This window comes from Lytechinus variegatus, chromosome 2 (genome assembly GCF_018143015.1).
Source record: "Lytechinus variegatus isolate NC3 chromosome 2, Lvar_3.0, whole genome shotgun sequence".
NCBI lineage: Eukaryota > Metazoa > Echinodermata > Echinoidea > Temnopleuroida > Toxopneustidae > Lytechinus > Lytechinus variegatus.
In genome coordinates this window covers 18616598-18760776 of record NC_054741.1, presented here as the reverse complement: position 1 = coordinate 18760776, position 144179 = coordinate 18616598, and the positions used below count along the sequence as shown (strand labels likewise).

Here is a 144179-nt window from a genome sequence, read left to right as displayed (position 1 = left end):
AATGGTTGGTAGACGAAGTGGTTGTAGACGAATTGGCTATAGACTAACTGGCTATTAGACTAAATGGCTATTAGACGAAATGGTGATTGGACGAAATGGGTGGTAGACGAAATGTTGATGGACGAAATGGCATTAGACGAAATGAATGTAGACCATGTGGTGAGTGGACGGGATGGCAGTAGACGAATTGGCAATTTACCACCACCACTACTCCCCCTCGCATCACAGTGAGAATGGATCTCCCTCCCAGCCTGAAGGTTCACCGCGGCCACCTCGCAGAAATCGCATACAAATTGAGAAAGGAAAAAAAAAAACAATCTACGAGAATAAAGTTACAAGGTGCAAATATCGTCCTCCAGTGGAAGGAAAAAGGTACAACCACATGGAATCTCTACGGAGAATGAACAAATTCAACGTTATACCCAACCTCGTTCGTAGGATGAGTGGTTATACCTGGTGAAATGACTTAAACTTGAAGATTTAACAGTTTTTCCCTAAAAAATATGAAACATTATCGCATTTCCCCTATCAGAATTCGTTTGTTTATTACCGAGTGTCATTTGATGGTTGGTTGGTGTTGGAGTTGAGTTGGCGCTCTTCAATCTGGTAGATTTTCTTTGCCTTGTTTTTTAATGTAAATATATTTCGATCGTGATAGTGAACGTTTAATGTCCTAATTTACATGGAAAACAAATTATTTTGAATGTGTCTGTAAACCTTCAAACTACTTTCAAATTGTTTTTTCAATCTCAAATTCTGCTTGTTTTGAAGTTGTTTTTTCTTAATGCCAAGCAGCCATATTTTCTTCAGCAAACACATGTGGGAAGGAAAAAAAATACATGAATAAAATAATCCAATGTGTATATAATAATATACTCATTTTCAATATTTTTGATTTTTCAAATCATAACCAAGCACTATAAAGTCAAGTACAGCAGATATCAAGATTAAGAAGTAGCCTACCTTTCATACAAACCGAATTGTCTGCAACACTGGAAATATATGTACTTTTTTTTTTCTTTAATTCTCGAAATCTACAGATTTTATGCATTGCACTTAACACAACCCAAGTAACAAATGTAATTGGAACTATATTGCATACTTCCAAGTTGATTTTGAAGCTGACGTTTTATGAATATCAGTGAGAGATCGTAGTAGGGGGGACCCCCACTAGGAACATGACATTTAAATCCCCCTCCTGTCTCTTAAGAACATATGTTAATGCCATGACTAGATACAAGGAGAAGCGTGTATTATCCATTGCTCTCTGTGTCTTTCTTTAAAAAGATAATAATAATAAAAATGAAAAATCATGTTCATAAATACCAATCTGTCTAAAACTTTTTATACTTCAATTACCTCTAGATTCTTGATAATTAAATCCCAACACTGAATGAAACTGATGTATTCATGTGGTAATTACACCTTCATTGATCACTTTCTCATCTATTTTTAATCGATGTAATCCAATTTCTTTGACAAGCAATAGATAAAGGTGTTCATTATCTCTATTATTGGTCTTGATATCAACGATTTGTAATCCAATAATTGTATAACAATCAATGAATTCTTGTGGTTTATTCCATTGTTCATGCATGGTTTGACATTAACACCAGTAGCGGGCTTGCATGCCTCATGTACGTACACTGTTTGATTATAAGGGGCGTGGCTATCCAATATTGAACAAGACGCACCTACCATCTCAGATTCGCATTAAGACTGAAAACACGCATGTGACCTTGCTTGGAATGGTGTGGCTATACATGCATGAACAAACGTCCATTTATTATGTTCGCTATTATATGCATGGATTAATTTCAATCTACCCTACCAATAACATTGGCTTGTTAACCCTTGCACATGCGTTGTTTGATCAGAGAAGGCGGGCTATTTTATGCATGATTAATGCACACCTATTTTTGCTTTCAAATCACAAAAACGCTCAACGGGTCAGGTATTTAAATACTGATTACGGCTTTAATACATTCCATCACATGTTTTTCCAAATCAGCCCGACATTCATGTGTATTATTAACTCGCGCATGTTCAACCCCGTGTCTGATCAGAGATGGCGTGGCAACTCCGTCATGCACGGCTATCATGAATAAAATACTCACCATAACAGGGTTAAAGTGACTATTTAATAGGCCTACACTGCATGGGCATAAATGTACTATTTGAAACTGATTGATGAAATATATTTATTCATTTTTTAGACTTGAACCTATATTTTGTCTTTTTAAACAAAACAAAACAAAAAATATCGATTTTTTTTCTCTTTTTACCCCGAATATGTCAGGTTAATTTTTAACTTCAACTTCTTATTTTCAAAAAGCATTCAACACTGTATTTTTCTTAAGGAAAACACATATATAATCCACATTTTTCAACGCTTATTGGTTTTTGCTGTGTGTATATACATTCAATGAAATCAAATTTGCTGCTTTTCTTTATCAAAGAAACCCATCAGGCATATTGTTTGGATTGTGAATTTTCATTTAATATTTACCAACAGAATGTTGACGTTTTATCAAATTGGTTATAGATCGGAGAAAAAAATGAGTAGGGGGGGGGGGGAGGGGAGGGCTCAAGGGGGAGCATGGCATTTTGAATCCTCTTCATGCTTAACAATATCATCATTATTTTCATTGCCATGGCTAGATACAAAGAGAAGCGTGTTAAATCCATTGTTCTCTGTATCTTTTTCTAAAAAATTACCCGCTTAATGTAATCTCTGAATTGGTAACCACTTTATCTAAAATTTTGTCATCTTTTTTAATAGTTCGATCGCCTATAGACTCTTCACAATTAAACCATAACACTGAACGAAGCTCAGATGAATTCATGTGGTAATTGCACCTTCATTGATCACTTTCTCAACTATTTTAATCGATGTAATCTAATTTGTTTTGACTAAGCAATCGATGTAGGTGCTATCTTTATAATTGTTCATGATACCAACAACGTTAAACGATTTATAATCCAATTGAGTCACAATCAATGAATTCTTGTGGTTAATTCCGTTGTTCATGCGTCTCTCTTTCAACTCCATGCACAACACCAGTCTAGTACCTGCATGCCTCATGTACGTACACTGTTTGATTTTTGGGGCGTGGCTATCCAATATTGAACAAGATGCACTTACCATGCCTACATGTGTCTCAGATTCGTTTTATGATCGATAAAACGCATGCGCCCTTGCTAGAAAGGGTGTGGCTAGACATGCTGCGTGAACAAACCTCCATCTATGCACAACAAAAAAAGTAAGTCCCCCCTAAATCAAATTGCTGTAACTTTTGAACGGAATTATTTTTAGATATGATATTTCGTAGGTAGTTTTTTACACTCATTAGGCATCTCCTGGGAAAAAATGAGATTGATCAGTTGAGTCATGCATGAATAATTAAAGATTGAATTAAAATTGACCATTTTTGAAAGTCACAAGAGTCGTTTTTCAGATTGCGGAAATACAAAGTTGGGCAAAAGTTGTTTTTAGGTGAATTTTATGGTGTTAATGCTGTTTTACTATCCATCATTCAGCCACTTTACACACAATTTTGATATCGTATGTTCATGGTTGAGTGAGCACAATATTGCAGGGGCCGCAGAAGCATGGTGGGGGGGGGGGGGGGCTGGGGGCCCCCCACTTTTTTCCAAAAGCATGTACAAAAATGTAAAATTGACCATACGATTGTGATTTTTTGCATGGTCAGCCCCCCGCTTATTGTGACATATCTTCATATCATGAGATTTTGTTAGGAAAAGAATGCATTTATGCTGTATAAAGAGTATTCATTCCTAAGTTTTCGAATGTGCCCGCTCAACCATGAAAATGTTAAAAGTTCGGAAAGTGTGTGGTGATAGAAATGATGGATGATAAAAACAACAGCAACTAAAGTCACATTTGAAACCGAAAATGCCCCCAATATTCAACTTATTACCCTTTAAAATGAGTCTGTGATATTGAAAATACCAATTTTCCCCACTTTGATGCGTGCTCACTCATCCATGAATAAACAAATCAATTTCATTTTTGCACGGAATTCTGCCCATAGGTTGATAAACATTACTGCCAAATGACAGTGCTAAAGACAGCCTTGAAAAAAAAGTTCCACCATATTTAATAAGGGGTTACTTATCCTTAAACATATGCACCCATAGATTCTAGGACATCTACCCCCTGGACATCTACCCCCCGGACATCTACCCCCGGACATCTACCCCCCGGACATCTACCCCCTTAGGACAAGTACCCCTAGGACAAGTACCCTCTAGGACATCTACCCCCCGGACATCCACCCCCCGGACATCTACCCCCTTAGGACAAGTACCCCCTAGGACAAGTACCCTCTAGGACATCTTCCCCCCGGACATCCACCCCCCGGACATCTACCCCCCGGACATCTACCCCCCCGGATATCTACTCCCCGGATATTTACCACCCGGACATTTACCCCCCGGACATCTACCACCCGGACATCCACCCCTTGGACATCTACCCCCCGGAATCATGCGCGTATCCGGACATCTACCCCCATGTCCGGGGGGTGGATGTCCGGGGGGGTAGATGTCCGGGTGGTAGATGTCCAGGGGGTGGATGTCCGGGGGGTAGATGTCCGGGGGTTGGATGTCCGGGGTTGGATGTCCGGGGGTGGATGTCCGGGGTAGATGTCCTAGAGGGTACTTGTCCTAGGGGGTACTTGTCCTAAGGGGGTAGATATCCGGGGGGTGGATGTCCGGGGGGTAGATGTCCAGGGGGTAGATGTCCGGATACGGCACCCATAAAGTACATAAGTCTATGAGAGAGGAAGTCAACATTTTAACAAATATGAAATAAGGGTTTGTTTCATGGACGGTTTTTGTCTCACCTGCGAAGCAGAGTGAGACTATAGGCGCCGCTTTTCCGACGGCGGCGGCGGCGTCAACATCAAATCTTAACCTGAGGTTAAGTTTTTGAAATGACGTCATAACTTAGAAAGTATATGGACCTAGTTAATAAAACTTGGCCATAAGGTTAATCAAGTATTACTGAACATCCTATTAAAGTTTCATGTCACATGACCAAGGTCAAAGGTCATTTAGGGTCAATGAACTTAAACCATGTTGGAGGGATCAACATCGAAATCTTAACCTGAGGTTAAGTTTTTGAAATGTCATCATAACTTAGAAAAAATATGGACCTAGTTCATGAAACTTGGACATAAGGTTAATCAAGTATCACTGAACATCCTGCACGAGTTTCACGTCACATGATCAAGGTCAAAGGTCATTTAGGGTCAATGAACTTTGGCCGAATTGGGGATATCTGTTGAATTCCCATCATAACTTTGAAAGTTTATGGATCTGATTCATGAAACTTGGACATAATAGTAATCAAGCATCACTGAACATTTTGTGCAAGTTTCAGGTCTCATGATTAAGGTCAAAGGTCATTTAGGGTCAATGAACTTTGGCCGAATTGAGGGTATCTGTTGAATTACCATCATAACTTTGAAAGTTTATTGGTCTAGTTCATTAAACTTGGATATTATAGTAATCAAGTATCTCTGAACATCCTGTGCACGTTTCAGGTCACATGACCAAGGTCAAAGGTCAATGAACTTTGGCCGAACTGGGTGTATCTGTTGAATTACCATCATAACTTTGAAAGTTTATGGATCTGATTCATGAAACTTGTACATAAAAGTAATCAAGTATCACTGAACATCCTGTGCGAGTTTCAGGTCACATGATCAAGGTCACAGGTCATGTAAGGTCAATGAACTTCGGCCATGTTGGGGTTTTTTGTTGAATAACCATCATATCTCTGTAAGTTTATTGGTCTAGTTCATAAAAAGTGGACATAAGAGTAACCATGTATCACTGAACATCTTGTGCGAGTTAGAGTAGTTTTCAAAGTCAGCACTGCTGCTATATTGAACTGCGTGGTGCAGGTGAGACGGCCAGAGGCATTCCACTTTTTTGTTATGTATATTTAACTTACGTGTTCAATATTACAGGCATGGGTTAATTTCAATATGCCTTACTGATAACAGTCATTGGCTTGTTAAATATGTTAATTTTGTGTATCTCCAGATATCTTGCACATGCGTTGTCTGATCAGAGAAGGCGGGTTATTTCATGCTTGATTAACGTACACCTATTTTTGCTTTTTATTCACCCCAAAACGCCCAACGGATCGGGTATTTAAATACTGATCGATGTGGGCTTTATACTCGGCTTTAATACATTTCATTATTTCCAAATCAACACGATATTCAAGTGTATTAACTCCACACATAGCTCCGTTAATAGCTCCATGCTCCACATGTTCAGCCCCGGATCTGGTCAGAGGTGTGACAACTCAGTCATGCATGACTGCATGAATATAAGTATACTCGCCAAAGCAGGGGCATTGTTTAATATAGGCCTACCCTGGGCATGAGTCTGCGATATTAAACTGATTGATAAATATGAAATATATTTAATCATTTCCAAGATTTGTACCTATCTTTTGTATACAATAAACCACAAATTATTTCAAAGAAGTTGAAACAAATAACACCCCACAGACATTAAGTAAAGGAGAATCCAAATGTATTTCGTTGCCTTGCTACCTTTAAAATTCAGAGGCCTAAAAATAAAAGCCCTTGACTGTTTTTACCCCTGATATATCAGTTTAAACACAACTTCAACTTCTAATTTTGTGATAAGCATTTCACACAGTATTCTTTTTTATTATTATTTTATCCTAAAAGATATATATACATTCTTGATTGCTCAATGGTTTTCGTGTACATTTACTGAACTTAAAAATTTGCCTTTTTTGACCAAAGAAATCTAGGCATATTTTTGAAATCGTTTTTTTTTTATTTTAATTTTTACCAGCAGCATGTTGACGATTTTACAAATATCGGTTATAGATCGGAGTAAAAAGAAAAAAAAAGGAGATGCATGACATTATTTCGAAATCCGCCTTCCTGTTATCAATATCATATTTTAATGGAATAGATACAAGGAGAAGCGTGTAATGTCCATGGTCCTCTGTATTCTCCTCTAGAAAGAAATCATATGCATTATGTAATCACTGAATTGGTAACCATGCACTTAAGAGTGTGATCGGTTGGTGTCGGGGACGGACATTTGGAAAAAAAAGTTATCATGGGGATGCTTTCGCTGAAGGTGTTGAGTTATCGAAACATCATGTATAGGCCTACCAGTCACTTTTTTTCAAACTGTCCGTCCGTGACATTGGCTGATCACGCTCTGTATCTAAAATTTTGGCATTTTTTCTCGTTCGATTACCTATGGACTATTTACAATGACCCTTAATACTGAATGAAGATCAGATGTATGAATTGCATCTTCATTGATCACCTTCTCATCCATTTTAATCGATGTAATCCAATTTCTTTGACAAGCAATAGATGAAGGTGTTTATTATCTCTATTATTGGTGTTGATACCAGCTATGTTAAACGATTTATAATCCAATTGTATAACAATCAATGAATTCTTGTGGTTTATCCATTGCCCATGCATGGTTTGACGTTAACACCAGTCGCGTGCTTGCATGCCTCATGGTGTCACGCGCGTAAAACATTCCCCATAGACTTGTGTGTTAAAATGGCACTTTTGAAAAATTCATAAAAAATAAATGTGAAATTAGAGGGTGGAATGTTTACTACCATTGGATAGGATATATATCTGGCATTCCATATCTGACCAGGAAAGGGTAGCGTAGCCAGCTCATTTTAAAAATAAATTGCCATTTATGAAGATAACTATGAATGGATCAAATTCATCGACTCAAACAGTAAAATAGCCCTAATTAGTCCACCAGTCAAAAAAATAGTTCCAAGTCACTTTTTTATCTTCCCAATTTGGGCGAAGGAAGTTCAGTAGTTACCATTTCTAGAATCAGTGTTAGATTTTGAATCATATTCATACAGTTTTGTCAATCAGCAACATCAAATTGAAAAAAATTCGAATGGGTTGGGTCGAACGAATATCTTGAGCCCTCCTGATGTAATTAGGCTCATGGCACCTATATTATATGACCTATGAATTTTATTTTATTGAATAGCTACTTTGCTATTCTTTCATATCTGTACACTCACACTTGCACAAAGAAATGCATTGAAAATGCCTATTTTCTATGAAATTACCCATTTTAATGTATTACTCATACATGTTATATTCACTATATGGATGCATACATATCCTACCTGCATACAGCCCAGCAGTGAATGTAATGACAATAGGTCCCTATTAATTGTGATATAAAGGTGTATGTTAATTTTGTGTAGATATCAGGATATCAGAACTGCCTCAAACAAAATTACCAGATATACATGAGATTGAATGAGGAAACAGTAAAAGTATAAGAACATACCACATTAGTACATTTGCATTTGACCTATTATATCAAAATCTTCCTAGGGCTATTGCCTCTCAGATGTAAGAAGGAAGAGATACATAAAAATAGATAGAAGAGAGAGAGAGAAAAAAGAGAGATAGAAAGAGAGAGAGAAACAAAGATAATTTCATAGATGGCATGGCTTATAAAGAGGGGGGGGGGGGTAGACTAAGATTGGAGCACACAGCCACCCCCCCATCCCTCCTTAGTTGAGCACTATTAGCCCTTAGATACCTTACCTTACTCTGTGCCTTTTTCTAAATACCTTCTTGAAGGTACCACTCTAGTCCTCTTCAGTAAAGTTCTCAAAGCTCCTCTCTACCCCCTTCCTTTTACATGAGCAATTTTTAAAGGTCTTTCTAATATTAAGTATGTGATGTACACTAACACAAACCAATGATGAATCAGAACAAAAAGAGGCATAGACGCTCTATACATTGACCAGTCTACATATAGGCTTACATATACACAGACCTACTAACTTTAGCTGATATGGCCTTGCTAGCCATTAAATCAATTATTTGCACCTCTTGATGACTAAATATATTGATATCAGTGAGAAATTGTTTGCTACTGAAGAGTTTGGCCAGGAATTCCATCCACTACTAGGGATATCCCATAGTACTTATAGGTGTCACGCGCGTAAAACATTCCCCATAGACTTGTGTGTTAAAATGGCACTTTTGAAAAATTCATAAAAAATAAATGTGAAATTAGAGGGTGGAATGTTTACTACCATTGGATAGGATATATATCTGGCATTCCATATCTGACCAGGAAAGGGTAGCGTAGCCAGCTCATTTTAAAAATAAATTGCCATTTATGAAGATAACTATGAATGGATCAAATTCATCGACTCAAACAGTAAAATAGCCCTAATTAGTCCGCCAGTCAAAAAAATAGTTCCAAGTCACTTTTTTATCTTCCCAATTTGGGCGAAGGAAGTTCAGTAGTTACCATTTCTAGAATCAGTGTTAGATTTTGAATCATATTCATACAGTTTTGTCAATCAGCAACATCTAATTGAAAAAAATTCGAATGGGTTGGATCGAACGAATATCTTGAGCCCTCCTGATGTAATTAGGCTCATGGCACCTCATGTACGTACACTGTTTGATGATAGGGGGCGTGTTACAACCGATAATTGGGACCTTTCGCAATCTTCACCGACGCTAATATTGGGGTCCCCTTACACAAAAGTTAACGCTTAATCATACACTTGATTTTTATGATTGATTGTACATTATAGTCAATAGAATCAAACGTAGAAAACTGCTGTACGATCAATGCTAAACTTTGTGTTACAGGGGGGTTACAGGCCCTACAGATCTGCTTTTCGTGTGCAAAATCCTTTCCCGCGACACCCGCACTATACATACATGTATATTATGACTGATGGCTGGAGATATTCGAAATGCAGGACCTAAAATAGATTATGACATGGATAAGAAAGTGGTTTTTCAAACAGATCGAGTACATATTGAATGAGGAAAAACTTACTGAATGAACGCTTAGATATAGATCATTACAGTCCATCGAATCGATATTACATTTAATGTGGATTATTGGTGGATCACTGGCAATTGATTTCATGGGTCAGATCAACCTCTCTCACTAGCCAAAACCATTTCTGTACACAGCATATACATGTACAATACGTTTAAGCACGGACCCTATAGGGTCCATGGTTTGAGCTAACGGGTTTCTTTGTTCTATTGTGTACGCCTTCTACACAAACGTTATATGCCTCGCGCACACGATGTGAGGGGCATTATGTTTTACATTCCCCAGAAATGGGGATTAGATTCAAATTCCGGGGGGACCACTTCCATTGATGAGTGGATACCAGGCACGACCATGGGGTTTCGAAAAGTACCCTAAACATGCTAAACAAGGGAAGCAATTTTTTTCCAGATTATGAAAATGCATCTCTTAACAAGTATTTGGCTTGTGAAACCCTACAAGTATTGAATATATATCCCTTATTTCAGCATTTTAAACATCGTTTTGACACCCTTATAACGGTACATAGGCCTATATACGTAACGTACCTGCCCACTCTGTCCCCTTTTACGGGTGGTCGCTACTGGTATCCACTAATCAATGGAAGTGGGCCCCCCGGGCGGCCTCTCGAGCTCTAGGAGGAGTCAAATGTGGCTTTGGAAAGTCGTCCTCAATCGGATAAATCGCTGTTACCATAGTAGCAACCAGAATTTTGCACACGAAACGCATATTGAATGTTTCCGTCGCAGATGCGAAACGAAAAAAAAATCTCATGTCACACAATTTGCATTGCAGGACTGAGTTTTACGACCATGATGACGGGCCCAAAAAGTCCCTTCCAAAGTCAACGACCGTTGTAAATAAGCGTCCGCTCCTCAAACGAAAGGTCGGGAATGTCGCACCAACGCATAATCCCGACCTTTCGTTTGAGGACGCGGACGCTACTTTACAACGGTAGTTGATTTTGGAAGATACTTTTTGGGCCCGTCGTAAAACTCTAGCCGGCAATGCAAATTGTGTGACATGAGATTTTTTTTTTCGTTTCGCATCTGCGACGGAAACGTTCAATATGCGTTTCGTGTGCAAAATTCTGGTTGCTACTATGGTAACAGCGATATATCCGATTGAGGACGACTTTCCAAAGCCACATTTGACTCCTCCTAGAGCTCGAGAGGCCGCCCGGGGGGCCCACTTCCATTGATTAGTGGATACCAAGAGCAACCACGCGTAAAAGGGGACAGAGTGGGCAAGTACATTACGTATAGACCTATGTAGCGTTATAAGGGTGTCAAAACGATGTTTAAAATGCTGAAAAAGGGATACTGACATATCCAATACTTGTAGGGTGTCACAATCCAAATACTAATTAAGAGATGCATTTTCATAATATGAAAAAGACTTACTTCCATATTTAGGGTGCTTTTCGAAACTCCATTGTCGCGCCTGGTATCCACTTATCAATATAAGTGGTCCCCCGGAATTTGAATCTAATCCCCATTTCTGGGGAAAGTAAAACATAATGCCCATTACATCGTGTGCTAGAGGCATATCGTTTGTGTAGAAAGCGTACACAATAGAACAAAGAAACCCGTTAGCTCAAACCATGGACCCTATAGGGTCCGTGCTTAAACGTATTGTACATGTATATGCTGTGTACAGAAATGGTTTTGGCTAGTGAGAGAGGTTGATCTGACCCATGAAATCAATTGCCAGTGATCCACCAATAATCCACATTAAATGCAATATCGATTCGATGGACTGTAATGATCTATATCTAAGCGTTCATTCAGTAAGTTTTTCCTCATTCAATATGTACTCGATCTGTTTGAAAAACCACTTTCTTATCCATGTCATAATCTATTTTAGGTCCTGCATTTCGAATATCTCCAGCCATCAGTCATAATATACATGTATGTATAGTGCGGGTGTCGCGGGAAAGGATTTTGCACACGAAAAGCAGATCTGTAGGGCCTGTAACCCCCCTGTAACACAAAGTTTAGCATTGATCGTACAGCAGTTTTCTACGTTTGATTCTATTGACTATAATGTACAATCAATCATAAAAATCAAGTGTATGATTAAGCGTTAACTTTTGTGTAAGGGGACCCCAATATTAGCGTCGGTGAAGATTGCGAAAGGTCCCAATTATGCGTTCGAAAACTACGACAGTATGCGTTCGAAAACTACGACAGTCCCGACCTTTCGTTTGAGGACGCGAACGCTAATTTACAACGGTAGTTGATTTTGGAAGAGACTTTAGGGCCCGTCGTAAAACTCTGGCCGGCAATGCAAATTGTGTGACATGAGATTTTTTTTTTCGTTTCGCATCTGCGACGGATACGTTCAATATGCGTTTCGTGTGCAAAATTCTGGTTGCTACTATGGTAACAGCGATATATCCGATTGAGGACGACTTTCCAAATCAACATTTGACTCCTCCTAGAGCTCGAGAGGCCGCCCGGGGGGCCCACTTCCATTGATTAGTGGATACTAAGAGCGACTACGCGTAAAAGGGGACAGAGTGGGCAAGTACATTACGTATAGACCTATGTAACGTTATAATTAAAGGTGTCAAAACGATGTTTAAAATGCTGAAAAAAAATACATATCCAATACTTGTAGGGTTTCACACTTGTTAAGAGATGCATTTTCATAATCTGGAAAAGAATTAATTGCTTCCCTTGTTTAGCGGGGTACTGTTCGAAACCCCATGGTCGTGCCTGGTATCCACTCATCAATGGAAGTGGTCCCCCCGGAATTTGAATCTAATCCACATTTCTGCGGAAAGTAAAACATAATGCCCATTACATCGTGTGCTAGAGGCATATCGTTTGTGTAGAAGGGGTTAAACAAAAGAAACAAAAGAAACCCGCGAGGTCAACACGTCCCTGGTCAAACGTATTGCATGCTGTGTACATACGTGTATCAACGCATGCGAAATGAAATGTTCGGCTGGAGAGGTTAATCTAACCCATGAAATCAATTGCCAGTGATCCACCTATAATCCACATTAAATGCAATATCGATTCGATGGACTGTAATGATCTATATCTAAGCCTTCATTCAGTAAGTTTTTCCTCTCTCAATATGTAGTCGATTTTTTTGAAAAACCACTTTCTTATCCATGTCATAATTTATTTTAGGTCCTGCATTTCGAATATCTCCAGCCATCAGTCGTAATATACATGCACATTTGGTGCGGGTGTCGCGGGAAAGGATTTTGCACACGAAAGGCAGATCTGTAGGGCCTGTAATCCCCGGTAACACAAAGCTTAGCATTGATTGTAGAACAGTTTTCTACGTTTGATTCTATTGACTATAATGTACAATCAATCTTAAAAATCAAGTGTATGATTAAGCGTTAACATTTGTGTTAGGGGACCCTAATATTAGCGTCGGTGAAGATTGCGAAAGGTCCCAATTATCGGTTGTAACAGGGCGTGGCTATTGAACAAGATGCACCTACCATCTAGATTCGCATTAAGCCTGAAAACACGCATGCGACCTTGCTTGGAAGGGTGTGGCTATACATGCATGAACAAACGTCCATCTATTATGTTCATGTTTATTATTAACTCGCACATGTTCAACCCCGTGTCTGATCAGAGAAGGCGTGGCAACTCCGTCATGCATGGCTATCAAAATACTCACCATAACAGGAATAAAGTGACTGTTCAATAGGCCTACACTGCATGGGCATGAATCTGCTACATAAAATTGATTGATACAATCTGATTTTTTTTAATCGTTCGCTAGACTTGTACTTAACTTTTGTATTAAACATCCCCCACATCATCTTAAGGCATATTTCTGGGTATACTCTTAATTCATTTTCATCAGACCGTTTATTTTATTTTTTTTTTAAATGTAATGATTTTTGCTGACCAAGATGGGTCTTGTTCTTTTTGTACACTGTTAAAAAACCCGTGATTTTACAGAAAATAAACAGAAGATTTTGCAGAAAGCAATAACAGAATCATTCTGTAAATTCATAAAACAGGAACTTTTCTGCAATTTAACATAACAGGTCTGTTAAAAAAAGGGGAAGAGGGTGTTTTATTCAAGGAAATTTGTAAGATTCCATACACCAAATACCAAATTCCTGTAAGATTACGCAATTCAATAAGATTACAGATGATCTCGAGACTCTGCTGCAGGAACTTCTTTTATTTTAAGGATAAATTTTCTAACAGTGTACATGTAATTTATATTGATATTGACTGCACATTTGCACCACAGACATACATGAATATCCGTTCAATCACTAGCAAACACACCTACACCACAAGCACCCTTGCAGTTGACCCTTTACTTAGTTTATGGTACTTTACATTTTATCAATTTTGAAGGAGTCCCTCTCTTTTATTCCCGATAATTACATAGACATTTCACATGACAGCAAATATATATACACCTTAAGAATTTAATAATATGTTTGATAGTAATTCCGATCATATTTCCCTTTTACATGCAAATTTAAGAAGTCTCAATAGAAACTTCGAATATTTTGAAAATCTCTTACACACATTAAATAATTTCAAATTTTCTGTTATAGGTATTAGCGAGACATGGTTGCATGATAATTCCCCAAATTTGTTTAATTTACCAAATTATAAGTTGATAAGGGCAGACCGCAAAGGAAAAAGAGGCGGAGGCGTGGCCTTCTTTATTACTGAAATTTAAGATCTTAACTCTTACATGCACAATCTTTGTTCATTGAAATTGAACACAGGATTTACAAATATCATCATAGGTTTGATTTATAGACCACCAGGCTCTAATCTTGATTTGTTTTATGAGGAGCTAGAGCAATATTTATATGCAATAGGTAATGAAAATAAACATACTTTTATTTTTGGTGATTTTAATATCAATTTCCTACCCTCAGTCGACAATAATCACTCAATCAATTTTATGAAACTAATGTACTCATTCGGCTTCCATTCATTCATCAATAAATCCACTAGAATCAACCCAAATTCATCTACTCAAATTGACAATATTTTTTCCAACGTACATAGCAACATGAATAATAAAATGATGGGAGGAATTCTATGCTCTGAAGTTTCAGACCACCTACCAATATTTTTAACTTGTGAATTGAAATTACCGTGCCCCAAATCAATTAACCAACGCTCATATCGAAAAGAATCTAAACGTAATATTGAATTAATGAAGCAAGACTAACTTCTTGAGGGGTGGGAGGATGTCTATAAAGAAACTGAAGCCAACACATCGTATAATCTCTTGAATAATAAATTATTATAAAAAGAATATTCCCATAGGAAAGGTAAAAAATAATAGAAAAACACGCAAACAACCATGGATAACAAAAGGTTTATTAAAATCAATACAGACACGTAATTGCCTTTACAAGTCACATTTACGCAATCCTACTGAAGCCAATTTAAACAAAATACAAAGTATATCGCAACAAGTTAACAAAATTAATTCGTTTATGACGTAAAATGTATTATACTAATAGAATAAAATATGCCAGTTCAAACACTTATACTACCTGGAAAATCATCAAAGAACTAATGGGAACAAATGCAGATCCCCACCTACTGATGACATGACTTTAAATGGTTCCAAAGTTGACTCTTCCCTTCATGCAAACTCATTCAATTCATTTTTCACAAATATCGGACCCGAACTTGCAAGCACGATCAATAGCCAAAATGCGCATTTCACGGATTACCTCCCCGAATCTAATCCACATTCATTTTTCTTGAACCCTACGAACCCCACAGAAATTCTCAACATTACACGGTCTCTTAATAGCTCCAAGTCTCATGGGCATGAGAAAATTAGTATGTCTCTTTTAAAAGAAATCATTCACCCGCTTGCAAACCCTCTCAGTCATGTTTTTAATAAATCTCTATCACGAGGTATACTTCCTGACGTACTCAAAATCGCCAAAGTCAATCCAATTTTCAAAAAAGACATTCCTCATGAAATAAGCAATTATCGCCCTATATCTCTTTTCCCTAGTATATCCAAAATCCTTGAGAAAATAGTTTTTAATAGACTTTATGAATTTATCAACAAACACAATTTATCAATTTCTAATCAATATGCTTTAGAAAAATATTCAACAAACTTGGCTTTAATCCAAATTAACGATAAAATAACAAACACCATAGCCAACAAAGAGCATGCCATTGGTATATTTTGTGACCTCAGTAAGGCGTTCGATACACTTAATCATAATATTTTACTTTCAAAACTTAATTATTATGGTATTCGAGGTCAATCACTCCTTTGGTTTAAAAATTATTTAATAAACCGAAAACAATATGTCACATTTAATGGCAACGATTCTAGTTTACTTCCAGTTCAATGTGGTGTCCCTCAAGGTTCCATTCTAGGCCCGCTTTTATTTTTATTATATGTCAATGATATTATTAATACATCTTCCATTTTATCATTTGTATTATTTGCTGACGACACAAATATATTTTTTCTCATAAAAATATAACTTCCTTAAACAACATCTTAAATATTGAATTAATTAAAGTTTCACAGTGGTTTAAAGCTAATGAACTATCCTTGAACTAAAAAAAGACCCACTTCATCCATTTTAAACATTCTCATATTACAGATTCTCCAATTCACTTACAGATTGACGGCACACCATTAGAGCGTAAGACTCAATCTAGATTCTTAGGCGTCATCATAGATCAAGCTTTGTCTTGGAATGAACATCTGCACCATATCATTATATGTATCTCGAGAAATATTGGAATAATTTCCAAGTTGAAATTTATTTTACCACACAAAACTTTATTTCTATTGTATAATTCGTTAATACTCCCGTATATAACATATTGTAACGTTGTTTGGGCTAATTGTGGTTCCACAAAACTTACTTCTATTTCTAAATTACAAAAAAGAGCAATTCGCATTTGTACAGGATCACATTATTTGGCTCACACCGATCCTTTATTTTTTAAACTGAAGACATTAAAATTTGCCGACTTATATACTATTCAAATTACTATAATTATGTTTAAATATATTAACAATCTGCTTCCTTCGTCTTTTGATAACATGTTCAAATTAAATAATTCTCTCCATACTTATCCAACGCGCATATCCGGAAACTTTCATCTCTCTAACCCCAGACTGTTAATTGCCTCTAAATCAATTCGACACCATGGTCCTGACATTTGGAATGGTCTTCCAAACAATATCAAAACGTGTTCAACCATATACTCATTAAAAGCCACTTTAAAGAAAAATTATCATTCAATCTTATCAACCCCACGCTCCAAATTAAAACATTCACTCAAATATCCACATTCGCTATTTCATATTCTGATTTTACTCAACTGCTATACACAGCACCGGCACCTGCACTTGCAATGCACCCACTTGACCAGTAAATATCAATCTTAGTCACGAATCTTTTATGAGGCCGCCATCAATCCAAGCCTAACCGCTCACGATGCGGTCTCCAACGTTCATTTATTACATTATATATATATATATATTTACATTTATAAAAGATTAATTTATACTCACATCCTTATTTGTATTATGTAATATGACCACATTGTTTATATTGTGAATTATTTTGTATATTGTAATTATAAATAATTTTGTATTGTGTTTTTGAACGCAGAAATAAATGCAAACAAACAAACAAACATGGTCTAACTGCCATTTCGTCTAATAATCAAGTTGGTCTAATTGCCATTTATTCAATATGCCATTTGGTCTAATTGAACTAAGTGTTAATTGGGCGAAATTAAGGAAAATAAACTTGACATTAGACCAACTAGTTATGAGACGAAATGGTCATAGACGAACTGGTGATAAGACGAAGTGATGACTGGACCAAATGGTTATTGGACCATGGTTGTTAGGCGAAAAGTTATAGTAGACTTGTTAACTGCAAAAAAGGGCTTACGGCTGCATTTTTGAGTACAAATGTCCCACTTGGCACAAATGTTCCTTGAGTCAAAAGAAAAAGATTCATCCAAAGAGACATGCAAATAAGCAAGTAATTTGCATAAATTTGCATATTATGTCGATATAGTAAAAACAAGTAATTCAGAATAAATATTTCAACAGAACTGCCCTAAAATTTGAAATAAAGACTTAGGGTAAGACAGGGAAGAAAACTGTCATAAAACAATTGGGATATCCTTGTTTATTATTACCTAATTTACATAAATTATGCAAATTATAATTTAAAACAGAGTATTCTTTCAAGAATCCTGAACTGTTTTTATAAATAACGGCAATTAATACAAAATGTCAACATTCTACATGAAAGAGAATATATTAGCGAAAACATCGATATGCTTCATGACAGTATTAGTGTCTTAATTTGCTTAGAAAGAGGGCAAATATGTCAAAATGTATGACGTGATATTGCGCTAAAACGAGACCAAAACAACCTCTATATAACAGTCACACTCACGAATCGGACAATAAAGCGATCAATGGTATGTCATTCGAGATAACACAATCTCAACACAATAGCTTCCATCGGCTTCTCGTATCGCTTTTGTTGGTGTGTCTGCCACACCGTAATCTGTGATACATACGGGCAAAATGCATTTCGGTATCGGTAAAACACTATTAATTTTGTTTTATTTGTTTCTAATTGGTTTCTCTTGGAAAATTTACAGGAGACATTGCTTTGCAGGTTACTGCTTAAATGAAGCTCTGGCACATGAATCATGATGAATGTAGCCCACATCAATCCATATTTTAACTTTGTTAAAATATATGTCTTTTGGAGACCCCGAAGTGGCGAAACTGCATTCCCCCGCGGCATTCTCGCTACTTTACAAAACCAGTTTGACTTGTATTATCGACTTGGAAAAGACAGATATATGAGACATCAGTGAACATGTTTCCTGAAGATAGTTTTTTTTTTTATTAAAGCCTATACGTCCACGGGAGCCCTCCGTATTTACTCCATCATCTCTCTGTATTTCGACACTAAATAAAAATATATCGTGTTTAAAAACCACCGGCAAGGCAAGTTGCGTTTTTGGTATAATAAAGCAACTTTTATATCTATATTTCATATTTATCTATATTAATAATATTATTAATGTTATTATTATTAATGTTATTATTATTATTATTATTATTGTTCTGCAGTTTGTAATAATGTTCTAGCACAGTAAAGGCTATAACCCAACAGGAGCATGCCTAGGATACCCTTTTCCCTTTTGGTTTTATGTATTAAAAAATAGTTTATTGTCTTTAGAACTCTTAAAAGATTACTTTTGTATCAGGGGCGGAAATTTCTCCCAAAAGGTAGGGGGGACAAGGGTCTGGAAAATTTGACAAGCAAAAAAATAAAACGCTATTACCTAAAATTAAAGGTCATTTTGACGAAAATATATTTGACAAGCAAAAAAAAAATTAATTAAAAAAAAGGTCATCTCGTCCCAAAACGTACGTTTTATTCCCATTTTGAGTGATATATTTCTTAGCATCACCAAAGACCCCAAAAAGTAGGGGGGACATTTGATATTGTGTCCCTCCTACTATTTTGAGTAGGGGGGGGGGGTCCCCCCTGTCCCCCTGGGATTTCCGCCCATGGTTTGTATTGATATCTTGGAATAGATTGAGAAGAAAATACTCTACAATTCACATGTAGAAGAGCTGTAGTACATTGAAAAAAAACACACGTAAGCTCTAAAATACTCAAACCCCTTTATTGCTTCCACTCTATGTTAAATTTAAATATTTTCAGAGACAATTCGGGAGAAAGATACATTTCTACTACACACAGTAAAGCCTCTTTACTTTCTCCTCTTGAAAAAAACAAACATAGAAGGCATTGTTTTATATCTCATAAAATAAGTTCGTGTACATGACGGTGGCCTGTCAAAGTTGCCCAACCCTTTATTTTGTTTTGACAATATATATTTAGAATATCGTCTAAATGAAGCCCTCATCTGGAAAAGGGCACTTATTAAAGGCAGCATCCACATTACATAGAGGAGGCCCTGGTACTTGGAAGCGGGGGCTGAAGCACAACGCAAGATTTTCCGGACGAGGGGGGGGGGGGGGGGGGGGGGGTGCTGCGTGTGTTATTCTCGATAGATAGCACCCCCTGGAATTCCGGCAGATGTGACAAAACGAAAAAAAGAAACGTTACCCAAAAAAAATCATTTTGTAGTGCAATCCTTTTTGTTTATTTCCTGTAAAATTTATTGATGTAAATTTGAAAAACGAAAAAGGTTCAATGTAAAATTTTGGTCCCAAGAAATCAAACAAGCTTCAGCCCCCTCTTCCAAGTGCCAAGGCCTCCTCTATATAATGTAGATGCTGCCTTTAATAAGTGCCCTTTTCCAGATGAGGGCTTCATTTAGACGATATTCTAAATATATATTGTCAAAACAAAATAAACGGTTTTTGGCAACTTCGACAGGCCACCGTCACGTACACGAACTTATATTATGAGAAATAAAACAATGCCTTCTATGTTTTTTTTTTCAAGAGGAGAACGCAAAGAGGCTTTACTGTGTGTAGTAGAAACAGTGGCGTAACTACGGGGGGCATGGGGGGCACGTGCCCCCCAATCGGCTGGCCAAAAAAAAGGGGGAAAGGGAGAAAAAGCGGGAGAAAGGAAGAGAAACGTAGTGGGGAAAGAAGAAATTATGTTCATTATAAATGTTATATTATAATTATGTTATATTACATGAAAAAGCATTTTTTTCAAACTTTATGAAACATTATTTGCTCACAGGGCCTATGACTTTATTGTTCCTGGTGCTCGCATAGACCGTTTAAAGAGTAAATAGAGTAAATAAATAATCCTGATGTACTAAAACCTCCTGTTTTCAAATCAATACTGTACACCAAATACATTACCTCGCAATTCGAGTCATAATTTTTTCATGTAGTGACATTTGTTCTTTTTTATGACTACTTAAATTGATTTCCCTATTTAAGGTCTAATATAAAACATTTCCTGTCCGTGCTAACGTTCGCATTAGTTGATTGGTGAGATGTCTACTCTTCAATGAATTCCTAAAATCAGTCCTTAAAATGTCTAGTTTTCTGATCTCAATATCAAAAATTTTCAGCTCGCGCTTCGCGCTCGCATCATTTGATTAATGAAATACGTACAGTCTTAGTGAATTCCTGCAAACAAACAAGACTTAGAATGCCCCTCTTTAGGTCTGAATTTCCGAAATTTTCAGCTCGCGCTTCGCGCTTGCAGTATTTGATTAGTGAGATGCGTATGATAATCATGATTACCATGTCTCCAAAAAATGCTTAATGTGTTTATATGTAATTCTAACAAAATCAGCAAAGGTTGGTACTAGCATTAGATGACTTTGCTGAGATATGTATAATCTTAATGCATTCCTAAAATATATTCCCCATTTTGGGTCAATATATACAAAAATTTCAGCTCGCGCTTCGCATTGTATAGCGAGGCAGGTAAATATCATGATTACAAAAAAAAATTGCTTATAATGTCCCTTTTTAGGTCTGAATATCAAAAATTTTCAGCTCTCGCTTCGCGCTCGCATTATTCAATCAGTGAGATACATATCCGTTTAATAGCACTGCATGTCCTTAAAATGTTTCTATTAGGTCAGTATACCTAAAAACTTAGCGCGCTTCGCGCGCTCCCTAAGTGACTCGATTTTTTGCTGGTGCCCCCCCAATGCCGTGGCCCACGGTACGCCACTGAGTAGAAATGTATCTTTCTTCCGATTGGGCTCTCAAAATATTTAAATTCAACATAGAGTGGAATCAATAAAGGGCCGTGTGGCTGTTCTTCAATTTACCACAGCTCCTCTACATGTCAGTTGAAGAGTATTTTCTCCTCAATCTATTCCAAGGTATCAATACAAACAAAAGTAATCTTTTAAGAGTTCTAAAGACAATAAACTATTTTTTAATACATAAAACCAAAAAGGGAAAGGGTACCCTAGGCATGCTCCTGTTGGGTTATAGCCTTTACTGTGCTAGAGCACTATTACAAACGGCCGAACAATAATAGCAATAATAATAATAACAATAATAATATTAATAATAATTATAATAACAATAATAATATTAATAATAATTATAATAATATCAATAATGATGAATGTAAAGATATAGATATAAAAGTTGCTTTATTATAACAAAAAAACGCAATTTGCCTTGCCGATGGCTTTAAAACAAGATATTTTTTGTATTTAAAGTCGAAATACGGAGAGGGGATGGGGTAAATTCGAAAGGCTCCCGTTAGCTTAAATAAACAAAAATATTTTTTTTCAGGAATCATGTTGTCTGATGTCTCATACATCTGTGTTTTCCAAGTAGATAATACAAGTCAAACTGGTTTTGTAAAGTAGCGGGAATGCCGGGGAGATATAGTTTTGCCACTTTGGGGTCTCCAAAAGATATATATTTTAACAAAGTTAAAATATGGATTGAGGTAGGGTACATTCGTCATGATTCATGTGCCAGAGCTTCATTTAAGCTTCATTTAAGCAGTAACCTGCAAAGCAATGTCTCCTGTAAATTTTCCAAGAGAAACAAATAAAACAAAATTAATAGTGTTTTACCGATACCGAAATGCATTTTGCCCGTATGTATCACAGATTACGATGTGGCAGACACACCAACAAAAGCGATACGAGAAGCCGATGGAAGCTATTGTGTTGAGATTGTGTTATCTCGAATGACATACCATTGATCGCTTTATTGTCCGATTCGTGAGTGTGACTGTGACATAGAGGTTGTTTTGGTCTCGTTTTAGCGCAATATCACGTCATACATTTTGACATATTTGCCCTCTTTCTAAGCAAATTAAGACACTAATACTGTTATGAAACATATCGATGTTTTCGCTAATATATTCTCTTTCATGTAGAATGTTGACATTTCGTATTAATTGCCGTTATTTATAAAACAGTTCAGGATTCTTGAAAAAATACTCTTTTTTAAATTATAATTTGCATAATTTATGTAAATTAGGTAATAATAAACAAGGACAGCCCAATTTTATAACAGTTTTCTTCCCTGTCTTACCCTAAGTCTTTATTTCCAATTTTAGGGCAGTTCTGGTGAAATATTTATTCTGAATTACTTGTTTTTCCTATATCGACATAATATGCAAATTTATGCAAATTACTTGCTTATTTGCATAGATACAGCGTGTCTCTTTGGATGAATCTTTTTCTTTTGACTCAAGGAACATTTGTGCCAAGTGGGACATTTGTACTCAAAAATGCAGCGTTCAACCTCTTAACAAGTCTACTATTAATGGACACGGCAGAATTGCATTAGACTAAATGAATGTAGACCCTGTTGTGAGTGGAGGAATTAGCAGCAGACGAATTGGTTTCAACCTGCATACCGACCAGGCAAGCAAAACAAGTTCACGACGAAATTCACGACGCCAATTTCGTCGCGAATTACTCACGACGAAATTCACGATGTCGCGAATTTCGTCGTCAATATTCAAATTGGCGACGAAATTCGCGACGCCGTGAATATTCAAATTGACTACGAAATTCACGACGAAATTGGTGACGTCGTAAATTTCGTCATGAATATTCGCGATTTGGTCTATATGCGATGTCCCTTCCGGGCCACCATAATGAAGGGGAAGTAAGAGGATGACGCGACAGCTCCGAAAATTGTTTGAATACTTTATATTCGAGATGCAGCATACGTATACATCCTTTCTATTTCCGTCCAAAAATGTATGGACGTTCTGTTTATCTTATGTTTCCTACCCCTTTCCGGGGGAGGTGGGGCTGTACCTTTGGGCGGTACTAATGTTGGTAAAGGTAAAACCGACGACCGACGCGTACGTGCATGGCATAACAATTGAAATATCGCTGTACTTGTTTAGGGGTTCAATTCAGGGAATATTTGCCAAGAGTATCGTTTTGTTTCCAATACTTGTTAAGGGTATAGGGTTTCACACGCCAATATTTGTTAAGGGGTGCATTTTCAGAAAATGGAAAATACGTGTTTAGGTACTTTTCAAGACCCCATAGTCGTGCATGGTATCCGCTCGTCAATGGAAGTGCCCCCCCCCCTTGTTGAGCATTTTGCGTGGCAATTACGTGTGCGATGGTGTGTGTTTATGTGTGCCGGGGAAGGGGGGGGGGGGGGAGGGGGTGATGGGCATCCAAGGTATATGTGAAACCAAACAGTTTCGAGCTAAAAGTCGTTCGTTAGTTAAAGGTCATTGCACTGAATCATTCACTGATTATGCATGATTGTTTTTATTCACTCTTCTTCATAAAATGCACAGAAATCACGGATACAGAACATCCCAAGGAATTTAAAGTCGATGAAGCACGGATTCCACTCGTTCCAGTAGGATCTATGGATGAAGCAACTCCAGAGCAATTCACTACGCCCCAGGATGATCCAAAACCTGAAAATGAGCCGAGTGGGCAGAATAAAACTCAAACCCAAACTGCAGAAATCGAGGAGGATCTTGCTGATGGAGAATATGACCTGATTCAAGTGGAAAAGCCTAGCGGAATCACGGTCAGAATTTCGAAACATGAAATTTACAGCGCAAAGGACATCAGTGTGGAAGCAATTGAAGACGTCCCACCTGAGCTTGAGCTGAAGGAGACGGAAGCCATCATTTCGGTTGGATTGAAGATGTCGCCTTCTAACGCAATCTTTGACACTCCTGTGAGAGTAACGATGCCCCATTGTGGTGTATTCACAAAGCCAAGGGATGCAGAAGTCTACATCTATTATCGCGAGAACGGTACTTTTTTTCTATTTTCATTTTGATCTTTTTCCTTTCATTCAGTTTTCCCACTAGCATTTCTGAATAACGGAGTAATGCTTTTGCAGAAAATATATTCATGTCTATTTTAAGATTATAGTTCATAATGATGACCAAAACAGCTAGACACCGTGTGAAAGATATGAAGGAGTTGAATACAACGACATAAGTTTCTTTAATTTTCACGGTTACACCGGCAAATATTGCAAGCCTCTATAATAGGCTTATTGGGATTTTCACTATAGCCTGAACTCTATGACGGCATCTTATGTGAACTGAGTGCTGATTTGCATTCGTTTGTATATAGCATAGGACCTATCTATTTTTTTAAACCAGAAATTGAACATTCTAACAACGATTTACACAGAAAATTAAAAGAATTAACTGCATAAAATTAATGGAGATTACAGCTGCAGAACATTTTGTGGCCAATTTACTTACCGGTTACTTGCCGTATTAGTACCAGTGTATCTGCATGTACATTGTGTGTAAGATCTGATGGTCAAAAAGGAGGCAAAGCAAAAAAATCACGTGTATGGCTGAAAGCTTTAGGTATCCGTCAAATTAAGCACTTGGAGTTGCCAAAGAAAATACCAAATATGCATATCATTTTATTTGATTTTTTACCGGTCAAATCGAAATGAACAACTTCTATTTGTTACAACGAACGTAATCACAACTTCTTCCACATAATATGACGTCATGGAATCCAGGCGGTAAGTAGAAAAAAATGAAACAGCCCGTTTCCCAGGCTTGCTAATTTGAGTATGGTATTCTATAGCAAACAGTCACATTGACGAGTGGATACCATGCGCGACAAAAAAAAACACGTAAAAAGGATGTCTTTTTCACAATAGGGCACGTTACGTAAGTATCGTGATAAGGGTGTCAAAAACATAAAAATAATGAAAAAAGGGTATCTATTTCGCTAGGAAAATTACGTGTTTAGGGTCGAATTTGCGGGGATGATTAAACAATATTCAAAATGTTTTATAAAGGATGTCCTTTTTGCCCCAACACTTCGATTGGCGCGAGGTGCAGAAGGTGTGGTCGTAATAAACCAAATAAGGTAAAGCTGACGACCGAAGGACCCGTAACAATAAAACACTTGTTTAGGGGGTTCATTTCAAGGAATATTTGCCAAGAGTATCGTTTTGTTTCCAATACTTGTTAAGGGTAGGGTTTCACACGTCAATACTTGTTAAGTGGTGCATTTTCAGAATATGGAAATTACGTGTTTAGGGTGCTTTTCAAGACCCCATGGTCGCGCATGGTATCCACTCGTGAATGGAAGTGCCCCCCCGGGGGTGGAGTGTGAAAATAAATGAATCGTTCATCTTTGTATTCTGTAGATTAATAACTTTCCACTTCTGTTTCATCTTTCACTCTAATTCCCGTTTCCGATAAGTTGTTGGAAGAAGACCATTGAAATATAATTAGTACATTTCGAACCTTTATAACAATGCATATCTTTAGTAAAGAGTGATCTCCTTCGCTCCGTGGTTTGGTAGAAAGAGAAATGACACACTTTTATTTTTTAACAATTATTTTGCAGATTCTACAAAGTTTACAGCGATTCGTTCTACCAGCACGAGTAACCCAAGATGTGTCGTTAGAGATCGCGATCTAGATATCTACCTTAACCACTTCTCGGAATTCTGGATTCGCATTTGTGATAAATTAAAAGGGGTATTTATTGGCAAACTTGTTGTCTGTACGCCATGTGTTCCAGTGTCAGCACCGAGAAACGAAGAGCATGTTTTGCTGGTCAATGTAAGGGATCATAACGTTACAGACTGGAAGGTGGGTAATATTAAATACTTCTAGAAATTTTTCTAAAATAGTTTTCTGTTATTTGTAATTGCATTACTCATAGATTTGCTTTCGGCTGTATAATATGGTGGTAACCGTAGTAAGATATTATTTTCCTAATCCTTAACAAGTGGAATGCCTCTGGTGGTCTCACCTGCATCACGCGATTCAATATAGCAGCAGTGCTGACTTTGAAAACTACTATAATCTAATTATTCACAAAAACCACCATATAATGATGCAATACTACGTTCATTGACATTGACCTTTGACCTAAAACTTGTCCGTGATACTTGATTACCCCTATATCCACATTATATACACTATATCAATAAACTATGAAAATTATGACATCAATCTGATAAATACCTCTAAAATGGCCAAAGTTCAACGACCTTTGACTTTGGTCATGTGACCGGAAACTCGCACAAGATGTTCAGTGATACTTGGTTACTCTTATGTCCGCGTTTTATGAACTATACCAACCACTTACAGATATATGATGGAAATTCAACAAATACACCCACATGGCCAAAGTTCATTGGCCTTAAATGACCTTTGACCTTGGTAATATGACCTGAAGCTCAGACGGGATGTTCATAAGACACTTGATTACTCTTATGTCCAAGTTTCATGAATCAGATCCATAAACTTTCAAAGTTATGATGGTAATTCAACAGATACACCCAACATGGCCAAAGTTCATTGACCTTTGACGTTGGTCATGTGACCTAAAATTCGCACAGGATATTCAGTGATACTTGATTACTCTTATGTTCAAGTTTTATGAACTAGACCAATACACTTTCAAAGTTATGATGGTAATTCAACAAATACCCCCAACTTGGCCAAAGTTCATTGGCCTTACATGACCTTTGACCTAAAACTTGTCAGTGAACTTGATTACCCCTATATCCACATTTTATACACTATATCAATTAACTATGAAAGTTATGACAGCAATCTAATAATTTCCTCTAACATTACTTTGGTCATGTGACCTGAAACTCGCAAAAGATGTTCAGTGATACTATACTTGACTACTCTTATCTCCAAGTTTCATGAATCAGAATCAGATCCATTAACTTTTAAAGTTATGGCAATTCAACAGATACCCCCAATTTGGCCAAAGTTCATTGCCCCTAAATGACTTTTGACCTTGATCATGTGACGTGAAACTCAAGCAAGATGTACATTGTTAAGTAATACTTGATTAATCTTATGTCCAAGTTTCATGAACTAGGTCCTTATATTTTGTATAAGTTATGATAACATTTCAAAAACTTAACCTTAGTTTAAGATTTTGATGTTGATTCCCTCAACATGGTCTAAGTTCACTGACCCTAAATTACCTTTGACCTTAGTCATGTGACCTGAAGGCAGGATATTCAGTAATACTTGATTAACCTTATGGCCAAGTTTCATGAACCAGGTCTAAAGACATTCGAAATTATGCTGTCATTTCAAAAACTTAACCTGGCTGAAAATTTTTGATATTCAGAGCTACAAAGGGCCATTATGATCAAATTTTTGTAATCATGATACGTAGGGGAAGGCGGGGTAAGTTGTGACACTTTTTGCATTTTGCATGTTGATATGAATAATAATAATGCAGAAATAAGTACCTTGCCTTTAAATTTGATTCTTGGGAAATATTTTTCACCTATATATAACTTTCTACCCCCACACCAGGGGCGGATCCAGCTTTCGCCAATAGGGGGGGGGGGGCGAAAATATTTTCATCAACATTTTTCTCGATTGGCCGCTATAATCTGATTTTTTTTGGCTGGTTTTTCTGGGGTAGTCCTAATTAAAGACTAAAGTTTTATGTTGTTTTATTGTTATAAACAAGATAAGGTATCTCATGTGGTCTTAATATATAATGCGAGCGCGAAGCGCGAGCTCAAATTCTTTGATATTTTTTCCTTAGACCTGAAGATACTGAGGAGATTTTATAATTATGAAAAAAAAGATAGGTATCAAGCTAAACAATGCGAGCACGAAATTTTACGATAACAACGTGAAAAGGGACTCAATTAGGACTGTTTTTAGTGATTAATGAAGAGGATACAAGTATCACCAATTAAATAATGAGAGTGTGAAGCACGAGCTCAATATATTATGACATTCCGACCTGAAAACTGGACAGTCTAAGTGCGTTTTTATTCAAATAAAGAACAAGCTGTGTGTCTCAAACTATTAAATGCGAGCGCGATTTTTTTGATTTACTGACATGATAAAGGAGCATTTTGAAAAATTTTGGTATGAATTTCCAAAGAGGATAGGTAAATCAAACAAAATTATGAAAGCTTGATGTGCGAGCTAACATATTGTGTGAAAATTGATTTCAGAATTGGATATATAAGTGCCATTTAATCCTCTTGAATGGGATTCATTACACAGGCAATGCGAGCGCGAAGCGCGAGCGAAAATTTTGATATAAAGTATATTTTCCAATTCTTCCCCTCACCTTTTTCTTGTTTCCTTTCGGGGTCGGGCCGGTCGTTACGAGGTTGTAAATTACACATCATGGGTATGATACTCTTTTTTTACTATTCTTTCTGTTTTTCATAGTTTCTATCAAGTTAAAGAGTACACTTTTTTCTTCAGGTTGTCAAAAAATAGGGGGGGGGGGGCCGGGGCCGGCTCGGCCTGCACACAAATATTCATTGTGACCTTTGAAAAAAAACGACGTCAAATGGCTCAACTTGCCCCATATGTGTGGTAAGTTGTGCCTCCTTCTGGGGGTAATTAATGCCACAAAAACTATGTACAAAATGTATGCGGGAAGAACCAGTATGCCAATTATTATTTTAAGTCTTTTCACTTGCTAATTCTCTTTAAATACTAACATCCTCTAAAAGTAAAAGAACTGTCATGTGAATTTACACCTTTCTGCCTGCATATCAATGGCTTTTCAAGTTTTTTTTATTTTTTCACTCTTATTACCATAAGAATTACCATGGCTCAACTTGCCCCATGTTGGCTGGCTCAAAGTACCCCAGTTCGAACTTAATGCGATATTTTCACATCCACTCCTATCTTATGCATCCATCATTTAAAAGAATATGACGAGAATGATCCATACCTGGACTAACAATACTGTTCTTATTTCTTTATTATATTTAAAGGTCAAGTCCACCTCAGAAAAATATTAATTGGAATCAATAGAGAAAAATCAGACGAGCACAATGCTGAAAATTTCAGCAAAATCGCATGTAAAATAAGAAACTTATGATTTTTCAAAGTTTCGCTTATTTTTAACAAAATAGTTACATGAACGAGCCAGTTACATCCAAATGAGAGAGTCGATGATGTCACCCACTCACTATTTCTTTTGTTTTTTATTGTTTGAATTATACAATATTTCATTTTTTAAGAATTTGATGATTAGGACCTCCTTGCCTGAGGCACAAAATGATAAAATAATGAAATTCCACGTGTTCAGGGAGGAATGAAACTTCATTTCACATGACAATGACGAGAAAATCAAAATATTTCATATTTCATATAATAAAATACAAAAGAAATACTAGTAGTGAGTGATGTCATCATGCATATAACTGTCTTGTGAAATGAAGCGAAACTTTAAAATGTCATAACTTTCTTATTTCACATCCGATTTTGATGAAATTTTCAGTGTTATGCTTGTTGAATTTTTCTCTTTTTATTCAAATCAAGTTTTTGTTGGGGTGGACATGTCCTTTAAAGACATGTGTGGGTAAAAACCACTTATCTATTTCACACCCTTTTTTACTTTTTTGGCTGAAATTGTATTTTCCCCTGTAAATAAGTACTTTTTGTTTCAAAGATGAAAACAATGTGGTGGGGTTAGGGGTTATGTAATTAGTCCGGCAGCCCAGGAGGTTTATTCAACCGAAAGCCGGACAAGCAAATGACCCTATAGCTGGATGGTATGGACCCTGAAGTTTACAAAAATGCATTGCTGCCGGGTTCTATGCGTGGTCTTCCCTCCGAAATGACGTAATATATGACGTCACTACAAAATGGCCCTATTTTACCATTTTTCAGACATTGTACACATAGCATGAAGTCAAGGGAGAATATTTCAGCCAAATCATGCTTTTTTGTATGAAACTTTCACGAACAGTAATACTTGTTTACATAAGCAAATTACGTAATGAAATATGCATATCATTAGTTTTGGAGATTTCTCGCATAAAAAATTGTCAAAAATCGATTCACAAATTTATTTCCTTTTTAGTGTACTTTATTTGATATTTTTCCTCTCAAGCATAATATCATTGTCTTCATCTATATCTCTACTTTAAGAAAATATATAACAGTAATTGAAAAAGACATTATAGACTGTGATTTCAGCCCCCTTTTCAATATGGTGCGCACATAGAAATCGTGCGTTTTTGGCCTTTTTTCACCATATGGCTGAGGTGTGCGAACGATATGCCTACTTTATTGATGTTTCCTGCATTTTGCATGATATTAAATCTTCCAAACAACATATTTTCCTCTTCATTATGTCTCTGGTGATAAATCAATGATTTCAGCAAAAATTGATTGCCCACTGGGCAGTCTATAGGCTACGTTTTCAGCCTAGTTTTCAACAACGAACCTATACCATGTATGACTGCATCGTTGTAGTAGAGTCGGATAAGGGGTTTCCTATGTACCATCAAAATATTTTTCACTCAACGTTTTGGTATTTGCCTAAAGTGTCTAGTTAATGAATCTTGATGTTCCCTTCCCAAAATCGTGTCCAACGGAGTTCAAAATTGATATCTTTGGCGGCCCTCTTGGACTTTTTTAAATGAAAATCAATTATTTTCATATTTTATTGCACAAAGTCTGACAATGGGAAATTTTAAATCAATACGCATTTCACTAGGATTTGGATAGTAGAAATCGGTTGAAATTGTTTTCTGAATAGTCCGGTTAATATATTAAAAAAAAGAATTCATCAAAAATTTTGAACCAAAATGTTCATGTGCATTGACATCTATCTGTTTTATCTTGCATCCGATCGCCTTTGTTGATGCAGAAATGCATATAACGTACTTAGCGATCGATAGAAAGGTATGTATTACTTGTATCATGTGTATGAGGGTAAAAGGCGTTTTCTACACAAAGCAATTTTTATGATAATTAAATCTCTTGAAAAAGATAGAAGTTCGAGGCATTGCTCTGCATTTTCATTTTGCATGCAATTACTCTCGGGCACCTTAAAGCATAGTCCCACAAGAACCAGTAAAATGTTACATACAGTACCATACCATTATCCATAGCTTGACTATTATGATATCGTGCTTTTTGGAGCCCCAATGTGGTAAAATTTTGTTTTGAGTATGAAATTTTTTCCTTTAAATCACTTAGAGAAAAAAGAGTAGGCTTTTCTCTATCAGCTACATATAAAGAAGTTGGGGCATAGCAAAGCCTACCCCTCAGGGGGCTGCCAAAGTCACCCAATCTTTTTTTCGTATCTTGCCAATTTCTCGGAAAATTCGTCATTTTGAGGCAAACAGTGTTTCTGTCTTGCGGTAAAGCCCTTGTTTTTGTTTTGTAACCACATAAAGATGACAAAGTAGGATCTTCTTTATCAGTTACATATGTCTATTTTCATTCTTTATTGTAAAAATGCAATGTTTGAGCCCCCATTCAGACAAAAGGGCATTTCTGCTATAAAATATACGGTAGTAAAGCTAGCTTTGATTTTGGAAACCACTTGGAAATAAAAGAAGAGGCATTTTTTCTATCAGCTACATGTAAAAAAAGTGCTGGCACATCGACTGCTACCTTCTTCAGAGGCTCCAAGATTGGCAGATTTTCCCCATATTGGAAAAAATATGGAAAAGGGGTGGGTGACTTTCGGAACCCCCGGAGGGGATAGACTTTGCTGTGCAACCACTTATTAGCAGCAGATTGAAGAAAGTCTACTCCTTTAATTCCACGTAGTTTCAAAAGAATGAAACTGGCTTCAAGTTCACCAAATAGCAGAAACACTTTTTGCCTGAATGGGGGCTCGAAAATAGCACATTTTCCCATAAACAGGTAAAGTATGGAAAAAGGGTAGGTGATTTCAGCGACCCCCTAAGGGGGGTATGTTCCAATATGCCAACAGCTCTTTATATGTAACAGATAGAGGAAACTCTACTCTTTCGTCTCCATATAGTTTAAAAGCAATAAGAGTAGTTTTACTACATAGCAGAAACATCTTTTGCCTCAATGGGGGGTCGAAAATAGCATATTTTCCCATAAATAGTTAAAATATGAAATAGGGTAGGTGATTTTGGTGACCCCTAAGGGGGGTATGTTCCAATATGCCAACACCTCTTTATATGTAGCAGATAGAGGAAACTCTACTCTTTTGTCTCCATATAGTTTAAAAGCAATAAGAGTGGTTTTACTACATAGCAGAAACACCTTTTTCCTCAATGGGGGCTCGAAAATAGCACATTTTCCCATGAATTTGCAAATTACGTAAAAGGGGCGGGTAACTTTGGCAGTTCCCAAAGGGGGTAGGCTTTACTGTAACAACACTTCTTTATATGTAGCAGATAGAGGAAAGTCTACTCTTTTGTCTCCATATAGTTTAAAAGCAATAAGAGTAGTTTTACTACATAGCAGAAACACCTTTTGCCTCAATGGGGGCTCGAAAATAGCATATTTTCCCATAAATAGTTAAAATATGAAATAGGGTAGGTGATTTTGGTGACCCCCTAAGGGGGTATGTTCCAATATGCCAACACCTCTTTATATGTAGCAGATAGAAGAAACTCTACTCTTTCGTCTCCATATAGTTTAAAAGCAATAAGAGTAGTTTTACTACATAGCAGAAACACCTTTTGCCTCAATGGGGGCTCGAAAATAGCATATTTTCCCATAAATAGTTAAAATATGAAATAGGGTTCTAGTAGGTGATTTTGGTGACCCCTAAGGGGGGTATGTTCCAATATGCCAACACCTCTTTATTTACTATCAATAACTGGGATATACCCATTTGATTTGCTAGTTCATTACGATTAACTTGCGTGCCGAATATAGAGTACACAATTTTTCCTGCGCGCGCGCTGCATCTCCCTATTAACGCACTATCCCAAGATCATCGCGCAATTTGGCGTCCATATCCTCTTTTACTTTCGCCTGCGGTCGAGTTCAGTCGCAAAGCTAAGTACACTCTCAAAATTGCAATTCTGTTTTCCGTTTGGATACTTTTATTGTGCATTCTTCCCTTATTTCAATCTTATTTCTCTCATCTAAGATTGTTGTAAGATTATCCCGTCGCGCGGAGCTTCCGTGATATTTATTTCACGTTTCTTGTTCCTCTTCGTGAGTTTGTTTTTTAAGATACGTTTCTCAACAGGCGGGTTGTCTTCACTTCTCCGCCCCATAGCTCCGCGCCTTCCTGCGTGTCGCGGGCGTTGACTTCGCTCCTTTTTAATTCCTTTAATTAATTCTTTTTATTCACTGACTTCTTCGTTTATACGACTCTCGTCGTGAATTTAATTGAATTATTTCTCCACAGATAGGTTCTGTAGGACGTCAGGAGCGTCGTATTTCAGCCTCGTTTCAAGTTCTTTGTCTCTTGTTTCGAGTTAGTTGATTGTTCTTTTGTTTCAATCAATCCTTTGTTCTTGTGTTTATTAATTGAATTAATTAGTTAATTAATTAATTATTCGATTAATTTACAAAAAAAAAAAAGAATTTTTTTTTCTGACCTTGTCTTAAATTTTTTTTTTCTTTCCTTTCACAAGAATACTTAGAAATTTTTTTAGGAAGCCGTCTCCTGTCAGCGTTCGTCGCCTTTGGCTCGGCCTTCCTTCTCGGGAAAGCTATTTTTGTTCTTCCCCCTTTTCTTTTTCAGATCAGCTGCCGGTCTCCGGACTTATAATTTTTTTTCTTAAACTTCTTGTTTAAAAAAAAAAAAGAAAGGGAATCTTGTTTCCTTTTTTTTCCTTAGCTGATCCTCACCTCAAGAAAAATTATTTTTTCTTTTGAACAGGTGGACACAGAAAAAAAAAATTCGTGTTTTCTTCTTTTTAGGTGCTTCCCTCCTTCTTTTCAGAATTTTAGCGGAAGCAGCTTCTTGTTGTGGTAATCAAATAATTAATTAATTAATTAATTTTCTAACGGACTTCAGGGACAGTGTCTCATAATAATTCCTTAATTATTACTGTTTCCTTTGTTCTGGGATTTTACTTTGTATCATCCTTGTGAGTTTTGATTTTGACTCTCAAAAGTCCGCTTTTTGAGGTCTTTTCACTTCTGGGTTGGGGTTTGTTACCCCCCTACCCCCTTGTTTCTTCTCTGTTTTTTATCTTACTACTAGATCACCCTACGGCAATAATGAGCCTTTCGGACTCTCTACCTGAAGAGCCTCAGGCGACTGCTGTTTCGGGGTCCAACACCGGGGTCTTATTCCCCACCACAGGTAGTATAGATAGCGAGAACAGAGTCAGAGCCCCGTGGGCTCTCAAAGGGGTGGAACCGTGGACGCGCGTTCACGTGCCCCGCTTAAAGGAGACACCCGAAGAATCCAAAGTATTTTATAATGCCTTTTTGTGGTCATCATTGTAAAGGGGAAGTATTACTAATCAGATATATAACTTCACTTTTCAAAATAGTCATTAGAGTTTGCAGAAATCAGCTCTCAAAAATGATTTATTTTCATGCCATATTTCTGCCTTCCATCGGTCCTCTTGCGAGCTCCAGCTGAGTGACGTCACACAATGAGCGTGAGCAGCTGAGCTGACAGCAGCCCATTGAAGACGATCTTTCCAATCAGCGTTTTTTGCTCTTAGAATTGTTTATTCCTCACAAGATTGGTCTTGTTATATAGATAACAGTTTGAATTTACTGAACAGTGAAATAAAGTGCACATTTAACGTATTTTGGTAACCGATATTTAGCTTAGAAAAAATGATTTTTTTTTCAAGAAATATATTTGAATAAACAAAGCATATTTTCACTTAGAAATCACACTTGCGACAAATTGATATTATAATCAATATAAAGCATAGACATTCTTCGTCACGACTGAAAAAAAATTATGAAATTTCATTACGTAACAAAGTCAGGAACCACAAAATAACATGGCAATATCCATCGCGAAATGATTGAAATTGCAGTTGAATTGCCGAAACATGATTAGCCCACAGCGGCGAGCGGACTTTGTTTCATATATCTTAAAAGCACACCGTAATGTAGGGAATGGTCTGTGGCCAAACGTGTTGGCCATCGTTTTGTCGTGTGCGAGGACCCTGGTTCAAAACTCGGATTACCTTGGTTATTTTTTTTATTCCTTCTCGTCCCTACCCAGCTTTTTTTTCTTGTGAAATCCCATTCAGACCTGTATTTATCAAATCTTATTTAATTGCTGCTTTTGATTTTCAAGTTCTTGATTAGATTCTAATCTTATTTGGGATGGGAGGGGTACAGGATGAGTTAAAAGTCAAGTCCACATCAACTAAAAATTATTTGAATAGAGTAATTTCCCTTGCTGTTTTTACTCAAAACAGTCACAAAACAATGATATGCAAATTAGTGTTGTCACTCACATCACATTCGTTTCTAATTTTTTTGTGGCATTTTGTTTTTTAATTCTTTGCATATTTCAGTATAGGAATTTCTTCATCCGAACACAATAGGTTACATTTACGGAACTGTAACTAAATGTTATTTGGAGGAATTAAAATCCCTCTGAAAATTTTTCAGAAAATGAATAGAAAATTAAATATCAAATCTACATGTCATGTAAATATATCAAACAACAAAATACAAAAGAACTTAGTGCGTGTGACATAACGGTTAGTGTAATTTGCACATCGACACAGATGAGCATATCATCGTTTTATAAATTAGGCAAAATTTCTCAATGTTAGAGTAATAATTATATAAATTTGAATCAAAGTTTTTATGAAATTTCCTGCAATATCTTATTTTTCTTTAAATTCAAATGAATTTTTGATTGTGTGGACTTCTCCTTTACTCTTAATGTAGGGAATGCATAGCAATATTTATCCAGAAACAAAATTGTCTTAAAATATGCAAATCTGTAATTGGGCACATGTTCACTTTTCTTTCATCCAGGCCACTTCCTCACACCCACCAGGCTTACAGTCTTAGAACAAAAAAAATGATGAACCATCACACAACAGCACACAACATTCAGTGCTTCACAATAAATATTTCACTTCTGTTCATACATGTACATGCAATAAATATTGTGGAAAACAAATAAAAGGCGTACCCATATTCAAATACCGTTTAAAAGGACAAATATATTATACCTTTCGAGAAAAATCAGCACGTTAGATATCTGATAACAAAACACAAATATGGGGCACTGCAAGAAACTTATGTTCCATTGCAAATCAAGCGTAAGTCTTAAATTCAAATTCAAGCGTAATAAGGTCGAGTTGCAATAGCAGTTCAACTACATGTACATGTTTGTCTTTAATCAAAGGACTTACCCTTGATTTGGGACGTGTGATTGATTAGAAAATTTCTTGCAAAATGCCCTAATAACATTAAAATTGTTTTTTTCGTTTTAAGTTGTGTGTTCTTATTTTCGACAAGCTGTATTCCTGTCCAAGTCAATTTTTTTAGTTCTCTCCAAAACTGTGCTCAAAATCGTTTCCAAGATCGATAAAGATAAATTTTCTGTTGCATCATTATCAGTCCAAAACTTGCATTGTAGCTCCTGGAAAGAGTGAAAAAAAAAATGGCTATATCCAAATCAGTAAGAGGACATGATGGAATCTCCCAGATTGAAGTAGCGAGCAGAGACCAGAAGTCACCAGAGTCAGCAAGTGTGCAGATCTGTGTGTAGAAGAGAGAAAAAATAAAGAAATAATTTAAATAATCAAATCAAAGTATGAATTTCATTATCTTGATGATTGACGACGTGCGGTGGCATGTAATTCCCGGTCAACAACAAATAATAGTAGGTTTAGACACCTGAAAAATTCCACTCAGAACACTGGTGCTCTACCTCAACGCTCAAGTGATGTTTGTGTAGGCCCCACTCTACTTACCGCTTAGCGGTAGTGAATCACTTGAGGTACGGTACTCTGTGTCATTACAAAGAGTGCATTTATCTTCATTGTTTTATGTTGAAGGCACTACGCATTCATATGTAGAAGCACTCTAATCAGAAAGAAACACCAGACTCTAGTTTTGGCCAGGAATCAGCATGATCAGGGTAACCACTGCTGAAAATCTGTCTTGCTTCATGACATCGGCATTATGGTGATATAATTCTGTGTATCTGGATGTATACGATACAGGGCCCTCCTGAGCATAAACGCATTGGGTACTAGACCTGTGTATAATAAAAACTTAAACATTTGGCCTTATCGTGAAAACATTAGGCCTTATCGTGAAATTTGGTGTTTGTGCGCTCGTTGTGTACAAAGTCAATGGGAGTGGATCACCGCCGTTGACGAAATAAACGGCAGTGAATGGACTGGTGACAAAAACTACGATAATGCCAAACATTCCTCTGAAACAGCATATTTTCAGCCATGGTCCATGCCAGTGCTCCTAAATAATTTAATCGCCCGAGTCCTGACCAGTTTATTTAGAAATCTGACTGAAGTCTTTGTGAAGAAAAATCTGCTGGAATTGTGCAAAAACATTATTTCTAAAATAAAGACTTTTTAATTTTAATAGTAGTCATGCCAAAATGCATGATTCTAAAATTATATCAGATCTGTATCTGTCATCTGACCTGAATGCATCGTCAGAACAAGTACAGACTACAGTTTCCAAACATGCTTACCTTGACTTTTGACTGGATCAAACAGCGTAACCTGCATCGGCAGCAAGTGAATGGGACCGTACAGCTTGGAATCAGAGCAACACAACGAAGACTGTCGAGTGGACAAAATCGGTCTTTCCAGTTCATAATTCAATAAAAATGGACAAAGTAACACAGTTCTGGTTCTCTTATAGTCTGAAGATGTCGAAATCGGATATCACAACACATGAAGAAAACGGTAAATTCGAAGAAAAATAGAGACCAGGAAGGTGTATCAGTGTATTATGCACAGAGAGATAGTGTGTAGTCGATCATGTGACGTCATTATTCTCCACTGTTTTCGATCGCGTGAATGTCTGCCTGGGGGCGGCTGGGGGGCTGAGAAGGGTCTCTATTAATTTCATTTCTTGCATTTCCACAACATCTGTAAGACTTTTTAGTGACATATTTGTGTATAAAAAGACAAGACCTTTCCATTCATATATAATTTGTCTATAATCATCACTTTCGTGAATTTTCTTTGTGTGTATCCTTTAATAAGGGTGGAACCGTGGATTTGCGACCACGTGCCCGCACGGTGATGGCCAAGGCTTCCGTCCCGGAACCTGAACCTTTTCGGGGAGCGTCGCACTAGTACAGAAAACGACGACTCCTCTAGGGCTGTCAGACCCACCGGCCATCAGGTCACCTAAAGTCCGGGGGGAGAGCACGGGTCTCTCCACCCGGCAAAGACTAGGCTCGATGCCGTGTAAGACCCCTCTAGGGAGCGGCGGCAAAGGGCTACCAGCCCCTAGTCGGAAGAGGCATCTGAGTCCGACCGTGTCGGACTCTCAATTCAATCTGACACCGTCAGATTCGGCCGACGCCTCCTCTCGCTCGGCTAGCTCTCCCCGTGGGAGAGCTAAGGAGAGGAAGACAGGCGCAGCCCAGCCTCTTGTCCCTTCTTCAGCTCCGGCGCCGGAGCGACCGAAGAAGAAGAAAAGAAGAAGAGGAGAACCACAGACGTAAGCCCCGCTCCGTCGGGCGGTCTGTCCTCTGATTCTTTTGATGGCCAGGCCTCTCAGCTTCTCAAGCTACTCCAGAGTGCCTTTCAGCACTGCGGGTTTTTACCCCCAGGCTTGCCTGCTTCAGCCGACGGTACTACCAACCGAGCGGATCAAGCAGACACCGGCCATCCAACACACCGAGGTGCCTCTAGCGATTCTCACGAACCGCCGGCCCTCGAACAAAATGGCCAGGCGTCGTAACTTCATGTTACAACAGAACGCCCTCGAGTATCACGGATCTTTATCCTCATACTCCCTGTCAGCTAAAACCGCCGTGTCGAGCACCGGGCAGGTCAAGCAGACAGCCGCCATCTCACACCTCGGAGAGTCACCGGCAATATCATGATTCGCCGGCTCACGCACCTGCAAGGGAAATCCCCGCTAATACACAGGTGTTATCGACATACGGGCGTCGCCCGCCATTATGTCACCAGACTCCCGATCATTGTACCCTCTTCTGCCCCCGGCGGGGGCCGCACAGAAGAGGAAGAAGAAGAAGAATTTCTAGGTCGCTAACCCCGCTGTGCGGGCAGACCTTTCTTTCTGATTCTTGTACCGATGGCCAGGCGTCGTAACTTCATGTTACAACAGAACGCCCTCGAGCACCACGGATCTTTATCCTCATGCTCCCTGTCAGCTAAAACCGCCGTGTCGAGCACCGGGCAGGTCAAGCAGACAATCGCCATCTCGCACCTCGGAGAGTCACCGGCAATATCATGATTCGCCGGCTCACGCACCTGCAAGGGAAATCCCTGCTAATACACAGGTGTTATCGACATACGGGCGTCGCCCGCCATTATGTCGCCAGACTCCCGATAATTGTACCCTCTTCTGCCCCCCGGCGGGGGCTGCACAGAAGAGGAAGAAGAAGAAGAAATTCTAGGTCGCTAATCCCGCTTTGCGGGCAGACCTTTCTTTCTGATTCTTGTGCCGATGGCCAGGCGTCGTAACTTCATGTTACAACAGAACGCCCTCGAGCATCACGGATCTTTATCCTCATGCTCCCTGTCAGCTAAAACCGCCGTGTCGAGCACCGGGCAGGTTAAGCAGACATTCGCCATCTTGCACCTCGGAGAGTCACCGGCGATATCATGATTCGCCGGCTCACGCACCTGCAAGGGAAATCCCCGCTAATACACAGGTGTTATCGACATACGGGCATCGCCCTCCATTATGTCACCAGACTCCCGATAATTGTGGGTCAGGCGTCGCAACTCTCATGTTGTTTCATACTCCCATGAGCAGTGCGGGTAATTCACCCACGCTTCATATCAGCTTCAGCCGCCTTGCTAAGCACTGTGCGGTTCAAGCAATCACCTGTCCTCTCACACCAGGCATTTATTGAAACGCTGTTGCATCTATGCGTCCCCGAGCATTACGGGTTCTTACCCTCGTGTTCTCAGTGGCGTAGCTACGGGGGGCCTGGGGGGGCACGTGCCCCCCCCCTGAGATTTGGCGTGCCCCCCCAGGTGCCCCCCCAGAAAAAATTGGCAGAGCAAAAAAAAAGAAAGAAAAAGGGAGAAAGAAGAAAAGAAAAAGGAAAAGAAGAAGACAGAAGAAAAAAAAGAAGAAGAGGAAAATAAGAGGAGGAAGACTTGCAATTAAAAAACAAATCTTTCATGTTACCATATAAAATTTTTGCTTACGCTTCGCGCCAGAATTGCCTGTTCGATGAGATTCATATCTTGTTCAATAGGCTGATATGAACAAGTTTTGAAGTCAATATACAAAACATATTTTAGCTCGGACATCGATCTTTCATTACTTTTTTCATTTACAAATTCAAGTGGTCTGTTAAATGTCCGTTTTATGGTCTACATATCAGCATTTTAAGCTCACCCTGCGTGGTTATATTGTTTAATTTGCCAAGTTCATATTGTCTACGTGTATTCCATAATGTTCCATTAAACAAATGTATTCAGAATGCCCAGATTGATTTTAGATCTAAATCTAAAACATGATGCGCGATAGCCTGCATGTTCTTTATTTAAAATGTACTTAAATGATCCAGTTTCACATCTACTCATTATTAACGATCGCATTATTAATGATAATTTTCGGTCTAAAATCTCAATTTTCTTCCTCTCGCGCTTCGCGCTCGCATCAATTGTTTAGTTACATACCTATCCCATTTATTAATACAAAAATTAGAATGACCAATTTCTAGGTCGGAATGTCAAAAAAATTTGCTCGCGCTTCGCGCTCGCATTATTGAAATATAATGGCGTTCGCAGTAACCATCTAGTTACATACGAATCTTGTTCAGGATCACACATAACATTGCCCAGAAAATTAAATTTTCAGGAAAAAATACATGAAAGAAAAAAAAATCGCTCGCGCTTCGCGCTCGCACTTTTCATAAGGCTTATGAGATTATTTCATGTTTATGTTGTTTTATAAGAATAAAAGTAAGAAGTGACTGATCGGGGAAAATATAGGAATATAAATTCGGGCCCCGCCCCCTATTGGCGAAAGTCGGATCCGCCCTTGTGACACATACACACCGGAAAAATGGCCGGTGCCCCCCCTGAAAAAGCAAGGACCCCCCAGTGCCCCCCGCGGGAAAAAAATCCTAGCTACGCCACTGCGTGTTCTCCGTCATTATAAGACCGCCGCGGTCTTATTGCCGGTGTCGGGTATTGAGCGGATTGAGATTTCTCGCCAATCCGCACTCCGGGTAGCCATCGGCGAGTTTTACCTGCATGGGTATCCCCCTTATTATGCAGGTACTCCCGAATTCGCCCTCTACGTCAAGCTCACGTACGGCGACGGCTCTTTCAGCGGTAACTCTCTCCATTCTACCCCCTAAGCGGGCCTGTAGATTGGAGGTAAGAATCTCTTACATACCGCATGCCGCACTTCTCTCGTGAGAATGTTTGGCTGCTTTTGAGAGGGCAACCTATCACGCCCGCGGACCGTCCGCCCAGGCGACGGGACCGTCGGTTTCTGGCCTGAACCTCACTTTCTATTCGAAAGTAAGGGTGCCCTGTCTTACTTAGCTCCTACTCTTGTAAGGTTAGAGTCAGGGCTAGTACAGACACCCGTATGTCTCACTATCTCGTAGCTCTCCGAGCTTATGAGTATGTATATCGGATCTGAATGTCACGGCGATTAAAAGTTCTCCTGTGCTTAGTAATCGCTATGCCTTCACCACCCGGTGCATTATGGTTATTTTAACCTATTTGTCTCGTATTCGGGCGGCTCGTACGAGCCCTGCCCGAGCTGCCATCACCGGTCGTCCCCCCGGACACCGCCGGCAGCACCCGCACCGAATACCTGGAGGGAATCAGCTTTTCATATGCTAGATATCCCTCCTGTTGACATTCACAGCTGTTCCCCGAGTCTTTCCCGGTCGGGTAAGCATCATCTCGGAGGAAAGAAACCGCCGTACATCTCATGAGATTGTTGGCTATGTACGTGCGTTCAAGCTTGTTTAAAGCCCCAGGATTCTCTGTCGGCATTTCTATGCCTACTTTCTGGGCACACCCACCGTGCCGGGTCGGCGAGTTTACACCAAACTGTACGCCGCCAGACCATCGGTCGAGCTCTAACAGTCTATCTTATAGACTGCCCTCTATGTGGGTCAAGCTTGCGGGCGTCTCCGCCGTTTCCTCCTTGTGTGGAGTGGTCTACGGTCGATGTTTTTACCGTGCCCGTTTGTCGAATCGTCTTCTTATTTAGAAGCTTTTTCACTCGGCACACTCGAGTCGCCTCGCATGCTGCTTTCATCCTCCTTCCATGCAATGCATGTGGCCATGGTCACCGCGCGACCGAGGATGATGTAACCGTGGATGGATGTATGCTTATGCCTGCCTAACCACGATCACTACGACCCGCTTTCTCTCGGGCCGACTGTGGATGAGTCTCTCCATGTAAGTGATTTACTTCACTGGAGTTCTTCTTTTAGAAACTTAGATTCTCATCCCCCGCTGCTTAGGGCGTCTTTTTTTGCAGCCCCCCGCAGCTTTTCGGAACTCCTTATCTTACCGATATTGGACTGTTCCACGCTGCCGCAACCGGCGCCGGCGGTGCTTGCTCTTACGATCACCAGAGAAACCAGGCCTTGTGGCTGTTTTCGTAAACAACTGGTTCTCTCCGCAGACTGAAGGAAATTTTTGTGTTTACTTTCCTCAAGTCTCCTTACTCCTTCGCTTGTTTCTTCAAGCGAGGACATCGACACTCTTAGCCAGTTTCCGTCCCTAACTTGATAGGACAGGGCCGTTGTTACCTCATTCGATTCCGTTGGGAACGTAACTGTTGAGGTATCATATCTGGCGATGTCTGTTGGTTTAGAGCATCTCTTGATTGTCGTTTACACGTAAGATCATGACAGAGACTTTTTTCGCCAGCTCCCTCTGGCGTACGCTTGCTGCTGCTAGGGATTCCCCCGCCCAGCGGACATCCATCGCAGCCTAGCCTTACGGGCTCTCTCGGCGATGGTGGCTTGTGCCGAGCCACCTCTTCCACCGCGGGCGCTGCACCCTCAGGCGGGTGCTTTAATCAGTATGGGAGAAAGGGGATCCTGAGTTCTCTCTTGATCACTCGGCCTATCACACTTGTTTTGTCGTGATGTGTACCGCGCTGTTTCTCTGACACGCCCGGTTGAGCTGTTTTGACCAGACTGCTCTATTCTACATAGGCAGCAGGTCCGCGGCATTTTCTTATTAACAGGATGGCACTCAGTCGCTTTCTCGACACTTGACTGCCTTACGAGTGGTTTTCTTAAACCTTACTCTCCGTCGTTCCAGGTCCCCTTCGGACCGCTAGAAACGTTCTGCCACAGCCATCTATCAGAATTCTGCGGATGTTCTGCCCTCACGCATTTGAGACAGATACCGAATTCTGGGCGCTTTCTCCCACGCGGAGGCTTCTGAGATATCTCGCCTTCTCAGATTGATCGATTGATCACTTACTGAGCCTTAAAAGCTTCAGTTTTCCGATCACGATTCTTGTTGAAATTTTCAACAAAATCCGAATCTTACGATCTAGTCAGCTGGTGATGTTGTTCTCCTGACACTAGGCCGAGGGCCCATGATACTTAGTATCATTCTTCTTGGGCTCTTTCTATGGAATCGTCGTTTACGACTTCTTGTGGACCGCCTATTGACGCTCCTCTTTCCTTCACTTCCTTGTTCTTAAGGACTTCTTCACATGAGGCTTTATTTGCCTCCTCTGTCCTTAAGGCAACGGCCTTCGTGTCTTCATCTCCCTATTTTTACGCACTTCTTAGTCTAGACATGCCTCCCTTCACGTTGAATCCGTGTTGGTCTAGCAAATCAAATGGGTATATCCCAGTTATTGATAGTAAATTATGAAAATACTTACCATGATTTTATTTACGAGATAACTGGATATACCCATTTTGAACCCTCCCTCCTACCCCTCGCCTTGTGTGACAATATGTCTTGCTTGCAGGCTCATGAGAGGATATGGACGCCAAATTGCGCGATGATCTTGGGATAGTGCGTTAATAGGGAGATGCAGCGCGCGCGCAGGAAAAATTGTGTACTCTATATTCGGCACGCAAGTTAATCGTAATGAACTAGCAAATCAAATGGGTATATCCAGTTATCTCGTAAATAAGAAAATCATGGTAAGTATTTTCATAATATGTAGCAGATAGAGGAAACTCTACTTTTTTGTCTCCATATAGTTTAAAAGCAATAAGAGTGGTTTTACTAAATAGCAGAAACACCTTTTTCCTCAATGGGGGCTCGAAAATAGCACATTTTCCCATGAATTTGCAAATTACGTAAAAGGGGCTGGTAACTTTGGCAGTTCACAAAGGGGGTATGTTCGACCTCTTTATATGTAGCAGATAGAGGAAACTCTACTCTTTCGTCTCCATATAGTTTAAAAATAATAAACGAGGTTTTACTAAATAGCAGAAGCACTTTTTGCCCCATGGGGGCATTAATGGTCAAAATACGTATAATCGTAATGAACTAGCAAATCAAATGGGTATATCCAGTTATCTCTTAAATAAGAAAATCATGGTAAGTATTTTCATAATATGTAGCAGATAGAGGAAACTCTACTCTTTCGTCTCCATATAGTTTGAAAATAATAAAGGTGGTCTTACTACATAACAGAAACACCTTTTGCCTCAATGGGGGCTCGAAAATAGCATATTTTCCCATAAATAGGTAAAATATGGAAAAAGGGTAAGTGATTTCGGAGACCCCCAAAGGGGGTATGTTCGACCTCTTTATATGTAGCAGATAGAGGAAACTCTACTCTTTCGTCTCCATATAGTTTAAAAATAATAAACGAGGTTTTACTAAATAGCAGAAGCACTTTTTGCCCCATGGGGGCATTAATGGTCAAAATACGTATAATTATCGGGTAGCTTCAGCAGTCCTCAGAGGGGGTAGGCTTTGCTGTACCAGCACACCTTTTTTGTAGCAGATAGAGGAAACTCTACTCTTGTCTCCATATAGTTTAAAAACAATGAAAGTGGCCTTACTACATAGCAGCAACACTTTTTGCCTCAATGGGGGCTTGAAATGCATATTTTTCCACAAATAGGTAAAATATGAAAAAGGGTGGGGGGTTTCGACGCTCCCTGAAGGGGGTATACTTCAGTGTGCTAGTAGTTTAAAAAGAATGAAAGTGGCTTCATTCCATATCAGAATGGGGGGGGGGGTATGCTTCAGTGTGCTAGTAGTTTAAAAAGAATGAAAGTGGCTTCATTCCATATCAGAAACGTCTTTTGCCTTAATATGGGCTCCAAAGCGGCATATTTTCCAATAAATGGGTAATAATGGTATTTGCCCTTCAACTAAGCAAATAAAGACATACATACTCTCATGAAGCGTTACATTATTATCAGTAAATTATATCCTCTTTCGTGTCGAATGCTGATATTTTGAAATAGTTGTTGATGTTAATGATTGAACAGATAGATATCAATGCACATGACCAAAATCATGCCCATTTCGGGATAAATTTTATTTCAAAATATATCATCAGAAAACAAATCGATTTCTACTATCCCAATCATAGAGAAATGCGTATTGATTAAAAGATTGTCCCATTGTCATACTCTGTTCAATAAAATATGAAAATAATTGATTTTCATTTTAAAAAAGTCCAAGAGGGCCGCCAAAGATAGGGTGTCTGGAAAACGAAGACCGGGGCCACATATCACACTCGTGTGAAAGCGTTTGTAGTTCACGCACGAAGTGTGTACAAAGCAGTGCGAAGTGTGTACAAAATACGTGCGCAGGTTAGAATGGACTTTGGACCTTGTCCCCTACACATGTTCTCTCATTGACAGTGCGTGGGTCCCCGGTCTTCGATCTTCGTTTTCCAAACCCGTTGTTGGGTGTCTGGAAAACGAAGACGGAAGACCGGGGATCGCAATGGTTTAGATAAGATACCACTTATAAATGTCATTATGAAGGCCTCTATTATTCAGCTCAAGAATATATCTTGAATACATTGATATCATTAATTGGCTGATAATGAAGTCATGTTAATTGCTTGTATCAATAAATAGTATAGTTAGACCAGTTGAGGCGGGATAGGTCTGCCAGTTTACACCACTATTTCACTGAGACAAGACAGTAACAAACTCGAGTAATCAATCGAGACAAGGAATTTCAGACCAGTTTAATGCTTATCTGGTCCAGTAAAATGAATTCGACCAGTAAGACGAGTATGCCACTGTTCCATTTTCCAGAGTCATTTTCTGTGAACTGTTTTTTCCTACTTGGCTGACATTAATTTGCAATTTTACTACCATTGACATAACGCATGTCCCCGGTCTTCGTTTTCCAAACCTGTTGTTGGGTGTCTGGAAAACGAAGACAGAAGACCGGGGATCGGATCGATCCGTCTAGCTAAAATAAACCATTATTTTATTCAGATCAAATTCAGGAATATTCTGATCTTGGATACGTCATCTGCTTTGATTGGCTGCGGATAAGTTATGGTTATTTGTGTGATTATCGTTATCAGCTAGGACATAATTAATAAGGATATACATAACAATTATAACGTACATATTTTACGGGTGTCTGGAAAACGAAGACCGAAGACCGGGGACACATATCACACTCGTGTGAAAGCGTTTGTAGTTCACGCACGAAGTGTGTACAAAGCAGTGCAAAGTGTGTACAAAACACGTGCGCGGGTTAGAATGGACTTTGGACCTTGCCCCCTACACATGTTCTCCCATTGACATAACGCATGTCCCCGGTCTTCGATCTTCGTTTTCCAGCCCGGTTGTTGGGTGTCTGGAAAACGAAGACAGAAGACCGGGGCCATCGCATCCGTCTAGCTAAAATAAACCATTATTATATTCAGATCAAATTCAGGAATATTCTGATATTGGATATGTAATGAATTATGATTGGTTAATGATTAATTGTATGGATATCGTAATGTGAATGATAATTGATTGAGCAATATATCGCGCTCAGCTCAGCTGGCATTAAAATTTTATACCATTGACATAACGCATGTCCCCGGTCTTCGATCTTCGTTTTCCAGACCTGTTGTTGGGTGTCTGGAAAACGAAGACAGAAGACCGGGGCCATCGCATCCGTCTAGCTAAAATAAACCATTATTATATTCAGATCAAATTCAGGAATATTCTGATATTGGATATGTAATGAATTATGATTGGTTAATGATTAATTGTATGGATATCGTAATGTGAATGATAATTGATTGAGCAATATATCGCGCTCAGCTCAGCTGGCATTAAAATTTTATACCATTGACATAACGCATGTCCCCGGTCTTCGATCTTCGTTTTCCAGACCTGTTGTTGGGTGTCTGGAAAACGAAGACAGAAGACCGGGGACATGCGTTATGTCAATGGTATAAAATTTTAATGCCAGCTGAGCTGAGCGCGATATATTGCTCAATCAATTATCATTCACATTACGATATCCATACAATTAATCATTAACCAATCATAATTCATTACATATCCAATATCAGAATATTCCTGAATTTGATCTGAATATAATAATGGTTTATTTTAGCTAGACGGATGCGATGGCCCCGGTCTTCTGTCTTCGTTTTCCAGACACCCAACAACAGGTCTGGAAAACGAAGATCGAAGACCGGGGACATACGTTATGTCAATGGTATAAAATTTTAATGCCAGCTGAGCTGAGCGCGATATATTGCTCAATCAATTATCATTCACATTACGATATCCATACAATTAATCATTAACCAATCATAATTCATTACATATCCAATATCAGAATATTCCTGAATTTGATCTGAATATAATAATGGTTTATTTTAGCTAGACGGATGCGATGGCCCCGGTCTTCTGTCTTCGTTTTCCAGACACCCAACAACAGGTCTGGAAAACGAAGATCGAAGACCGGGGACATGCGTTATGTCAATGGTATAAAATTTTAATGCCAGCTGAGCTGAGCGCGATATATTGCTCAATCAATTATCATTCACATTACGATATCCATACAATTAATCATTAACCAATCATAATTCATTACATATCCAATATCAGAATATTCCTGAATTTGATCTGAATATAATAATGGTTTATTTTAGCTAGACGGATGCGATGGCCCCGGTCTTCTGTCTTCGTTTTCCAGACACCCAACAACAGGTCTGGAAAACGAAGATCGAAGACCGGGGACATGCGTTATGTCAATGGGAGAACATGTGTAGGGGGCAAGGTCCAAAGTCCATTCTAACCCGCGCACGTGTTTTGTACACACTTTGCACTGCTTTGTACACGCTTCGTGCGTGAACTACAAACGCTTTCACACGAGTGTGATACGTGTCCCCGGTCTTCGGTCTTCGTTTTCCAGACACCCCGGGATTCGGGTAGGGCGTCGGGCCCGACGCCCTAAGCAAATAATTATACATTGTCCCACGTGCGCTTATCTGTGTTGGGGATTTTCGATGTGAACATTTTTCAGCGTAGATTTCAAGATTTCACAAAGTCCAGTTAATGTAACTGTACCAGATGTAGATCCTCGATGATATACTGGCAATTAAGCCTTGTTTTACAGACTTTATCATGAAATCAGTGTTAACTGCAACTACTGGAATTTCTCTTTAATGTCAGCCAAGTAGGAAAAAACAGTTCACAGAAAATGACTCTGGAAAATGGAACAGTGGCATACTCGTCTTACTGGTCGAATTCATTTTACTGGACCAGATAAGCATTAAACTGGTCTGAAATTCCTTGTCTCGATTGATTACTCGAGTTTGTTACTGTCTTGTCTCAGTGAAATAGTGGTGTAAACTGGCAGACCTATCCCGCCTCAACTGGTCTAACTATACTATTTATTGATACAAGCAATTAACATGACTTCATTATCAGCCAATTAATGACATTTATGTATTCAAGATCAGAATATTCTTGAGCTGAATTATAGAGGCCTTCATAATGACATTTATAAGTGGTATCTTATCTAAACCATTGCGATCCCCGGTCTTCCGTCTTCGTTTTCCAGACACCCAACAACGGGTTTGGAAAACGAAGATCGAAGACCGGGGACCCACGCACTGTCAATGAGAGAACATGTGTAGGGGACAAGGTCCAAAGTCCATTCTAACCTGCGCACGTATTTTGTACACACTTCGCACTGCTTTGTACACACTTCGTGCGTGAACTACAAACGCTTTCACACGAGTGTGTTATGTGTCCCCGGCTTCGGTCTTCGTTTTCCAGACACCCGCCAAAGATATCAATTTTGAACCCCGTTGGACACGATTTTGGGAAGGGGACATCAAGATTTATTAACTAGACACTTAAGACAAATACCAAAACGTTGAGTGAAAAATATTTTGATGGTACACAGGAACCTCTTATCCGACTCGACTACAACGATGCAGTCATACATGGTATAGGTTCGTTGTTGAAAACTAGGCTGAAAACGTAGCCTATAGACTGCCCAATGGGCAATCAATCTTTGCTGAAATCATTGATTTATCACCAGAGTCAAAATGAAGATGAAAATATGTTGTTTGGAAGATTTAATATCATGCAAAATGCAAGAAGCACTAATAAAGTAGGCATATCGGTCGCCCACCTCAGCTATATGGTGAAAATAGGCCAAAAACGCACGATTTCTATGTGCGCACCATATTGAATAGGGGGCTGAAATCACAGTCTATAATGTCATTTCCAATTACTGACATATATTTTCTTAAAGTAGAGATATAGATGAAGACAATGATATTATGCTTGAGAGGAAAAATATCAAATAAAGTACACTAAAAAAAAAAATAAATTTCTGAATCGATTTTCGACAATTTTTTATGCAAGAAATCTCCAAAACTAATGATATGCATATTTCATTACGTAATTTGCATATGTAAACAATAATTTCTGTTCGTGAAATTTTGCATATCTCTTGTGCACTACTTGAACAATATATTGTGAAAGTTTCATACAAAAAAGCTGAGATATTCTCCCTTGACTTCATGCTATGTGTACATTGTGAAATAGGGCCATTTTGTAGTGACGTCATATATTACGTCATTTCGGAGGGAAGACCACGCATAGAACCCGGCAGCAATGCATTTTTGTAAACTTCAAGGTCCATGCCATCCAGCTATGGGGTCATTTGCTTGTCCGGCTTTCGGTTGAATAAACCTCCTGGGCTGCCGGACTAAATGGGTCATCAATACATAACACCACCATAATGTCTGACTCATTCATTATTGGCCTTCCCCTACCTGTCTCGCTAAACAATGCGAGCGCGAAGCGCGAGCTAATTTTTGTCTCACCTGCGAAGGAGAGTGAGACTATAGGCGCCGCTTTTCCGACGGCGAAGGCGGCGTCAACATCAAATCTTAACCTGAGGTTTAGTTTTTGAAATGACGTCATAACTTAGAAAGTATATGGACCTAGTTAATAAAACTTGGCCATAAGGTTAATCAAGTATTACTGAACATCCTATTAGAGTTTCATGTCACATGACCAAGGTCAAAGGTCATTTAGGGTCAATGAACTTAGACCATGTTGGAGGAATCAACATCGAAATCTTAACCTGAGGTTAAGTTTTTGAAATGTCATCATAACTTAGAAAATATATGGACCTAGTTCATGAAACTTGGACATAAGGTTAATCAAGTATCACTGAACATCCTGCATGAGTTTCACGTCACATGACCAAGGTCAAAGGTCATTTAGGGTCAATGAACTTTGGCCGAATTGGGTGTATCTGTTGAATTACCATCATAACTTTGAAAGTTTATGGATCTGATTCATGAAACTTGTACATAAGAGTAATCAAGTATCACTGAACATCCTCTTCGAGTTTCAGGTCACATGATCAAGGTCAAAGGTCATGTAAGGTCAATGAACTTTGGCCATGTTGGGGTCTTTTGTTGAATAACCATCATATCTCTGTAAGTTTATTGGTCTAGTTCATAAAAAGTGGACATAAGACATTATGAAAGATTTCTGCCTAAATGAGACAGAAAATCGTGTACAACTCTTGAACGCACACACAGGTCACGGAGTGACCCTGAGTGCAAACAGCTGACTGTGTTACAACGTAGGGGTGATACATTTTCACAATAGGGGTGATCAAACTCACTGGAGGGACTTTAATTCACTTATAACAAAGAAATGTGTACTACAGTACTCCTGTTGAATGCTCTGATGAAAATTATATGAGTTTCACATTCATTTGAACGGGAGGACAAGATTATTGTATTATCGAGTGCATTATGCATAAATCATACTACCATTGCGACCCCTGCCAGGCCGATGGTTCAGGCATGACAATCCTGAGTGACGTCACCGATAGAGACCTCAAATGCCAGGAGAGCCTATTCGACAACTAACTTCATCTAAAAAACACGTATTGAAGATAACATCCAATGGGGAAATGGCTTTCATTTTCATGAAATATACATTCCATTCTTCAATAAATCTTTAACCCCGTCGTTAACTGCCCATTCATTCTCGAGCAATGGGGGAATGAATACAGAGTGTCTCAAAGTTTGTGTGAAAAAAGGTGCATTTTCCATAGAACTTCTGCCAAAAAGCAATGCGTAAGGGAAAGATTAGCCCCAAAACACGAATAGATGAGTTAATCAAATGGAATGAATCATAAATAAAAATCAGTGAAATATAGTTTCTCCTGTACTCATTACTGAATACCCCGACTTGATACGATTAATTTTTCCCCCTCTCCATCAACTTTTAAGAAAAAGGGTGCATATTTTCATAAAAATATCATGTGTTATATCGACGGACGCCCGTGCGTACGAGCAGGAGGAAGCCAGATGTCTCGTATTTTTCATAATGGTAACCATGTATCAGGCGCGTACGCAGGATTTTTGAAAGGGGGGGGGGTTTCGAGCTGATTTTTTTTTAAATCTCCCGCCCAGTCTCTAAAAAGTGATGAGCGGGGGGGGTGATGATTTTTTTTTCTTTTTTTTTTCAGCGCTGCAAATAAGACAATAACATTTAAGTGGGGATGGGGTATGTAACAGTGCGGTCATGACCCGCGAGCGAGCAGAAATGTTCTCGTTTTTGCGTTGAAAACATAACCTTTTTGTCAATAGTTTGTTGGTATCATAGTCGATGCTACATGTCCTTCGGATCGTAGCACTCATGATATGGCCTTGATCAGAACACTAGAAACTTGAGAAATGTCATGAATAATTACGAGCGAGCGGAGCGAGCGAGCCGAAATGTTTGCGTTTTTCCGTCAAAACATACAATTCTTCTCAATAGCTTGTTGGTAATGATTACATATTAGTTGATGATACATGTCCTGCTCGTAAGTCTCATGATATGGCCTTGATCAAGAGACTAGAAACTTAAGAAATTTCATAAATGATTACGAGCGAGCGGAGTGAGCGAGCCGAAATTTTCGCGTTTTCCCGTCAAAACATACATTTCTTGTCAATAGTTTGTTAGTAAATCAAGTATTAGTCGATGCTACATGTCCTTCTATTCGTAACACTCATAATACGGCCTTGAACAGGAGACTAGATACTTATGGAATTTCATAAATTATTACGAGCGAGCGGAGCGAGCTAACCGACATTTTAGCGTTTTCCGTCATTTTGGTTTTCATATTGGTAAAACACATTTTGTAAGAAAACGTATGTCTTTGTCTTGGTTCACTTGTATTCATAAGTATACATCATGATAATCATGTATGGCCTTGTTAAAGGCGATACCGTGATCATGTGGGCGACATGCGGAAATAAAAGATATAATAAAATGGAGCGAGCGAAGCGAGCGGAAATTTTTTCTGTGTTTTTCGTCGGAAACATGAGATTCTGTTCATTATTGCTGTCATATACATTATTGGGTAGGGGAACTGTCCGTAACCAGACCAAGGAGTTATCAGGCGCTTGCCCGATAACTCCTTGACCAGACCGACCTCTGGGGAGACAAGCAACAACAACAAAAAAAAAGGGGGGGGGTTTGAACCGGCCCCTAACCCCCCTTGCGTACGCGCCTGCCATGTATCACTGAACATCTTGTGCGAGTTAGAGTAGTATTCAAAGTCAGCACTGCTGCTTTATTGAACCGAGTGATGCAGGTGCGACGGCCAGAGGCATTCCGCTTGTTTTTGTATACATTGACCTCAAACAGGGACTATAAGGACTATATCTTACGAATCCATTAAGAGTATACATATCTCACCATAGTCATCTAATGCCAGTGCCAAGCGCTTGCTGATTTTGTTAGAATTACATCTGAAGTTCTCAAACCTAAAAGTGACAAGAAGACTACCGACAGAATACCACGTGACCACCTTCCATCCCAATCTACCCCCTCTCCGCAAAATCCTGTTTGATAACCACCACATTTTACACACTTCTGATCGTCTCCAACAGGCCGTTCCCGATACTCCCATTCTAGCATACCGACGCCCACCGAATCTCAGGGACCTCATTGTTCGTGCTGAATTGCCCTCCCTCACTAACCATTCTTCTCCCATACAGCATGGCACCTTCAAATGCACCAGCAACAGGTGTATTATATGTGAAATACACATTCACGAGGGCGACACTCTCACCAGCAACTCTACCAGCCTTTCTCACCGAACCAAGGGCAACATCACTTGCACTACCACTAATGTTGTATATCTCATCACTTGCAGAGTTTGTAGGGTACAATACGTAGGGGAAACCAAGACCACATTCAAGAAACGATTCTACGGGCACAGATCCACCGTCAACACAGCAAAGCTGGACACTCCAGTTGGCCGCCATTTTAACCTTCCCAACCACTCCATCACTGACATGATGCTACAGGGCATCGAATCTTTAGGTACCCGTCCTGACTCAGTCCGTACTAGCAGAGAGAAGTTCTGGATGAGACGACTTCGCACCATCCAACCTCATGGCCTGAACATCCAAGAGGGGAACGACTGATTAATCCTTCTTATCCACTTTCCATTTGTATACACATATGTTTTTTCCCTCAGCTCTTTTAGATTAGTTACATTTAAGTTTCTGCCTCTACTTTCCTCCCATATCTCATACAAGCTCAGCTCCTATTTTTCCTCCCTTATTCAGGCGATATAACATTCATTTTATATATATATATTTTTTTTTTCTCCCTTCACCTCTTAGATTTACCACTTATTTATTTTGCTTTCTTTCATGGTTACTATGTTTAGTTTTTTTTTTATCAATACGCCCCTCTCTCATACAGCATCAGTTTCTTTATTTGCTTTTACCCTTTTAGGCAATTTGCTTCCCTTCCATATATACAGGTGGTTTTTTTTCTACTATATAGTCTTCTGTTTTTTCCCCTCACACCCAGCGGATTACAATATCAGTTAACCCATTTGTATATGTATTATTTTTTTTATTTTTAATATATTTATATACTTTTATACTTACAGATTTATTTTATCACTTACTTTCTTCTCTTAGTTAGTTTAATGCTCTATCATACATACTTGTGTCTTTTGCACATTATCAGTTGTTCCCTTCTCTTTCCCTTTTCCCCACTCTTATGCACAAGCTTATTATGCCTTTCTTTGTTACCTGTTTGACCCACCTCTCACTAATTCTCTTGTTTTTCATATCTTCCTCATACCCTCTATCACTGTTTTGTTCCAGATCCTGTTTGATGTTGCCTGCCTCATTATCTTAATCCCTCTTGGCTTGAGGTCTTTCTTTGGCCTCCACTAACTTCCCTTTGTGTCTGCCTACTCCTTTTCTTTCATCCCCTTCATTAACCTGATTGGTCATCTCTTCTCACTAATGCCCCTTTTGTCTCCTTGTTCCAGTGTTGCTGTTGTATGTCTGTGGTCTATATTATGGTTGTTCCACCTTATATGTTTGTCATTTTGCCTCCGAAGAAGATTCTGCTAGGATCGAAAGCTTAGGCCCCTTTTGACTCTTATTTACCCCATTGGCTATCTTTTAGATAAGCAGTTTACAGCAGCTTCTTTTTGCCATTTTTCCCAGAATTACATCTGAACACATGAAACACTTTTGTAGTAATTGAAATCATGATTATCGTACGCAAATTTTTCAATTTTTTTTGAAAATTAAACCTGAAGAGGGGCATTCTAAGGCTTATTGAAAATTTGATATTTAGATCAGAAAAAGGGACATTTTAAGGACTGATTTAAGGAATTCATGGAGAGCAGACATAATCTCACCAAACCACTAATGCGAACGTAAGCACAGAAGGAAATGTTTTATATTAAGGCCTTACAATGGGGCAATCACTTTAAGTAGTCATGAAAAAGAAGCATCTGTCACTACGTAAAACAATAATATATTTTGTGTATGTTGATTGAAAACGGAAGGTTTTAGTACAACAGGATTAACAGACAATGCGAGCACCAGGAACAATGACGACATAGGCCCTAAGCAAATTGTTTCATAAAGTTATTAAAAATGTTTATGTAATATAACATAACATTATTATTATATAATATAACATTATAAGGAACAATAATTTCTTCTTTCCCACAACGTTTCTCTTCCTTTCCCCCTTTTTTCTCCTTTTCCCCGTTTTTTTTGTCAGCCGATGGGGGGGGGGGGGAGGGCACGTGCCCCCATGCCCACCGTAGTTACGCCACTGCCCAGAACACATATCCATTAACTTACTTGCACTCAAACACATACACCTACCCCTCCCAGACACGCACGCACCCACACGAGCGTGCAAATTTGTTTTTCAATCAGAATTTTAGTGAAATGTTAGATGAAAAGGCTGTGAAAGGAGTAAATTCATGAGAATTTTCAATTTCATTGTTATTTAGATTAGCATATCATAATATAATGTTATCGAGCTGGGACGATTGTCGGTAACACGTGCATGCATGTGTGAAGCCTCTGATTATTTTTATACCCAAGCGAGGAGTTTTACTAATTGAATCAGCTTAATTTATCTCTATACATTAAACGTTTCCTTTCGTAATCCCTTATCTGGTTTCTGAATTTCTCTTTAACTAATTTTTTTAATTTCTCTTCCAAAGGCATCCTAATTTCTTATCTCTTTGGTCAGAACCATAATAAAGTGCGTTCGAGAAAAAACGAAACCGAGATTCAGTGTACTTTTTTTTGCTATCATGAACATAAATTTAATGCAGGCATGACTGAGTTAGAACAATGGAAAGTGGTGTTACCAAATTTTCAATTGCACTAGCAAATTGCGATTTTGAGTTGTTTTTTCTGGCTTTACTAGCTTATGTCTATTCGGACCACCTATTCTTCTTTCATATGAGACATCATGCGTAAAATATGATTGACACATGGTCGAGAAAAAGTTGCCTGAAAACACGCTCGAGTGCTACCTATTCGACGATTCGTTGAAAAACAAGCGTTTCGTTTTCCCAACAAAGTAGATAATGGGCTTCGGGCCGGGGAAGCAAAGCCCTTTATTGTTGCAATAGTAGTAAATTTAATAATAACATGAAAACATGTTCAATTTCTACCTATTCAACGAATCGTTGAAAAGACAATGGACTAGAATACGCAGTGACTGCGATCTTACTGTTAGCTTAAATATGACGTTGTTTGGATTCTTTCAAATTTGTAACAAGAGTGTCGCTAAAAGCGAGCACATAATACGCCCGCCTGTAACGCGGAAAATGGAGTTATTGGTCAAGCAAGAAAAGTGCAAGGTGGCGACTTCCCCTTTGACTCTCTGACCTCAATATCAATAGAATTCCGGGGATCTATGTATCAAACGCACCAAATTATATGATCCTATAGATTAAGTTAAACTGAAGTTATCTCGTATATATAGGACTGCATAATTAAGGTAAGATGAAAACATGTCACAGTGACCTTGACCTTTAACCTTTTTGACCTGAATCAATAGGCACCCTGGGGTCCATGCTTGTATCATACACACCAACTTATATGAGCCTACGTTAAGTTAAACTTAAGTTATCGCATTTACAAGGACTGCAGAAGGTAAGATGAAAACATGTCACTGTGATCTTGACCTTTGACCATTTGACTTCAAAATCGATAGGCTTCCTGGGATCCATGCTAGTATCATACACACCAAATTCTATGAGCCTAGGTTAAGTTAAGCTGAAATTATCGCCGCAGAAGTGTAAGATGAAAACATGTCACTGTGACCTTGACCTTTGACCTCAAAATCAATAGGCTATATAAAATCTATGCTAGTATTATTCACATCAAATTACATAAGCCTAGATTAAGTTAAACTGAAGTTACCGCGTTTACAAGGACTACAGAAGGGTAAGCTGAAAACATAACACTGAGCTTGACCTTTGACCTTTTGACCTAAAAATCATTAGGCTTATATATACGGTATATGTGCAAAATTTCGCCGGGATTTGTGCAAACAACGGAATTTGTGCAAACGCCACGCCGGGAAATGTGCAAATCTGTCAAAATTTATCAACGGCATCTGTGCAAACGTGACGACGGGATATGTGCAAATGAACAATTTTCACGGGAAAAGTGCAAACCTCCGGGATATGTGCAAATCACTGCATTTATCCATATAAAGGCTATTTCTCATGAAATGTTTCATAAAATTACTGTTAAAAATGAGAAACATGCCTGCATAAGGGAGAAGCTACAGTGACATCGGCAATGAAACGCTTTTCAGAGATGCAGGGGGGGGGGGGGGCACCAACCTTAAATTGAAGACCCACTATCGTTTGGAATAACATGGATGTAGAGTGTAGTCTTTTAATGCTCCAGACCCGGTCATTTAATAATTTGAAGATCCTTCTGAACTAAGATCCTGTACTAAAGCATACATAAGGAGCATAGCCATTCAAAAATTATTTTAAAAAACTGCAACACCTCACCGTCTACCAAATTAAGACCTTGTAGAAATGAATATAGAATGTAGTCTTTACCCTAGACCTTGTTGTATCAATAACAAAAAAATCCAATTTAATACCTCACCGTCTAATTCCTATGGAATAATTTGTTGTTGTTATTGTTGTTTTAGCATATACGGCGGGGGTCATTCAGTAGTGAATATTTGCGCCAAAAAAAACCCACATCCACCGAGCCGGATTCGAACCAGCGACATAAGGTTAACAGTTGTCAATCATCTACAGTCCTCCGCTCTACCAACTGAGCTATCGGTGGTTACTGGGTTTGTGTAGTCTTTACTCCAGAACCGGGTGATTAAACAAATTCAAAACTATTTAAGCCCCGTCATCTTCCACTACTAAGACTCTGTTATAAAGAACGTGTATATAACGTATTCTCAATTCTCCAGACCCGTTTATTCAAACAAATTGTCAAGACCCCACAGTCTCATTCCTGTGAAAAAAAGATGGATATAAAGCGTTGTCTTTTCTCCAGACCTTTGATTAAAAAACCTTCAGAATTAAGACCCAAGACTAAGACTCCGTTATAAAGCAAGGGTACATATCGTAGTCTTTACTCCAGACCCGTTTTAAAAAAATTATGTTCTAATCTTCAAAAATAAGACCCTGTAAGAAAGCATGGATATAAGCGCACAGTCTCTACCCAAGACGCTGTTATTAAAAAATAAAATGGGAGATCTTCAATTTGACGAACCCACCGTCTCATCTCTGTGGAAAAAATGGATATAGAGCGTAGTCTTTACTCCAAACCTGGTGATTAAAAAAACTTAAATACTTCATCATCATGCCCCATCATCTTCCAAACCTATAGTCTATAACAAAGCACGGGTATCTATAGCACAGCCTTTGCTCCATACCCATTATTAAAAAAAACTACACTGTACACTCACTGTATAATTACGCTGTATACCCATGTGCTACATTACAGGGTCTTAGTTTTGAAGAGGACGGGATTGAAGTTTCGAAGATTCTTGATTTTTTTTTCAAATGAAATAATAACTCTATATCTATATGTTTGATTACATGACAATGGTTTAGAAGATGGTGAGGTCTAAGTTTTAAAGTTTATTTCTCTTTTTAACCAACGGGTTTTGAGTAAAGACTAAGCTTAGCTAGTCCAGGTATAGCGTTAATCCTGTTGTATGGAAGAATATATGGCCAAGACTGAGTATTAAAAAGTAGACTAATAACCTTCATCTTGCAGGGTACGGTCGCATTGGGTCTTGAAAAGGAGACTACCACCATGGGTCGGCAGAGCAAAATTGATAGGGGGAGGGGAGGGCACAGCGAAAAAGGGCACTTCCTCTTTTGAAAAGGGCACTTGAAACAATTTTTTTTAACAAATTAAATAGCATATGTACCCTAGTAGGGTAATGAGCAAAATGATTGAGGGGGAGGGCAAACATGGCGTATGGGGAAAAAATTCTTTGAAGCTGCGAGCGTGCGAGCAAAATTTTGAAACTTTTAATAAAAAAAAAACATTTGTGATAGATTTTGACATAGAGAACACTATCATTTCACCGCTTTTCTTTCCCTTTCTTCTTTTCTTTTTCTTGGTCTCGAAAACTTTTGGGGTCCATGGAACGAGGTCCATTTCTTAAGGGGGCAAGTGCCCCCCTCCCTCGGCTCAGATGCCCCTGCATAAAAGAAAGGACGCTAATTGCAAATACATATACCTTATATTAGCAAATTGGACATTTGAACAAACCAGAAGAGAAGGGGCATTTATCAGAATATTCATATGGGGCACTTGATCAAAGGTGAAAATGTACACACTGCAGAAGAAGAATTTCACTCTGAAAAGGGGCAACTTAACCCTATCTAGGCCGGGGTATTTTTGGAGTTCATATGGCCGGGGGGGGTGGCTCCCAGGCCCCCCCCCTTGAGATCTCGGCCGTCGACCGCGCGATCGCACCGAAAATTGGCACGCATGTTGTCTGGGATATAATCTACAAAATTGTATAGTAATTTATTTCATGCAAATCGTTATTACCTAATTATGCTAATTTATGCGTAATTAGTATGCGAAATCATACTTTTTCCTCTAACTCCATAAATAAAGCTCCAAATATTCTAACTTTTGGCATAGAAACCCTTTGTGATGTTCTTAGCTATTGTACATGAAAAAAATTGTGATATCAGATCAATTTCTTATGTATTATATTGTTTTTTTGCAATTTCTTATGTATTTCTTCGTTTTTTGGACCTTTTGTTTTTCATTGTTTTTTCAATGAAATTCGTTGGGGACTCTTCTAAGATCATAAACAGCATAAAATGCATACATTTAGGACAGCAAAACTAAAAATAATTATACATTTATGATTTTTGGTTGAAAACACAATTTACATTGACTTTGTACACGAAATCACGTGTTTGAGCAATTTTTGGTCTGACATGCACTTACAAAACATTGCGTAACTTCGGAACCGCGTACCCGGGTGACGCAAAATTGGTATAAAAAGTTGCACAATACTTGAAAGTAAAAAGTCTGTGAGCAAAAAAATTTGCGGGACGAAATATCACGCGACTCGTTGAGGGAGGGGGGGGGGGGGGCCTCCGAGGCTCCCGGCCTAGATAGGGTTAAAGGGGCGAGAGGAACATTTTAAAAGGATTTTTATTATTTAGATATGCACTTTTAGAAGGGATAAGAACGCGACTAAAATAAGGAAAACGGGCAATGATAGGGCATGAAAAGAGCGGTTTTAAGGAATGGAAACTTATCTGATATTAAAAGGTAAAGGGGCACATAAAACGGGTACTTCTAAGAAGAAAGAGGCAAAGTTCTTGGGTTAAAAGGGGAAACTGTTTAGTGCTTCAAAAAGTGGGGGCACTGTGACCCCCTGCCCCCCCCGGATCGCAGCCCCTGCATTCATATCATATGGAACATTCGTTGTAAAATCGAGGAGGTGTATGAATTGCAACCTAAAAATATTGCATTTAGAGAGTAAAGTGCATCGCATTTGTGGGTATATAGTTCAAAATTAATGCCTCTTGTTGATAAAGTGCGCTAGTATGACATGATTGTGTGGGAAATAGTTTTATATACGTTAGTGGGTACAGTGTTTTTACACATGTGGCTGATATTACACAAGCTGGCGTCGGTACATCACTTTGGGTGTGTTAAAAGAGATAGGAAACAATGTCTTGTTTGAATGTTCATAGATTCATAAAAAATAATATCAAATGCCATAGTAATCAAGACATTTTGGGTTTGAAATTAAATTTTAAAGAAATTCGACAACTTCTGATGAAATCTGGAAATGAAATCAACAGATCAAGTTCAATGTGTGTATCAGTGGAAATCATGCTTGCCTCTCCCAACCCCTTTAATTAATTGCCCCATGCAGTGTTCGAAACAGTACTAAATGTCCCTTTAAGGTGACACGACATATACTCCTGCGACAATTGCGACAATTAATATCTTAGAAGGCATAGGATTAGTGTTAGGATTGTGATAGAGTTTTTGGTTCAGAATATTGTCATGATTACGATTAGGGTGTATTTAGCTTTGGAGGTTAGCTTTTATGTTTCGCTTAATGTTTAGATTTTCCATCGGAGCAATTGTCGCCGGAGCAAATGTCCACTAAGCCTGGTGCCCCCCCCCCTGCCTCTCTGAAAAGCGTTTCATTGCCGATGACACTAGCTGTAGCTTCTCCCTTATGCAGGCATGTTTCTCATTTTAACAGTAATGTTATGAAACATTTCATGAGAAATATCCTTAATATGGATAAAAACAGTGATTTGCACATATCCCGGAGGTTTGCACTTTTCCCGTGAAAATTGTTCATTTGCACATATCCCGTCGTCACGTTTGCACAGATGCCGTTGATAAATTTTGACAGATTTGCACATTTCCCGGCGTGGCGTTTGCACAAATCCCGGCGAAATTTTGCACATATACCGTTGTTTGCACATATCCCGGCGTTTGCACCTATCACGGCTCCACACGGGCGTATAAAAAGTTGCTTGAAATTAATATATGAGGCAGGGTCAGGGGAATGTTGGATGAGGATGATGCAAAAACCTTATGAGCGAAAAAACGGCTTTCTCCTCTGCAGTTGCATAAAGTGATGCATCTCCTTTTCTGCTTCGCTCCACCCCTTGTGAAAAGTAGTTATAGTATAGACCTCATACCAACTTGACCTTTGACCCAGTCATGACCTTTGACCCACGCCCTTTGAACCCGTCATGACCTTTGACCACATGACCTTTAGCCCGGCCACCCTTTGTCCTTTATAGCCCGGTCAGCCTTTGACCTTTAGCCCGGTAAGCCTTTAACCTCACGACCCGACGGCCTGACCCAGACTTCCGGTCAGCCATGACGTCACCATGAAATGGTGTTACGCCACAGTTACGCAACAACCGTGATGTCATCCCAGGGAATTACCCTTATCCCACCATCGGTATTGCACCACCGTGGCTCAATCGTCATCGCCACGTAAAGGATACGATGCAGAAAACAGACGTATGATCTCGACACGTTTTCCTATTTCTTCTCCGCCTACCAGCAGATATGTCAAGTGCCTCGCGATTCACGAATCGATCACCACGTGCACTTACCGTTTCTTAGGAGAATATCTTGGAAACAAATTCATATTGGAATAAATGGGACTAATGTAAAAACAGAACAATTATTAAACCACATTATAATTTTTCTAAAATTCATGATCTTCCATGGTAGGGAAAAGGGGTTACCTCCAAATGTAAAGGAAATTAGAGATAAATTAATTGAAAATAGAAAAGAAGAGAAACGGCTTGCAACGGAAAGGGGAACCTTGACATTTCATTTAAGAAAATGGGAGCACTTTGACGAATCAGCCTCACAGTCTTCCACCACTTAGTTAGTTTTTTTGTCTTTATTACCATTATTATTATTCTTTATTTGTAGTTTATGGGGGTAGGGGGTTAAGTGTAGCTAAGGGTCTGGCTTTAAGTTGTGTGTATGTTTTTTATCAATATAACTTCCTCATTAATCAGTTTGATTGAAGATTATGGAGAATCTTAACTTGAGTTTTATATACAGATTATAAGTTTATTTCCGTAATTTAGATTTTTGCTGTTGTACCCGGATTCTGTTCTGTAATTATCCCTTCGTGATTATAAGTTGTTAAAGAAACATGAGCAGATTAATTCTAAGTTTACATTTGAAATTCATATATATTCCTTTTCTCACCATGTTAAAATGTTTATGTGTAAACTTGAAACAATTAAGTTTTAATGATGTCATGTTATATTTATATTTTTTACATGTGATATGAGGAAGAAATAAATATGATTTAAAACAAAAAAAGTGCACGGCCAACGCGCGTCATTTATCTTGGGATATCCTATTGGAAAGGTGAATGCCGACTCACTCTGCCTCGTATTACAACAATTATTGGTAATCCAATATGTGACTATAATCATGATAATAGTGACCCCGGGATAGTGACATCTCAGGCTCTACTCATTGCAGACTTTTCCCATCAAAACTCTCTGACTTTTTCATACTGTTTTGATCATACTTTTCATAACTCACACTACCTGCCCGGCTCTCTGACTCGCAAAAAGTAAACCAGTAGATGACTCCTTTAAATCAACTTCATTCATGCGCAGTACAGATGGTGATAACATGAAACACCATTTTGTCAAGGATGATTCTTTATTATTATTTATTCTATTCCATTTCAATGTCGATAGGTTCATATAGTGTATACACGGCAGATTTTGATACAAAGGTAACAATAATGTAAGTTATGTTATCAAATTATGTTCACATAACACAATTACTGTTAGCTGTTCATTGTTAATTTTTGAAGTGAAGTTCTCGTTTTTCTACAATTTCGCTTAACTCAATGGATTGTAACACATGTATATCAGGGGCGTCGATCCATTTTTCATTTTTTCTGAGGCATAAGATACTTCAAGATTTCCACACATTTGTAGATTGACCATTGCTACTAGTAATTCAGGTAGAAATATAATCCTTCTTTGCTTTACGGATCTTTGCTGTGACGTTATTTCTCAATCGCCGATACGATACCCAATCATGATCTGATTTGGTATGCTTTGCTTTATTTTTTTTATATTTCATTACGTTTAATGCATCTTCAAACAAGTTATAGGCATCTTTAACATTCATAGAGTTATAAACTGATTCCCAGGAAATTGATCTTATACCTTCATCGTAAAGTGTCATATTAATTTTTCCAATATTCCTTGACAATTTATATTTATGTGCGTCATCTTTGTATTGTGATTGTTTATCCCAAGTACAACAAATCATATAATGATCACTCAGTGAAATAGGTATAACTTTAACATTTCTTATTTTAGTTTTGTTGTCTCACCTGCGAAGCAGAGTGAGACTACAGGCGCCGCTTTTCCGACGGCGGCGGCAGCGGCGACGGCGGCGGCGGCGACGGCGTCAACATCAAATCTTAACCTGAGGTTAAGTTTTTGAAATGACATCATAACTTAGAAAGTATATGGACCTAGTTCATGAAACTTGGCCATAAGGTTAATCAAGTATTACTGAACATCCTATTAAAGTTTCATGTCACATGACCAAGGTCAAAGGTCATTTAGGGTCAATGAACTTAGACCATGTTGGAGGAATCAACATTGAAATCTTAACCTGAGGTTAAGTTTTTGAAATGTCATCATAACTTAGAAAATATATGGACCTAGTTCATGAAACTTGGACATAAGGTTAATCAAGTATCACTGAACATCCTGCATGAGTTTCACGTCACATGACCAAGGTCAAAGGTCATTTAGGGTCAATGAACTTTGGCCGAATCGGGGGTATCTGTTGAATTACCATCATAACTTTGAAAGTTTATTAGTTTAGTTCATTAAACTTGGACATATGAGTAATCAAATATCACTGAACATCCTGTGCGCATTTCAGGTCACATGACCAAGGTCAAAGGTCAATGAACTTTGGCCGAATTGGGTGTATCAGTTGAATTACCATCAAAACTTTGAAAGTTTATGGATCTAATTCATGAAACTTGTACATAAGAGTAATCAAGTATCACTGAACATCCTGTGCGAGTTTCAGGTCACATGATCAAGGTCAAAGGTCATGTAAGGTCAATGAACTTTGGCCATGTTGGGGTTTTTTGTTGAATAACCATCATATCTCTGTAAGTTTATTGGTCTAGTTCATAAAAAGTGGACATAAGAGTAACCATGTATCACTGAACATCTTGTGCGAGTTAGAGTAGTATTCAAAGTCAGCACTGCTGCTATATTGAACCGCGTGATGCAGGTGAGACGGCCAGAGGCATTCCACTTGTTATTAGTAAGTATCAAATCTACCAACGTAGAGGTTGTGGCGGTAACCCTTGTCGGTGAGTTTATGACTTAGGTCAATCCCATGGTATCCATAGTTCGTGTAGGTGTTTAGTGTGCCAAGAACAACGAGTTGCAAACATGTCACAGTTTACGTCACCGAGAATGACATAATCGTGCTTTAAACTATCTAATTTGAGAAGGGCATTTTCAAATAAATGAAATTTATCAACTTTAGAATTAGGGGCTCTATACCACACAACTACAAATAATGATTTTACCTTTAACTGTTTGATTTCCAGTACAATCATTTCCAGATCATATTCAGTTATATCATTCCGCACTGAATAGTTTATGGAACTTTTTTATGTATATAGCTATCCCACCACCTGAGCGATTTTTATCTTTCCTTATGATGTCGAAACCACCCAAACCAATCTCAGTATCACATATATTCTCGTTTAGGTGTGTCTCACTTAATGTCAATATATCCATGTCAGATTTATTTACAAGTAATCTTAGTTCATCTAGATTTTTAGTTAATGAAATACAGTTCAAATGAGCAATTCTCATCCCCTTTTCAAAACGAAATGATTCAATTTCTGTATCAATGTCATTTCCATCTCTTTGATTATTCAACAATGTATTATCTAATGGTTCTGTGTTTTATCTTCATCAAAAATGTTACCAGGTAGTTTATTAAAATAACTCTACTAATTTCCATTTAATCAACCCCAAATTGCTTATTGCGCAGAGATCCATAAGACACCATGGTCCTGATTTGTGGAACTCTCTACCAGAATCTATAAAAAGATCCACGTCTCTTTACTCATTTAGGCAAACGTTAAATCTATGTTGATATCAGAATATTTGAAGTAAAAATTTCTGTGTCGATGTGTCATCATTAAAGCATCATCACCATCATCATCCTCTCCATCGCCTTCATCTTCGCCATTTCACCATCATCTTCATCCTTATCATCTCCATCTTCATTGCTCAAATTACATTACTGCTGTTTTTCATTAAATGTACTGTATATCGATTCTGCTGTATTAATGTAGTTTAACCTGGGGTTGTCATTTTTTCAAGCAATCTGCTTATGATGACAATCCTTCTTCTGCAAATCTGTTAACTAATTTAGTATGAGATCAGTTTTGTTTGTAATGATAATTTAAGTACACTTAGTTATGATTCATGCCAAAAAGGTTCTCAATATACTATGTTTGGTATGTTATGGAAAATGTATTATATACGAATGATGTGATTGCAGAAGTAAACAATAAAATAAAATAAAAATCAAACATTTACGGCAAATCCAGTCCTGTGCGCTTAAAAACAAATTTATATTCTCTCGGGAGCATGTAAGATGACACCATTTGGTGCAATTGACACACAAAAGTGCATTCTGGTTGTAATATACGTTTTTACAGCAATATACATGGATATGCAATAAATGGAGGGATAATTGCATTGACGCCCAACGGCGACAATGCATTGTTCTTGTTCCATATTCCTATTCCACAATCTTCTTCTGCCAAAACCCCCATTCACTTAACACATAGAGTTTGTTAACTCTGCCCAGGCCACGTCCCTGATCCAAATTTATCCAAATTTGGCAGGCATTGTCTCCAATAACCGTAGTTGTGCACCTCTTATTTCATTTTCCAAAATCACTCATGCATGACCGTGCAGGCGCCATTTTGTAAATTTCAAGTCCATTTGCATACCATTCTTCATTCTTTCATATCTCAGTTATCCTGCATGCTACAGACTTCTAACAAAATGCTGTAGATAGTCAAAGAGTTGCTCCATCATCTGCGACACATAACTTGACCTTCAAAATGCCATCTTCATGCCCTAAATTCAAATCCGAATTAGCCTTTGTTGAAAAACGTCATATTTATTGAAATGTAAAGTCTAAAAATTGCCATAATTTTCTTGTTTTTATTCATTTCGAGCTCATATCTTCAGGAGTTGATTACAGTACCATATCATACATACTACTTAGTTTTCACGCATCACTGACCTTCCGTCATTGAAAAAGCGCCTCTAAAGTTTCAAAAACGCTTACCTTTGAATGCTCCTCATTGCGTCATGCATGGCCAAACCCGTACCTTTTTTGAATTTAGGGTCTCCAAGATATGCCCTTTCATGCCATTAAAAAAATATATATACCTTACAACTGACGAAATATCTGAAAATTGCTCCCGAAAATCAGCAAAATACCCCAAAATGCACTTTAATGCCAGCACAACTTCAACTTGCTCTTATTTCCTTATTATTGAATCTTATTCTTTCTAACTTGGCAGATATGAGTATTGATATATACTTCAATCGTTTGTCAACCTTTTGTAACAGAAACTGACAAAATTCTGACGTCAGCTTCAAATTATTGTGCAAATCCTTCATTTTTAATGTCTTTCTTTATATGGCATTTACTTCCGGTCTATTGCTTGCGCACAAATAAAAGTGGTATCAATGTCACCGCATTGGAATACTCTTTCCAGTGATACCAAATACGACATAGGTTACAACAGAAAATTTCAAGATAAGTTAATCTGAACACATGGTATACTGCTCACAATGCAAACATCAACAGAATTGTACACAGTGTCTATTGCATCGGTTTCGCGCTAAAACGAACTGAACGTACTATGGCACGCCATTTGTCCCATAAGGCGATAAACTCAGTTTATGCATGCACATCGTTCTGATATGTACTTAACACTGGGTTACGTCAATGAGTTGTCAGCGAATTTGTATGCTTATTTCTATTACTCTCTCTGCGTCTTTCTCTCTCTCTCTCTCTTTGTTCAGCGGCCACGTGGTCTAAAAACGGACGAAATCTGTTTGACTCGAGAATGTAACTTCCTATGGAAGGCAAAATCTGCCAAAATCCAATTTGATTAACATGTAAATTTTGTTAGTCCTCTCCTGCCTCCGTTTCTCATCCAAATTCATTCTGATTTGGTAGACATATTGTCCATAATTAGGGACCATAACCTTTAGAAATAGCGCCCTCTATTGCAAAGTCTTGAAATAGTTAAATTGCCATAACTTCCTTGTTTGAATTTATTTTGGTCTCATGTTTTCAGGGTTTGCCAATTGTATTATTTCATATACTCCAACTGTGTTTTACGCATCAGTGATCATTCCTTTAAGAAATAGCGCCCTCTAATATTTTGAGAATGTATATCATCTAGAGTTTTCTCTTGATCTCCTCCCGTTTCTTGCCCTCTATTAAATCAGAGGCGTCAATGCATAACGATTGCAGTTCTAGTTCTAGATATTGTTCCCATCAACACACAAGGTTTACAGTTTCTTGTCGTGTCTATGAACACGTCTGTTTTCCTTGGCTAGAGCATAGATCTTTCCGTCTTGTAACCAGACTGACTTTTACCATGGTCACATTTACTCTACAGTCTACGGCGGCCGTACGGCGAGTCGAAAACAGCCGTTTCAACATTTCTTGTACCAACTGCATATAGGTGGTTTGAATTGAAATTAATAAAACGGCTGTTGTCGACTCGCCGTAGATCAAATGTGACCAAGGTATTAGTGTTATCGTTATGCAGTGTTTCCCGGTATAACTGAACGCGTTTGTTGGTCAATGACTCCCGAATGATCACCTCATACCTCGAGCGTGCCTGAGCTTCTATAAACGGATTGGCGGTCATTGTAGCGGATGAACTTGACAACAATAGCTCTTGGACTGCTTCGTTGCACAGCGTCAGTATAAGTAGGTCTTTGTTCATGATCCAGGGACGCTTGGTTGTCATGGTTGTCATGGACGCTCAGACGCCGGTAGATCCGAAGTGATCTGTCGATTGCCTCGGGGCCGATGTTGATTCCCAAGTTCTGTTTTATGATTTCTAGAACTTTCGTATCTGTGTTTTATTAGGTGATTCATTTACTCCCTGTATAGTATAAGGCAATTCCTTCTTCTGTATAGCTCAGCATCATCATTTGCACTTTCCATTGCTTATACTGATGTTTTCAGAGTTCTCACCTCTTTCCCAAGCTTCTTTATTTCACTACATTTCTGATCTAGATCCATGTTTATCGCCTCATACACTTTAGAAGTAATTTTCCTCTCCAAACGTTGCTCAATAACATCATAAAGGGCATCGGTGACGGTGTTAATTACCCCATTAGACCTCAATGCCTCGGTTATTTGCTGTCTTATTATGCGACGCCGTTTGTACCAAAATTATATAGAACAATTATTTGTTATATAATCATTATTTAACAAATAATATCAATTATATATGTATATAATTAACATTTTATTTATAAATAATTGCTATTTTATAATTTTACAATTTTCATTGTTTATATATAATTACAAGCTACGCTTCATTATTTATAGATAATAGCAATTCAACCCTCCATTATTTATAAATAATAAATATTTGCTTTTCACTATTTATAAATAATATGTATTTGTTTTCCATTATTTATAAATTATTATTTTTTTTGTTTTCCATTATTATAAATAATTATCATTTGTTTTCCATTATAAATGATGATTATTTGTTTTTCATTATTTATAAATAATGATTATTTGTTTTTCATTATTTATGAATGATTATTTGTTTTTCATTATTTATGAATAATGATTTTCGTTTTCCAGTATTTATAATTAATGACACTACATACTTCATTATTTATGAATAATTGCAATTCGTTTTTCCATTATTTATAAATAAGTTTGTCGAGTTTTCTATTATTTATGAATAATAATTATTTATTAACAATGCGGGAGCAAATTTCTTTATTAATAAATAATTTGTTGAGTTTCACATTATTTATAAATAATGATTATTTCTTAAATAATGAAAACGTCTACTCCGTTATTTATAAATTATCATTATTTAATGTTCAAGTTTTCCAGTATTTATAAATAAAGATTATTTGTTGTATAATGAAATATCTACCTCATTATTTATAAATTATGATAATTCATCGTGTTTCATTATTGATAAATAACGATTTTGTTTCAATATCCCATTACTTATAAATAATCATTATTTATAAACAATTTTTACATATTGCCAATATATACAAATAATCATTATTTATATACAAATAACCATTCTTTATAAATAATGGAAAACTCGGCTATAACATGGAAATGTGGGACTGCCCATGATATGAATATCCATGATGCGATTTCCTTTTTGTGATTTTTTCTTCACAACCTTTTGTCCATTTCCTCTTCATAATGACATTTCTTGAAGCCATTTTCTAGGGATATGGTCCAATTGTATTATTCTTCATTTTCTATATAACTTCGTCTTCGTAGAAATTTCAAAAAGTGTAATTTTATACGATTTTTCCTACAGTTCACAATCCCCATAGGCGCGCGTGTATTTCACTTTTTCCATCGTAGAGACAAGTGCTCTTCATCTAAATACTACGTTGGTTGGTCCCCGGAACTGGCGGGCGGAATTTAGCCCGAATCCTCGATGGAAGTGGATCAAGTGCATATGAGCTGAGAGAGTGAAATATCAGTGTACTTGCATCAGGCCCTTCTACTTTTTTATAAATATTTTTGTTGCTTTTTTTTTGTTAAGTTAATTTTTCCTGGTGTAGAGATAAGTTTCAGTTCTGATAATGCACTTTAAATACATTTTGGAGTGTCTATTTGAGGCGTTCGGGGCGATTTCACCCCGGCCCCAAAATGCTCGCAACGACAATACAGGGGCATGATGACCCCTAAATTTTTGAAAACTAATTTTTCTGTTGAAAATTATCACAAAATTCACCAAAAGTGTGTACGAAAGCCTTCATATTTCACTTTTAAAACTGCAAAAAGTGCCCAAATGACAAGCTTGGTCACTTCGCTCCCTCGCTTTCAACTTGAGAGCGTTTACGCGCGTCTGCCACCACCTACCGAAAGAAATTATGTGAACGGCCATGCTCAAAAGAGCATATGGCACATTGATTTATTTATACTTTTCATTATTTTTATCACATTATCATCATGGCTTTATGCAGAATTTTTTTCCAGGGGAGGGTGGGGGTTAAGCAGGACGCGCGTAGTTTCTCAAAAAAATCTTGAAAGCGAGACGGCGACACGACCAAGCACAAAAGACAAGCTCGGTCGCTTTGCTTTTTCAAGATTTTTTGAGAAAGTTTACGCGCGTCCTGACCCCAACTGGAAAAAAAATCTGCGTAGGGCCATAATGATAATGAGATAAAAATAATGAATTTCTTTCAGAGGGGGGGGGGGGGGGGAGGGGACAGACGCATAAACGTTCTCAACACAGCGAAACGATCAAGCTTGCTATTTGTGCACTTTTTCTATTTTTATAAGTGAAATATGAAGGCTTTCGTGCACACTTTTGGTGAATTTTGTGATAATTTTCAACAGAAAAACAAGTTTTCAAAAATTTAGGGTTTATCATGCCCCTGTATTGTCATTGCGAGCATTTTGGGGCCGGGGTGAAATAGCCCCGAACGCCTCAAACAGACACTCCAAAATGTATTTGAAGTGCATTATCAGAACTGAAACTTATCTCTATACCAGGAAAAATTAACTTAACAAAAAAAAAAGCAGCAAAAATATTTATAAAAAAGTAGAAGGGCCTGATGCACGTACACTGATATTTCACTCTCTCAAGCTCATATGCACTTGATCCACTTCCATCGAGGATTCGGGCTAAATTCCGCCCTCCAGTTCCGGGGACCAACCAACGTAGTATATTTCGATGAAGAGCACTTGTCCCTACGATGGAAAAGGTGAAATACACGCGCGCCTGTGGGGATTGTGAATTGTAGGAAAAATCGTATTAAATTACAATTTTTGAAATTTCTACGAAGACGAAGTTATATAGAATATAAAGAATATTACAATTAGACCATATCCCTAGAAAATGGCTTCAAGAAGTGTCATTATTAAGAGGAAATGGACAAGTTTGTGAAGAAAAATCAAGAAAGAGGAAATCGCATCATGGATATTCATATCATGCGCGGTCCAACATTTGCATGTTATAGCCGAGTTTTCCATTATTTATAAATAATGGTTATTTGTATATAAATAATGATTATTTGTATATAATGGCAAGATGTAGAAATTGTTTATAAATAATGATTATTTATAAATAATGGGATATTGAAAAGAAAATCGTTATTTATCAATAATGAAACACGATGAACTTTCATAATTTATAAATAATGAGGTAGATATTTAATTATTTGACAAATAATCTTTATTTATCAATAATGGAAAACTCGAACATTAAATAATGATTATCTATAAATAATGAAGTAGACGTTTTCATTATTTAACAAATAATCATTATTCATAAATAATGTGAAAATCAACAAATTATTTATAAATAAAGAAATGTGCACTGGCATTGTTAATAAATAATTATTATCTATAAATATTAGAAAACTCGACAAACTCATTAATAAATAATGGAAAAACGAATTGCAATTATTTATAAATAATAAAGTATGTATTCTCATTAATTATAAATAATGAAAAACGAAAATCATTATTCATAAATAATGAAAAACAAATAATCATTATTTATAAATGATGAAAAACAAGTAATCATTAAAATAATGAAAAGCAAATAATCATTATTTATAAATAATGAAAAACAAATAATCATTATAAATAATGGAAAACAAATAATAATTATTTATAAATAATGGAAAACAAATAATCATTATTTATAAATAATGGAAAACAAATATTCATTATTCATAAATAATGGAAAACAAATAACAATTATTTATAAATAATGTAGGGGTGAATTGCTGTCATTTGTAAATAATGAAGCGTGGCTTGTAATTATATATAAATAATGAAAATTGTAAAATTATAAAATAGTAATTATTTATAAATAAAATGTTAATTATATATATATAATTGATATTATTTGTTAAATAATGATTATATAACAAAAAATTGTTCTTTATAATTTTGGTACAAACGGTGCTTCATGTTTGATGGCACTTTTCAGATCATTTTCCTCCGTAGTTGACTTCTCGCTTGGCTGACCAGCTGACGGGACATCAGATTGGCCGTTGACCGGCGCCGTGCGACTCGGGATGGTATCTGACGCGTGGTCATTTTTGAAAGTCACAAGAGTCGTTTTACAAATTGTGGAAATACAGAGTTGGCAAATATTGTTTTTAGATGAATTTTATGATGTTAATGCTGTTTTGCTATCCATCATTTAGCCACTCCACACACAATTTCGATATCGTATGTTTATGGTTGAGTGAGCACAATGTATTGCAGGGGCCGCAGAAGCGGGGGGGGGGGGGGGCTCGGCCCCCCACTTTTTTCCAAAAGCATGTACAAAAATGTAAAAATGACCATACGATTGTGATTTTTTGCATGGTCAGGCCCCCCCTCTACAACTTGTTAAATCATGTTCAAATTTGAAAATGTTGGTAGCTCCCCAATTATATGCCCCTCTCCCATTTTAAAATTCTGGATCCACCACTAATTTGTCCATAAATTAAACTGATCATGAGAAATTGTTAGGAAAGTATACATTTATGCAGTACAAAAAGTATTCATTCCTAAGTTTTCGAATGTGCTCGCTCAACAATGATAAGGTTTAAAGTTCGGAAAGTGTGTGGTGATAGAAATGATGGATGATAAAAATAACAGCAATTAAATTCACATTTAAAACCGAATTTGCCCCCATATATTTACTTTATTACCTATTAAAATGAGTATGTGACATTGAAAATACCCATTTTTCCCACTTTGATGCGTGCTCACTCATCCATGAATAAACAAATCAATTTCATTTTTGCACAGAATTCTGCCCATAGGTTGATAAACATTACTGCCAAATGACATTGCTAAAGACAGCCTTGAAAAAAAGTTCCACCATATTTAATAAGGGGTTACTTATTCTTAAACATATGCACCCATAATGTACACAAGTCTATGAGAGAGGAAGTCAAAATTTTAACAAATATGAAATAAGGGTTTGTTTCATGGACGGTTTTTGTTACTTCTGCCAACAGTTATTTCATAAAACTTCGCACATGGCTTCAGAGTAACACTATCCAAAAGGCGCGCACACCAAAATAACAATTCGATACGGCACAGAGTGGGGCCAAGGCCTTGAACTTTCTTCTCATTTGCATAATTTTCGAATATTGTGTGCTCACTGATGCATTAAACATCGGGATTTTCATAAAAATAAAATCAAATGAACCATGCAAGGAGGTTTGTGACAGATATCCATAGTTACGGTTACACTTCGTAATTCCGAAGCTTCGTAATTCCGAAGGTTCTTTATTCCGAAGGTTCGTAATTCCGAAACACGTAAATTGCCTATACCTCGATGTTCGTTAATCCGAAAAAGAAAAAGGGTTCGTTAATCCGAACATTTGTGGCGTAATTCCGACGATTCGTTATTCCGAAGGTTCGATAATCCGAAAACGAAATAAGGTTCGTTGTTCCGAAGGTTCGTTAATCCGAAAACGAAATAAGGTTCGTTGTTCCGAAGGTTCGTTAATCCGAAAACGAAAAAAGGTTCGTTGTTCCGAAGGTTCGTTGATCCGAAAACGAAATAAGGTTCGTTTTTCCGAAGGTTCGTTAATCCGAAAACGAAATAAGGTTCGTTTTTCCGAAGGTTCGTTAATCCGAAAAATGAAAACCGGGAAAGCAGAGGCAAGGGGAGGGGGGCGGGGGACACTTTTGCCGTTCAATTATTATGAGGATGGGAAGGCAAGGGCGGCCGAACGAATTTTCGTTGGGGGTAAAGCCAAAAAATGACACTCATACGTCAAAATGGGCACTTTGGTGATATTTTCACCTTAAGATTATCATCTGCTTGAAGTCATTGTGTGTTTGATAGTGATTAAGTAGAGAAAAACTTTTTTGAAGTGACTTCTTATTATGGCAAAATGTATATTTAGGCTTTATTTTTCGGGAGAGAGTATAATGAGCGAGCGGCTTGGTAAAACAAATTCAAGGGTGAAGTTGTTTAACGTTTTTTGTGGTCAATTATTCTTAAAATGGCATTATTGCGAGGTGTTGCGAGCGTGAATCACAAGCTAAAACTTAAGGTTATTTCAATAAAAAATGAAAATTAGTTTTTAAAAATCCGAGCAGATTTCTGCTGTCATTAAAAAGATGTGCATCTAACTAAAGAATTAACACGAGCGCAAAACGCGAGCTTAAACATGCTGACCAGAAAAGGAAACTGTTAAAGAAAGCATTTAGTGACCTTTTTAGGATGCATATTTCACCGATCGAATGAAAGTGCGAAGCGCAAGCTGAAAATTTTCAATATTCCAGCCTGAAAACTTAATTTAACTTGTATACTTTAAAAAGAGTATTTTATTTCGAAAAAAAATATGAAAAACGGCATATTTATTTTTGAAAAAGGAACTTTCCCATTTTGGAAAATATTAATTCCCCTGTTTTTTATTTCATTTTTGATGCCTCCTGCCTCCCTCCCGGCGGATCCAACTTTCGTCAAATAGAGGGGAGGGGGGGGGGCAATTTTTTAGCCATATTTTCCTTGATCGGCAGTTTAAAGTTGATTTTTGTTTGTTTCTTTGAAAGGGTAGTCCTAACAGTCAATAATTAGCTTTATCCTTATGAAATAAAGTAAATATGTAATAACATGATAAACCCTTTTTAAATAATGCGAGCGCGTGCTACATATTTTTGTTAATATGATGGGCAATATGTTTGTGATCTTCAAAGCGAGATGCCTATGCAACTAAATTTAGACAATAACTGCTAGCAAGAAGCGCGAACAGAATTTTTAAATATATAAGCTCTGACCTGATCTGAAGGGGACATTTTAAGAACTTTTTGCAGTTAGCCATGGAGACGATGCGTGTTTTAACCAATGGCGGCGGAACGTATTTTTTTTTTTGGGGGGGCAAAGCAAAAAAAAAGGGGCCAATAGGGGCAATTTGGTGCAAACGGATATTTTCACCATTAGATTATCATCTGTGTAAAGAGGTTGTGTGTTTTGTAGTAACTAAATTGAGCACAATTTTTTAAGTGATCACTAAAGTTATATATTTTCATTTCTGCGAGCGTAGAGAGCAAGCGGTTTGGGGGAGAAAGTCAAATCTGAAGATGTAAAATTCACCTTTTTGGTCAATTACTGTTAAAAGGGCATCCTTGTGAGATGTTGCGAGCGAATCACGTGCTCAAACTTTTGGAAATTTCATGTGGGCCTAGAATGATATTGATATAGATATTATTTACCCAGGGAAGCCACTTCAGTTCTGAAAACTATTCTCCCAGCTATTATTATTTTTTTTTACAAGAATGCTTAGTATTTCCAGTTTTCAGGTTTGAAAATCAGAAAAATTTGGCTCACGTTTCTCGCTCACATCAAGTATTGTTTATTGAGGAATTCATTCTATTCCTGGTTACAAAATAGAAGTATGAAATGTCCAGTTTTCAGGTTGGAATATCACAAATTTTAAGCTTGCGGTTCGCGCTCTCATTATTTAGTTCGTGAGATATATATTCTATTCATGAGTCACTAAATGCAGTCCTTAAAAGATTACTTTCTGAAGCCTGTTGCATAAAACTTTTTACCTGAGAAAACTCTGGTAAAAAATGAAAACTAAGGTTAGTCTGATTTCCGCCATTGACTTTAGCACAGGGCAAAAACTCCTGTAAAAACAACCTGAGTTTTCTCAGGTAAAAAGTTTCATGCAACGGGCCCCAGGTCAGTATATAAACAAATTACAGCTCGCCCTCGCATTAATTCTTTAGAAAGATACACATCTTTCTCGGGATTACAAAAAATGCTCCGAATGCTCACTTCACGTCTTGTTACATGAAATGTCTACTAGTTTGAGCTTGCGATTCGCTTTCAACATCTCACAAGGATCATTATTAGTATTATTTTTATTTTTATTACCAGCAGAAGCTGTTATTAAAAATGACGTCCCCTCCAATACAAATCCTATTATCTAGAGGTTGCTCGCACGCTTCCAACACACTTGATCCCCTGCATCTTTAATTAAACCATTTGCTTATAGGCAGCAATTGCTCAGATAAAATCGAAATTAGCCTATGCTTGATCAGGGCGTCTATATTCTTAATGAAATACATGCTTTGGCCCCAACACACGCATGTATCATCGATCGTTATTGCATAATATCGTGTAATCTTGTAATGACAACATCGTTTTTGTTACCAAAATGAATTATTTTCATTTTCGGAAATACGAACCTTATTTAATTTTCGGATTAACGAACCTTATTTCGTTTTCGGATTAACGAACCTTATTTCGTTTTCGGATTAACGAACCTTCGGAATTACGAACCTTATTTCGTTTTCGGATTAACGAACCTTCGGAATTACGAACCTTATTTTGTTTTCGGATTAACGAACCTTCGGAATTACGAACCTTATTTCGTTTTCGGATTAACGAACCTTCGGAATTACGAACCTTATTTCGTTTTCGGATTGACGAACCTTCGGAATTACGAACCTTCGGAATTACGAACCTTCGGAAATACGAAACCTTCGGAATAACCGAAGCTTCGGAATTACGAAGCTTCGGAATTACGAATGTATGCGCATAGTTACAAATTGCATTTTTTCCAATAACGTAAAAACGAGCTAATCACATTCCACATGTTCATTCAAGCGTGACTGTTTAATCAAACGCCTTCGAATCATAGAAGCATGTTAATCGGTCTTGAACATAACGAAAAAGTTGAGAAAAAAAATCATTTAAGTTCCCAAAATGCAACAATACTTATGATATTTGAAAATCGTATTTTTTGTTTTCAATAAATGTTTATTGAATCGTGAAACGATGAATATTGTTGGAGATAGTCTTACTGTCATCACATTCTATCATTTTTGTCTCACCTGCGAAGCAAAGTGAGACTATAGGCGCCGCTTTTCCGACGGCGGCGGCGGCGTCAACATCAAATCTAACCTGAGGTTAAGTTTTTTAAATGACATCATAACTTAAAAAGTATATGGACCTAGTTCATAAAACTTGGCCATAAGGTTAATCAAGTATGACTAAACATCCTATTAGAGTTTCATGTCACATGACCAAGGTCAAAGGTCATTTAGGGTCAATGAACTTAGACCATGTTGGAGGAGTCAACATCGAAATCTTAACCTGAGGTTAAGTTTTTGAAATGTCATCATAACTTAAAAAATATATGGACCTAGTTCATGAAACTTGGACATAAGGTTAATCAAGTATCACTAAACATCCTGCATGAGTTTCACGTCACATGACCAAGGTCAAAGGTCATTTAGGGTCAATGAACTTTGCCCGAATTGGGGATATCTGTTGAATTCCCATCATAACTTTGAAAGTTTATGGATCTGATTCATGAAACTTGGACATAATAGTAATCAAGCATCACTGAACATTTTGTGCAAGTTTCAGGTCTCATGATTAAGGTCAAAGGTCATTTAGGGTCAATGAACTTTGGCTGAATCGGGGGTATCTGTTGAATTACCATTATAACTTTGAAAGTTTATTGGTCTAGTTCATTGAACTTGGACTTTAGAGTAATCAAGTATCACTGAACATCCTGTGCGCATTTCAGGTCACATGACCAAGGTCAAAGGTCAATGAACTTTGGCCGAATTGGGTGTATCTGTTGAATTACCATCATAACTTTGAAAGTTTATGGATCTGATTCATGAAACTTGTACATAGGAGTAATCAAGTATCACTGAACATCCTGTTCGAGTTTCAGGTCACGTGATCAAGGTCAAAGGTCATGTAAGGTCAATGAACTTTGGCCATGTTGAATAACCATCATATCTCTGTAAGTTTATTGGTCTAGTTCATAAAAAGTGGACATAAGAGTAACCATGTATCACTGAACATCTTGTGCGAGTTAGAGTAGTATTCAAAGTCAGCACTGCTGCTATATTGAACCGCGTGATGCAGGTGAGACGGCCAGAGGCATTCCACTTGTTATTGATAGAAATGTGTAAAAAAATCAATAGCAAGTTTGGACTTGTGTTTATTCAACCGTGAAATTTAGCCAAAAAAGTTGTATCGTTTTAGAAAGTACCTTTTACAAGCCTTCTGACTATTTTTCATGATGAGAATGTGGAATTAGTCGAGTGAGTTTGAACGGTAGCCTGTAAAATCTCTTTATTTTAAGAAATTATTGAAATTCAAGCCTTATTTCAAATAACCAGAACTTTGTTATTCCTTGACCATTTTCTGTAATTGAGGTATCAAATTAAAAAGCAGATATTGAACTTTTTAACGATGTGGTTTTCTTTTTAAAACCCAGATACGGCCCGCCAAGTGACTTTTTGGAATCCCCTTTTCAAATTGTTTTTGCTCACTCATGCGTGAATGAGAAATAATTTAAGTAATTCCAGATGAAAGAGGAGATTCTAAGCTTTAAAATGGTAGGCCATTTGTCTATTGTATTTGTGATTAAGTTATGATAAATCATCGATAAATCTCGGTTTCGTTTTTTGTGGGGCGCACTGTATATTAAAAACTCACATTGGTTCGGAAATTATTGATGTTTGTTTAAGAGGAGACTTTCTTTTTTTGTTGTGTATATATCAAATCACTATGAATTGGCCACTAACCAATCGGGTTATGCCAATGTGTAAAATGGCACAATGGTAAGTCGATCATTATTTCTATAAGCAGTGAAGAAGATTCATGTTATAGCGATGTCAGTTTATACTCCAAATCGATGCTTATTAAACATGTTTAAACGACTACGGTTCTTGTAAAAGATTCCTTATGAGGGATAATTCAAAATGTAGGAATACCGAGATGATTTTTATACATAGATACATAATTTGTCCGGGAATGTCACCCATTATGGCGAAAGATTCATGCCATTCTATGGCAAAGGAATGGTAGCATCTATAGAGTAAGAAACTCTCCATCTTTGGGATGGTGAAAACAAAATCGACTGTCAGAGCAGTAAAAATTAAATCCAGTACACAGTTGGCCATGAGCATCAGCATTATCGGTGCTCCGGGGTCGTATGGAATTCTTCTGTACACAGTCCGATGGGAATATATAGGCCTATTATAGCAATTACTCGACAACTAATACAATTTTTACAAGGGCTAAATCCCTTGGTCCAGCACATTTGCTGTTATTGGTTGGTATACTAACTACACATTCACACATTAGAGCGAGTATTGTAGACTATTTGGCAATGCCAAGTAAGAACAAGGCAAACGCCAAGCGTTGTCTTGCCTGCATATTGCAGTCATGAAGAGACTGCATGTCAAAACTATGCTATGACTTCTGAGGCTGTCAGCAGTTTAGGGGGTTAATAACAGTTTACATATGCATTAATGGTATAGGCCTACTTTATCCCTAGAAAATCAGATAACACCAAAAATGCTGTTAAGGAAATAAATCTTAGTGAAAAAGAATGTAATTGATAATAATGTGGGTAAAATTGTAAAATTAAATTAATTATTAAGGTGTTATGGCAAACTTATTGTTTGAAAAATGGAGGAAAGGTTGTGCATGAAAGATAAATATAAAAACTTATTGTGTGTGATTTTCAGCCATCTTGCCTTAATAGCAGTAGGGTTTTCTAAATTGATCTGTGTGCATATGATAAGTAAATGATGCAAGAGTGAAGTACTACAAGATAGAATAAGTAATAGGGAATGAGTAGGAAGTTTGAAAGTTCAGGTATAGAGAGAACTGAGGTAATATATTAGTGTTAAAAAGTATAAAATTATAAAGTTCATGTCATTAGAGAAACAAAGTAGTGTGAAAGTTCATTGACCTTTGACCTTAATCAAATTCAACTCACATTCGAACTTGACCTGCACCTTCAAGAGATGGACCTCTTGTACGAATTAGGCAATCCTATCTCGAAGATATAAAAAGTTATTATGTGTACAACACAGCACAGTGCCAGTCACAGAAAGTTCATTGACCTTTGACTTTAATCAAATTCAACTCACATTCGAACTTGACCTGCACCTTCAAAAGATGGAACTCCTGTACGAATTTGGTGATCTCACCTCGAATCTATAGAAAGTTATTGTGTGTACAACACAGCACAGTGCCAGTCATGGAAAGTTCATTGTCACAAATACATCTGAACCTAGAAGTGTAGAAAATCAGGTCAGTTCTTTTCATGAAAGTATGCTGAATTGTTTTGAGGTTGTCAGTGAGGATAATATCAAACGCATTGTGAACAATATGTCTAATGCCACTTCTTTGTCAGATTCTCAACCTACTTGGCTTTTGAAAAAAATTGTCAATTGCAATATACCTACTCTAACCTCTATTGTAAACAGCTCATTATCATCTGGTACATTTCCAGATGGTGTTCACCAGGCTATAGTTACACCAATAATCAAGAGAAACAATCTGAATAAAGACACATTATGTAATTACAGGCCTGTTAGTAATATTTCACATATTGCTAAAGTGATAGAAAAGGTAGTATCAATTCAACTAACAGAACACGTAAATGATAATGGCTTATACGATCCAATGCAGTCAGCATATAGATCCTATTTCAGCACTGAGACAGCCCTTTTGAAATTGCAGAATGACGTTCTGTCATTTTTCGATCAGCATAAGTGTGTTTTCTTAGTCTCATTGGACCTAAGTGCAGCTTTTGACACTGTGGATCATACCATACTACTGAATCGCTTAAAATCTCGATTTCACATATCTGGTCTAGCTCTTAAATGGTTTAAGTCTTACCTGACTGGTTGGTCATCTAGGGTAAGCATAGCCGGGGAGTTGTCTGACCCGTGGGTCACTGAGTTTGGGGTACCCCAAGGGTCAGTTCTCGGGCCGATTCTGTTTAGTTTGTATATCACTCCCATCTCTGACATTATTAATAAACATGGTCTACAGTATATTTGTTATGCAGATGATATACAACTGTATTGTTCCTTTGACCCGCGCTCTTTTGAAAATATAAATGAAACACTTGCGAAAACCTCTCTTTGTATTTCAGAAATTAGTAGGTGGATGTCATCTAATTATCTCCAGCTGAATAATAGCAAAACTGAATTCATAGCTCTTTGTTCTTCTACCCGCCATCTGCAATCAATATCACATATTCAGCTTAATGTTAATGGTCAATGCATCCCCATCTCCACTAAAACTACTGTTCTTGGAGTATGCATTGATAACATGTTCACACTGTCTGCTCAAGTAAATCAGGTTGTCCGTAATTGTAATTATCATCTCAGCAATTTGTGGAGGATTCGTAGATTTATTGATCTTAAGACATGTCACCATGCTGTGCGAGCACTTATCCTTTCTCGGTTAGATTACTGTAATAGTTTATATACTGTTTTGTCAGCTAGAGATAGAAGAAAGCTTGAAGTTATACAGAATCGTGCCGCTCGTTTAATTTTTGGCTTTGGATCCCGAACTCATACTACACCCCTACTTAAGGAACTCCACTGGTTACCTCTATTCCAACGCATTCAGTTTAAAGTCTGTTTATACGTATACAAAACTCTAAATCAATTAGCACCTGAATATCTTAATAATACCATCAAATTATACACACCCACTCGTAATCTTCGTTCAATCACTGACACATGTAGACTTTGCATTCCCTTGTCGAAACTCTCCTCTGCCGAAAAACGGTTTGCCGTAGCAGCTGCCAAGACTTGGAATGCTATCCCTCTTTCAATAAGAAATGTTTCCAGTGTTCTTGGCTTCAAATCATCCCTTAAGACATACCTTTTTCCTCAATAATTAATATTTTTCCTTTTTATCTTGAATATTGTATTGTAATCATTGCAAATATTAAATGTTTCATACTTTTGTACGCGCTATGGTACTTTTTGTTTTTAGCGCCTCTAAATACCCATTATTATTATTCAAATTCGACTCATATTCGGACTTGACCTGTGCCTTCTTTGGTGATCCCACCTTGAAGATATAGAAAGTTATTATGTGTACAACATAGCACAGTGCCAGTCATGGAAAGTTCATTGACCTTTGACCTTATTCAAATTCGACTCATATTTGAACTTGACCTGTGCCTTCAGGAGATGGACCTCTGGTATGAATTTGGTGATCCCACCTCGAAGCTATAGAAAGTTATTATGTGTACAACACAATTGTTGACGACGACGACGCCGGAAATAGTGATACCTATGTCTCGCTCCGCTACGCAGGCGAGACAAAAATTGGAAACAATCAATTACCAGATCAATTAAAGTAAAAATAACGCTGTAGTAAGGGTAAGGCTCGCAATCCAAATCAATGACATGGTTCGATGTCATATCAGCATATACGGTATAATTCGATAAACCGAAGTTTACACAGTAATTATTGTAATCATTGAAAATGATGTGAAGATTTGCTGAAACAGCGAAATTTAGATAAGATAGGGCAGCGCCCTGATGAAGAAACAGTATAGGGCAGCGCCCTTATGACCTCCTGCCCAAGTCAGCATGACTCGCATGTCTTGTATCACAGACTGCCATGATAGCCGCCGCTTTTACTCAACTCCAGGTGGCTTTCCATGCCTGCTCCCCAACGGAGAGCAGGGGCCCGTTGCATAAAACCTTTTGCCTGATAAAACTCATATCGTTTTTACCGGAGTTTTTGCCCTGTGTTAAAGTTAATGTCAGAAATCAAGACTAACCTTAGCTTTCAGTTTTAACCAGAGTTTTCTCAGGTAAAAAGTTTTATGCAACAGGCTGCAGGGCTGAAGGAGAAGGTAGGCTTACGTCTCCTCAAGACTCACCATGAAGATAAATGGGACTTTTCGCAATCCTCACGGACGCTAATATTAGGGTCCGCTAACACAAAAGTTAACGCTTGATCATACACTTGATTTTTAAGGTTGATTGTACATTATAGTCAATACAATCGAACGTAGAAAACTGCTCTACAATCAATGCTAAGCTTTGTGTTACAAGGGGGTTACAGTCCGTACAGATCTGCTTTTCGTGTGCAAAATCCTCGAAATGCAGGACCTAAATTAGATTATGACATGGATAAGAAAGTGGTTTTTCAAACAAATCTAGGAAATACTGAGTGAGGAAAAATTTACTGAATGAAGGCTTGGATATAGATCATTACAGTCCATCGAATCGATATTGCATTTAATGTGGATTATTGATGGATCACTGGCAATTGATTTCATGGGTTAGATCAACCTCTCTAGCCGAAACCATTTCTGTACACACCATATGCAATGATACGTTTGGACGGGTTTCTTTTGTTCTATTGTTTACTCCTACACAAACGATATGCCTCTAGCACACGATGTAATTGGCATTATGTTTTACTTTCCCCAGAAATGGGGGATTAGATTCAAATTCGGGGGTGGGGACCACTTCCATCGATGAGTGGATACCAGGCACGACCATGGGGTTTCGAAAATTATCCTAAACAAGGGAAGCCATTCTTTTCCAGATGAAAATGCATCTCTTAACAAGTATTTGGCTTGTGAAACCCTACAAGTATTGGATATATATTCCCTTTTCCAGCATTTTAAACATCGTTTTGACACCCTTATAACGTTACATAGGCCTATACGTAACGTACTTGCCTACTCTGTCCCCTTTTACGCGTGGTCGCTCTAAGTATCCACTAATCAATGGAAGTGGGCCCAACGGGCGACCTCTCGAGCTCTAGGAGGAGTCAAATGTGGCTTTGGAAAGTCGTCCTCAATCGGATATATCGCTGTTACCATAGTAGCAACCAGAATTTTGCACACGAAACGCATATTGAATGTTTCCGTTGCAGATGCGAAACGAAAAAAAAATCTCATGTCACACAATTTGCATTGCAGGACAGAGTTTTACGACCATGATGACGGGCCCAAAAAGTCTCTTCCAAAATCAACTACCGTCGTAAATAAGCGTGCGCGTCCTCAAACGAGAGGTCGGGACTGATGTGTAGACACTGCCGTCACACTTGGAGAAGATGGTTCTTCTTCATTGGGTAGGGCCTTTTATAAACAACTGCTATTTTGTGAAATTTTGATTGCTTTGAATTCCATTGTGTGAATATCACTGCCTAACACCTGGGAAACGCTATCCTCTGAAGACTTATGAATGTTACGTAATAGAATTTTGGTCAAATGACCTTATTGTGATGGGCAAATTTCAAAGCAAGATATTGCGTAAGCATGCCTTACATAGCAGGATGAAGAAAATTAATAGACCAGGGCTCCGTAACACAAAGATTTGCGATGAATAGTAAATATGAAAGAACACTTCTGGTTTTTGCGACGAATGTGCGTGTAACATTGATCTTGCTTGGTCAGTTCATTTAGCGATTGATCGCTAATCTTTGTATTACGGAACCCGGGTGACTAGAATGGCACATGATTGAACGCTCTATGACGGTATTTGTTGCATTTCTACTTTGAATGCATATTTATAGTACATATATGTTTTACAATGTACTTGGCAAATTGTGAAATACTATTTGTCTGCTGCTTTGTTGGGAAAACAAAAATGCTTCTTTTTCAACGATCCGTCAAATAGGTAGTTATTAAGCGTGTTTTCAGGCAACGTTTTCTCGACCATGCGTCAATCATATTTTACGCATGATTTCTCACATAAAAGAAGAAAAGATTGATATTTCAACCATGATCTTTGTTTTCCAAATAGACAGCATTAAAAGCTTCCAAAACTTATTTTAAGTCGCAATTAGCTCGTGCAAATGAAAATTTGGTAACACAACTTTCCATTGTTCCAACTCGTTATTAACGTTGTACGGGCTTTAAATGAAAGAAGAGAAGCATACTTTCCGTTCATATACATTTCATGAAACAAATTTCCTGAAACGAAATACACTGAATCTCGGTTTCGTTTTTCTGGGACGCACTGTATATTCCTGATTAGCAACAATTTATAAATACATAGATAATTTGTTTTCTATCATTGTTTATATTTGTCTAACAACAGGTAATTCAAATGGATGTCGATCGCTATTGAAAGTCTCAAAACGCGATGGCAAAAACTACGGAGCATCTTTTTCAACTTCTTTGGAATACCATTGCAATCACGTTACCAAAACGTTTTCTCTACATTCATATTCTTTTGGGTTTTGTTTTTGTATTTTCTTGTAATTCCTCTTTAAAAGGTCCCGGATGGATATAAAGCTCCGTTACCAGGGGAGCAGTTCTTTGTGAGATGGCATTCAGGAGGATTAAAGATATCCTGTAAAGCAAACAACATCATAAACAAATCTGAGGTAACATGCTTTTGAGAAAAAGATATCCTCAAAATAGATTTTTTTTGGTAACTACATGTTCTTTCATTTGCCTCTTTAAGACCCCATGTTTTCAAACTGTGATGATACAGACCATTTTGGTTAAACATTTTCAATGAGTGCATGTTTTTATATGTTTAGCATGTTTTTTTTAAGCCAAAACTAAATGGAAAAATACGATAGACATGGTGAGTCAATAAAATGAAATATTTTTGCACATTGTACGCATATTAATTTCGTGTTGTCGGCACTCATTTGACGGATTGATTAATTATTTTTTTTTTGCATTTTTAGCAATTTGATATAGGTTTTCCCGTCCAATTTCGCACTTAGTGCAAGCAAAAGTAAAGATAGGTCATTGAATTTCGCACATAGTGCATGATAAAGTATGAATAAAGGTCATTCAATTTATTAGATAGGGCAGCCAAAATCACCAGTCGGCATTCAAATTCGCTATAGTGCAACCAAAATGGCCATTTGGCATTCATGATCGATTTAGAGCAACCAAATCCGCCACTCGGCGTACGAATTTGTACATAGTGCAACCAAGTTCGCCCGTGAAACCCCTCGAGCTATGTTAGGGCATTCAATTTCGCCATTGTGCATCCAATTATACAATTTGTGCATGAAATTTATCACACGTAATTTTTTCTATTTGTTTTATAACTTTCTCATGTTTATATTTTCTTCCATTTTATGAGCTTACTATGTCCATATTAAGTCAGCGAAACAATAAATAAATATCGGATGGCTGAATATTTTTTTTTCATTTGCACCATCTCTTCGATATATGCATTGACTAGAGACATAATCATAGAATGTATACAATATCATGATTTTCTTCTTTCATATTTACGTTTAATATTCTTTTTATCTTGCATCTATTTCATATGACTTTAATCTTTTGAAACAATAATATTTTCATTATAACTTTGACATTGACTACGGGTTTCTTCCCTTATACAGTGCGCATCAAACTTTGAAAAAGCCTTGAGAATTGAAAAAATATACATGTGGGTAATTTTTCACATGTAATCTTGGGTTTGGGTCTCATCTATCCAATAAAAGTTAAAGTTTTGACAGAATGTTACACTTGAGTGAGCACTGTCCATTTTCGTAAAGCTCGCAGAAATCTGTTTGCGCAGAAATCCTTTTCACGTTGTGTCAAGGGGAAAGGGCGAAATCAAACTTACCCTGCGAAACATTTCTTACACATTTTCCCTGCATCTTTAGTCAATTGAAATAAAAACGGATATATTCAAGCATTAGTAAGCACAACATTTACCCTTTTTGTGCCAGCTGGATCTGAGGACATAACTGAATCTGAACAAAAGTTTATATCAGACATCTCCAGCTTTTTTCACTAAGTTTCTATCATTTAAAGTGGGTTTATATTTCGTTTTTCATTTAATTCTTGTTTCTCCACACTTTTCCCAAGCTTGACAATGATTAACAAAAGGAAAATCAAGTCTAAACCATTTCATGTAAATCACAGTTCAGTGTAAAGCAAATATCGTCACGATTGCCTCGGTGTGGGGGAGTGGGATGGGGTGCAATGCTCTCTTCGAAGTGTTTTGGGCAAGGAAACAAGTTTTGAAAAGGTAAAAGATATCTTCAAATCAATTTTACTAGCTAAATTCTATGTGTTCTTCATGATTAAGGTCTACTTTTATTCGCATTTATATTTCAAAGTTCTGCGCAAAAAGTGATGCTCACTCAAGCGGATTTATATTTCGACAGTTACATGTATATCGTCATTTTGCTTAAATGGATCTTACCAATGCTAAAATGTGGAAAAATCTTCAGGATATTGCAAATGTATGATTATACAGGATTTTTTCTAAGTGTAAACTTTTTCGATACGCACTGTATAATTATTTTTGAACCTGTTATATTCTTTAAAACACCATTATAACTAAATGTATATACTTAACATCACAAAATAACTTCCTAAATTAGCAGGCCACTGCTTCTATGTAATTTACATTATTTTTTACAAGCATCTGTAAAGAATAATGTACATTGTCCAGTGCAGTTTTATGAATGGTAACTGGTGGCACACATACTGCAGGTTGGGAAAAACAAGTTAATAATTTTTGAATATGTATTACAAGTCATGTAAATACAGTGCTAAATTGAATGCACTAGTTATGAACATGGATACCAAATAGCGAAATTGAACGCTCTGTCTTCAGTCACGTGACCTCCGGTGTTAACTTGAGGCACTATGGCGAATCTGATTGATGTTTTTAGACTTTTGGTTGCCTTAAGCTACACTGAATAACCATTATGAATTTTTGGCGGCCCTATGGCGATTTTGAATGACTAGTTTGAATTCTTGGTTGCTCTTTCGCGACATTGAATAAACTATCTTGCATGCACTAAGAGCGAAATTGAGCGGGAAAACCTATACTAAATTAGTATAGTTTTCCCGCTCAATTTCGCACTTAGTGCATGCAAGAGTAAACATTGTTCGTTCAATTTCGCTAAAGAGCAACCAAGAATTCAAACTAGTCAATGCATATATCGAAGAGATGGTGCAAATGACAAGAAAATATACATTAAGAACAATAAAAAAAAACTACAAAGATAAAAAAATATGAATTAAAACAGGGAAATATCAGGAAATTTTCCCTCTTTTAATTCATATGCCTTTAGCCATCCGATATTTTTTCTTGCTGACTTTATATGGACATAGCAAGCTCATAAAATGGAAGAAAATATAAACATGAGAATGTTATAAAACAAATAGAAAAAAATACGTGTGCGAAATTGCATGCACAAATTGTATAATTGGGTGCACAATGGCGAAATTGAATGCCCTTACATAGCTCGAGGGGGTTTCACGGGCAAACTTGGTTGCACTATGTACAAATTCGTATGCTGTGTGGCGGATTTGGTTGCACTATAGCGAATTTGAATGCCGACTGGTGATTTTGGCTGCCCTATCTAATAAATTGAATGACCTATTTATACTTTCTCATGCACAATGTGCGAAATTGAATGACCTATCTTTACTTTTGCATGCACTAAGTGCGAAATTGGACAGGAAAACCTATATTAAATTGCTAGAAATGCAAAAAAATAAATAAATCAACCAATCTGTCCGTTACGATCTCAGGTCATTACCAATTGTCATTTGTCATACTTCTTCAACATTATTAGTGCATTTTGGCCTACAGTGTTAGCAACTGCTAGGTTTCATTCCAAAGATTGGAGTAGATAATGATATTTGACTTGCAAGTTGCAAGTTTCAGTAGAGCAAGACCAAAATAAGTTGTTGTGTGGGTAACTTTGCAAACAGTAGCAAAGGTATAAGAACTGTGATTTATACCTCCTGAACCACACAAACGTACTTTCTCACTTTTTGAATAGCGTATGAATTGACAAAAAATTAAATTAATATGTAATAATATATACTAATAAATAATTTTGATACAATGTCACCAAAACGATGATAAATCAAACCAGATTCGTTTTTTTTTTTTTTTTTTTTTTGGGGGGGTCTCTCATCCAGTTATTAAACGCTTTCCAATCGCTGTCGTTCTATGCAGGTTCGAATTCAACCTTTCCGCTATTTTGACCGATTTTGATCCTTCATTTGTTCATCAATTTAATTTTGTTTCCTTTATCTGAAAATATGCCCATTTATGCATATATTTCAGAACTCACAAAAATACCTATTTGTTGACTGACTTGGATTTTTTTGTTCTATCTGAGAACTACATGAGGTTCACCAAAGTTCTACACAGAATTTAGAAATTTTGACCAGAATATTATTTATGCTAACTTATACAAATTTTTTTCCGAAATCACAAAAATGCTTGTTCTATGTCATTTCTTCATCAATTTCGATTTTGCTTCCTCAATTTATGTAACCAATATAATTCACTCCAGTGTCAACTGGGCTTACAAATCCACTGTTATAATTATTACTGTATTTTCTTATTAAATTGATTATAAAACCGACGATTTGAATAGAGAACAAAGTGTTGTTAAAATGTGTCATGTTTGTCATATCATTTGGGAGATTATGAAATGCAAAAAGTGATTTTTTTTCTCTAATACTGTGATTTTTATGATTATATTTCCAGACTATCGAAGAAAGTGATTTTCGCTACCTTACTCAGCGCCAGAAAACGTTTGTGATAGATACAAGAAATGTCACCGAGAATACAAAAATCATTCTAGATTTCACCTTCCAACAGAATACAACAATGAGACTTGACACTGTGATGCGGTTAGGAGGTAATAAGTGCTATTGATATATTCATATCGTTCGTTGTAAAAGGTCTGTGGCAAATTTCTCTCTTGTTTCATGAGGATTTGATGTTGGATGATAAACATGGTGGAGGCACAAAATATAATGCACAGTTATATTATTATGCAAATAGTTCAGGCGCCGGGGAGTCGGGGAAGTGGGGGGGGGGGTCACCCATGCGCGGATCCATGGGGAGGGCCAAGCCGGCCTCCCCCTGCTCAAATAAAAGAGAGAGAAAGGCAAATTGAGGAAAGAAGAGAAGAAAAACAGAGAGGAAGGGGAGGAAAAGAAGAAAAGAGAGAGAGGAAGAGGGGGAAAGAAAGAGAGAAGGAAAAAAGGATAAGAGGGAAGGAAGGGGAAATGGAAAGAGGAAAAGAGAAAGGTAAAAGAGGAAAAGGGAAAAGGGAGAGGGAATAGGAAAGAGAGAGGGAAATAACTGTTAAAAATGAGCGGAAGCGCCCTTTTGATGTTCGAACTAGGGGGCACCGAATTGATGTTCAATCCAGCGGGCGCGAAATTGATGTCCGAAGTAGGGGCGCCGAATTGATGTTCGACATAGGGGGGCATCAAATTGATGTTCGAACTAGGGGGTATCGAATTGTTGAAAATAGGGGACGGTGAACTTGGGGGGGGGGTTCTAAAGTGATGTACAAACTAGGGGGTGCGCCGCATTGATGTCCGACACAGGGGCGCCGAACTTGAAGTTCGACATAGGGGGAAGAAATTGAAGTTTGACATAGGGGCGCTGAATTGATATCCGACATAGGGGGCGCCGAATTGATGTTCGACGTAGGGGGTGCCGAATTGATGTCCGACATAGAGGGAAGCCGAATTCATATCCGACATAGGGGGCGCCGAATTGAAGTTTGACATATAGGGGCCCTGAATTTATCTTCAACCTGGAATTGATGTTCTATCTACGGGCGCAGATATAGGGAGGACCGAATTGAAGTTCGAATTAGGGGGGCGCCGAATTTATGTTCGAACTAGGGGGTATCGAATTGTTCAAAATAGGGGGCGGTGAATTGATGTTCGAACTGGGGGAGGGGCTGTATAGTGATGTACAAACTAGGGGGTGCGCCGAATGGACGTTCGACCTAGGGGCGCAGAATTGATGTTCGACACAGGGGTGCAGAATTGATGTTCGACATAGGGGACGGCGAATTGAAGTTCGACATAGAGGGAAGCCGAATCAATATCCGACCGGGGGGGGGGACACTGAATTGATGTTTTACTTAGGGCACCGAATGGATGTTTGACATAGGGGCGCCGAATTGATATTCAATCTTGGGAGGCGCGGAATTGATGTTCTATTTACGGGCGCTGATATAGGGGGCGCCGAATTGAAGTTCGACAAAGAGGGAGCTGAATTGATGCTAGCGCATTAACTTTATCTCAAATCTAGACCTTTCAAATGCCTAATGCCGACTAAACGACTAAATGCCATGGATAACTTCGAACTGGATAATTCCGAACTTTACGTTTAATTAGGCTGGACCAATTAGCTTGGTAGCCTTTAAAAGGTATAGTCCGTATACAGAACTAGTCCTAGATCTAAATAAATTTCTGTATCAGCATGGAACATATTCTAACGTCAGGCACAGACAGTGAGCAGGACATGCACGTAAACTGTCTAGGCCAATGTTTATCGGACGGCTCTGCATTATACTACTGCAGTCGCGGAGTAAACTCCCCCCGAAACCTTGATCCCCTTCTTGATCAACAACTATAATAGATCGACCTGCATTTTCTTTACCAATTATTAAGTTTTTGATTTCCCGTGCTCCAAATCGGTAATTGTGTATCAAGATCTAGTTTTATATACGGACTAGACCTATTAAATCAAGGCGACCAAGCTCATTGGTCTAACGTAAGTAAACGTAAAGTTCGGATCGAAGTAACCGATTCTAAGTTAACCATAGCATTAGTCAGTCGTGTTACAACCAATAATCCCGAACTTTCGTTGGAGAACGCGAACGCTTATTCACGACGGTAGTTGGTTTTGGAAGAGACTTTTGGGTCCGTCGTCATGGTCGTAAAACTCTGTCCTGCAGTCCAAATTGTGTGACATGAGATTTTTTCGTTTCACATCTGGAACGGAAACATTAAATCTGCGTTTCGTGTGCAAAATTCTGGTTGCTACTAGTATTATGGTAATAGCGATATGTCCGATTTAGGACGACTTTCCAGAGCTACATTTGGTTCCTCCCAGAGCTCGAGAGGCAGCCCGGGGGGGGGGGGGGTTGCAACTTCCATTGAAGAGTGGATACCAAGTACGTTACGTATAGGTCTATGTAAGGTTATAAGGGTGTCAAAAATGATGTTTAAAATACTGTAAAGGAGGATATGTTTTCAATACTTGTAGGGTTTCACTAGCTAAATACTTGTTAAGAGATGCATTTTCATAATCTGGAAAAGACTTGCTTCCCTTGTTTAGGGTGCTTTTTGAAACCCCATGGTCGCGCCTGGGATCCACTTATTAACCGAAGTGGTCCCCCCGGGAATTAGAATCTAATCCCCATTTCTGGGGAAATAAAACATAATGCCCATTACATTGTGTGCTAGAGACATATCGTTTGTGTAGTAGGAGTAAGCAAAAGAAAAACCCCGCAAATTTGGCTGTTGTTCAGACGCGTTAATTTGGCACGTTTATATGGTGGCCCTGAAGGAACATCGCATATAGAACAAATCGCGAATATTCAAGACGAAATTCGCGACGAAATTCACGACGTCGTGAATTTCGTCGCCAATTTCGTCGTCAATTTGAATATTCACGACGAAATTCGCGACATCGTGAATTTCGTCGCCAATTTCGTCGTGAATTTGTTTTGCCTGCCTGGGCGGTATGCGGGGTGAAACCAATTCGCCTGCTGCAAATTCGTCCACTCACAACAGGGTCTACATTCATTTAGTAAATTGCAAATCTGTCCAAGTTAACTCTTGCCTAATATAACAACCATGGTCCAATAACTATTTGGTCCAGTCATCACTTCGTCTTATCACCAGTTCGTCTTTGACCATTTCGTCTCATAACTAGTTGGTCTAATATCAATTTTATTTTCCTTAATTTCGCCCAATTAACACTTGGCATTAGACCACTTGAAAATAAACCATTTAAACGACAGAACGATGTCCACTGCTATCCATATGCATAAAGGCGGATCCAGGGGGAGGGGGGGACGAGGGGCCGCCCCCCCCCCCTGGCGAAAAAGGAAAAACAGGAAAGAAAGAAAAAAAGAGGGAAAAGAGAATAGAGAAAAGGAAGAGGAGACGCGAGTGAATAAAATAGTATGAGGGAAGACATGGAAATAAAAAGAATCTTCATGTCACTATATAAATTTTCCACTCGCGCTTCGCGCTTGCATCAATTGTTTAGTTACATAGCTATCCTGTTTACGATCACAAAAATTGATTAAAAATTTCCATTGTTTATAATAAGTAGAAATGTCAAAAGTTTTTAGCTCGCTCTTCGCGCTCACATCAATTGTTTATTATATACCTATTCCGTTTAAGTTATTTTTGTCATTTTTTAGGTAAAAATGTAAAAAAAATCAGCTCGCGCATCGCGCTCGCATTATTTGATTTTTAAAATATACAACGTCTTCATGACTAACTGCATGCACATCTTTTTTTAGGAAAACAAACATTGCCAAGAATGTTAAAATTTTGGGGAAAAAAACATATTAAGATTTCCAAAATAATTATCTCTCGCATCGCGCTCACATTATATAAATAAGGATTATGATATTATATATTTATGTTGATTTATAAGAATAAAGCTAAGAAGACTCCCTCTTCACAGAAACCAAAAATCATCTTCGAGCGGCCGATCGGGGAAAATATGACTGAAAAATGACCCCCCCCCCCTTATTGGCGAAGGCTGTTTTGCGTTCATTACTATCACTGTAGCACACATACACACGACTGCTCTCTCTGCTGCATGGTCAAGGAACATGAAACATGTGGTACCACGCAGGGTCCAGGGTATTATATAACTCTCTACACGGTGGTGAGGGGTAACCATGGGAACAGATTAGATAGGGTAGGGGATGGAATGTGCTGACCCAGGGAAGTCTGCAACTGGGAAATGATGACATGGAATGATTATATGCCAATGCATGGAGGCCTATACAAACACAATAGGCTGGATCCGCCCCTGGAACACCTATAGGCAATGCGAGCGCGAGCGAAAATTTGATATAGTGACATGAAAGATTCTTTTTATTTCCATGTCTTCCCCTCATCTTATTTTTTTCACTCGTCTTCCTCCTCTCTTTTTTCTCTTCTCTTTTCCCTCTTTTTAATTCTTTATTTCTTTCTTCCCCTTTTCTTTTTTTTTTGCTCCGACAATAGGGGGGGAGGGGGGCCCCTCGGCCCCCTCCCCCTGGATCCGCCTATGCGTATGGATAGCAGTGGACATCGTTCTGTCGTTTAAATGGTTTATTTTCAAGTGGTCTAATGCCAACTCGTCTGCTATCATTTGGTCTACCATCAGTTCGTCCACTATCCACATTGAACTGCCATTTGGTCTAATAACCAAGTTGGTCCAATTGCCATTTATTCCACATGCCATTTGGTCTAATTGAATTATAAGTGTTAATTGGGCGAAATTAAGGAAAATAAAATTGATATTAGACCAACTAGTTATGAGACGAAATGGTCATAGACGAACTGGTGATAAGACGAAGTGATGACTGGACCAAATGGTTATTGGACCATGGTTGTTAGGCAAAAAGTTAATAGACAGAATTGCATTAGACTAAATGAATGTAGACCCTGTTGTGAGTGGACGAATTAGCAGCAGGCGAATTGGTTTCAACCCGCGCATACCGCCCAGGCAAGCAAAACAAATTCACGACGAAATTGGCGACGAAATTCACGACGTCGTGAATTTCGTCGTGAATGATTCGCGACGAAATTGGCGACGAAATTCACGATGTCGTAAATTTCGTCGCCAATTTCGTCGTGAATATTCAAATTGACGACGAAATTCACGACGAAATTGGCGACGTCGTGAATTTCGTCGCCAATTTCGTCGTGAATATTCCACTGATCTGTCCTTTATGCGATGCCATGCGACGTCCCTTCAGGGCCACCATACGTTTAGGCCTATTGCCTATGCCGTGTACATATCAGCGCATGCGAAATTGTTTCGGCTAGGGACATGGGAGAGGTGATCTGACCATCAATTGGAATCAATTGCCAGTGATCCACCAATAATCCACATTTAGTGCAATATCGATTCGATGGACTGTAATGATCTATATCTAAGCCTTAATTCAGTAACTTTTTCCTCACTCCATATGTACTAGATTTGTTTGAAAAACCACTTTCTTATCCATGTCATAATCTATTGTAGGCCCTGAATTTCGAATATCTCCAAACCAGCTGTCATAGTAGAGGCTCGCTGCCGGCTCAGGAGGCATATACGATGATGACCATCAGTCGTAATGTACATGCATGTATGGTGCGGGTGTCACGGGAAAGAATTGCACACGAAAAGCAAATCTGTAGGGCCTGTAACCCCCCCCCCCCTGTAACACAAAGCTTAGCATTGATTGTAGAGCAATTTTCTACGTTTGATTCTATTGACTATAATGTACAATCAATCTTAAAAATCAAGTGTATGATTAAGCGTTAACTTTTGTGTTAGAGGACCCTAATATTAGCGTCCATGAAGATTGCGAAAGGTGGCTATTATAAATTATGGCGCCATCATGTAGTAAGGTTTTCACTGCACAAAATCCTGAAATGGGGTTGATTTTTACATCTATTGTCTAAGAATAATGATATAAATTACATGTGATGTATTCCTCCGTTATTGGACTGTATAACAAGACATATGTATTTCATTTTGTAATCTTTTTGTCTTAATTCTAGTTCCAAATTTTTTTCGTGAAGGTCGCCCCCATGCAGTAAAAGTGGAAAAAACCTTGACATCACATCATCATCAAATATTAATTCTTGTACACCTCAGACAACTTAAGAATATAATTGGTGAAACAAAGTGAGAAATAAGGTTGAAAACAATGGATAATCCTATTGGGCTTGGTACAGACCAAAAGGACTCCCCACGAAGGGAAGGAGGGGTCTAAAAAATTTAACCCAATCATTTTTGTCTCACCTGCATAGCAGAGTGAGACTATAGGCGCCACTTTTCCGATGGCGACGGCGGCGGCGTTGGCGTCAACATCAAATCTTAACCTGAGGTTAAGTTTTTGAAATGACATCATAACTTAGAAAGTATATGGACCTAGTTCATAAAACTTGGCCAAAAGGTTAATCAAGTATTACTGAACATCCTATTAGAGTTTCATGTCACATGACCAAGGTCAAAGGTCATTTAGGGTCAATGAACTTAGACCATGTTGGGGGAATCAACATCAAAATCTTAACCTGAAGTTAAGTTTTTGAAATGTCATCATAACTTAGAAAATATATGGACCTAGTTCATTAAACTTGGACATAAGGTCAATCATGTATCACCAAACATCCTGCGTGAGTTTAATGTCACATGAATAAGGTCAAAGGTCATTTAGGGTCAATGAACTTTGGCCGATTTGGGGGTATCTGTTGAATTACAATCAAAACTTTAAAAGTTTTTGGATCTGATTCATGAAACTTGGATATAATAGTAATCAAGTATCACTGAACATCCTGTGCAAGTTTCAGGTCACATGATCAAGGTCAAAGGCCATTTAGGGTCAATGAACTTAGGCCGAATTGGGGGTATTTGTTGAATTACCATCATAACTTTGAAAGTATGTTGGTCTAGTTCATAAATCTTGGACATAAGAGTAATCACGTATCACTGAACATACTGTGCGCATTTTAGGTCACATAACCAAGGTCAAAGGTCAATGAACTTTGGCCATAATTGGGGTTATTTGTTGAATTACCATCCTATCTCTGTAAGTGTATTGGTCTAGTTCATAAAACGTGGAAATAAGAGTAACCAAGTGTCACTGAACATCTTGTGCGAGTTATAGTAGATTTCAAAGTCAGCACTGCTGCTATGTTGAATCGCGTGATGCAGGTGAGACGGCCAGAGGCATTCCACTTGTTTACCCAAGGTGTGCCTCTCCACCATCTTGAAAGTGAGGACCTTTTTTCCCTTTTCCCTGTTTTTTGCTTGTCCAATATTCATCTGGAAAGTGTATTGTAAAATCCTGGCCCAGTCCCTTTTTGATATATATTTCCATCTTTATGTCTTGTATTTCTTTCTTTTAAATGCTAAAGATGTCAGACAAACAACTGCAAAAACTTCAAGAGCATCAACTTCAACAGGAGCAGTAGACATGTCAGTATCACCACAATATGTAAACAAATCAATACTTAGTTTGTTGACAAATTGGGGATGTGACCAGATTGTTTGTATCTCTGAAGATCTCTCTGTCTTTACTCTGTTAGAATATAATGGATTAAGAAAATATAAACCTATATTGATCATCGGATATCATACTCTGGAATATTAAGATAAAGAAATTAGAGTTGTATGTATTTTTAAATAAAAAATCAGTAGATTTCTCTGGAAAAGGTAATTTACTATAAAACAATCAAAGACACACTTTATAAAGTATTTTAGAATATTAGTTTTCAGATGTGCTGCTACTTTGGTTTACAGCTTTATGCAGCACATACCAAAAATTCTCTTCCACATGTTCTAGTCTATTAATCTGTTCGTTTCCCCATTTGTTTTGATAAACTGTGAAGATAGTGATGAACGATGCATGTCATGCATGAAAAATGTTTTTCTGACCTTTGGTCAGGTGCTGTATGCATACATGTATTGCCAGTAGTTAAACTAATGTGATTATTATAAACATTTTTAGAAGGGATTTTGTTAGACTTTGTGTCACTTTAGAGGGGATGAAACGTTTTCTTCCATAAAGTTAATAAATAATAATGAGAAAATTGAGGGATGGGGACTCGTCCCCCTGCCCAAGGTATCAACACCCAGAAGAAGAAAATTCTGCCTGACAGTTTACCTCCAAGTGAAGTAAACTGGATAGTATTTGGAATAGGTGATCATTTTCATACTTGGTGCTGAATAATGCTATACAATAATATAAGCTCTCTTGCTATTTTTCGTTCATTTTACAGTACCATCAGTGAGAAAGAACTTTTGATGTTGTCATTGGAAATTGCACCTACTTACTACAAGAGAGTGGGCGTTTACCTGAATATCCCCATTGTAACCCTTGAAAATATCAAGGAGCATAGCCGAGATAACTGCGATGCTTTGATGACAGTATTCACAAGATGGAGAGATAAACAGCTTCCAGACACAAACATCAGGGCTCATCTTGCAGATGCTTTACAAAAGAGTGGTCTAGTGTCTCTGTCTCAGAAACTGATTCCTATAGATCAATTAGGGACAGGTGAGAATAAAAAACAAACTTATTTTAAATTCCTGCAAGGAATCACTCCACCCTGTCATTGTTTTTCTTGGGAATAATTATAGAAAAGTCTTGTTCAGATAGTTTGTTGTTGGTAGAGCTACTAATATAAAAAGAAGGATCTTCTTTATGTGAGCTGTTGTTTATCTGACTTTGTATGTAATGGCATCTATGATGACCATCTTGGTAAAAACCTATTAGATAATAGTGTTCAGCATTTCAAACGGGGGTTTTTTTTGTCTCAAACAGGTTTTTTTTTCTTTGTGAGACTATAGGCGCCGCTTTTCCGACGGTGGCGGCGGCGTCAACACCAAATCTTAACTGAAGGTTAAGTTTTTGAAATGACAGCATAACTTAGAAAGTATATGGAACTAGTTCATGAAACTTAGCCATAATGTTAATCAAGTACTACTATACATCCTGCATGATTTTCATGTCACATGACCAAGGTCAAAGGTCATTAAGGGTCAATGAACGTAGACCATGTTGGGGGAATCTACATCAAAATCTTAACCTAAGGTAAAGTTTTTGAAATGTCATCATAACTTAGAAAATATATGGACCTAGTTCATGAAACTTGTACATAAGGTTAATCACGTATCGCTGAACATCCTGCATGAGTTTCACATCACATGACCAAGGTGAAAGGGCATTTAGGGTTAATGAACTTTGGCGGAATGGGGGTATCTGTTGAATCACCTTCATAACTTTGAAAGTTTATGGATCTGATTCATGAAACTTGGACATAATAGTAATCAAGTATCACTGAACAAGGGAGACGAGGAAGAATAGTGATACTCGCATAGAAGTGCCATTTGCCCGGACAGAAACTTACAACAAGTGGAATGCCTCTGGCCGTCTCACCTGCATCACGCGGTTCAATATAGCAGCAGTGCTGACTTTGAAAACTACTCTAACTCGCACAAGATGTTCAGTGATACATGGTTACTCTTACGTCCACTTTTTATGAACTATACCAATAAACTTACAGAGATATGATGGTTATTCAACAAAAAAACAAACATGGCCAAAATTCATTGACCTTACATGACCTTTGACCTTGATCATGTGACCTGAAACTCGAACAGGATGTTCAGTGATACTTGATTACTCTTATGTCCAAGTTTCATGAATCAGATCCATAAACTTTCAAAGTTATGATGGTAATTCAACAGATACACCCAATTCGGCCAAAGTTCATTGACCTTTGACCTTGGTCATGTGACCTGAAATGCACACAGGATGTTCAGTGATACTTGATTACTCTAATGTCCAATTTTAACGAACTAGACCAATAAACTTTCAAAGTTATGATGGTAATTCAACAGATACCCCCAATTCGGCCAAAGTTCATTGACCCTAAATGACCTTTGACCTTAATCATAAGACCTGAAACTTGCACAAAATGTTCAGTGATGCTTGATTACTATTATGTCTAAGTTTCATGAATCAGATCCATAAACTTTCAAAGTTATGATGGGAATTCAACAGATACCCCCAATTCGGCCAAAGTTCATTGACCCTAAATGACCTTTGACCTTAGTCATGTGACATAAAACTCATGCAGGATGTTCAGTGATACTTGATTAACCTTATGTCCAAATTTCATGAACTAGGTCTATATAATTTCTAAGTTATGATGTCATTTCAAAAACATTTCAAAAACTTAACCTTAGGTTAAGATTTTGATGTTGATTCCTCCAACATGGTCTAAGTTCATTGACCCTAAATGACCTTTGACCTTGGTCATGTGACATGAAACTCTAAAAGGATGTTCAGTAATACTATTGATATCTTTTACCTTTTTAAGTTCTTTCCTTGCCCAAAACATTAAGAAGAGTGCCATTGCGCCCCACCCCACTCCATCGTAACGATATTTGCTTTACACTGAGCTGTGATTTACATGAAATGGCTTTTTTATAGGCTTGATTTTAATTTTGTTAATCATTGTTACTAAGTGTTAAAATTTCAATTTGAGTGCTTAAAATGTATGAGAAATGTTTCGAAGGTAAGTTAGGTTTGATTTCGCCTTATCCCCCTTGACAAAGCGTGCAAACGAGCATTTCTGCGCAAACAGATTTCTGTGAGCTTCACATAAATGGACAGTGCTACTTAAGTGTAACATTCTGTATAAAGTATCATTGCATAGATGAGACCCAAACCCCAATAATACATGTGAAAAAATACCCACATGTCGCATTTTTTTCATTTCCATGTTTTTGACGCCGCCGCCGTCGGAAGAGCGGCGCCTATAGTCTCACTCTGCTATGCAGGTGAGACAAAAATTGATGTCTGAAAAAGAAAAATGTATTACATGAATTAAGAGTGCTGTCTTTATGTCATTGGATGGATAATCTTTTGCATTCGTCGTGCAATTAAGCATTTTCTACATCCGTGAATTTCCCCAATTTTAGTATTAGCATGAAATTTATCATGTCATTGGTTCTATTCTAATGTCAATCATTTTTTACCCAATATTTTGCATATAATTTAGATTGAAGTGAGCCTTATAAGTTAAACTAACAAAGATTCGTGTAAAGATGCGCTTGTGTTGCAAAGTATTAAAAACCTACATTGTAATTTCCAACTGATATCAGGCCAGATATTACATTGCATTTTTCAAAGAGGAATATTTAGCAATTTAAATAGCAAATGTTTTAGCGTATGTATCATGGACATTCAGGAAGCGGTAGCATTTGTATCCGTATATCAAACATGTCCCTATATTGTATATGATTTTGATACATGACGGAGACACGCAGACGCGGACCCAGGATTTCGTAGGGGGGGGGGGGCAAATTTGACCTGATTTTGGCGCCCCTGTGTACTTTTCGAAAAATGGCGCCCCGGCCCTCCCCGTCAGGCAGACATGGCTTAAATGCATGTTGAATTATATTATTTCATAGCCACATGAAAAAGGGGCATGTTGACCACTTCTTTTAATGATGTGTTCATGATGAAAAAAATCAATGAATATATGGAATATCATATTTTAATAAGGAATTAATGCGAGCGCGAACAATTTTCTGTTTTCTGTTTTAAACATTGGGGGTTTCAATTTCATTTAACTTCTCATTGTCACGGCCCTGTTAAGGAACCAGTAAATAAAAGGAGATCTTAGGACAAGAGATCAAATAATAGACTTTTAAGACTTAGAATTTAATTTGGGTACATTTAATTCAATTAAAATTCAGTTCTTTGATGTCACATACTCAGTGAAATTCCATTATCAATAAATTAACCATATCAAATTATACAATGAATTTCTTTTTGGCCAAATTGATCTGAAATGAAATCTAAATAAATCAACCAAACACTCACTCAATCAAGCACATTCATACAAGGGGAAAACCTGAAAAAGTTCAAGGATGGGCTCGATGTACATGTGGCATGCCAAAACACAACAGTCCAACGATATCGATGTCACGCATGTGCAATGTCCTGATCGGTCCTGATCCACCGACGCGACGACTCCTCGACGATTCTGTAGCGTCCCACCGGAGACAGCGCCCTCTGACGTCTACGTTGCGTGTATCGGTGAATGCTTCGACTATCCTTCTGACGTCATACTATCATCAGTTTTAAACCCCAAGTAAAACTCTGTTTGAAAGAATAATTCAAATTTTCATCTAGAAATCTTATTTGAAATCCGTTTTAATTTACCGAATGCCCTCTGAGCACATCCACTCGCATTCATACACATACACACCAATCCTATCTCTGATTAGGAAAAAGAGGAAAATGTTGATAACAGGAATGCAATAAAATTCAATTATTACTTGGGTCATAATAGATCAGTTTTCACACTATTACATTTCCAAAAAAGCTATTTAACCATAAGCGAGACTTTCTATCATGCTTGTATAATAAGTATTAATAGATGAATGATTCAGAACCTCTAAATACACATTATTTTCTGATAAGCAATAAATAAAGATTTCAATGAACGCTTACCACCGCACGTGAGTTTTCCAAGCAAAAGAAATGTATTGGAACTGAAGTGTAGGTTTAGTTGTGTCATCTTCGACAACAGAAATTAGCAAACACTGGCTTCAAACAAGAAAACATAAACCATCTTAGCTTTCCTTAAGCTTGCTGGCAAGAACTGAAACAGAACATTTCCGAATAAACACAAGAAACGTAATGACGGGTTCCTAACCAAACGCACGTAGCCTTGCCCGATCTAACGCGACGGGTGTGGCTCGTGACCTTTACCCCAAACTCATTTGCGTAATTTATGTTACCACGGGCAAGCGGTCATAAAGAATAGAGTGATCACCTATTACAACAGATCGCTCGCTGCAAAGAACTCGCTTTCACAGCTTTACTAAATTAATCAAATCCTTGAAAATTATTCTAGCTCCTTAAACTAAATTAGGAATATAAATCACAAAATATTAATTTTTAATTTCCACTTGTGACACTCATCAATAAGTAGACCCAACTAGAATAGTGTGAACGGGAGCTGTGATTACTCTACAAGTTGTTTTAGAATAACCCTAAATAATCTTATTGAAAAACTATGGGAAATAATGCAATTTCGAAGGCAATCGACTACATGGCTCATCAGTGTCGTAGCTGGGATTTATTCAGCAGGGGCACACGGTGGTGAAAATTTGTAGGGGGCACCAAGAATAATTTTTTTTTGGGGGGGCACAGACCGAAGTAAAAAAAATCATAGATTTATTCTAAAAAAATCATAGATTTATTCTAAAAAAAAAACACGATATATCTCACAAGGCCTAAATAAATAATGTGAACGCGAATCGCGATCTGACATTTCACCTTTTTCTAACGAGCTGAACATTTTTATAATGAAATGAAAAAATATATTTTCAGTTGTCAGGTTAGAATAATTTAGAATAAGTTAGAATAAATTTTGATATTCTAACCAGACAACTGTTAACTTTATGCATGTTTTAGAATAAACAAATAGTTGTGTATCCAGTAAAACGATTGCGAGGCGCGAGCTGGATTATTTTCCCCATTTGAAAATTGACATTTTAAGCACGTTTTTAGATAAAGAACAATTTGTGTATCTCAATGAAAGATTGATGCAAGCCCAAAGCGCAAGCTGAAATCTTATTTTACTGGTAAACTCGGCATTCCTCGTGGAAAATTCCGAGACGATTAAGAACAGTTTGAACGCCTCTGGCAGTCTCGCCTGCATTACACGATTCGATATGGCAGCAGCGCTGACTTTGAAAACAGCTGCTATAGAATAATTATTCACAAAAGAAAACTCTCATATGATAATTAAATACTATGTCCAGTGACCCAACATGACCTTGACCATGATCATGTGACCTAAGACACGTGCAAAGCATGCTTGATTACCCTTATGTCCAAGTTTCATGAACTAGGTCTATATAGGCCTACTTTTTAAAGTGATCATTTCACTTTGTTCTGATTTTAAAAATTCTAATTTTGTTTCTTGAAAATGGGCTAAACATTAGGCTTATAGTGTAAAAATGATGACATTTCAAAAACTTTACCTTGGTTAAGATTTCAATGTTGATGACGCCGCCGCCGTCGTCGAAAAAGCGGTGCCTATTATGCGCGGATCCATGGGGGCCGAGGGGGCCTTGCTCCCCCTTTCGGCTAAAAAAAAGGAGAAGAGAGGGAAAGAAAGAGAAAAACGGGAAGAGGGGAAAGAAAAGAAGAAAAAGAAGAAAGGAAGAGGGGGAAGAAGGGAAGAAAAAAGAGAGAGGAAAAGGGGGAAAGAAAAGAGGAAAGGAGAGAGGGGGAAAGGAAAAGGAAAGAGGAAGAAGGAGGAAAGAAGAAAAGAGAAAGGGGAAAGAAGAAGAGAAAAAGAGAGAGGAAAGGGGGAAAGAAGAGAAGAAAAAGGGAAGAGGGGGAAGGAAGGGAAGGAAAAGGGAGAGGAAAAGGGGAAAGAAAGAGAAGGAAAAAGAGAGGGAAAGGAAAAGTAGAAAAAAGATAGGGAGGGGAAGAGGGGAAAGGAAGAGAAGAAAGAGAGAGAGAGGAAAAAGAGAAAAGAAAACGAGAAAAAGAGGAACAGAAGAAAAGGGAGGAGGAGAAAGGGGTCGCCAATTTTCCGAAAAGTACACAGGGGCGCCATAATCAGGTCGAATTTGGCCCCCCTCACTACGAAATCTTGGATCCGTGCATTCATAATAGTCTCGCTCTGCTATGCAGGCGCGGCAATATACCATTCGTAGCGTTATTGACGACGGGAGGGACACAGGCCTATCTGTTGCCAACAGGATATGGAAAAAAGGGCTATCTTCTAGGCAATCCTGTGTTACGATTATCTTCGCAATCACGGGCGCAATCACGGCTTTTATGATGACGATGTCTCACTTCGTTGGCACACGGCCAGCAATATAGTGCAGTATGGTGTGTAATCCCGTATGATTTTTTTTTTCCAAAATAGATTTTTTTTGTTGTTTTGGCTTCAATAGGGTCCCTTAAGATAAACAAGTGGAATGCCTCTGGCGGTCTCACCTGCATCACGCGATTCAATATAGCAGCAGTGCTGACTTTGAAAACTACTACATATATAACTCGCACAAGATGTTCAGTGATACTTTGTTACTCGTATTTCCACGTTTTATGAACTAGACCAATACACTTACAGAGATATGATGGTAATTCAACAAAAAAAAGACCAACATGGCCAAAGTTCATTGACCTCACATGACCTTTGACCTTGATCATGTGACCTGAAACTCGCACACCGGGATGTGCAGTGATACTTGATTACTCTTATGTCCAAGTTTCATGAATCAGATCCATAAACTTTCAAAGTTATGATGGTAATTCAACAGATACCCCAAATTCGGCCAAAGTTCATTGACCCTGAATGACCTTAGACCTTAATCATGTGACCTTAGCTTGCGCAGGATGTTCCTTCTTCTGAACCTTCTGAAGTTTGCACCGGCAGGGCAGTAGACTGCAAATCGCCAGCGCGCTGCTCTAAAACTTTCTGTTGATGTTTTGTTTTTATATAAGGATTCAAGTCATTCCAAGCTCTGATTGTTCTTGGAAAGAATGAGTTTTTGTCTCGCCTGCATAGCAGAGTGAGACTGAAGGCGCCGCTTTTCCGACGGCGGCGGCGTCAACATCAAATCTTAACCTAAGGTTAAGTTTTTGAAATGACATCATAACTTAGAAAGTATATGGACCTAGTTCATGAAACTTGGCCATAAGGTTAATCAAGTATTACTAAACATCCTATTAGAGTTTCCTGTCACATGACCAAGGTCAAAGGTCATTTAGGGTCAATGAACTTAGACCATGTTGGGGGAATCAACATCAAAATCTTAACCTGAGGTTAAGTTTTTGGAATGTCATCATAACTTAGAAAATATATGGACCTAGTTCATGAAACTTGGACATAAGGTTAATCAAGTATCATCACACATCCTGCATGAGTTTCACGTCACATGACCAAGGTCAAAGGTCATTTAGGGTCAATGAACTTTGGCCGATTTGGGGGTATCTGTTGAATTACAATCAAAACTTTAAAAGTTTTGGATCTGATTCATAAAACTTGAACATAATAGTAATCAAGTATCACTGAACATCCTGTGCAAGTTTCAGGTCACATGATCAAGGTCAAAGGTCATTTAGGGTCAATGAACTTTGGCCGAATTGGGGGTATTTGTTGAATTACCATCATAACTTTGGAAGTTTGTTGGTCTAGTTCATAAAACTTGGACATAAGAGTAATCAAGTATCACTGAACATCCTGTGCGCATTTTAGGTCACATGACCAAGGTCAAAGGTCAATGAACTATGGCCCTAATGGGGGTATCTGTTGAATTACCATCATAACTTTGCAAGTTTTTTTATCTGACATATGAATCTTGGACATAAGAGTAATCAAGTATCACTGAATATCCTGTGCAAGTTTCAGGTCACATGATCAAGGTCAAAGGTCATGTGAGATCAATGAACTTTGGCCGCATTGGGGGTATTTGTTGAATTACCATCTCTGTAAGTGTATTGGTCTAATTCATAAAACATGGAAATAAGAGTAACCAAGTATCACTGAACATCTTGTGTGAGTTATATTAGTTTTCAAAGTCAGCACTGCTGCTATGTCGAATTGCGTGATGCAGGTGAGACTGCCAGAGGCATTCCACTTGTTATCAGATATGATTGTGTTTTTTGCTGGGACCGAACTTTATCGTCACCATCCGAGAGACGTTGGTGGCCGAGCAATGCACTGAGGATAACCCCTTACTCAAGTCCAGATCGGGGGAACTTTTCTGTTTGGCGTCCGAACAGTTATCGGCTGACAGACGACCCGCCGATTCCTGGGCGGCCTCCCACCGGCCACCTGTTTATATTTAAGTAGGCCTATAATCGCCCGACTGATCTTGAATTCGCTGCAAGATCATCAACTGATCTCTGAGCATCCAGCGGTCGACCAATGACCACTCGACAGCCTTTGGTCCAACAATTTTTGACGAAATCGTTCGACGGCGACCGCTCAATATTTATTATGGCGGCGCCCGGCCGGACGGTGACCCCCGGGCACTGATACCCTTTTTACACAGGCTAAAATTTCCTTAACCCCGTACTATAGGTGGGGCTAAATTGCCATTTAGCCCCACCTATAGTCATGATAGTACGGGGTTAAGCTTAGCCCACTTTCTTTTTACACAGCTCTTTTGCGAAGTGGGCTAACCCCACCTTGAGTACGGGATTATTTGGCCCTCCAAGAAAGCAGGGTTATCCCAGCAATTGCGGTGCTAAGAGCGATAGTACGGGGTTAAGATCGCTAGTGTAAAACGAAAGTGGGCTAAGCTTAACCCCGTACTATAGGTGGGGCTAAATAGCAATTTAGCCCCACCTATAGTACGGGGTTAAGGAAATTTTAGCGTGTGTAAAAAGTGTACGAGTGAAGTACTTGTACTACGAATGATCGACAAAAACCACTAATCCGGGGTTAGCGAGTTTCGTGTGTAAAAAGCAAGCATTCCTTATCCGGGGTTAGCAATAACAATTTGGCATGTGTGAAAAGGAAAAAAATAGTACGGGGTTAAGGATAGTACGGGGTTAGCGATAGTCCGGGGTTAAGAAAATCCTGTGTAAAAAGGGTATGAGCGTATTTAGGGCGGCGAGGGAAGAGTGAGCAGGCGCCGCCAGAATTTTGACTCCGCACTAAATTTCTAGCGGCGCCAGAGCGATGCCCCAAAATCAGTGGTGCCCGGACGTCTGCCGCTTGGTGCCTGGGCGAAATAGGCTAAAAACACGCCGATCGGTCGCCGAGCAAGCTAATTGGGAGTTGTGACCGAAGCTTAACCAGGGCTAGAACCTCGAACCTCTGTATCAGTATGTAACTTCCCTACATACATGACGTACGGAGCTTGGACAGTAGGAGCACATGCAGCGCAACGCCATGTTACTTGCGATATTATACTTTGTAAATGTTGTTCAAATGTGTCATTCTTTCAATCAGAAACAGCTAGTGCGATATCGGAGGGAGGAGCACATTCAACATCAACGATACCTATAGCATCCCAATCGGTTGGCAATCACCCTGCAGAGTATCCTAGTTGTAGTTCTTCTTCTGAAACAAGGTAATAAGTAATAACGATAGATTAATGTATTGAGAAATAAACACCCAGGATAAGCAAAGCTTAAAGGACAAGTCCATCCTTAAAACTACTTCATTTGAATAAAAAAGAGAAAAATCCAACAAGCATAACACTGAAAATTTAATCAAAATCGGATGTAAAATAAGAAAGTTATGGCATTTTTAAGTTTCGCTTAATTAAAAAAATAGGTATATGCACACCCTGGTCGGTATGCAAATGAGGAGACTGATGACATCATCCACTTTCAACTCAATATTTCTTTTGTATCTTACAAATATGAAATACTCTAATTTTCTCATCATTGTCAAGTAAAACAATGATTAATTCCTCCCTGAACATATGGAAATAGCTTTGTTTAATACTATATGGTTCAGTAAAGGTGGTACTTATTTTCAAATTTGTAAAAAAATGAAACATTGTATAATTCAAACAAAAAAAACATAAGAAATAGTGAGGGTCATCATCGACTGTCTCATTTGCATGTCACTGAGCTGAGCATAACACTGTTTTGTGAAAAAGAAGCGAAACTTTAAATGTCGTAACTTTCTCTTGTTTTACATCCGATTTTGATGAAATCTTTAGCATTATGCTACTTTGATTTTCTCTATTTTTTGAAATAATTATTTTTTCTGGGGTGGATTTGATTTTGACTTTTAGTGAAAGAGAATATTGTGATATCTTGATTTGATTCAAGCATGTAGGGAAGGCGCGTGCGGTATGCGCTCATATTCAAAGTGAAGTAACAAAAGCAATTTCAACTTGAATTCCAATATCCATCATCATAAATTATCAAAAGCGAAACGTAATATAAATTAAACAAACTCAATATCGAATAAGGAAAGTTAACATACAAATACTTACTCTCCAGATAGTATATATAATCTTCAATTTCATTTCTAGCTAATGTGATTTGGTAGCCCAAATATGTCAGGGATATGAAAATGTCCTTGGCAGGATAAATTATGAAAATCTGTTTCTCGTGTTTGTTTATTCTTATGTATATAACACCTTTTTCGGAAACATGAAATGGGCTAAAAATTTCATGTTATAATCTCTGTCTATAGCTTTCTGTTATACATGCATTACACTTGTTAAAGGACCCATCTTGGAGGAAAAAGATAATACTGCCGAGAGAGGGCGCTATAAAGTGCGTATCAAAAAAAAAACTTTGAAAAAGCCCGGGGAATAAAAAAAGATATACGTCAAGTGGGTAATTTTTCACGAATATTATTTGGGTTTGGGTCTCATCTATCCAATGAAAGTAAAAGTTTAGACAGAATATTACACTTTAGTGAGCACTGTCCATTTTTGTGAAGCTCGCAGAAATCTGCACTTTTTGGTTATTGAAATAACAAGGATACATTCAAGCATTTTGTAACAATCTTGCCACCCAAATTAATTTTTCAACACCTAGTAACAGGGGCCACGGAAGCGGAAGCCCTCCCCCTCTTGTTTTCCAAAACCGTGTACGAAAAAGGTAAAAATGATTGTAATTTTTTTGCATGGTCAGCCCCCCTCCCCCCTTGAAAACCGTTCCGCGGCCCCTGAGTAAGCTTAACCTTTATGGGTCTGAGGACATAGCTGAATCTATAAAAAAAGGTTAATGACATCTCCAGCATTTTTCACTAAGTTTGTTTCATTTAATGTGAGTTTACATTTCATTTGTCATTTAATACTTGTTTCAACACACTTTTTCCAAGCTTGACAATGATTACCAAAATGAAAATCAAGCCTATAAAATAAGCCATTTCATGTAAACCACAGCTCAGTGTATCGTTGTGGGGAGGGGTGCAGTGGTACTCTTTTAAGTGTTTTGGGCAAAGAAACAAGTTGAAAAAAAGGTAAAAGATATCTTCAAATCAATTTTACTAGCTAAATTCCATGTGTTAATGATTAAGGTCTACTTTTATTCATATATCTGTTTCAAAGTTCTGCGCAAATCATTTTTTTACTAACTTTTCAAAAGTAAGTGGTGCTCATTCAAGCGGAAATATTCTTCGACACTTATATCGTCATTTGATGTAGAAAAAAATCTCCAGGATATTACAAATGTGTAAGTTAACATGATTTTTTTTCTAAGTGTAAACTTTTTATTGATACGCACCGTATATCTAAACATATTTGAATTCTTTAATCTGAAATTCTGAAGTCGAAATAATATTCTGCCTGGTATAAGAATACCGTATATAAGTTGATGCTTGATTATCTTTATATAATAATTTGAACCTTGGCAGAGGAATAAATCCATTTGGTTGATTAAGAACTGTACTTATAAAGGCGTTTGCAAATAATCAGGTAACGATCACTACAGTCGTTTTATCATCGTTGAACATCACCACCATCACTATCATCTTCATGATTTCTTCATGATTTTAAAAGTTTACTTCATATATTTTATGTAGAGAGAAAAGGCGAAGAGACGAGAATGATTTCGATGACATTCTGAGGGAGATTGCAAGGAAGTTGGTCAAAAGCAGCGATATTGATTATCTAGGCGGTAAACTTGGCTTTAAACCAGGAGATATAAAACGCTACATAGATGCTAACACGGATGCAGATTACATGGGTACGCTGGATATGCTCCGTACATGGAGGAGAGGAACAAATCGATCAAAAGAACGTGAACTGTTGAAGAAAGCCCTTATAGACATCGGGTACATTAGTCTAGCAGGCAAGTTACTAGGAAATGGGGGGCAGGAGGGCAGTCAACCCCCTAATCAAAAGAAAATAAAGCTGAAATAAATCACAAGATAGGAGAGGAAGACGTTGAAAGTAAGGAAATATAATTTGAAAAGAATATAATTATGTAATTATACCAAAGGCCTATCTTTTTTTTTTGCCGCGCGCATTGAGCGAGTGGATTTTGGATGTATACTCTTAGGTTTCATTACGCAAGCTGAAAATTTGTTATATTTAGATCAGAAAAAGAGACATCTTAAGGACTGATTTTAAGAATTATAAAAAACATTCATATCTCACCAATCCACTAATGCGAACGTAAGCACGGACAGGAAATGCGTTATATGCAGACCTTAAAATGGGGAAATTATTTTAAGTAGTCATGAAAAAGAATTATATGTCACTACATAAACAATAATACCTCGAAGCGCGAGGAAATATATTTGGTTATACTGACTTGAAAACAGGATGCTCTCTTACAACAGGATTATATCTCATGAAACAGACAATGCGAGCAACACATAGGCCCTGTTTAAATTATGATTATCGACAAATATCGGTACCGATTACCGACGTCCGACCACTATGAGGTATTGTAGAGGTAGAGTTCCCCATTTCCCTCGGTCACATTTTCTTTCGTCAAACCAAAAGGCAGATCCAGCTTTCATCAATAGAAAATATTTTCATTCACATCCCCGTCGCTGCAGCCAAAATCTGAATTTATTTTTCTTATTTTGTGAAGGGATAATCCCTAACTAAATTTTCATTCTTCGAAACAAGATAAGGTATTCCATGTGACCTGAATATAAACTACCATGCAAGCGCGAAGCGCGAGCTCAAATTTGGGATATTTAAATTAAGCTTTTGTAATTATGAACTAGATAATGATATCCAAAGGGTAATAATATCCCATTAATTTGGAAGCACATAGAGACGTTATCCATCATTTGTTATGCGCTATACAAGAACTGTCTTTTATTATTATTAGATGGGTAGCTAACTAAACGATCCATACGAGCGCGAAGCGCTGACATTTTTAATAAACTCGCCTGCAAAAATACCCGTTAAAGACTTAGCGCAGTGATCCATGAATAGGGTACATATCTCACCAATTAAAAAAAATGCAAACTCGTAGCGCGAGCTAATTTGCTTATATCCTTTTTTTTTTACCTATGGAAAAATATAATATATTGTGTATACCTCAATTTATATCGTTTGTATAAATTTTATCTGCAAATATCATTGTTATTATTTTCGACCACTTTACTTTTTTTCTGTTGAAAATGAAATAAAACAAATTGAGTTGAAAGAAAATTGAATAGAAATCAAAGAAATCAACGCAAAGGGAAAATTAGTCAAAGTGATTGCACAAAAATTGTAAAAGAAATGCAAATAAACAAATCCCCCGCAAATAATGGATTGAATGTACTTTCTGGCAGGTAGCTGGTGACTTAGTTGTCAATGCCTTTAATGCTACTTTGGATTATAAAGAATTACCGTCTTCTCAGAAACGAGCAATAATCACTTTAATACATAAGGAAGGTAAAGATCCAATTTTTATCAATAACTACCATATCTTTACTCAATGTAAACTATAAAATCCTCACGAAGATACTTTCAAAAATAATAAAAACTGTTTCAAGCTATGTCGTATCAGTCGACCAAGTTGGATATATGAATAATAGAATCAATGATGAAAACTGTCAGAAACATCAGTGATATGGTTTTTCGTACGTCATCATATAATAAACCCGTGTATTTATTAGCAATATACTTTCGACTCAATTATCTTCAAAAAAGGATTTCAGTCGTCTTATGGTTTTGGACCAGTGTTTTATAAATGGATTAAAATACTTAACACTAATGGAACTAATGTTGCAACGCATGCCATGAATGAATCGGCTCCCTGAAATTAGAGATCAACACTTAACAAATTATGACAAGACAAAATGTTAGGCTAGGCTTATAGCCTTGGCTAGGGCAGTAACTTAATTTCAAATCTGGACCTGTCTAATGCCTGCAGCCGACTATTGCCATGGTTAGCTGAAGAGGGTGCACTTAAATCAGATTCTTATTCTAAGTGTATGGGACTAGATAAAAATGATTTATCAGTAATTCATGATATATTTCCAGACACTAGTATAGAATGGAAAGTTAAATTTAGAAAGCATGCTATAATTGAAGATCTAAAAATAGAATTTATTTTCGGCAAAAACTTTTCAAATTTGAATCGGTTTCTTCCAAACTATTGTACAGGGAATGTAAAAAAAAGATGCCGGAGGTTCCAGTAGCTTTTCATAATTTAGAAGTAACGTATAAAATGTCCATACATGGAATTGAACAGGAATTTTATTGTTCTTGAATAAGCACATTAAGAGAATTTTAATTTAAGTTATTATATTATATTACTACTTGAACCACCATTTATACATATTTATTTCTTAATCAAAATTAATGCTCATTCAGGGTAGAAAACCACTAAACATATTTTTCACATTTTTCGAATGTGAAAAGGTGGAATTTTTTGGAATCAATGTAGTAATCTGTTTAATCTCCCAATTCTTAAGAACTTAAATTGGAAAGAAATTTGTGTTGGTTTAGAAGAGATAACAGATGTTAAGCAATTAGTAAATGCAAGAGGAAAATGCAAGCTTCCAACAGCGTTGGAAATACGAGATGGTGTGCTGAAAAGCAAATAAGTTGAAGAGAAAATTGCGATCGAGCGAAATACACTAACGCGACACTTAAAAAAAAAAATCGGGATCCTTGTTTTCAGTTAACAAACCCGAAGAACTTAGTCATGCGTACTCTGTTTAACGAGTTAAAGATAATCTATCTAAGAACAAAGTTGAAATCAAGTGGGAAAATTATCTTGGTCTCGATAGAAACGAAGTTGACTGGTCTTCTATATTATAGCACGAATTATGCATTACATTTTTATTATTTTAATTATACGAATTATTGTATTACAATGTTGTTGACATTGGGAGCAGCTACGATTTATGTACTACATTTTGTTCTTATGTTTAAAGTGTTATGTTATTTGATGCAAATGTCAAAAGGTTGAACAAAGTTGAAATCAAGTGGGAAAATTATCTTGGTCTAGATAGAAACGAGGTTGACTGGTCTGCTATGCATAAGAATAATTCTAGATACACAATAGATTCCCAACTGAAGTCATTTTATTTCAGAATCTTTTATAATACGATAGCCCTTAATTCGTTTTTATTCAAAATTGGAAGAACCGACTCTCCTCTTTTCCATTTTTGTAAGATGGTTCCTGAGTCCCAATTTGGAATAAACTTTTATTTTAATAATCACAAGATTAACGAGACAACCGTGTATCTGAATGCCAGCTATTTGTTCGGTGTTGACATTGGGAGCCGGCACGATTTATGTATTACATTTTTGTTCTTATGTTTAAAGATTTATATTATTTGATGCAAATGTCAAAATGTTGACCGAATGTTGAACAAAGTTGAAATCAAATGGGAAAATTTTCTTGGTCTCGATAGAAACGAGGTTGACCGGTCTTCTATATTATAGCACGAATTATGTATTACATTTGTATTATTTTAATTATACGAATTATTGTATTACAATGGTGTTGATATTGGGAGCAGCCACGATTTATGTATTACATTTTGTTCTTATGTTTAAAGTTTTATATTATTTGATACAAATGTCAAAATGTTGACCGAATGTTGAACAAAGTTGAAATCAAATGGGAAAATTATCTTGGTCTCGATAGAAACGAGGTTGACTGGTCTTCTATATTATAGCACGAATTATGTATTACATTTGTATTATTTTAATTATACGAATTATTGTATTACAATGGTGTTGATATTGGGAGCATGCACGATTTATGTATTACATTTTGTTCTTATGTTTAAAGTTTTATATTATTTGATACAAATGTCAAAATGTTGACCAAATGTTGACCGAATGTTGAACAAAGTTGAAATCAAGTGGGAAAATTATCTTGGTCTCGATAGAAACGAAGTTGACTGGTCTTCTATATTATAGCACGAATTATGTATTACATTTGTATTATTTTAATTATACGAATTGTTGTATTACAATGTTGTTGACATTGGGAGCAGCCACGATTTATGTACATTTTGTTCTTATGTTTAAAGTTTTATATTATTTGATGCAAATGTCAAAATGTTGACCAAATGTTGACCGAATGTTGAACAAAGTTGAAATCAAGTGGGAAAATTATCTTGGTCTCGATAGAAACAAAGTTGACTGGTCTTCTATATTATAGCACGAATTATGTATTACATTTGTATTACTTTAATTATACGATTTAGTGTATTACTATGGTGTTGATATTGGTAGCAGCCACGATTTATGTATTACATTTTGTTTTTATGTTTAAAGTTTTATATTATTTGATACAATTGTCAAAATGTTGACCGAATGTTGAACAAAGTTGAAATCAAATGGGAAAATTATTGTAGGGTTGAAGAAAATTATGTTATGAGTTGAAAATAAAATGAAGTTCTAAATCATCAAACTGAAGGAGAATAAGTAAAACTGAGACGCAAATAAAGAGAACTTAAACCGAAGGAGTGTGGTTATACAGTGCTATATTTGCTGGGCTTCCTTGCCTCAGTAAAACTCATACAAAATTAGCATATATTTAAATTACACAAAATCAACCAATGAAAATAAAGAGAATGGAGAAGCCAAATGAAAGTGGAAAAGTCCAATTCATAAAAATAACCAATAAGAGATATAGGATGGAGATGAATAAGATGTTGGGATGATTACATAATAAGAATGTTGAACAAAAGAATCAGATGTGGGAATGTAATGAATGAACACATCTGAATAGGAAAGGAATGACAGGAGAAGCAGGTTGAAAGTCAAATGTAAATGGATGACAACAGAAGCATCAGGAATGTAAACAAAGCTGAACTAAATACCAAAGCTTGAACTGTAAATAACTAAACTATTAAAGGAAACCAATTGTCAAAATAACAGTCCTACATTATCTTGGTCTCGATAGAAACGAAGTTGACTGGTCTTCTATATTATAGCACGAATTATGTATTACATTTGTATTATTTTAATTACACGAATTATTGTATTACAATGGTGTTGATATTGGGAGCATGCACGATTTATGTATTACATTTTGTTCTTATGTTTAAAGTTTTATATTATTTGATACAAATGTCAAAATGTTGACCAAATGTTGACCGAATGTTGAACAAAGTTGAAATCAAGTGGGAAAATTATCTTGGTCTCGATAGAAACGAGGTTGACTGGTCTTCTATATTATAGCACGAATTATGTATTACATTTGTATTATTTTAATTATACAAATTATTGTATTACAATGTTGTTGACATTGGGAGCAGCCACGATTTATGTACTACATTTTGTTCTTATGTTTAAAGTTTTATATTATTTGATGCAAATCTTGATCTTGATAGAAACGAGGTTGACTGGTCTTCTATATTATAGCACGAATTATGTATTACATTTGTATTATTTTAATTATACGAATTATTGTATTACAATGGTGTTGATATTGGGAGCATGCACGATTTATGTATTACATTTTGTTCTTATGTTTAAAGTTTTATATTATTTGATACAAATGTCAAAATGTTGACCAAATGTTGACCGAATGTTGAACAAAGTTGAAATCAAGTGGGAAAATTATCTTGGTCTCGATAGAAACGAAGTTGACTGGTCTTCTATATTATAGCACGAATTATGTATTACATTTGTATTATTTTAATTACACGAATTATTGTATTACAATGGTGATGATATTGGGAGCATGCACGATTTATGTATTACATTTTTGTTCTTATGTTTAAAGTTTTATATTATTCGATGCAAATGTCAAAATGTTGACATTGATTTCCAATCTCTCGACACTCTTGTTAAATGAAACAGAAAATTGAATATAAGATGAAATGACATCATAACTTAGAAAGTATATGGACCTAGTTCATGAAACTTGGCCATAAGGTTAACCAAGTATTACTAATCATCCTATTAAAGTTTCATGTCACATGACCAAGGTCAAAGGTCATTTAGGGTCAATGAACTTAGACCATGTTGGAGGAATCAACATTGAAATCTTAACCTGAGGTTAAGTTTTTGAAATGTCATCATAACTTAGAAAATATATGGACCTAGTTCATGAAACTTGGACATAAGGTTAATCAAGTATCACTGAACATCCTGCATGAGTTTCACGTCACATGACCAAGGTCAAAGGTCATTTAGGGTCAATGAACTTTGCCCGAATTGGGGATATCTGTTGAATTCCCATCATAACTTTGAAAGTTTATGGATCTGATTCATGAAACTTGGACATAATAGTAATCAAGCATCACTGAATATTTTGTGCAAGTTTCAGGTCTCATTATTAAGGTCAAAGGTCATTTAGGGTCAATGAACTTTGGCCAAATCGGGGGTATCTGTTGAATTACCATCATAACTTTGAAAGTTTATTAGTCTAGTTCATTAAACTTGGACATATGAGTAATCAAATATCACTGAACATCCTGTGCGCGTTTCAGGTCACATGACCAAGGTCAAAGGTCAATGAACTTTGGCCGAAGTGGGTGTATCAGTTGAATTACCATCAAAACTTTGAAAGTTTATGGATCTGATTCATGAAACTTGTACATAAGAGTAATCAGGTATCACTGAACATCCTGTGCGAGTTTCAGGTCACATGATCAAGGTCAAAGGTCATGTAAGGTCAATGAACTTAGGCCGAATTGGGGTTTTTTGTTGAATAACCATCATATCTCTGTAAGTTTATTGGTCTAGTTCATAAAAAGTGGACATAAGAGTAACCATGTATCACTGAACATCTTGTGCGAGTTAGAGTAGTATTCAAAGTCAGCACTGCTGCTATATTGAACCGCGTGATGCAGGTGAGACGGCCAGAGGCATTCGACTTGTTACGTTTTTAAACACATTTTTGGAAAAAAATGGACGGCTGAAGCCCAATAATAACCCCCGCTCCCGTGGCCCCTGCATTATTCCTACTTTGTAATAAGGAAGACATTGTTCATAAAATGGGGTAGGTTTCTCCACTGCACATGCTTCCATTGCGAGGACAGAATCAGCGTTTTCAAACGTCGATTCAAAACGCCGATCGTAAACGTGGTTCTGGGAGTGCTGTTTATGCTTATAAGCCCCCTCACGCCTGACCGAATGTAGGCGGACGAAGGGTGACGAATTGGAAAATAAACCGCGAATTCAACGAAAATTTCCGTCAAAATCATGCGAGCAGTAACTATTGTCAAATTTTATCAACGAACGGCAAGCGAAGGATAAATATGACATGCAAAGGATATCGATTTTTCGGTTCACAAAGTCATGTTTGAGAAAATTGCTGCCGAAGGCAAGCGATGGGTTGATATAACCCAATAAGGTGAAGGAACAGTGAGCATGCGATTAGAAACGAAGACGAGGGAATAGATCAGGCAATCTTGTTCGTTGTGTCATCGTGTTGCTTCTTTACGGGTTCTTTCGAGATCGGTCCACTTTGGCAAAAGCGCGAAGAGGGACTATGCGCGACAAAAACACACGAACGATAAACGAACGTATACCGCAGACTAAATAAGAGATGCGAATTCAAACAGATGACCAACGATTTTTCAATTCGTCGGGAAATTTAAACATCAGAATTTCCGCGCGAAATTGAATAATCGCAGCTGTAATTTACAAGATGTACGAACCCAAACACTAAGGGTAAATATGATTTACTATCAGTTACCATTAAAAACGATTAAAAAAATGCCTTTACGCCAGACATCGCAAGGCATATTTCAGGCAATTCAGTTAGGTGTGAGGGGGCCTATAACTTTTCAGAGGCGAAATCACGATCTCCAGCTACATTGGGCGCGCCCTTTTTCGAAAGTTTTTTTTTCCGAGTGTTGTTATGGGGAAGGTACGTCGACTGTTATACAAACATCGAACAATATTTGATATTTTAGTCATTAGCCTACATGGAGCTTCTTGATATAGCCACATAATTTCCACCATGGTGAGGATAATAGTAAGAAAAAATAAAGAATATTAAAGTGATTGGTTAACATTGGTTTGACTCTTAACAAATCTGAGCTAGAAGGTCACACCTGTTACCTGTGTCTGTGATATGTTACAAAAATGAAGCCCAGAAAAAATTACGTTCAAAAATAATTATTTAGTGCTTCAAAAATTGAAATGTAAAGATGGAAACACCATCTTAATTTCATCCCATACACTTCTGTGTACTTATGCGTCTATAAGACGCCTATTTACAAAATCGGGGTTTGCCTTGTAGTTTTAACTTTTTATTCTCAATAATGGTTGTTTTCAGGGTTTATTAGTTCTAGTACATGCACTTGTACACATGTGTCATCTTGGTTTGAGAATTTTTTTTAATCGGCTGCTCACAAAGTTAAACAATACCTTTAAGTATACAAAATAATAGAATATCTATTGTTTATGCTACTGGGCATCTGGCGATATTTCCTCATTATATTTTATGTTCCAGGTTTTTTGTTGTAAATCCCTCAACATTCATCGTGATGACAAATTGGAAGAGTAATACTTGTAATAGTACTACACATGCAAAACAAGGGAGATGAGAGGTAATTCCGTGGAGGTAACATGCGACCATGAAGCAATGCGACTGTATTTCCCGCGGATTTTCATCTCACCGGAAGCATGTAACAAAATGACTGATACACCGGTTAAGACTTGGAAAATGTAAATTAAATTATTATAAGTATAAAATGTAATCAACATGAAAATGGTCTATGTTCCCATTGTCTGGTTCCTGAGACGATAGAACATTTTTACTACAATGTAAGACATATGAAAGAGAAAGAAGAAATATGCAAAGAAGCCTGAAATTAAACAAGCCAATATCAGATCTAGCAACATTATTGGGAAGAAATGCAGATTATAAAGTCATCCTGAATTATTTATTTATTCACACATATTTAAACAGGTTCACAAAATCAGAGATAAAATTACTGTTTTTGGTCCTGGTGTATAAAAAACATGATAAAATGGTGATTACAATAAATGAGGCATATATCGAAAAAACCGGGTGAGACATAAAAATATTATCGTAATATAAAACCATGGAAACACTATTGATCACCTTAGTATTAATGGTAAAAAAATAGATAGGCCTACATGAAAGAAGGGTAAGTATACGTATAACCTTATCAACCACAATTATGTACAAAAAAGAAATTAGAATAAGAATATTCCATTGATCTCTCTCCATCTCTTTCTCTCTATTCCTTTTGTTCTGATGATTAGTGATGTAATAATTCTTACACTACTAAAATTGAGCTTCGACCTAGCTTCTTATAAAAGTTTGCATACTATGAAGTACAAAAACGCACATGGTGGAGGTAACTAATCATAATTATTGCACCTCGCTATATGACAGGTCAGACTAGCCTAACGCCGAGGACATTGAAGCGGGAATTAATCAACTAACTCGGAAAACGACCTGGCGCAGATAATCTACTATAACTCCAACACCAACCAACCTAATGACGTCATTTAAACACGTATACGGTCGTGGTTCTGTCTCCCCAGAAAGCGATTCTGGTCAAACGACGTTTACAAACGCACCATTTTTTAAGTTTACGATCGGCGTTTTGAAACAGCGTTTAATGAAAGTAAGCATGGACGCAACCGTGTTTTGGACTAATCACGTTTAGAAACGCTGATTCTGGCCAGAAAAGTAGAAGCATAAACATGGCCTTAGTTTACTCGCAAAAGCAAGGAGGACTTTCCGTGCACTGGCTGAGACTCCGCCTGGCTAAGCTGGTTCTGGTCAGGCGGTGCGCATGTTGTCGGTGTGCGAAACCCCGGCGAAACCGCAGGCAGTGTAGCCTCTTGTCGAGGCCCTGTCGGCTGCTTTCCGAGCGAATGATCCCTCGCTTCGCTCGGGAAGCAGCCGCCAGGGCCTCGACAAGAGGCTACAGGCAGTGGGGAAGTATATTCCTAAAAGGGAGACAATAATCCAGTTTTGTAAATATTGTATAGTGTTTCGTGTCGTCTTGTGTTGTCCTTTTTCGTTTTCTGATTTTTTTTCTTACTTAAAAATAGTAATCGATTATGTTTTTTTTTTCTCTATGTAAATATGTTTACACACAAAAAATATCATTAGTGCAGTTTCGGCACAGCTGTTTTTGCATCGGTGCCGAAATATGATTTAAATCCAATGTTGATTACTTAGTGTAAGACAGAGATATATACATCTCTTTGGTGTAAGACAATACATTTCTGAATACCTTATACGTACATGCATGCTTGTGAATCATTGGGGTTCTAAAAATTCGAGTCAATGAGGTATGAGCATTTTGAATATAGCCACCTCTATAATTCTATTGCAACTGATTTTGCTGATGCATTGTCCGTTACTATCTCTCTCTCTCTCTTCTTTTTTTCTTTATTTCTGTCCCCGTCTTCCTTTGTTATACATGTAATATAGCGTTCTGTTCGAATTACACCTTCCCACTTCTTAACGTTTGTACATGCTTCATCGATCAACATGTTATTTCTTAATATTTTTCTATTTTTCCCCTTTTTTATCTTTTTATGATTGTGTTATGTGATCGTCGATTGGTTGAAATTTTTAGCTTATATTTCATCTTTGAATATTGTACTTTGCCCGTTTGTTTACTGTACACTGGATTTTTCAGTCTTTGGACTGTTGCCGGTTTTCTTGATTGAATAAATACCATATTACTACTACTAATAAAAAAAGAAAGAATATTCAGGAGGGGGATGCAAATGCATCATGTCCTCACACTTCTGGCGCCATTGACAGGCCATAGTTTGCATGTGTTTTTATTATTATCACTTTATTCTAATTAATTATCGATTTTTTAAGAATGGGGAAGGGAGGGTGTTGCCGGTTTTAAGTTTTAGTAGGCCCGTCGGATGTGCCGCTGTAGATTGCCTCTATTGTGTTTTGCTGTTATTTTTTCTTTCCTTTTTGTACGTTACTTGTTGATGTTTGCTTTTTTTTAGGTTGTTTGTATGTTTCGGTGTTTGGTCCATTATTTTAAACAAGTGCACACCTAAACGGGATTCTAACAGAAACTTATCAAACTTCACAAGCGCACTACACAAACTCCACTTAGTCAAATTGAACAAAATTTTGCCACAGGCTATCTTCAATAACCTTTACTAAGCAATGAAGAGATTGGTTTGATAAGAGGCTGTAGCCCCTCAAATCAATTGGTTCCAGAATCGAAAGTCACAAAAGTTTTAGGGCCTTTTCACACGTGAATCTTGAATCATCATTGTATTGATGATCGCAATTAGTCTTTAGAATCATTGGACCTTTCACACGCTCATTCGAAAACTGTGATTTGAATTCGAATTCCCGAGCGAAGGCGGTGTGTCCTTGTCCTTGGTGACTTGTCAATCAAAGCACTGCATCGATGCGATGAGTGCATTACAAATGTGTTATCTACGGAAGTGCTTGAGAGGACACGTAAGCTCCGCCCCCAAAAGAAGTTTTGGAGGTCAAGACTTTCACACTTAAAATTCGTACCGTAATTTGAATGACACTTAACTGGAATTCACCTGCGGAGTAGATTGTGATTAGCGTTCGTGATTCTAGTTTGGTTTCACACGTGCCGAATATTCGTCATTAGCCTTATTTTTCACTGGAATCATAAATCAAATTACATTTTTTTTACCGTGTGAAAAGGCGGTTAGTTTCAGGGCCTTTTTACACGATAATCTTGAATCATCATTGTGATGATGATGATTGCAATTCGTCTTTAGAATCATTGTACCATTTACACATTCACTCGAAAACTGATTTGAATTCGAATTTCTGAGCGAAGGCGGTATCGTGTCCTTGGTGACTTGTCAATCAAACCGAATCAAACCCAATCAAAGCATGCATTGCAAAAAAAAAACTACGACGAGTGCATGACAATGTATTATCTACGGAAGTGCTTGAAAGGTCACGTGAGCACCACCCCTCAAAAGATGTGTTGGAGGTCAACCCTTTCAGACGTAAAATTCGTACCGTATTTTGAGTGAAACTTGGCTGGAATTCACCTCCAGAGTAGAATTTGAATTCGTAATTGTGATTAGCGTTCGTGATTCGAGTTTGGTTTCATGCTAAATATTCGTCATTAGAATTATTTTTTTCACTCGAATTATCATTCAAATTACGATTTTGGTACCGTGTGAAAGGGCGGTCAGTCTCGACCAAATGGTCATTCTTTGCTTGACTGCTATTGACATGATTGAGTCCATTCATGCATTATGTTTTTTTAAATCTAAATAGGTGTGTTTAAAATGTTAATTTTAACTTCATGTGAATAAATTAAATATGCCGATGGTCATACTGTGAACATAAACTGGCAAGTTTGTGGTTTAATCCCATCTCATTTTCATTAGTCTTTCTTTTGTCCGGAACAAATTGATTTGAGGGGCTGCAGCCTCTTCTTTTTTAAACCAATCTCTTAATGTTTGGCATGTGCTTAGTAAAGATTGTTGAAGGTAGCCTGTGTCAAAATTTTGTTCATTTTGACTGAGTGGAATATGTGCTTGTAAAGTTATTGCTTTTGGAACCCAGTTTAGTTACCAATCATGCGTAGGCTATATAATAGCAGTTCCATTTATTTGAATACAAGATAAAAGAGCAATGTCGATTGAATGCCTTGCTCACGGGCATAGGTGCCGCGGCCAGGAATCGAACCCCAGACTTTCCATGTATAGTTAGGCGCCTTAGACCACTCGGCTGCGGCACCTCCAAATTGTTCCACTGTTGCTGTTTATGTTTTCACGACTTGTGTATGGTGTGGGGTTTCCTGTCCTTCAGGTTTATATATTTTATTTGATTTAATTAATTCAGTACACAGGGTAGAACACAATATATGAGTTATTACAAAGCAGTTCGATGTAAAATATCATAATTAACGATATTTGCTTATATTCTTACAGACACTTCTTTTTTTATCAAGTCAAATGAATGATGAAACAACTATGTATATTTTATTTGTATAATGCTACTCGAAAAAGAAAAAAAAAATGATATTGTGTTGATTTATTGCATGAATTCTATAAATAGCAACTTAAAAAATCTGACAAAGATAGTGGAACTCAAAGATTGAGCAACACCAAGGTACATGGAGCAGTACATGACCTTCTTTATCTTATTGAAACTATTAATACAGAACTAGCTAAAGCCTCCACGTGATTCAGAAGTAACAAGTCATCATTAATTTTAAAAAAGACAAATTATAATAGTTTAGAAATCAACGCTCTAATATTGATATTCAGCCTCTCGATATTTTTGGTGATTATGAACATCAATCAGAAAGAAACCACAAAGTTTTTAGGTATTGTTGCTTCTGTATCACGTGGAGTCGGTTTATTACACAGTGCGTATCAAAAAAAGTTTGAAATAGTTATGCGAATAAAAGTAGACCTTAATTATGAAGAACACATGGATTTAGCTATTGTGAAATTGATTTGAAGATATCTTTTATTTGTTTAAACTGGTTTCCTTGCCCAAAACACTTTGAAGAGCACAGTGCGCCCCACCCCACTCCCCCACACACCGAGGCCATCGTGACGATATTTGTTTTACACTGAGCTGTACTGGGTTTACATAAAATGGCTTAGGCTTGATTTTCATTTAGTTAATCATTGTCAAGCTTGGAAAACCAAGTATTAAATGAAAAATGAAATGTAAACCCACTTTAAATAATAAAAACTTAGTGAAAAATTGTTGGAGATGTCTGATATAAACTTTCATTCAGATTCAGTATGTCCTTAGATCCAGCTGGCACAAAAAGGGTAATGGTTGTGCTTACTGTGTTGAAATTTCAAATTGGGCGGTAAAATTGTGGCAAAATGCTTGAATGTACCCGATTCATTTCAATTGACTAAAAGTGTAAGGGAAATATTTCGCAGGGTAAGTTTGATTTCGCCCTTTACCCTTGACACAGCATGAAAACGAGCAATTCTGCGCAAACAGATTTCTGCGAGCTTTTCAAAGATGGACAGTTCTCACTAAAATGTAATATTCTGTCAAAACCTTTACTTTCATTGGATAATTGAGACCCAAACTCAAGAATATATATGAAAAAATTACCTACATGTTGTATATTATTTAATTCCCAGGGCTTTTTCAAAGTGCAAACTTTTCTTTTTGATACGCAGTGTATAAGGTCAAATCATTTATTCCTCGCCAAACATTATTTACTATATATAATTCTACCATACTGCCTTATATTTCATATTGTAATATTGTATGACTTGTCAAAAAACAAAAATAAACTCTTTATTTCTTCTTCAGAAAAAAGTTATTCGTATTATTTTGTACAAACTCAGACTATCGATCTCATTCAAACCCATTGTTCCATAAGCTGAGTACGCTAACCAGGTTACACTTCGTAATTCCGAAGGTTCTTTATTCCGAAGGTTCGTAATTCCGAAACACGTAAATTGCCTATACCTCGATATTCGTTAATCCGAAAACGAAAAAGGGTTCGTTAATCCGAACATTTGTGGCGTTATTCCGACGGTTCGTTATTCCGAAGGTTCGATAATCCGAAAACGAAATAAGGTTCGTTGTTCCGAAGGTTCGATAATCCGAAAACGAAATAGGGTTCGTTGTTCCGAAGGTTCGTTAATCCGAAAACGAAATAAGGTTCGTTTTTCCGAAGGTTCGATAATCCGAAAACGAAATAAGGTTCGTTTTTCCGAAGGTTCGATAATCCGAAAACGAAATAAGGTTCGTTTTTCCGAAGGTTCGTTAATCCGAAAACGAAATAAGGTTCGTTAATCTGAAAACGAAATAAGGTTCGTTAATCCGAAAACGAAATAAGGTTCGTTAATCCGAAAACAAAATAAGGTTCGTTAATCCGAAAAATGAAAACCGGGAAGGCAGAGGCAAGGGGGCCGGGGGTGGACACTTGTCGTTCAATTGTTATGAGGATGGGAAGGCAAGGGCGGCCAAACGAATTTTCGTTTGGGGGGTAAAGCCAAAAAATGAAACTCATACGTCAAAATGGGCACTTTGGTGATATTTTCACCTTAAGATTATCAAAAAAAACTTTTTTGAAATGACTTCTTATTATGGCAAAATGTATATTTAGCCTTTATTTCTCGGGAGAGAGTATAATGAGCGAGCGGCTTGGTAAAAAAAATCAAATGTGAAGTTGTAAAACTCGTTTTGGGGGTCAATTATTCTTTAAATGGCATTATTGCGAGGTGTTGCGAGCGTGAATCACAAGCTAAAACTTAAGGGTATTTCAATAAAAATGGAAATAAGCAGATTTCTGCTGTCACTAAAAATATGTACATCTAACTAAAGAATTAACACGAGCGCAATACGCGAGCTTAAACATACTGACCAGAAAAGGAATCTTAAAGAAAGAATTTAGTGACTTCTTTAGGATACATATTTCACCAATCGAATAACTGAGAGTGCGAAGCGCAAGCTGAAAATTTGTAATATTCCAGCCTGAAAACTTTACTTTAAAAAAAGTATTTTATTTCGAAAACATGAAAAACAGCATATTTATTTTTGAAAAAAGATCTTTCCCATTTTTGGAAAAATATGCATTTCCCTGTTTTTTATTTCATTTTTGGGGTGCAAGTGCCCCCTGCCTCCCTCCCGGCGGATCCAACTTTTGTCAAATGGGGGGGGGAGCAATTTTTTTCGGCCATATTTTCCTCGATCGGCAGCTTAAAGTTGATTTTTGTTTGTTTTTTGAAAGGGTAGTCCTAACAGTCAATAATTAGCTTTATACTTATGAAATAAAGTAAATATGTAATAACATGATAAACCCTTTTTGAATAATGCGAGCGCGAGCTATATTTTTTTTAATATGATGGGCAATATGTTTGTGATCTTCAAAACGAGATGCCTATGTAACTAGATAATAACTGCGAGCAAGAAGCGCGAACAGAAATTTTAAATATAAGCTCTGACCTGATCTAAAGGGGACATTTTAAGAACTTTTTGCAGTTAGCCATGAAGACGATGCGTGTTTCAACCAGTGGCGGCGGAACGTATTTTCCTTTGGGGGAGCCAAAAAAGGGGCCAATAGGGGCATTTTGGTGCAAACGGATATTTTCGCCATAAGATTATCATCTGTGTAAAGAGGTTGTGTGTTTTGTAGTAATTAAGTTGAGCAAAAAAAATTAAGTGATCTCTGATTGGTAAGTTATATATTACGTTTCATTTCAGTCTGCGAGCGTAGCGAGCAAGCGGTTTTTGGGAAAATGTAAAATTCGCCTATTTGGTCAATTACTGTTAAAAGGGCATCCTTGTGAGATGTTGCCAGCGAATCACGTGCTCAAACTTTTGGAAATTTCATGTAGGCCTAAAATGATAAAAATTATATTATTTACCCAGGGAAGCCACTTCAGTTCTGAAAACTGTTCTCCCAGCTATTATTATTATTATCCGTGTTTGTTACCAAAATGAACAATTTCCTTTTTCGGAAATACGAATATTATTCAATTTTCGGATTAACGAACCTTATTTCGTTTTCGGATTAACGAACCTTCGGAATTACGAACCTTATTTTGTTTTCGGATTAACGAACCTTCGGAATTACGAACCTTATTTCGTTTTCGGATTAACGAACCTTCGGAATTACGAACCTTATTTCGTTTTCGGATTGACGAACCTTCGGAATTACGAACCTTATTTCGTTTTCGGATTGACGAACCTTCGGAATTACGAACCTTCGGAAATACGAACCTTCGGAAATACGAACCTTCGGAATAACCGAACCTTCGGAATTACGAATGTATGCGCGCTAACCATACATGTCATTCATTATCTTCAAATTGCTCCTTTTTGTACAGATTCCAAATCCGCGAACTTCCAGACAACCTTTTAAAAATGTTCCGTTTCAATATTACATAATTATATTCACATTTACCCATTCCGAACCTCTACAAATATTCATTTAGAAAACCCAAGAACAGTTCATGCCTATAGATCTATTCGACATGTTTAGAACCCTCTTTCTTTTTATATTCGATCGTGGGGATCGTGCCCAACGAAAAATCCCTTTAACCCTAAATAGACTGGGCTATTTCGATGCCTAAGAAGACGGGGGGGGGGAGGGGGGCTGATTCAGCCCCCCCCCCCTTATGATCTCGGCCGTCGATCGCGCGATCGCGACGAAAATGGGCACACGCGTTACCCATGGCATTATTTACAAAACCATAACAAATTCTGCAAAAAATCTCATGTCTCATTAATTATGCTAATTTATGCGTAAAATCATAAGTTTGCTCTAATTAATAAAATAATGCCCTTAAAATGCTAATTTTTGTATCACAAACTCTGATAGGAATCTGATCAAATTTATTTTTTTTTAAATTCAACATCGCATTTATTTTCTTATGTATTCTATTGTTTTCTAAATTTCTTATGTATTTCTCTGTTTTTCGACTTTTTGTTTTTTATTGTTTTTTCAATGGAAATTGTCAGGGACTTTATTTTGACCATAAAAAAGATCAAATTAATCCATTTTAAGCAGTAAAAGGAAAAATAATGATACATTTGTGAATTTTGGCTAAAAACACTATTTGCATCTGATTTGTACACAAATTCACGTTTTTGAGTAATTTTGGGTCTGCATGCACTTACGAAATGTTGCGTAACTTCGGAACCGCATACCCGAGGGTCACAATTTTGGTCTCAAAAGTTGCATGAGACTTGAAAGTAATATTGTATCACCATTGCAAGGCTACATAATATGCCACCCTATTGTTTGTGACTATTATCATACAAATTAAATACCTTACCAACGAGTCTTCGTTCTCAAAATAATTATGATGTCTTGTAATTTATATATGGTTTGTACTCTCTTCATGTTTTAGTCCAGTCAGTCTAACCAGAATAGGGGGATAACCCACCATTAATTGCAACACAAGATATTCCACTGAAATGCTTTTGAGGAAGGTCCCCTAAACAACATACTAAAAGTCCCAAGAAATCCAAGCAGTGGAAATTTATGAAATTTGCATATTATGCAAATTAGCCATGAAAATATAGAAAAAAGAATGGAAATAATCAAAAGATTACAAAATTAGTGTCCAAAATAATTTGATATGAATGAAAATTCATGATAAATAACTGAATGTAATGTTTTTAATTATAAGTGCAAAAAAATTCTACCTTATTTGCATATTATGCAAATAAGCATCCTTATATGGACAAAATGTCAAGATTTTGTGATTTTTCTCACATAGACTGCTTGAAAACATTTCATTAATATTGACATTAATATGGTACTATCACTAAGCATGAAATTTCATCCCAATGCCTGAAAAATTAATATGCATATTATGCAAATTAGCCATTAAAAATATAAAATAAGGAAAATAATCCAAAGATTGAAAATTAAATGTCCAAAGCAAGTAATTGGAACAAAAGTTCACGATGAATAGATAGGTTCAATGTCTTTATTTAAAAAAGCTAGCAAATCTGCCTCATTTACATATTATGCAAATATCCTTATATAGAAAATGTCATGATTTCCAATATTTTGATTATTTTCCTTATTTTTAACTGATGGCTAAGTTGCATAAAATGCAAATTTTCTGATTTTAATATGGTGTATAGGGAAACCTTCCTGTAAGGAATTGCCATATTCCAATTTCAATAGATAATCTACTTGCAATTTTTGAGTGATGTATTACCAGTGTATTTTCTTGAATATTTATTACATGTTAGATACTTTTATTTGCATAATAAGCAAATTACACTACAGACACTGAGCTGAATACATATGTATTCAACGTCCTTAGTGAGAGCAGCATATTAATTTCAACATTAATGAAATTTTCAAGCAGTCAATGAGAGAAAAATCACGATACCTTGACATTTTTTCATATAGGGATGCGTATTTGCATATTATGCAGATGAGGTAGATTTGTTTACACTTTTGATAAAACAAAACATTTCATACAGTTATCATAAATTTTGGCTCAAATTAAATTGTTTTGGACACTCAATTTGTTATCTTTGGGCTATTTTCCTTTTTTAAAAACTTTTTATGGCTAATTTGCATAATATGCAAATTTCATAAATTTCCACTACTTGGATTTTTGGGGACTTTTAGTATGTTGTTTAGGGGATTTTCCTGGAAAGTATGGCATTGGAATATCCTGTGTTGCAATTAGTGGTGGGTTATATATGTATATGTGTAAAGAAATGGATGAAGAGAACAATGGTAGGCGTAGCTTAAATCAAGGTTCCCCAGAGCTATCTACCCTTTGGAAAAATTGGTGATGCCGAAAAAATGTCTCTGCCGGGAATCGAACCCGGGCCCCCAGCTTTGAACGCCGGTGCCTTAACCACTAGACCACAGAGACGGGTTAATGGCTAGGCTGAGCCCGATCCGATTGACCGTCAGATAGACAGATTTTCGACACTATACCAATTATATTTTCCTTTGTCGGGTGAAGGTGAGTTTTGAACAATGACAAGCCGCCATGCCTCAGCTGGATCAAAGCTATTGCTTTGATACAGTACACAAGAGAAGAAATACAAATGTGTAAAGCTTTACATGTACAACAGCTTTTTGGCAACTCTTTTTTATTTAAATATTTTAAAGAAATGGATTAAGAGAACATTTTTTCGGCATCACCAATCTTTCCAAAGGGTAGATAGCTCTGGGGAAAGGTGAGTTTTGAACAATGACAAGCCGCCATGCCTCAGCTGGATCAAAGCTATTGCTTTGATACAGTACAGAAGAGAAGAAATACAAATGTGTAAAGCTTTACATGTACAACAGCTTTTTGGCAACTCTTTTTTATTTAAATATTTTAAAGAAATGGATTAAGTGAACATTTTTTCGGCATCACCAATCTTTCCAAAGGGTAGATAGCTCTGGGGAACCTTGATTTAAGCTACGCCTACCATTGTTCTCTTCATCCATTTCTTTACAATATTTAGATAAAAAGAGTTGTCAAAAAGATGTTGTACATGTAAAGCTTTACACAACACACACATATATATATATAAAATCAATCAATCAGTTGGAACAGCCCTGTGTGACCCGACAGTTTTCCATTTTCCCGACAGGCGTCACACAGTGGGCCAGAATGAACCCAAAGTGCGACAAAACCCTTTTTTCACATATTTATACGATTAAATTTGGTAGATAGGGGTAATTTCACCCGTAGAATTCAATAAAAGTATTTTCAAATATTGATGACGTCATTAAAATACTGTTTTCTGATTGGCTGTTAACATTTGAGAAGAAATTACATGTTTCTAATTCTACAATAATTTTCAAATTTTCAGAAACTAGTTTTAGAGAAATTTCAGCAATAAGGAAGCATATTAGCAAACAGCAAACACATAAACAGGCAAACAAACAAAAAAAAGTCTGTGCTCGGGGTACAAACAATTCAATTTGTGACTTGAGTATCGCTTAACCCTAAAAAGACTGGGGGCTGATTCAGCCCCCCCCCCTCGACATTTTTCGCGATAAATCCGCCGCGCAAAATTTTTTGACCGCGTCGCTCACTGACTTTTTACTTTCAAGTCTCGGGCAACTTTTGAGACCAAAATTGTGACCCCGGGTACTCGGTTCCGAAATTACGCAACATTTTGTAAGTGCATGCAGACCCCAAATTACTAAAAAACGTGAATTTGTGTACAAATCCAATGCAAATAGTGTTTTCAGCCAAAATTCATAAATGTATCATTATTTTTCCTTTTACTGCTTAAAATCAATTAATTAAGCCCCTGACAATTTACATTGAAAAAACAATAAAAAAACAAAAATTCGAAAAACAAAGAAATAAGAAATTTAGAAAACAATAGAAAACATAAAAAAATAAATGTGATGTTGAAATCTTTTAAAAATGAATTTGATCAGATGCCTATCTAGAGTATGTGAAACAAAAATAAGCAATTCAGGGGCATTATTTTATTAATTAGAGCAAACTTATGGTTTTACGCATAAATTAGCATCATTAATGAGACATGAGATTTTTTGAAGAATTTGATGTTATAGTTTTGTAGGTAATGCCAAGGGTAATGCGTGTGCCAATTTTCGTCGCGATCGCGCGATCGACGGCCGAGATCATAAGGGGGGGGGGCTGAATCAGCCCCCCCCCCCCGTCTTCTTAGGCGTCGAAATAGCCCAGTCTATTTAGGGTTAAAGAGGGCGCCCTACCATGAATCCGGAATTGTAAAATTCAAAGTGAAATTGTAAAAAAAATGCAAAGGGGTATTTTTATTCAATGGGTACAATGATTAACCACACCTACATGAATTAAAATGGATTGATGCCAGTAGTGGACAGTGAAATCTTTAAAATAATTATCCCAGTGATAAATAATAGAGGCCGGGTCCTCTGCAGGTTAATCGGTACAAGGCCTACCTATATATTTCACCAAGAACAGCGTATACAAAGTTATTCCGAAACAGAGTCTCTCTCTGTTATCTCAACAACCATTATGTCTTTGGTGAGAGGATCTTTTAGCATACATGTACTTTGAACATCAGGAGGAAGAGGCTGTGCTTGTTGTACTCTTAAAAATTTGCTACTAATCACAATGTCACTTGTTACCATTAGTCTGTGGAATACATATAAAGTCAATAAGAGTCATAGACCAATCAATCCTTGAAATGATAATATGCACTTCCTTCTTGATTGATTTTAACAATAATTTATAGCAAATTTAGAATGAGCCAAGAGATAAACGAATTCATACGTGTATGTGAAGTTACAAACCCTTCTTTTTTTTCTTTTTTTTTTTTTTGGGGGGGGATAAATACTAATAATGATAATGCAACTTTATACATGTATAGATCCCACGTATCTGTCATTTTCATTTTTGGCAGAAAACTGAGTGAAACCAATCACATCCCTAGTCATGTGTGTTATAGCGATAGACAGTAGGACTTGCTTTATGATAGCGATATACAGTAGGACTTGGTTTATGAACAACAAAACAAATTAATAATCTTACCCGGGAATCTTACCTTAAGAATTAATCTTCTCAGAATGACAGCATATATGCAACACGGGATGGAACAGTTTGACATCAAAATGAAGTTGTTTTACATGTATTACTATATAGTTAGTGGAAGTGGAAATGACAGCTTGTCTTAACGTATGTTTAACGAAAATATTTTAGGAAGATACCAGTCTAAAGAACCAGACACCTTAGCCAGACACAACCCCCCCCCCCCCTCTCTCTCTCCCACCACGCGACGGTGAGTTTCACAGAGATACGGTCTTATACGGTCCCGAAGGGAGCGGGGAGTTTGTTTAATGTCACCCGGCACGCGCATAATGGGACACTAACTTGGAACGACTTTTTGTGATAAATACGGCGAACATGTGGTTGGAAAATTGGTTATATCTCCAGAAAATGCACGTATCTGCAGCTAAATTTGGTATCATTGTAAAGCATGAACTATAACAAAGACCGTCATGGTATTTATAGTGCAGCAATCGGCAGCAATTTGTAAAAGAAATGCTCATGAAAAAAAATTGCTAAAAAACCCCCAATTGTCAAATGGTTTCGTCCAAAATTACCTCTGAAGGGATCATCATTTTATCTTGAAAATTTTTGATCACTTAAAACAATTATTCATCAAAAAGTACCGTGAATTAGAAATAAATTAAGCTATCCGTTTTGTTGAAACAGTGAAATATCTAAAACGTGTCATTTTCACATGCGGTAGCCGTAAGGGGTCATTTTTCCGGAAATATTGAATAAAATGGGCAACTAATAATCAATTTCATGGAGAAATATTGTATGGAGACATCCTACAGGTTCTTATCTTTGCTTAGAACATGAAAAAAACAAAATTTGTTTCATGACCAAAAATCAGTTTTGGCGCACTTTTGCTCTCTCCTGGCCCACTGTGCGTCAGTCCATCAGCCCTGCGCTTGCGTAACAGACGATTTATAATATTATACCAACATCTCAGATCTTTAATTATCTTTACTTACGCTGACACAGATGTCTACCTTATACATAACCTCGTCTACCCCGTCTCCTCCGTCTGATTTTTTCCTTTTGTTTCATTATGTTTTACTCTTTCTCTGTGCCCATTCTGTCTTTGTTTCTTTCTTACTATCTTTCTTTTTGTTTCTTTTTAAAAAAAATCTGTCTCTCCTTCCCCTTTTTTCTCTCCTCTTTCTCCTTCCTTGACCCCTCACGTCATTTTCTTCATTTTTCCCGTAGATATTCTTGACGATATCGGGTGGGGGAGTATGGCGAGTATGATGAGTATGGTGGTCGCAACCCCACGCCACCCTTTAGCGACGGCCCTGCATGTCATGAATATATCCCCACTTATTCTTTTGTTTGTTTTATTTATTCAAATTTTGTTCATCATCATTGAAAATAGGATTGACAATTGACTTGATTCATAACAAACTCATTACTGCAAATTATTTTGTTACAAGGAAAACATAGTTTACACACAATATTATGTACAAAATATGAAATATCATGATTTCATGTAATACTATAAGCAAAAGAAAAGTGGGGACATGACATTGTCTACCCCATCTATATGACGCCGCGCACAACATTGTTTTCACAAAATATACTTTGAAATTCAACAACTTTGTTATCTTTTATCATATTTTGGTAAACGTGGCGGATTCTCAGTGAAATTCATTTGCTGCGTTTTATTCTCGGTTAATTTTATTTTTGTTATATATATTTATATATATATATATATATATTTATATATACATTTTTTAATCCGAAAATTTAAGGCATATTGTTCATTGTTAATCCGAAACAAAATAGGAATGAGAATTACGAACCTTCGGAATAAAGAATCTTTGGAATTACGAACCATCGGAATTACGAAGTGTAACCGGTGTTGAACACCTCAAGATTTTCCCAGGGGGAATGCAGTAGTGCGTGTTGTTTTCTATAGGCAACACCCCCTGAAACATTGGTAGCTGTTTCATATTGGAGGAATGTATGGAAAATGACAAACATTTTTTTGTTGAAACTTTTCTTTTTTTTTGGGGGGGGGGCCTTGTCAAGTTTCTTGGGACTAAAACGACCTTCATAATAGAGTGGAAACCTTTTTTCTTATTTTTCTTGTCAAATTTACTTCAGGACCCCTAAAAAAACGTTCCCAGGGCCCAGTTAAAGATACCAAAGACCTGACGAGAAAATATCTTTTAGTTCAGAGTGACGTCGACTCACCTGACAATGACGGTCACTAATGGGACTTGTTTCCTCGCGTTCTTTTCGAGGTCTCTGGATGGTCTGCATGAGAACGTCGGGTTGATACGGTAATCGAGCTGCTTTCCGAGCAGGAAGGCATGCATCGAAGCGGTGATCGCAGAATGAACGAGTAGTCGTTGCTTGAAGTCGTTCATTATTTGCCTTGTAAGCAGTCATGTGAAGCCGACAGCATTGGACGGTTTGGCTTCATTTGCTACGATAAAAGGTAACTCCCGAAAATGGGCGAAAAAAGAATAATCCAACCTCTACCTTCTTTTTACTTGCAAAATCTTGGTTCTTTTCAACCAACATCGTAAAGTCGGTATTGAGTCTTTATTATGTTATCTGATAATTTGATCTGTTGTTTTTTATTGTCCTTTTCAAGTTCCCTTTCCCCATTTCCCACCCTCCAAGTATCTTTCTCTCGTTTTCTCACTCGTTCTAGAAAGAATTGAAATTGCGTGGAATGGTTATTCCCAACCTTTCGTTTGAGGACGCACACGCTAATTTACGACGGTAGTTCATTTTGGAAGAGACTTTTGGGCCCGTCGTCACGGTCGTAAAACTCCTGTAATGCAAATTGTGTGACATGAGATTTTGTTTCGTTTCGCATCTGGAAAGGAAACATTCAATTTGCGTTTCGTGTGCAAAATTCTGGTTGCTACTATGGTAACAGCGATGTATCGGATTTAGGACGACTTTCCAAATCCAAATTTGGTTCCTTCCAGAGCTCGAGAGGCCGCCCGGGGGGGGGCACTTCCATTGAATGGTGGATATCAGGCGCGACCACACGTAAACAAGGCAAAGAGATGGGTAAGTACGTTACTTATAGGCCTATGTAGCGTTATAAGGGTGTGAAAAACGATGATTAGAATACTGAAAAAAGGGATATATTTCCACTACTTGTAGGATGTCACATCCCAAATACTTGTTGAGAGATGCATTTTCATAATCTGGAAAAGACTAACTTCCCTTGTTTAGGGTGCTTTTCGAAACCCAATGGTCGCGCCTGGTATCCACTCACCAATGGAAGTGTACCCCCGGCAAAACCGCCATTTCCAAAAGTAAAACATACATTACATTGTGTTAGAGGCATATCGTTTGTGTAGAAGGTGCAGGCAAAAGAAAAAACTCCTTTGGCCTGTTGCATGCTGTGTACATGTCAACGCATGCGAAAGATTCGGCTTGAGAGGTGATCTGACCCATGGAATCAACCCGGAATCAATTGCCAGTGATCCACAAAAAAAATGCAATATCGATTCAATGGACTGTAATGATCTATATCTAAGCCTTAATTCGGTAAGTTTTTCCTTACTCAATATGTACTCGATTTGTTTGAAAAACCACTTTCTTATCCATGTCATAATCTACATTTCGAATGTCTCCAGCCAGCTGGAGTCATAGCGACGATACAGGTACAGTCCCGCCGCGAGCTCGGGCAGGCAAATGGCATGGCATGGCATGCTGGTATCGTATGAAAGAGCTTTGCACACGAAAAGCAAAATCTATAGGGCCTGTAACACAAAGCTTGGCAATGATTGTAGAACAGTTTTCTATGTTTGATTGTATTGACTGTAATGTACAATCAATCTAGAAAATCGAGTCTATAATTAATCGTTAACTTTTGAGTTACCCGACTCTAATCTCGCGTTGTAGAGGTTTGCGAAAGGTGCCTATTTACACATATACGCAGACGGGTCGAAACTACAATATCTTAGTACAGGATCTGCATTTTATGTCCCTCAATATAGTATAATTAAGTATTTTAGGTAACCCCATATAAAGATCATGAGAGCATAACCGGTGGCCATTTTAATGGCACTTGAGTGATTAGACTCTTGATAAATCATGTTCAGTTGTAATTTTAGCGACTCTTTGTCATTTTTCATAAAAATGAACTAAAATAACAAATTTAATTTTTGATTGGCTGTTTAACAATGGTATTTGGTGATTATGGCAAAGATAATTATTGCAATAAATATTTTTCTGTAATGGGACCAGATCAAAATGTTTTGTTTACATCTCCAAATAGCACTGATACAATAAAAAAAACTAAACTTCCAAAAAATATTGATGGTACAAATCCTTTCATTATCAGGACAAATGAGGAAGTACTTTCTGAAGTGAAATAGATAAAAGAAATAAATTATATGCTTTATGGGCGAAAATGTAAGCTGTACTCCGGTGTTTAACTATTCAAGTGACGACTGATCTTAATTTGCCCAAGATATCCTTGCATGTACTTGACTAGGTAAACGGGTCCACGTGAACGTGTAGGTGCCGGTTCCACAAATGGAAAGTCTTGTTTTTCAAAGTCCTGTGATACCAGAGAATCATCAACGGATTGGAATCGCGTCCAAGATACTTTCGACTCACCGCGTCGCACGCGCTGGCGAGATCACGAAATGTGGCCCGCGCGGACAGCTCACCCGTGCGTACGATGTCGGTGACGTCACCAAACTTGATGAGCTCCGAATAGATTGTGTCGAGTGAGTAACCGCTATCCCGCCTGTTAACATGCCACCTTTAGATCAAGAAGTTGATAGAATAGCAAATTGATAAAGTAGCTTGAAATATCTTAAATTTGATATATTTATACACATAATGTAGGTGTCAATGATGATGATGAAGATAATGATGATGACGACGATGATGATGATGATGATTCTGATGTTGACGATGACGATGAAAGTGATGACGATGATGATGGTGATAATGTCAATGTGATATAACGATCTTTTTGAACATGTTAAATGATTTCGATTATGGAAATGACTTCACTCTGGATATATAAGACGTCCGATGAGAGTAAAGACTTTGACAATGGTATCTCCCCCACAAATGATATTTTTTGTGTGTGTAATTTCAAGATTTAAAGGGTTAAAGTAAAGAATTTAGAAATGGGCCTATAACGAGAAAGGTTAATGGGAGAGCTATGTTTGGTGGAAGGAAATGAGAATATTGAGAAGATAATAGAGACAAAGAGGGAGTGAAGGTTGGGGAAGGATGACCGATTAATGACCAAACGATCGACTCTCAAACTACCAAACTAAACACGTACTATTGGCAGTGGCATTATTATCAGAAATAGGAAAACGATAAAATTGCGCCCTTTCAACTTATGACCCCCCCCCCAGTATAGATTCGCCACTGATTCTACTAGGTGGGCGGACGTCCTATTACATCATTGGACATGCTAAAAAGAAATAAATGGACACCAAAGACCTGACGAGAAAATATCTTTTAGTTCAGAGTGACGTTGACATAGACTCACCTGACAATTACGGTCGATAAGGGGATTTGTTTCCTCCCGTTCTTTTTGAGGTCTCTCTGGATGGTCTGCATGAGAACGTCGGGTTGATATGGTAATCGAGCTGCTTTTCGAGCAGGAAGGCATGCATCGAAGCGGTGATCGCAGAATGGACGAGTAGTCGTTGCTTGAAGTCGTTGTTCGTAGTTTGCCTTGTAAGCTGCCATGTGGAGCCGACAGCATTGCACGGTGGACGGCTTGGCTTCATTGGCTAAGAGAAAAGGTAAGTCCGGAATGTGGGCGAAAAAAAAGAATAATCCAACCTCTACCTTCTTGCCTAATCTTGGTTCATTTCTACCAATATCGTTAAGTCGGGTATTCAGTCGTAATTATGTTTTCTGATAATTTGATGTGTTGTTTTTATTTGATTTGATTTGATTTATTTTGCTTCCACATTTCAAAACAAATTCAAAGTATAACAATTTTTTTTCAATATTACATAATGGGCAAATATTTTTAAAACATAATGAATAATGTCCATAAATCATTTTAAAATATCAACATACTGTGAAAATTATATCTCTATATACATTTTCTTTAATTACTGAACATGTGGGAGACCTCCATCTTAAGCTTGGAGCTTGAAAGTGATGGAGGCCTCGAAAGGAAAGGGGATAGAAAACCTGACTGTATAGTGCAATAAAAGAGACTTATCTTTTATTGGAAAAAATATTAGGAATATATCAAAAGTGGATAGGGAAGGGAAATTTGATTGAGAGAAGATTAATAACGTTGATAAAAGTGAAAGTGCAGGTGTGTGAGTGTGCATGTGCAAGGGGGGGATGGGATTGGTAGTTGTTTGGGTACACAGAAAGATTTTAGAAATTATATCTTGTCATTTCAAAGTTCCCCCTCCCCATTTCAGTCCCCTCTCTCACCACCCTCCACATCTCTTTCATTTTCTCACTAATTCTTTTCAATAGTGTTTTTTTTTCCTTTCCACCCCTCTCCATCTTTTCATCATGTGAATTTATTCAGTCATTGTACTGCACTCGACCCAGGTGAGGTGAATGGGTACCCGGCAGGATTAATTCCTTGAATGCATGAGCGCTGAGAGGCAGCTCGAGCTAAAGCCGGGGTAATAATAATAACAACAACGCGCCTCGGAATAGAATATTTCTAGATAGATGGCGCTATATAAATGCCTATTATTATTATTATTATTATTCAGTCGGTTGCATTCTACATTGTTATGGAAAGCATACGGTACTTCCGGTTTGTTTTTGTTTCTTTGTTTGTTATGGCTTCTTGTGAGATTTATGTATGATTATTTTCAGGTGATTTTGTTATTGTTTTCTTCTTGTTAACCACTGAATTTTGTGGAGGGGGGGGGGGGGGGGGGGTTAAAAAGTTCACTCATTCTTTAATATAAAGACGTCAAAGTTTTGTCGCCCTCTCAAATGAAAATAAAAATAGCCCGCCACCGCCCCCTTTTCTAATCAATCCAACAATTTTCCATAAAAGGCATGATTGATATCTTACCGTTCTGGCAAGCAAGATGTGATGGAACCGAAATAGAGCCATCATTCATACACCATGGACATCCCAACATCTTCTTAGAACCTTCATAAAGTCTTTTAAAAACTCGTTGTTGCTCTCTGCCTACCAGGTGATGACGTGGAATTCGAACTGTAGGATTCCACCGCTTATCGGCATCTGTGAGTAAAACTTTTCTGTCGGGAGTACGAATAACTAAAGCATCATCCATAATAAAAGAGATTTTCTCCCCCATTTTGCTTTTCCGAGTTGTCGAGTCTATTGAAATATGTGTCGAGGAATCTTTGGAGGGGGGTTACTGCTTTGTTTTAATTTTTCATTGCTAAATGCTCGTTTTACTTTCAGCTCGAAAAGATGACGACGTTCACTTACAAGTGATGCATGGACTACGTAACTAAGTACTTTGTATACATATCACATATTAAGAAGTTATTGTGACGTCATAAATAATATGCTTGTTTGTAACTGCAAGCGCGCATGCATTGTGACATCAAATACAGACGCAGTTTTTGTTTACAAATAAAGTTTGTTGAACTTTCTGACCCAGTTCTGCATGAAAGTTCACAAACGTAATTTATTTATTTATTTATTTATTTTGTTTTATTTATTTTATACTGCAGGGTAGGCCTGTTCAGTTCTTAAAACTGATTTACAAAGGCGCCCTGCAGTTTAAAATGATATCAATCCATAGAATTATTTATTTAACTCTATGCATCAATCCCATCGCAGCGAGCCTTGATTGCTTTTATGGTTTTGTGTTTGTTCTGTTGTTGCTGTTTGGGTGTTCTCGAGTATGGTGTGGGGTTTCCTGTCCTTGTTTATATATTTTTACATAATTTAATTCATTCAGTACAAGGTAGTAGTAGTACATATTATACCCCTTACTTAAGATTGTCGCGTTGAGTGTACACAAGAAGAAAAACCATAGTTTTACTACGAAAATGTTTGCCATGAAATAGTTCATTTTCCTTGATGATGTCACACATAGTCCACTTTCCCGTAGGGAAAATGAACTATACCTTTTTATATGAGTTTCATGGTACAAATCAGTTCGATGTAAAATATAGATAACTATAATTAACGATAGTATATTCTTGCAGATAGTTATTTTTTTAACAAGTCAATGAATAATGAGAAACTATGTATATTTTATTTGTATTATGTCACTCGAAAAGAAAAATAATGTGATTTGATGGTATAGAGTACCGAAGCGATGACATCAGTTGCCATGGTGTCATGGCGGCCTGTTTCTAAACATTGAACACGCCGAATGAAAGCGTGTGTTTCTCATAGGAGAAAATGGCTGCTATTAGAATTTGAGCCAGTGAAAAGATGACTGTCATCTGCGACTCTGGTTGGAACCAGCCCACCATGGCTACTAACGTCAAACTTCGGTACTCATATTGAATGGAGTCAATAGATAACAGTAAAAAAAAAATTACTAGCACCACGTAACACAATTAGGTAAGCAATTAATCACTTAAAGTGATTGGTTAACATTGGTTTGACTTTTAAGAAAAATAAACTAGGTCACACTTGTCACCTGTGTCTGTGATATGTTACAAAAATGAAGCCCAGAAAAAATAACGTTCTAAAATAATTATTTAGTGCTTCAAAAATTGAAATATTAAGTGACCGGAAACTCCATCTTAATTTCATCCCATACACTTATTTGTACTATTTAGGTGTCTATAAGACGCCTATTTACAAAATCGGGGTTTGCCTTGTAGTTTTAGCTTTTCATTCTCAATAATGGTTGTTTTCAGGGTTTATTAGTTCTAATACATGCACTTGTACACATGTTTCATTTTGGTTTGAGAATTTTTAATGGCTGCTCACAAAGTTAAACAATTCCTTTAAAGAAATGGCTAATCAAGATCATCGTTGCATGCACATTTCGCTCTTTAGACTGAATAGGAACCAATCAAAATTACTCTAATGATTAATCTGTAACCTTTACATTAGGGGGGGGGGCATATTTGAATTATTTAGTTGTATGAGTCGCCATCATTATCTTCACCATTATCATCTTCACCAACATTATCACCATCTTCACCTGTTTACTTCTTGTCATCATCACATGCCTGCTCATAAGACTCATCGCCTACATCATTGTCACCTCTATCACTACCATTATCATAACTCATCACCAGCCTCATCATCATCACCATCATTATCATCATCCTAATCATCAGCTTCATCATCATCATCATTGTCATCCTCATCAGAACTGCCAACCTGAACAAGTACATTTCAGTATTTTTAAGGCTGAAAATCAGTATTTCGGTGAGGAAATTAGTATTTTCACAGGAATACCATAGGACAACACATAAACTGAAACTTTAGAAATCAGTATTTTGCATGAAACCAGCAGTATTCTTCTCTATTTTCAGTACTAAATGCGGAAAATCAGTACTAAATGCGGAAAATCAGTACTACTTGGCAGCTCTGCCTCATCATCATCATCATCATCACCATGGGTATCATCTTTCACCACCATCATCTCCATCTTCATCTCTTTTCTTCTCCTAACTCCCAGAACCCACCATTTCTCATTCACCTCCATCCAAATTATCATTATTTAAATTACTATAGTCAGTTTCTCCAATATTATCATCCTCATCTATATCACCATCATCATCACCATGCACCCACACCATTCTCACCATCATCATAACCATTGTCCTCGCCTACCAGGGCCCTGGGAACATTTTTTTTAATGGGGTGCTGATTTAAATTTGACAAGCAAAATATTAAAAAAAGTTTTCAATACAAAATGGAGGTCATTTTGGTCCCAAGAAATTTGTCAAGACAAAAAAAAAGGTTTCACTACAAAATGAAGGTCATTTTGCTTGGCTCCATTTTGCCACACGTAGAATTACAAGGGGTGCTGCCTATGGAGAATAATACGCAGCATCCCAGAAAAATATTGGTGGTGCTTCAGCACCCTCGGCGCCCCCGCTTCCCAGGGCCTTGTCGCCTACCTAAAAGGATAAGAAAATCGAATATATATCAAATTCATTTTCATATCGTTTTATTTCCATCTTGAATATATAAATATATACATATATGTGGAAACAAGCCCTAGTATCCAGCATATTTTTTTCTTATTGTCATATATTCTTTGAACAAAACTTGTTTTTGCAAAAAAAAAGCAAAATAGATATATTTTATCATGATTGTAGTACCGTTCATTTTTAAACATGGAAAAATAATATTAGCATACTGCTACTAAATATGAGATTTCTAAACTAAGAGTTGTTAGTCATTAAGATCTAATAA

General features: G+C 37.4%; 1 protein-coding gene and 1 non-coding gene across 2 annotated transcripts; one reads left to right on the top strand and one right to left on the bottom strand.

Annotated features, from left to right (window-relative positions):
- Positions 1-23590: 23590 nt before the first annotated feature.
- LOC121409675 lies at positions 23591-111925 on the top strand. The gene is made up of 9 exons (XM_041601584.1): positions 23591-23675; positions 24149-24622; positions 26199-26446; positions 86826-86936; positions 91049-91202; positions 98455-98515; positions 99319-99596; positions 109045-109165; positions 111586-111925. Exons 1-9 carry the CDS (start codon positions 23591-23593, stop codon positions 111923-111925), a joined length of 1872 nt encoding a protein of 623 aa, XP_041457518.1.
- On the bottom strand, positions 58677-58765 carry TRNAY-GUA. The gene is given in 2 exon segments: positions 58677-58712; positions 58729-58765. It is a non-coding gene; the product is annotated as a tRNA-Tyr (tRNA).
- Positions 111926-144179: the final 32254 nt, after the last annotated feature.

Coding starts and splice junctions, on each gene's coding strand:
- LOC121409675 (XM_041601584.1), top strand. CDS start 23,591: ATGGACGTTCTGTTTATCTTATGTTTCCTACCCCTTTCCGGGGGAGGT. Junction 91,203..98,454: donor CACTGTGATGCGGTTAGGAG/GTAATAAGTGCT, acceptor TAAATGCTAAAG/ATGTCAGACAAACAACTGCA. Junction 99,597..109,044: donor TATAGATCAATTAGGGACAG/GTGAGAATAAAA, acceptor TCTTTCAATCAG/AAACAGCTAGTGCGATATCG.